The sequence below is a fragment of the Mytilus trossulus genome, chromosome 2, assembly GCF_036588685.1.
Source record: "Mytilus trossulus isolate FHL-02 chromosome 2, PNRI_Mtr1.1.1.hap1, whole genome shotgun sequence".
Classification (NCBI taxonomy): Eukaryota; Metazoa; Mollusca; class Bivalvia; order Mytilida; family Mytilidae; genus Mytilus; species Mytilus trossulus.
The window spans coordinates 89,607,155-89,751,333 of record NC_086374.1 but is presented as its reverse complement, the minus strand read 5'-3'; the positions used below and the strand labels follow the sequence as shown (position 1 = coordinate 89,751,333).

The 144,179-nt window shown below is 32.2% G+C and overlaps 5 protein-coding genes and 2 long non-coding RNA genes across 10 annotated transcripts in view; 3 read left to right on the top strand and 4 right to left on the bottom strand.

The window, feature by feature from the left end:
* The window catches only part of LOC134705516 (uncharacterized), an 8,739-nt gene extending 6,593 nt beyond the window's left edge, over positions 1-2,146 (top strand). The window contains exon 4 of the mRNA XM_063564236.1: positions 1,909-2,146. Coding sequence (XP_063420306.1) covers positions 1,909-1,964 — 56 coding nt within the window. The 3' untranslated portion in view covers positions 1,965-2,146. The remainder of the gene's footprint in view (positions 1-1,908) is intronic.
* A 21,901-nt stretch (positions 2,147-24,047) lies between these two features.
* On the bottom strand, positions 24,048-37,805 carry LOC134708314 (negative elongation factor E-like). The gene is made up of 10 exons (XM_063568755.1): positions 37,653-37,805; positions 33,153-33,225; positions 31,293-31,351; positions 30,396-30,464; positions 29,494-29,565; positions 28,940-28,994; positions 27,767-27,914; positions 26,132-26,186; positions 25,030-25,144; positions 24,048-24,318 (listed from the first exon to the last, which is right to left on the bottom strand). The coding sequence occupies exons 1-10, from the start codon at positions 37,731-37,733 to the stop codon at positions 24,239-24,241; spliced, it is 807 nt and encodes a 268-aa protein (XP_063424825.1). The 5' UTR covers positions 37,734-37,805; the 3' UTR covers positions 24,048-24,238.
* Positions 37,806-37,956: 151 nt separating this feature from the next.
* LOC134708313 (queuine tRNA-ribosyltransferase accessory subunit 2-like) lies at positions 37,957-50,026 on the top strand. Of its 2 annotated transcripts, none has more exons than XM_063568753.1 (12): positions 37,957-38,048; positions 40,057-40,212; positions 40,589-40,670; positions 41,311-41,374; positions 42,016-42,120; positions 44,483-44,653; positions 45,243-45,342; positions 46,208-46,296; positions 47,345-47,453; positions 48,547-48,667; positions 49,041-49,166; positions 49,834-50,026. In XM_063568753.1, exons 2-12 carry the CDS (start codon positions 40,095-40,097, stop codon positions 49,994-49,996), a joined length of 1,248 nt encoding a protein of 415 aa, XP_063424823.1. In that variant the 5' UTR covers positions 37,957-38,048; positions 40,057-40,094; the 3' UTR covers positions 49,997-50,026. The 2 variants fall into 2 exon arrangements, with proteins under 2 accessions (XP_063424823.1, XP_063424824.1); XM_063568754.1 differs by lacking the exon at positions 37,957-38,048 and adding an exon at positions 38,057-38,118.
* Positions 50,027-50,654: 628 nt separating this feature from the next.
* On the bottom strand, positions 50,655-51,989 carry LOC134708312 (uncharacterized). Its single transcript, XR_010105827.1, has 3 exons — positions 51,693-51,989; positions 51,152-51,263; positions 50,655-50,731 (listed from the first exon to the last, which is right to left on the bottom strand). It is a non-coding gene; the product is annotated as an uncharacterized LOC134708312 (long non-coding RNA).
* Positions 51,990-57,918: 5,929 nt separating this feature from the next.
* LOC134705515 (uncharacterized) lies at positions 57,919-59,288 on the bottom strand. The gene is made up of 3 exons (XR_010105584.1): positions 58,992-59,288; positions 58,451-58,562; positions 57,919-58,030 (listed from the first exon to the last, which is right to left on the bottom strand). It is a non-coding gene; the product is annotated as an uncharacterized LOC134705515 (long non-coding RNA).
* Positions 59,289-62,165: 2,877 nt separating this feature from the next.
* LOC134708311 (abasic site processing protein HMCES-like) lies at positions 62,166-76,502 on the bottom strand. 2 transcript variants are annotated; one of them, XM_063568750.1, is made up of 9 exons: positions 76,403-76,502; positions 74,465-74,608; positions 70,676-70,897; positions 68,891-69,051; positions 68,455-68,522; positions 67,681-67,761; positions 66,778-66,843; positions 66,004-66,113; positions 62,166-63,325 (listed from the first exon to the last, which is right to left on the bottom strand). In XM_063568750.1, exons 1-9 carry the CDS (start codon positions 76,459-76,461, stop codon positions 63,076-63,078), a joined length of 1,161 nt encoding a protein of 386 aa, XP_063424820.1. In that variant the 5' UTR covers positions 76,462-76,502; the 3' UTR covers positions 62,166-63,075. The 2 variants fall into 2 exon arrangements, with proteins under 2 accessions (XP_063424820.1, XP_063424822.1); XM_063568752.1 differs by lacking the exon at positions 76,403-76,502 and adding an exon at positions 76,084-76,377 and having other exon boundaries at positions 62,168-63,325.
* Positions 76,417-111,819, top strand: LOC134708310 (serine/threonine-protein kinase N2-like). Of its 2 annotated transcripts, none has more exons than XM_063568749.1 (21): positions 76,417-76,656; positions 87,272-87,587; positions 88,034-88,134; positions 88,545-88,710; positions 89,388-89,539; positions 90,323-90,546; positions 91,196-91,356; positions 95,215-95,324; positions 95,661-95,804; positions 96,390-96,465; positions 96,943-97,077; positions 97,668-97,828; positions 99,051-99,259; positions 99,754-99,826; positions 101,063-101,242; positions 101,783-101,934; positions 102,721-102,940; positions 104,142-104,249; positions 104,979-105,059; positions 105,802-105,861; positions 107,917-111,819. In XM_063568749.1, exons 1-21 carry the CDS (start codon positions 76,624-76,626, stop codon positions 108,058-108,060), a joined length of 3,006 nt encoding a protein of 1,001 aa, XP_063424819.1. In that variant the 5' UTR covers positions 76,417-76,623; the 3' UTR covers positions 108,061-111,819. The 2 variants fall into 2 exon arrangements, with proteins under 2 accessions (XP_063424819.1, XP_063424818.1); XM_063568748.1 differs by having other exon boundaries at positions 89,385-89,539.
* Positions 111,820-144,179: the final 32,360 nt, after the last annotated feature.

Below are 144,179 nucleotides of genomic sequence, written 5' to 3'. Positions count from 1 at the left end.
TTAGTTAAATTTGACTTTAAAATTACGAGTTCACTTGTCATATTGTTGAGGTAGACGATAACCGTCCCTTTGAAATGTCAAATTGACTTTTTATGTTGAAAAAGAGCATTGAAAAACTGCATTTTTTAGGAAACGTGCGTAAAACTTTTTTAAAAGTGTTTCTAGAAAATAATAACCATTTTAAAGGATGAAACTCGTGATCTGAAACTTTTTCAAATTTCGAAAGAATGTGCTATTCTTATATTTCATATATTCTTTATATCACGACACTTTACAAAAAAAAAACGATGTAAAAACTGGTAAATCGATTTCATATCTTGTGCACACGAGTTGCACAAGTTATGCTCTAGAGTTACTAATGCATACCTATGTCGTTCGTATACTTAATTGAAACATCTACGGTTTAGAATGAACAAACAGATGTTCAAATATATTTTGTTTCCACCTGAATGCCGTTTATAAAGTCTTTAGTATAAATAGACCAAACTTACTAAGCAAATGATTAGCGTCACTTTTGATCTTTTTGAATCGACCTGTTGGTTGAGCCTCACATCTGTGCTTCTTCTTGGACATGTGTTTCAGTATTAGCATTGAGCTAAAATTGCTGCTCAAACGTGTATCAACTGGGACCAGATTTTTTTTCTCATTTTGAAGATTTCAAGTTTCAAGATTGTTACTGTGATTTTTGTTATATAAACTTAAATTGATGGACTGCAACATTCCTTTTAACACCAACACCATCAGTCACCGGCACGACAGATAGTTATGTAGATCTCAAAAGAATATATGGAATGATTGCTAATAAGACGATTCTCCACAAGAAACCAAATGACACAAAAATAACAACAATAGTTTATCGTTATGGCCTTCAACAATGTACAAATCCCATACCACATAGTCAGCTATTAAAGGCTCTTAATATATATATATTTCTTTTTTATTTCTTAAGAATCTTATATCTGATTAGTGGTTCGTAAGAGCCTGTTCTTTCATGTAGGTCTGTGTACATCTTTAAAAATTGTCACTTCCCAATACTAGAAGAGAATTCATTACCAAAACTCTTTTGTTGACCTTATTTGCTGATAATTTTTTCTGTTTAAAGTTTCTCTCTGTTTTCTTTTTATTTTCCCAAAACGCAAAAAGGTACCATATTTGCTATTTAATGTGCCTTAGTATCTATAATAGTTCAAGATAATAGGCTAAACACAAATTGGTAAGATAAGATCATTAAACATCATTAAACATCATTAAAGAGCAATTTACTCCAATCAGGAGTGAATTGACCATTTTTTACACATATTTGTAGATCTTTTCTTGATGAATCTTATTGCTTATTTAAGTATTATCGTTCTAGTATAGTTTTTCAGATAATAGGTCAAATATGTAAATATGATAACAATCGACAGTAAAGACGAATAACTCCAAGAAGACGTACAATAACGTGTTCTGCCAATAATCTCATTTGTAAATGTAGTGATCAATCTTTGATGATATAGATATCAAGTCAGCAACATTGGGTTGTGATTGCTTTTTTGGAGGAGGCATCTGGGGTGGCCGGGAAGAACCACCACCCAATGGTAATAAAACTAACAATCTGATCATTAAGATTTGAGTTGCAACATAACAACCTCAGTGTTGACTGGCCAATGAGGTCCCCGACATTTTCTGGAAAAAAAATTATGGGTAAAATATTATTTTGTAGCTACTAAACCACCACTTCAATAGTTCCACAGTTTAATGTGCATTGTTTTTTGTATATAGTAGAGATAAACTTGTTTCTTGGAGATACCAACAACTTGTCGAGATTAACTAACGGTTAACAAATTGAACAGATACATATAATTGATTATATGAGCACCTGAACCGATCTGTTATTCAAATGTTAATTTTATTTACTCTTTATTTCAGTCTTTCGAAAGAAAAATCCGGAAGAAAATATAGGATTCGTAAATGAATTTGAATAGAGTAAACCGTGTGTAGTAACTGTCTACAAGAGGTTGAGAGAGAACTTACTGGAAAAAATGGTTTCCTACATGAACATATACTGAACTATAGCTAGTGAAGAGTTTAAGTATCACTTTCGCTGTTTGTATGATCTGTGTATGAATTTTTATTTGATTTTTCATCTGATGTTAACGGACTCGAAACACTGGTTCAAATAATATATTACATTACAAATGTTTAAATCATTTTAAAATATGTAAAAAGTCTGCGTATTCATTATTTGTTTGCAAATCAGACATCTTGCAAGGGATTCGGAAACAACCGATTTCTGACTTTCAAGCAGTTACTGATTACCCAGAATTTAACAGTTATTTCACTGCTATGAAATACACCACATTGTCAGTGTTAATTGCAAGACTACGAATGTTGTGTATCTGTGTAAATGTAGTTGGCGAGTCTGAACAACCATTTGACAAACGTATGAACGGCCATTGTAGCAACTACGAATGCAACCAACACCTTCCTTTCAGTTGGCATTTTAGATCCCCTGACCACACTAAGGAAGATTTGAGTAGTATACCAGCTCAAATCGGTCAGTGCTATTCTTAGGGAATGGTATTTCTACTCATTCATTGTTGTTTTAACTTAACTTTCGTCACCTGTGAAATTGTAGGAATTGTAGAAATGTACCGATTCATATTGCATTACTATTTTATAAAAAGCATACATAGGCAGTCTCTTTTGTAAATTCTAAATCTACGATTTCAGAAATTTTAGAATTGTTCAAGCTTTTTTTAATTTTATGATTCATTTTACATCGTAAGCATGCATATGAAAAAATCTGTTAATCGAAATAGTTATAGATACTTACATTTAATGTTTCCATTTATTTTTTAAATATTGATGTTGTTTTGGACACTTTTTAGACGTTAATATATATATATATATGTAAGACTTGGAGGTGCGATGGGAACGCTGAAGTGCGATGGTCACGCTGAAGTGCGATGGCTTTGTGTATGACGTTTGAATAATGTGACGTTTCAAAATAAAACATGGATTCGAAGGCAGGAAAATAGGTTTTGTAGAATAAGGTTTCATGCTAATAAAGGAAAGTAAGGGGGAAATGAAACGAACGATTCAAGTCCCGAACAGTTTTAAGCATTACATGTTGAGGTTAAAAACATGTTTAAACATTTTAGGCAGCAAAGCGGCTGAAAGATGAACTTTGTCACCAAATGGGCTAACCAGTATTCTGAATTATTCCGCAGACATTTTTTACGACAAATACAGTATACTAATCTTAATTTATCTTTACGTAATCGGCACATGATTTTATATGGGCAATTTTATATAAAAAAAATGCTAGTATTAGCAATGTTTCATTTTTTTTGCTATTTCAAGTTCATAATGTTGTTTTATTCCCGAGATAAATTTAGTTTTGAATGAACACAATCGACCTAGTCTTATTTTTTTTTATGGTTTCAGTGTTGATGGTCTACAACATGTAAGACATAAATTAACCTGACTAAACCCTATGTGTACTTCCCAATTGATTATACTCAAATTTATTTTTCGTGAAATAATTGACATGCCTCGCTTTTAGTGAAGCATAGATTTACTTGGCGGTGTTTTACTTCGTGGATACTGTTTCTTCATCAGGTATGTATAAATTGATGAAGTATTATTATGAACAATTATTAAGTTTTATCATAATATTTAAGTAAATCAGTGGCGGATCTAGACATTTCCACAAGCGGGGGCCCGCTGACTGCTTAAGAGGGGGTCCGCGCCAGTCATGCTTCAGTGAAATCCTATATAAGCTACAGAAAAGGGGTATCGGGTCTAAATATCAACAAGTTAACGTCACAATGTCACCATCGCACTTCAGCGTGTTAACCATCGCACTTCAGTGTAGACCATCGCACTTCAGCGTGACCATCGCGGTTCGGAGTACCATCGCGGTTCCGAGTCCTACATATATATATAAATTAAATTAAATTTCGAAATGCTCTTAAAGTCCTTTAATTCTCTACATTTTTCTCCAACCGGTTTCACATCTTTGTGATAATCATGGATGAATGTAACTAACGGTAACGTAACGCCACGATAATAAGTCTTATCTGTTTAGGCTTGGTTTGTACTTTTGTATAAACATATTTTCTTTGTTGATTCTCATTTCTTCGGTGAATTGGTCGTCACATTGGTAAAATAGGAAAACATAGTGTTTGGGTGATTTGTTGCTAGCGCATAAATCCAGGTGTTCACTTACGTTAATCATCCTAATTTCTTTATGTCGGATTTGTTGTCGATGAACAGCAAATCTTTTCCGTAAAGTGTTTCCTGTTTGTCCAATATAATCTTTTTTACACCCAATACATTTGATGACATAAATTAGATTGCTTGATGCACACGTGAAAGAGATTTTGATAGTGAAAATATCTCCTGATTTAAAATCATATGATTGTCCTTCCATAATATTTTGACAAATACCGCAATTTGAACGTCCGCATTTTTTTACAGTAGGAATTGTATCATCTTTGCTTAATTTTGCGCTGGTGTTTAACTGTCTTTTTCTCTTCATAATTTTCTGTGTAGCAAGGGCTCTTTTCATTCTTTTATCTTTCATCAAAGTTGGTACATTTTGATATATTACGGTATACACCTCTGTATTTCTAGGGTTATATGATGAGACGTATGGTAAAATTTGATTCGTATCAATTACTGTGTTTTTCAGTCTTCTTAGTTCTTGAATATTTATAGCCTTTGCACGTTTTATTCCATTATTAAACAAAGTTTGGGGATATTTTCTCTCTAATAGTATTTCGTTAAGTTCTTCGAGTCTTTTATTTCTCAATTCAATACTGGAGACAATAGTACAAATTCTTCTCGCCAAATTGAACGGTATGTTTGTTCTTGTGTGTTTTTTGGTGACAAGAATTGAAAAGTAAGTATTGTTTAAAGTCTGTCGGTTTAAAGTAAATATCGGTTTCAATTTCTGTATCTTTTTAATTTTTAAGATATCTAGAAATGGTAATTGTTTATCGCTAAATTCCATAGTGAACTGAATACTTTTGTTGATATCATTGATTAAATTTTTCAATTCATTTAATTTTTTTAAACTTGAAGTCCACAATATAAAACAGTCATCTAAGTAACGTTTCCAATTATCTAAAATATATTTGTGGAAATGGGAACCGAACTGTAATTTGGATTGTTCGTACATTTGAGTTTCCAAATACGCCATTTCTAAATTGGCATAGGTTGGGGCAACTTTTGTTCCCATGGCTGTACCAGATATCTGTCTGTAATATTCCCCGTTGACATTGAAGTGGTTATTTTGAAGAATAAATTTAATTCCTTCAATAATGAATTTCTTCTCTATCCGATCAGGTACTTCGGATGGAAATTTTTCAAGCCAAAATTCAATAGCTGTTAATCCATAGTCATGTGGTATGGTGGTATACAGGTTAACTACATCAAAAGAAACCATAATGCTGTCTTTGCAATCTGTTCTGGGAAGATGGTTCAACATATCTAAGTCATCTCGAACAAAGCTTGGTATATGTTTAAGTATTGGTTTCAAAAGAATATCTAGAAAATTACTTAGTCTATGTGTTTCACAAGAAGGACCTGCTACAATTGGTCTCAATTTCAAATCGTTAGGATGTGGTATATTCTAACATTCTGACTTTGAATTGTTACAAGATTCCCTAATAACATTACTTTTGTAAATTTTGGGAAGTCCGAAAAAATTACTGCTTTTACATTTAAAATTTGTTAGGTAATCGCATTCTTTGTCGGTTAATCCTTTTCTTAGTAAATGAATACAGGCTATTAATTTGTTTTTTTTATTTTTGACTGATTGTAGTTCTTTACTTTTTCATAATAAGTATTGTCCTGTAATAAGCTATTGGCAATATTTATATAGTAGTTAAGATCCATAACTACAACGGCACTTCCTTTGTCTGCTTCTTTAATTATTATAGCTTTGTTGTTTTTTAATTTGTATATTGTTTCCCATTCCTGACGACTTGTATTTGGTCGGCATTTCGGACTTTGTATTTCGTTAAACGTAAAATTTGTTATATGCTCACAAAATGTATCTAAAACTTTGTTTTTACCCTTTTACTATCTATAAGTACTTTTATTCCGGACAATAGATTCGTCCGGGTTCTCTTTATCAAATAATTCTTCTGTTAAACGTAATTTTCGACAGAAATTTGAAATGTCATCTTTCACCTCATTATAATTTGATGTGGAGTCGGGATAAATTTTGTCCCTTTGAAAGTATTTGAATCTCTGGTGTTGACAATGTTAAGTTAGAGAGGTTCATTAATCTTGGTATCTCACACACTGACGGTTCCACCGGGTGTCTCGGTTTCTCTCGCCTGGTTCTAAAAAAAATTCTCTTGAATTTCGATTTCTTTGATATGGATTCCTGCTATTATTTTGACTCTCTGTACTTTTGTCATTTCTTTTATAATTATTATTACTTTGTTCATATCTTTGTGAACGTTGTTGGTGGGTCTGTCTAAAATTGTTAGTTGGGCTGTGGTTTCTATTTCCTTGCATAAATCTGTTTCTCTGATTTTGCTGATTTTGGAAATTGTTTCGTCTAGAAGTTGACGAACTACGGTTTCTGTTGTTGTATGTATTTTCTGGTCTGACTTTTTTCTACATTAACATATATGTTTTGATATTTTGACTGTTTGTTAGTCTTTCTATTAGGTGCTTGTCTAGCTGCCTGGGCATATGATTTATTTTCAGTTTTCTTGAAAAAAGGGTTTTCTGAATTGTATTCTTGTTTAAATTCGTTTTCGTAATGATGAAACCAATCGTCACTCTTCTCCCAACGTCGTAGGGATGATTTTTTTCATTTTCGCATTCTTCTTTCTAGAGTAAAATGATATTATCGCGTAATAATCCCTCCGCTTTTTTAGAAATTTCTTGTTCAATTTCTTCATCGATAAATTTAACTTTCTGTTCATTTGAATCAGCTCTTAATCGGAGTAATTCAATCTCCGTACGAAATTTGTCCATTGACATTTTTTCTCGCAGACGCCTTTGCTGTTCGTGTTCATCAGGGATTTGTTTAACCTGAAGTTTTCTTGGAAGTATGATTGGTGTCGATGTTATCCAATTTTCGTATATGTCGGCTTTATTTCCTTTTTTAGCATATTCCAAAAAGCAAATTTTCGTAAAGTAAGGTTCTTATTCCAAAAATTGCCTAAACGGCTCTTGATAAGGTAAGTTGATCGCTGTTGACCATCATCAGTACTGTCTGATTTTTGTTCAATATTCACTGAATGAGGTCTCAATAAAACAGTGTCTAATTTTTTACATAAGTCATTTATATTTTGACTGACCTCTAATGTTTGAGATCTTCCTTCCTCTTCTTCATTGAATTCTCCAACATAACAATGAATTCCGTCAATTGTTCCTGCTAAATTTATAATATTCTTGTTTCGTTCCTTTAGTTCCTTTAAAATTTCCTCGTTTGAAGGTTTATCGCTTTTGTCGGACTTCGGCGGCATTTCGATCCTCGTGTGAAAAATATACACTAAAAATTGAATTCTGTGTCCACACTAGTAGAAATATAAATAAAATTAAATTTCGAAATGCTCTTAAAGTCCTTTAATTCTCTACATTTTTCTCCAACCGGTTTCACATCTTTGTGATAATCACAAAGATATATAATATATAAATATATACAACTCGTCTGAACATCAACCCAACAATGTTAGATCTGTAAATTTGCTCGCCGGGATTCGAACCCATGCCACTGTGATATCGTGACACCAAATCGCCTGCACTGCAGCCGTCCCGCTAGACCACACGACCACCTGGGCTCTCAAAAAAGAGCTTTCGCTGGCCATGAGTTACCTTTCCACGTCAGTTTTAATCTAGCGTCGTACTACAGTACATGGTATATAAGACATGAAGATATATATATATAACTCGTCTAAACATCAACCCAACAATGTTACATCTGTATATTTGCTTTCGCAAATGTTTTGGTTCTTCTCTCGCCGGGATTCGAACCCATGCTACTGTGATATATATATATATTGATGTTTAGACGAGTTGTATATATATACGAATATAGATTAGCTAATGTAAGATACAGTCACAGAAAATAATTATATTCATAAGTACGACTGAGTCAGTGACAACTCTACAACATCAATAATGGTGATACAAGGCTGTGTACATAATGTATATACAACTCGTCTAAACATCAACCCAACAATGTTAGATCTGTAAATTTGCTTTCGCAAAATTTTGGTTCTTCCCTCGCCGGGATTCGAACCCATGCTACTGTGATATTGTGACACCAAATCGCAAGCACTGCAGCCGTCTCGCTAGACCACACGACCACCTGGGCTCTACAAAAATAGAGCTTTCGCTGGCCGTGTGTTACCTTTCCTCGTCAGTTTTAATCTAGCGGCTAACTACAGTACATGATTTATAAGGCATGAAGATGTTATTGTTACAGATCAGCTAAATTATCTATAGTAAAGGATCCTACAAATTAATGTAAGATACAGTCACAGAAAATAATTATATTCATAAGTACGTCTGAGTCAGTAACAACTCTACAACAGATGTATCCATCGGATCGCCATCAATGATGGTGATACATGGCTATGTTCATAATGTATATGTTAGCGGCAATAAGTGAAAATTAAGCTTAAATCCTAGGCAATAAGCAAACGCCTAGGCATTAAGTCTAATGTCTAAATGATGTTAGGCATTAGTCTTAAATCCTAGGATTTAAGCTTAAAGCCTGAAAAATGTGTCCAGGCATTAAGCTTAATGCCTAAAGTATAAATGCGAGTAACTAAAAGACATTTATTCAATTAAATAAAAATTATACATTTGTTACATAATAAAATTACGAGAACTGAAGTTTAAAATGTCATCTACTGGAAATAAAATCACAGATAAAATATGTTTTTTTTATTAAAAATCATCAAATATTACTTATAAAACATGAAAACTTGATACAAATTTGAGTTAAAATCATTTGTTATCACAAGTTGTGGAACTGTGGCACCGACTATTGCACTTTCTCCCGTTTTTCTTGCATTTGCACCGGTTACTTAAACATTTAGTTTTACAAGAACATTTGAAAAATCTTTGACATCCGGATAATGACTGATTGGTTGCTGCCTCACGTACACTAAAAGTTGTTTCACAATTAATTTCCTCTTCCAGAATTAAATGTTGTTTACATATTCCCATCTCATTTGTTCCAAATGTTCCTAGAAGTTGTCCAAATCTTGTAGCCACAACAGCATTGCCCTTATCATTGACCTGAAATTAAACAGATAAAATTCTTTTGATTATTTTCATTAAAATGTCGATAAAGAATTATTTCTGAGAGTAGAATTAATTTGGTAATTGCATTTGGCGAATAATGAAATAAATTCGTGTTGCATATGAAGATTTTCAACTGTCTTTGTGGCATTAATCCGCATCTGATTTTTTTCAGGTGCACATCCTAGATTTTTCAAAAAGTGGGACAGGGGCTTGGTCCCATTACCTCCTTCCTACATTCATATAAAGTTAACATATTTACTTTTACTGGTTTTCTTTCTATTTAGTATTTAATAAACATGATATATTAAATGATGCAGTCAAACTTTTGATTAAATATCTTACCTCAATGACTCGGCCGAGTAAATTTCTACTGTCACCCTTCCCTCTGTCAAACATACTAGGTATTGGTACGGCAACTGTTTGCCCAACTTCTACCGTCCCTACTTTCTTTTTGTTTCTTGCTATCATAGTGTTTGCCTGCTTAAGTTGACTATCCATGGCTCCAGAACGATGTCGAACTATGTTGGTATCAATTTTACAATTTGGACATACCACCTTCGAACCGTATCCCTCTTCACTTACAGTAGTACCACATATAACATGAATATGTTTGTCACATTTACTAATCATATGAGCTCCAGATGTATCCTTTTCACATACATAGCACTTTAAGACATCCTGAAAAATAGTTTCCATAAATAATAAGGTAAAAAAAATCATTTGGTGTGGTCATACATCAGTTTTTTAAAATTTAACTACAGTTATGTGATAATAAAGTTTTTTTCGTTTGACTTAACACTCAATTTAAAAATACGAAGATATGGTATGCTTGTCAATAGGACAACTGTCCGCCAGAGACAGAATAGTATATAAGATAAAACCTTTAGGTAACCATACGGCCTTCAACATAAAACTCATAGTAAGCAGACTCTTTTTTCTTAAGCTCCGAATATCATTCCTGTGGTTAATCTGTTATATATTACATGGAAGTACTTTAGTTCAAGCTTTTAATATTTCTGTGGACTATTTTCAACTTACCTTTTGCGTTTCATCAGTGATTGGAATAGAAGGTTCTACATTTGGTTCTGCAATAGATTCTGGTATATCAGAGGCATCGACATATACAACTCGTCTAAACATCAACAATATATATATATATATATATATACCTCGTCTAAACATCAGCCCAACAATGTTAGATCTGTAAATTTGCTTTCGCAAATTTTTGGTTCTTCCCTCGCCGGGATTCGAACCCATGCTACTGTGATATCGTGACACCAAATCGCCTGCACTGCAGCCGTCCCGCTAGACCACACGACCACCTGGGCTCTATATATATATATATATAAACGAGTCTTAATTGAAAACTACGTTCAAACCTATGATTGCGTTGGATAAAAACCGCAATTTTTATACGTGTGCATGTAAAACAAATGTCGTTGTAGAAGGGTCTAAAAACAGCACAAACAGCATTTTCCAAAAGACCAAATAAGTGAAAAGTTTGTTTTAAACAAAACGCATTTGACTAACAGGTCGAACAACTGATGTTCTTTAACCCTGCTGACTGCCATTGGCGATTGCCAAATAAAATTGATCACAAGATGTAACAAAATAGATCTTAATATGTGTGAATGTGAATATCTATGTTCAAACTCTTTCAGGTCATTTTTTATTAGCAATAAACAAAAAAACTATGTCAATTGGACATGCTTTGATACTATATATGACCTTGAATTTTTACTAGATAACATTTTTGTTCGCTTTTTGGAGATTCCGTATATCGTCAGGTTATCGGAATTCCAATGGGGAATAATTGTGCACCACTTATTGTGCACCTGGTTTTGTATTGCTATGAGTTACAATTTATGACAAAAATCAGCAAAGACCAATCGAAACAACATCTGATAAACAAATAATAATACTTTTAGATATTTGGATGACATTTGGCTCTGAATAATGACGACTTCAGTATGTAAATTTAAGAAATTTATCCTGTTGAACTTACTTGGAATAAAGCTAATACTAACAATGACCACTGCCCTTTCCTCGATCTTGATATCTATATCACTAACGGAAAGCTCAATACTAAAATTTATGATAAAAGAGATGATTTTTCATTTCCTATCGTTAATTATTCATTTTCAGATGGTGACGATTCGCTCGTGTATGTAACAATGTTTTAGATTTTGACGAGAGAAATTTATGTATTACTGAAAAATTATAACACCAGGCTTTTCGATATCACAAACTAGTCAAAACATTTACTAAATTTTATCATCGGTATAAGGACATCATTCGTAAATATAGCTCAACATGGAGACTTCTTATACGTTAAGGCATTTCACATCCATTTTTTACACAAAAATGCCAGTATTCACCGCAGAAACTAACAAAACCTTTAGGTAGACTTATTAAGAAGGGATCCAGTTACGATACTGTTGTCAGGTCATTAAACATTGCATATTTTAGCGTTAATATTGATTCACTTATAGGGTCTTTGCATCGGAACTAAACAAATTTATTCAAAAACCAGTTGTTGGCATGACACGAGTTATGTTCTTCTCATATATGTTATGATGGTATGACACTAAACCCCTAACGGGAAGGATTGTGCCTGATATTCATATGATGAAATCATAATCTTTCAATCAGTTTAATTGAAGTCTGGAGCTGGCATGTCAGTTAACTGCTAGTAGTCTGTTGTTATTTATGTATAATTGTCATTTTGTTTATTTTCTTTGGTTACATCTTCTGACATCAGACTCGGACTTCTCTTGAATTGAATTTAAATATACGTATTGTTATGCGTTTACTTTTCTGTATTGGCTAGATGTATAGGGGGAGGGTTGAGATCTCATAAACATGTTGAACCACGCCGCATTTTTGCGCCTGTCCCAAGTCAGGAGCCTTTGGTCTTTGTTAGTCTTGTATTATTTTAATTTTAGTTCCTTGTGTACAATTTGGAGTTTAGTGTGGCGTTCATTATCACTGAACTAGTATATATTTGTTTAGGGGCCAGCTAAAGGACGCCTCCAGGTGCATGTAATCGTATTATTATTTCTATTTTTGTTTATTCTCATTTGCTTGATTATGCTTATTTTTCTCGCTTGCCTTATTATGTGCCACTATAGATAAGATATGGTAATGCCTGTCAATCCAAGATTAATTAAAAAAAATATATAAAAAAAAGAATCTTATCATATCTTTCAATCCAACTTCCTCACAATAAACATTACATACACTATTAAAAAATTATACTATAATCATATTATGTTTCAAAAAGAGGGACGAACAATACTAGAGGGACATTCAATTTTATAAGTCGAAATATAAACTGACAACGCCATGGGTAAAAAAACAAACAACCAAACAACCAATAGTACACGAAACACTCAAACTAAAGAATGGCCGACAAGAGCCTGACCAAAAACTTGGGTAGTCCTCAGATGTACCGGAAGGGTACGCAGATCATGTTCCAAATGTGACACCCTTTGTGTTGTTCATGTTAGTACAAACCTGGTAAAAAGTCTAATTCGGTAGGTCACATTAGGAAAAGGGACGGGATAGTAGATACAACATTACGAAAATATCCTTTATTATCTGTGAAACAGATCTTCCAACACGGTCAACCAACTTGTGATGGCGTCCGTAAAACTTACGAAGGAATGATTTCAACTCTTTATCTAATAACTTTCTTTTGAGCAGCAACCCTCTTAGATCTTGGAAATCATAAACAAGCCCTTAAATATCGTATGTATTGGGAGATATATATATACTATGTATGCAGGCGCTGCTGGAACATGTGGAATGTAGCTACATAAAAAAGGGAAAATTTACAATTGGGAAGCTTAAATCATCTCTTTGGCCGTACAGTGTTGTTTTCGACCGACCCTCATTATCAATTGCTAGAGGAAGTCAAGATATGAGTCTGACTCAAAGTTTTCTGTGTTATTCTTTATTTCGTATTCGATGGGATAGATGCGTTTAATATAGTCAGCAAATTTTGAATTATTTGGTTATAGAACATGTTCCAATTAGCGGAATTAAATGTTAAGTTATACTGTTAACTTCTTTTCTGTCTTCTTCTTAAGAAGTTCCTGTATGAAGTCAGCCTAATTTGAATAAAAGATCCAGTCATCAAGAAAAACAGGCACAGATTGTTCCCATGGGAATGCTTATTGTGTGTTGAAAAACATGTCCTCCAAACGTTACAAAAACTTTGTTATTTGAATCGGAGTGATATTTTAAAGTAGGCTTTATCCCTTCCTAAGACAGGATAACTTGTATCTACTTTGGCCACTATTTTTTATAAACACAACTCTTTCAGGGTTTTTGTTTTTTAGTTTGGAATGGGGAATACTTTGTGGAAACTGTAGAAAAGGTCAAACGTTGAAAGAGTCGTAAACATTTTGTAGGCATTTTGACCATTTACACTTTTTTTCACACTGTAGTCGTCAATAAATGTTCCAAAAAATGCGTATCGTCATTAGACAAAACTGTTTCAAATACTAGTATTTATTCATTTGAAATTTGATTTTATCTTACCTATTTCCAATATGGCTTCAAATATTTTGCATTTAGTGCAAATCATTATTATCATCTTCATCGTCGTCTGCATCGTTGTAGTCGTCTATTCGCAATAAATTTCAGTATTTAACCGTATTTAAAAAACTTTCGGAATTTTTGGTCCTCAATGCTCGACAACTATAATATTCTTGTTTGGCTTTGTAACTATTTTGATCTGAGCGTCACTGATGAGACTTATGTAGACGAAACGTGCCTCTGGCGAATAGCATTTATAAGTCTGATACGTTTGATAACTATTGATACAGTTTGCCTCACTGCAGACATGCCAGGACAATGAGTAGAAAAAAGTTTGACATTATGAAATAGTAGTAGAAATATATTGCAATGCATTTGATCACTGGTGAATACTTGATTCTTTAGCAGTTCATTACATTTCATGATTTTTCATTCAATGAGTAGAGAAAACGTAAAGTCTCTTAAAGGAGCACTAGCTACGAGATGTATGAAAAATCTTAAGTAAGATTTGTTTTGTTCAATCAATAATGAAGTGAAATAAAAATTCGCTTTTTGCAGCCTAAATGGTTCAATTTTGCCAAATTAAGCAAAGAAACATTGATAATTACTTATTCACTTGCAAGTGAATAAGTCGACCACATTAAATGCGTATTCATGTGAACTTCAATTTAACCTATAGCTAGAAATTAACAACGAATGCATTGTACGTGAACTGGTTATTTAAAGAAAAAAGAATGTTAACAATGAAAGTGAAACTACGGTAAATGATATGATTACTGATTCGATCCATATGAAATCATTCTTTTAAAGTTTAAAGCAATGAGAAACATCTATTTTCGATCTATAAAATAAAATCAAACAGACCTGTAAAATTCCAAATGCACGTGTTGGTTTAATCCATTCATATCTTTATTTATGTTTACATCGCTCATTTGGTCATCTGAGGTCAAATCGATAGTTGATTAGATGGCGTCTAGACTAAAATACACACGAAACGAACCTACATACTATCTACCCCATGCTCTGTAATCTGTTCATTTAAGAACTGTTTGTTGTTTGGATAAATGTTTTACATTGTTATAAATCAAATATGAGAATTTTGAGTCAAATCGGTGACCATGAATTTGACAGCTTGTCTCCCTTTAAGAGCCTAGGCTGCTCATATGTTATAGTATACTATTATTATATATAAATGCAGAACTAAACAAGAATGTGTCCACAGTACACGGATGCCCCACTTGCACTATCATTTTCTATGTTTAGTGGACAGTGAAATTGGAATAAATTCTCTAATTTGGCATTTAAATTAGAATGATCTTATCAAAGGGAACATGTATACTAAGTTTCAAGTTGATTGGACTTCTACTTTATCAAAAACTACCTTGACCAAAAACTTTAACCTGAAATTTGCACTATCATTTTCTATGTTCAGTGAACCGTAAAATTGGGGTCAAAACTCTAATTTGGCATTAAAATTAGAAAGATCATATTATAGGGCACATGTATACTAAGTTTCAAGTTGATTGGACTTCAACTTCATCAAAAACTACCTTGACCAAAAACTTTAACCTGAAGCGGGACAGACGGACGAACGGACGCACAGACCAGAAAACATAATGCCCCTCTACTATCGTAGGTGGGGCATAAAAAATCATCTACAAAATTGTTCGTCAATTTCTATTCATCTTGTATTACTTATATTTTCTTGCTGTATAAAATTTTACTGTTAGCGTGTGTTTGTGTCCGTTTCTGCGCTCAAATGAATGCATGTTACTTAGTCTTATTCTCTTAGTTGACACTGCATTTTTTTTTATAATGATTGAAAATATGTCACAATTTCGACTGCTGTACTGTTTTTGACATTTTTGGCTATTATGTCTGTTTGAATTGTTTTGTTCACACAATATCATTGAATTTTATGCGACTGTCATATACAAGTGAGAGGTTTAGCTAGCTATGAAACCAGGTTTATTCCACCATTTTCTCTACATAAGAAAATGCCTGCGCCAAGTCAGGAATATGATAGTAATTGGAACTAAAATGGATGCAATTACCAAATTCAAAAACAATCGGTTATATACTTATGTAAGATTGGATTTTACATGAAATTCTGTTAAAATTTTACTACTGTTGTTCAACCACTGACTTTCTTTTACGGAAAGATTCTTAACTCATATGGAGTGATAATTGTCAAAACACTTTTGAAAATAGCAAATCACTTTCAACTAACAGTTCTGTTCTGATTACTCCAGTCTTTAAAAAAATTGTAAGGGTTCCTCGGAACCCAGTGTCTCGCCTATTTTTGCTGTAAATCGCAGGCTCAACAACGAGTAGGAAAAAAATCAATAAAAATATTCCTCTTGTTACTATTTTATGATTGTAAGAAAATCTAAGTCCATTTAAAAGTAAATTACAGAAAGTACGGAGTAATCTTTTTACAAACTTTACTTCTGGATACAATCTAATGATCATAAATAAGCTTCTGTCCAAGTTTGATACAAACCCAGGATAGTTTAAGAAAGTTATTAAAATTTTAAAAACTTTAACCACAGAGTGAATGTAATGGTATCCCGCAGAAAAACTAAGTCCATTTAAAAGTAAAATATGAAAAAAATGGATTTATTTATTTACAAAATTTACTTCTGGATACTATCTTATGATCATAAACAAGCTTCTGTCCAAGTTTGGTACAAACCCAGGAAAATTTAAGAAAGTTATTAAAATTCTAAAAACTTTAACCACAGAGTGAATGTAATGTTTCCCCGCAGAAAAAACTAAGTCCATTTATAGTAAAATACGGAAAAAAAGGAATTTTATTTTTACAAAATTTACTTCTGGATACTATCTTATGATCATAAACAAGCTTCTGTCAAAGTTTGGTAGAAATCCAGTATGGTTTAAGAAAGTTATTAAATTTCAAAAACTTTAACCACAGAGTGAATATTTGTTGACGCCGCCGACGACGCCGACGACGACGGAATGTAGGATCGCTTAGTCTCGCTTTTTCGACTAAAGTCGAAGGCTCGACAAAAACAATTCAAACTTACCGTTGACGCAAGTGATGTAGACGTTGGAGCGGTTTGGCACAGTTGTGTGATATTATATCTTAATCTCACTACAATTATGAAGCTTAATCCCAATATTATATTTTATTTTCAGAATTTACCTGTGACGTCATTCTGTTTTTGCGTTGATACATCCGTGTGACGCACAGTTCATTTCTATACTGTGCTGTATTTGTTTAATTTAGTAAATCAATTTTAGGTGTTCGTTGTAATTGTGTGGTTTATTTGTTGAACTGTACTTTTATTAATGTCAATCATTCCAAAATCCTAGAGTTGAAAGACTTTAAATGACCCAAGATTCCATGTGCATTTGAAACGCTATAACTAGATTAAGAACAGCTTAATGTCCCAAATATCTTTTTCATACTATGCACGTGCCTATCAAAACATTTATCTAATAGCGATACATCAAAACTTTGACTGACCGCAAAAGTATCAAAAAACTCCGTAGAGAACAAAATCTGTGTGTGAGTAAAACTATAAAACAATTATTGTTTTAGATCATTGATAAAGACCGCAAAAGTAATAAATATGCCTCATTGGCGAAAAATCAAGTTGTTCTAAACACAAAATTGAGAATGGAAAAAGACTACTTATTTATAATCAAGAACAAAATTGCTGACAAGAAGTTTGTTAAAAAATTAAATTCTTCAAAAAATGTACATAAAGTTATAGTTATACAAATATTTTTTGGTCCTTGTGATTCATTTCAAGCTATGTATAAAATTTTGACCGGTCCCTGCCTTAAAAGTTTATTAGCACTCATGAAAAACAAACTCCAAAGGCAGTGACACACCCGTCAGTTCGAGGGAACACATCATGGTTCTGGGGGAGCAAAGCGTGCTTTAGACAGCGCAGCATGGCTGCCGAACGAGTTGAACTGACGGTGGTGATGAGACAACTGAATTCTTAGGGGAATAAATGAAATTTAGTTTAAAGATCTAGACAATAAAATGTCATTTATGTCCATAAACTCAGATGAGAATCAGCATGGTGTGAGGTGGTTTAGCCTTCAATATATCAACGATATTAAAACATGCTTCACAGACAAGTAAAATTAACCACGTAAACTAAAAATAAGTGTATTAATATACATAAACAAACTATTCTAACACAATGACTTTATGCAAATGTAAAAAAAAAATTAAGACTCAGTTCAACTTCGTTGAGCATATTTGATAGAAGTTGGGGAAATCTTTAAATGCCTACAATAACTATCTGATTTCCATCGACCAAGTACTTTGATCAAATTCTCTTCTAATCGTGCTTTCTCTGCACTGCATGCGGCACCAGATCTGAACCCTCATTGTCAATTTCTAGATGTATAAGTCAAGATATGACACAGACTTAACTGTATCTGTTGAATTCTTTATCTCAAGTTCGATGGGATAGATGCGCTCAACATAGTCTCCAGATTTTGAATTATTTAGTGAGAGAACATCATCTATATAGCGGAAAGTAAAGCTAAAGAATACTGCCAACTTCTTATCTTTCTTCCTAAGAAGTTCCTGTATGAAGCCATCCTCATAATAATAATAAAGAAACAAGTCGTCAAGAAAAGGGGTACAATTGGTTCCCATTAGAATACCGACAGTTTGTTAAAAATTACGTCCTCCAAACGTAACAAATATGTTGTCAATCCAGAAATCAGGCATCTTGATAATGTCAGTTTCAGAGAATTCAGATTCTTTACAAGGTAGTATTTATCCCTCCTCAAGACAAGATACTCGTATCTACGTTTGCCATTATTTTTTATGAAACAAAGCAATACCAGCAATTTGTCTTTTAGTTTGGAATGGGTAAACTTGTGTTATGTGTAGAAATCCTCTCACTATTCATAAATGTTTACTTTATCTCTGTGTATATTGTTCATAAAAATTAAAGATCTCCCTACACTCAATTTTATTGCAATTATCATGAGAATTTAAATTAGCCTTATTTGTTTTGTGTGGCCGTTTAAGTTGTTTACATAGTAGTTTGCCAATATTATCATTTAATTTAGAAATCACTGAAACAATCGTAGATACCGATGGAATGATTAGAACTTTCCATTTGACTTACCAGAATGATCATAATCTATGATGCATAGTTTCCTTTCTACAGTTTTCTAGAAGTTTTCCCTCTACAGTGTTCTAGAAGTTTCCTTTCTACAGTTTCCTAGAAGTTTCTGTGGGTTACTATATACAGTCATCAAAATTAAGACTTTTTCAGAAATATGAAATTATTCTAAGAAGATCTCTGTAGAAATTGGATTGACATTTTTATTAACAACATTTTACTAGTTTGTGAACTTATTGAACATAATATTCCGTTTAGATTTCGCAACAGTAGGAGAAGCATTTCAGATAAATAAAAGACTAGGATCGCAATTCAGATATTTTAAGTTGACATTAATTTGGCTTATATTTCCTGTAAAGTTCTAAAAAAATATTTTCAAATTCATTATTGATTTTTGTCTTGAATTGTTGGCTTCAACTTAAAAGTGATTTAAAAGTTGTACACATCATAAAAATTAGCCTATATAAAGAATATCGTTTCCATCTTAGTACCAGTATTTCATAACTGTGTTTTCATGTAGCAGATTGTTGGTTTAATTCTAAAATGCAATGTTAGATATTTTATTCCAAATATCACTTGACAAATCTAATTATAGTAAATGTATATAGCATTTGAATACATTATATCAAACCCATGCAACTTATTCATGTAGTTAGTTTAGTTAATAAAAAACAACAATAATTAAACTATTATAGTAGCAAACGAGATAATTTTTTAATCACACCACACAATTTTCCTAATAATCATATCATTCACACAAGCATTATCACAATCATGCACAAGCAAATATTTACACATTGCCTGTCCAAATATATCAGCTTCTAATTATTAATTAACTTTTTTGTCATACCATTCAAACAGAAACAATGAAAAACTTCATATAATCAACTGCAAAGAGCATGATTGCTCTGAGGGATACGATTGCCATTGTTTTCATTGATACATGTGCATGTATAACCTGTATGAAACAATCTGTATGGAATGTACACAGAATATAGTAGGAAGTTTGCTTTGAATTCCTACCAGAAAAAAGTGATATTCCAGTCAGACAGTAGTAGGAATCCACACGGAAAATAGGCGAAAAATTTAAATTAGCAGGAATTTCTTAGTAGGAATATTGTATATTCCTACCAGGAATATGCAAATTAGCAGGAATAATTTGGTAGGAAAATAAAATTCCTACTAGAAAACCTGGTAGGAATTTTTCAAAATTCCACCCAGAAAAAAATATTTTCTAGTAGGAATCTAAAAATATACAAAATGTAAGTGTATATTCAAAAATACACAACTGGGTCAATGATAAGTTTGAATCTCAACAACAAAGAGCAAAGGACATTCATGGAATCAATTCCTTTTTAAAAAAAATAGACTTTTGAAATGTTTAAGGAAACTGCATGTAATGTATGCAAGCTATAGAAAGTGTTATACATAAAGAACATGTAGATCTAAATTAGTTTAAAGAACAAATAATGAGTAAGATTATGCACTATTAATGAATTATTAATTGATTACTAAATACTTTTGGCAGGCAGATACAAAACAATCATCTTGAATGTATAAGAATTACCTTTAGTCTTGATTATCCACATTTTCTTACATTTCTACATTGTTACGTTGTGTGACCCTAGCTTGCATCATTGTATTCCAACACAATTTTTCAATCTTTCCCCTCCAACTTTTGAATTTGTGAACTGGAACTTGCTTGCATTTAACATTGCAAAATGTGTGTCATTTGCAAACAGGAATCCAGTTCAAGATAACTTTCCAGGTAGAAATATTTTCTGGTAGGAATTTATAAATAAATTCTGGTAGGAATCATAAACATGTAGTAGGAAAATAAATAATCAACTCAGATTTTCAAAACAAAAAAAAATCTATACAGACTTTAACAATTCCACCTAGGTAGTAGGATTTTTGAAGTGGGAATATTAAAAAATCCAGTCAGACTTTTGTTCATTTTCCATGTCCGTCTACTTTCTATATAGAATCTTTGAATCTATGTGGTTTCCTACTTCATTCCTACTAGTGTCTGGGTGGAATCCTACTACTTATTTCGTACGGGTAGTGTTGTTCTCAAAAATAATTCAACTTCACATGTAAAATGTAATTTACGTAATCTGAATAGTTATTCAACTTTAAAAATAGCCAATCCTAAGTGTATGAACAATGTTATTATCGTGGTTTTTTTTTGTACTATCAATTCCAAATGTACTTTCAACAGCAGTCACTGAGAGTGAGAGAAGGTATCTCACTTCGTACCTTATCAACTATTTTCCTACGTGAATTCTAGGAGGAACCCTATTTCTAACTTTTTAAATATTTAATTTCCTTTGGGTCAGTGGGCATGACTCCTTTCCATACACATTCCTCTATTTAAATTGAGATCGCTTTTAAAATAATATGACGTCTGTCGACAGAGCGATTTAATTTTTCTCAAGGTATCGTTGTATTTTGATTCTGAATTGCCAGAAGTAGAAGGGAGACAACTCGAAGCGATAAATGATGCATATGATTTAAAATTATGCAACAACAATAACAATCAATAGCAGACAGACAAAGAAAGGATCTCATGAGTTTCAAATTAAGCAGTGGAGCGGGGAATCCAGAGCAACCATTCAATCTGATACCCCTTAAAGTCAAGAAAAACTATAGGCATGGACGTATATTTTAAATGTTAATCAAACAACCTAGATGGTTTTCCATTTCTTTGTGGAAGTACAATATCAATAAGCAGTTTCATTACAGTGACATATAAGAAAAACTCCACTTCAGTTCTTATATGACAGAAATAGATTCATCAGAATTCAGAGAACTATCCCATTTTATCTGTTCTTTGTTCCTTTGGTATTTCAACCAAAGATGAAGAACTGGATCTTCCATCACTGTATTGGATACCTAAACTACATAAGTGTCCTTACAAACAACGGTATATTGCTGGGTCTTCCAAGTGCTCCACGAAACCCCTTTCTAAATTATTAACAGCTATTTTATCAGCAATCAAAGACGGGCTTCAAAGTTATTGTGAAACTGCCTATTCTAGAGGTGGCGTGAATCAGATGTGGATACATAAAAATTCCAAAGATCTTTTAGAGTACATACAATCTAAAACTCTTTCATCTTGTAACAGTATTAAAACATTTGACTTTTCTACTCTTTACACAAGTATTCCACATTCCAAACTAAAAGACAAATTGAAAGAGTTGGTGTTAATTTGCTTCATAAAAAAGAATGGCCAACGTAGATACAGTATCTTGTCTTAGGGAGGGATAAATCCTACTTTGTAAAGAATCATTCTGATTCAAACAAAAATTCTCTGAAACCGATATTATCAATTAAGATGCTTGATTTCTTGATTGACAACATATTTGTTACGTTCGGAGGACGTGTTATTCAACAGACTGTCAGTAACCCAATGGGAACAAACTGTGCCCCTCTACTTGCTGACTTGTTTCTTTATTATTATGAGGCTGTCTTCATGCAGGAACTTCTTAGGAAGAAAGATAAGAAGTTAGCAATATCCTTTAACTCTACTTTCCGCTATATAAGTGACGTTCTTTCACTAAACAATTCAAAATTTGGTGACTATGTGGATCGCATCTATCCCATCGAATTGGAGATAAAGGATACTACAGATACAGTTAAGTCGGCTTCATATCTTGACTTACATCTAGAAATTGACAATGAGGGTCGGTTGAAGACAAAACTTTACGACAAAAGAGATGATTTCAGCTTTCCAATTGTGAACTTTCCATTTCTAAGTAGCAACATTCCAGCAGCACCTGCATACGGGTATATATCTCCCAATTGATACGATATTCCCGGGCTTGCATTTTTTATCATGATTTTCTTGATAGAGTGTTACTGCTCACAAGGAAGCTATTAAATCAAGAGTTCCAAATGGTGAAGTTGAAATCATCCCTTCGTAAATTTTACGGACGCCATCACGAGTTGGTTGACCGTTATGGAATAACCGTTTCATAAATGATATCGGATATGTTCCTAACATCGTAACTACAATCCCCTTCCCTTTCATGAATTTGACCTACCGAATTAGACTATTTACCGGATTTGTAATCACATAAGCAACACGACGGGTGCCGCATGTGGAGCAGGATCTGCTTACCCTTCCGGAGCACCTGAGATCACCCCTAGTTTTTGGTGGGGTTCGTGTTGTTTATTCTTTAGTTTTCTATGTTTTGTCATGTGTACTATTGATTTTCTGTTTGTCTTTTTCATTTTTAGCCATGGCGTTGTCAGTTTGTTTTAGATTTACGAGTTTGACTGTCCCTTTGGTATCTTTCGTCCCTCTTTTATCAAAACTAAGGAATTCCCTCTGACGTATTTCTAAATTTACAAAAACACTAAATATAAATACTGCTTAATTCTGATTTTCCATGTTGTTAAAAACACGCAAAAAAGTCAAGGGAAATATCGAAACATGAAGATTATGAGAACATTAAAGGACAGTTGTTTAATTCAATTATTTTGTTTGTTTTTACCTTTTAAAGCAAGACAATCTTAAGAATCTGAGATGTTCCTTTATGTTTAGAATAAAACGGTTGACGTGAGGGCCTGGCCCTGAGTCAATGGTAAAAGTCTACAGATTGCTTGAAAGCCATCGTATCCCAAAATCTTTTCCTCATTCCTATCATTCACTACTTGTTTCAGATCTTCACACCAATCACACATGTTTTAAATCTACACACCATTCACTACTTGTTTCAAATCTTCACACCAATCACACATGTTTTAAATCTACACACCATTCAATACTTGTTTCAGATCTTCACACCAATCACACATGTTTTAAACCTACACATTATTCACTGCTTGTATTAGATCTTCACACCAATCACACATGTTTTAAATCTACACACCATTCACTGCTTGTTTTAGATCTTCACACCAATCACACATGTTTTAAATCTACAAACCATTCACTACTTGTTTCAGATCTTCACACCAATCACACATGTTTTAAATCTACACACCATTCACTACTTGTTTCAGATCTTCACACCAATCACACATGTTTTAAATCTACACACCATTCACTGCTTGTTTCAGACCATCACACCAATCAAACATGTTTTAAATCTACACACCATTCACTGCTTGTTTTAGATCTTCACACCAATCACACATGATTTAAATCTTCAGATCATTCAATGCTTGTTTAAAATCTTCACACAATGCACACATGTGTAAACACTTCCTAACCAACAGATCTTCACACTATTCACACATGTGTAAACACTTCCTATCCAAACAGATTTTCACACTATTCACACATGTGTTAACACTTTTTATCCAAAAAGATCTTCATCTTCATAATGCACCTGTCCTCTTCTATCTCTATGGTTACCTTTCTGTGATGAACTGGCAGCTGAAAATATACAAAATTGCGTTTGTTTAATATACATTTGGTCATTTATCCTTTAATAACCAACTGTGGATTCATTTATTTTAATTGGCATCAATTTAGTGAATTAAGGAAAACATTTTTGTAATTATTTGATTTCATGGTTTGACAAAGTCTGCAAACAAAGCCTATAAAAAATTCTAATTCATTGGACATTTGAATTTGTGGTTCACTTGTACCCATGAAACCCACAATAAATTGGTATTCAACCAATAATAATGAATACACAGTAAGCTCTTTTTCTGGTCTCCAGACTAGTTCCCTGAACTCATAACTAAACATCACATTTTTTTTTTATATAAAATATTGATTGTACTGCTAATTGGAGTCTTAATTCTTAACCAAGGAAGAAATGACATATTGGTCTTTGAACATTTAAATGGAAATTTGTAATAGAAAAATATGAAAGTTCATAATTCTTTCGTTTATTTCATACTGATCAATACTGAAAAGGTACCAGTATTTGTAAACTAAAAACACACTTAATTAAGCACTTAATATGTACAACTTAACAGAGCTTTAAAGATAAGAAAATTGATCTCTATTTACAATTGTTTCTCATCAATTTGTCAAGTAAAAGCTAATTTCTTTTGAAATTCACATAAAAAAATTGCATATTAGTTTCATGTCTTAACACATGAAATTCATGTCATGGCAAATTGGTTTGTTATTTACCTATTGTTGACCATGAAGCTGTTGACTGAGGTTCATTGGACTGAGAATCAAATGTTGGCTGTCTCCTGGCCATACTAACTCGTAACTGGACTCCTTCAAACATAGCTCCATTTACCTACAATTCAAAAAACATTTTTAAACGTTCACAAACATTCTGGCAGATCTATAACAGTAAAGACTGCTAAACAAAAATCAATAGACAGACCTTCAGGTGTTCCCTCAATCTCACCTGGCAGATCTATAACAGTAAAGACTGCTAAACAAAAATCAATAGACAGACCTTCAAGTGTTCCCTCAATCTCACCTGGCAGATCTATAACAGTAAAGACTACTAAACAAAAATCAATAGACAGACCTTCAAGTGTTCCCTCAATCTCACCTGGCAGATCTATAACAGTAAAGACTGCTAAACAAAAATCAATAGACAGACCTTCAAGTGTTCCCTCAATCTCACCTGGCAGATCTATAACAGTAAAGACTACTAAACAAAAATCAATAGACAGACCTTCAAGTGTTCCCTCAATCTCACAATGACAAATCTATTCTGTTCGTTCATATCAACCCAGACATTATTTTTATAATTTAAAAATAAAAATTAATAACTGTTTATCCAAAAATATGCAATTAATCCTTTGACATGCAATGTTAATATGAAATAGTTTTAAATGCTCTATTTAAGTCCTTTTGTGTATGATCATGTGAGTGATATCTATATGCTTGCTACAAAAGCTTTTCAAACCTGACAATAAACCTTCACATTTGTGTAAAAGCTTTTCAAACCTAACAGTATTGCTTCATATAGGCAAATACATTCATATATAACAACAGAGGAAGGAAGAGTCTGATTTAAAAGGAGCCCTTTTAAAGAGTATGACTTCTACACACATTACTATGATAGAAAGGATAGAAAGAAAGAAAGAAAGAAAGAAAGAAAGCTTAAAAGAAAAATAGAAAGTAGCAAACAAAAATGTTTAAAATGTAGTTGAAAATGTAGTAGTCCAGAGTTGATCACACAAATTAGGTATTCACTTTTACCCACCCCTCCACACAACCGTATGGCAATAAAACATGCCATCTATTAGTTGGTTGTTTATAATCTTACCTCAGCTATAGCTTTGTCTGATGCATCCATCGACTCAAAGGTTACAAAACCAACACTGCAAATAACCACAAAAATGTTACATATCTTCATAATTTTGATTTCCAGCAATTCTTGTATTTCAGTGGCTTCCATTGTTAACTTTATAATTTACTAGAACACACCCGTGAAATTGAGGGCATTTAGAGCATGGTTGAAACAGATGTCTCTGGTTGCAAGTATGTTGTAGGATGAATTTTTGTAAAAGATTTAGTGAATGGAGAATTTCAGGAAGGGTATAAAAAACCATGGGTACTGGCACAGGACAATTTTTTCTAGCCCTCTCCCTTTTTTCCAAACTCCGTTATTTTTTTTCTTTCTGTTAGTTTCAATTATTTTTGCGTTTTCTGTATACTATGAACATACATAATTGTTTATTATTAATAAAGTGTATAAAAATTTGCTATATACTATCAATTCAAACTTTATCATCCCTGGCCGTCACTGATATATTAAATAGAGAGTCTTGATATATTATAGTAGTATGATCATAGTATACATGCAAAGAAACACGAAAATAGTTGTCTTTTCCCAAAGTATTTATGAAAATTATGTGTAATTTTAAAACAGTCCTAAACAGAATTCTTGTCTATGACTTAAAAGTCTGTCCAATGACAGAAACAATATCCTGATACCTCTATTTTCATTTTTTCCAAAAAAAAAACCAAACTGAATAATCATTAGAACGGAGGTCAAATGTGACTATGCATGGTACCTATAGGACAAAGAGGCATGATGATCAATCTATTGTGGAAGGGAGGCAAGCAACTCACAAAATGAGGTCTTCTCGTTTATTAGTATAGAATCCATAATTAATTATAACTAAACCACCAATGTGAAGATAATTCTGCCAGTTATTCGTGATACCACAGTGAAACCTAACTTTAACAAACTAACAAAGTAAGTAACACCCTAAGAATTATGTTTTCAGTTAATCTAAGAAAAATGTTCTAACAAAAAAAGTATACATTATATTCAATATCAAAATGTATTTTTTTTCTTTGGATTATTGTTTTATCATAAATCATAGTTCACATTTTGTCATGTCATGGTCTTTTACAGCTAACTGTAAGGTATGGGTTTTGCTCACTGTTGAAGGCTTTAAGATGACCTTTAATTGCTTATATCTACTTTATTTGGATTCTGTAGGATAGTTTTCTCATCGGCAATCAAACCACACCTTCTTAATTTTATACTGGTATTCATATTAATAATAATATTGATAAAATTTGAATTACCTACTTTTTGTCTTTCTTCATTGTGATATGTGAAATGACCTAATGTAAAGGTTACTAAGTTGAAAAACTTTTGTCTTATCTATTTGTCCCTTTTGAACAATAAAATATGTTCTAACTTATGACCTAATTTTTGTCTTTCTCCATGGTAATATGTGTAATGACCTACTTTTTGTCTTTCTCAGTCGTGATATGTGTAATGAACTACTTTTTGTCTTTCTCCATTGTGATATGTGTAATGACCTACTTTTTGTCTTTCTCCATTTTAATATGTGTAATGACCTACTTTTTGTCTTTCTCAGCTGTGATATGTGTAATGACCTACTTTTTGTCTTTCTCAGTTGTGAAAGGTGTAATGACCTACTTTTTGTCTTTCTCCATTGTGATATGTGATATAGTACCAATATCTTTGAAAGCTTTCCTAAGAATGTCTTCTGAGATGCCATTGCCATTAACATATATTGTATGTCCTTTCTTTGGTGGCGGTTCCCTCTCTCTCCCTCCTTCTCGCTCTGAACAAATAAAGTTAGTTTTGAATTTGTTAATTAAGTGATAATCAATTTTTGTGTTAATACATGTAAGAAGAGTAAAAATAATATTTGTTCCTGTTTGAAATTGAAAAAATACATTTAATCTATCAAACAATCTCCTTAAAATGCATTTGTTTGCACCTGTTCTAAGTCAGAAACCTGATGTTCAGTAGTTATTATTTGTTGATTTGGTTCTTTTAAAAGTGTTTCTCTTTTCTCATTTGTAATATAGATTCAGACCGTTTGTTTTCCTGTTTGAATGGTTTGACACAAGCCCTGTATGGTTTGCTGTTTGGTGTGGGCCAAGACTTTCTGTTGCAGACCGTACTTTGACCTATAATGGTTTACTTTTACAAATTGTGACTTGGATGGATAGTGGTCTCATTGGCACTCATACCACATATTCTTATATCTAAAAAAAAAAAAAAAAAAAAAAAAAAAAAAAAGACTGAGTAATGTATTTATATTTTTGAACCATTTCTTATATATATGCATTTAGAATTCAAACTTTGATTATCTATGAAAAATCACAAAATAGCCTCTTTTAGAGATCTCCTTATTGACATTAAGATATAACTTAAGGCCTTACTCTAAAAATGGTGTCTTATACTATATCATAATTCTGTTAGAAATATTTGGGGTTTACAAGGCCTTGAACCATTTCAGTACTGAAAACTATGTATAAACTGGCAGATTTTGGTCAAATATGGATATGACTATGATGTTAGGAGTGACATAACAACTGGGTTGAGTTCAATTTTGTAGCCACCCAGTAGCTGCTATCAATATCTATGTAACAACTAGTCTATAGCTACATGTTCAATAGTCAAAATCTAAATAGCACTACATAGCAGCTACGATATTGAATTCACACCAGATTATATTGTCCTATCAATAGAACTATTATAATTAACATTGAAAAGACTATGTAATTTTACTACTGATAAATATGCAGTTTCAAGGGCCAAATAACAGGCTTTATTATTGCTCAATTATTAATAACTTACCAGTACCTCCACTTACAAAGGTATCATATAGGGGTCTGGCTCTTGGTCTGTTCTTCTAAAATGGAATATACAATTAATTGTCATAGGTGATCACATTTCATAAGATATTTCTCCTCACAAGACAGTGATCTTTTGGAATTTATAAGTGAAGCTTGTCTATTGTTTATAATATTTAAATAATTTTACACTAGATAGTGTGGTGTAAATTGGTTTTATTATGATATCCAGAAAGATAGGAAGGACTTTTTATTATTCTTTTTTATTCCAGGGCCCCCTTTTGACAAGTCCAACTCCTATGATGCCTTGGTGAAACCCTCTTTTTCAAATTCCTTTGATTCCCAACTGATTTTATAAACATATATGGCTCTCATCAATGCTTTTACATCCATTCTAAGGCTACTGTTTAACCTTTAAAATATTTTTTAATTCACTCTTCGTTTTACGGTAAAGACAAACAGTATTGAGATTGGAATAAATCAGATTCATTTTCCTTCTAAAGTTTCTAAACTGTTACTTTGTCAACAATTATAAATATAAATCTGAAACCTTATTACCTCCTTTTCTTCCTCATCCTGGTGTGACAATGCGAATGGTTGAAATCCCACAGCTGGAAGCTTCTCAGAGTCCTGAATAAAAAGACAGATATTGTTTTGTTGAAATGACTTACCACATAAGACTCTTTCTTTTATGATTTTTTTTGTTTCAAACATTTTTCCTTTTATAACTCTTAATTTCATACTGTTACGTTGTATAGTTCAAATTTAAAAAGCAGGACAATCTAGACCTCATTCTGTTTAAATTGTATCTGTATATTGCATAACCTTTCAATAGTTTGTTGCTCATCTATATATTATTACATTCTAGTTAGAAATTGTATTTGACCTATTGATTGATTCAATCATTTATTATGACTACACTAAAAATTTAGATGTCATAAGCCCATAAGTTACAACCAATCTGTCAATGTAAATAAAACGTCACACTTTCCGCTCTTATTATTCCATAGTTAAAAAGTTTATTTTGAAATTTAAAAATAAATCATTAAGTGCATAAGATCTACCCATGATCCCAAATTGTTTCACACTTATCATGACACAGAAACAGCATGCCTAAGTCATGTTTCAACATCTGACATGTCTTGTTGAGGCAAGACAAAAAATTGAAAAATTGACACTCCACTACAAACAAACCCATTCTTATTTCTAATATTTTTGTGAGCCAAATTTTGTTTAGCATATAATATTTTAAATATATAATTGTGTCAAACATCATCCGAATACTGATTGATCAGTGAAGAAAATTTGAAATCTGTAACAAATTATATTATTGAGTTTTGTCCCTTTGTAAGATATACCAATGGTGAGATTTCATATACATTTTTCTCATCTTTTTATATAAGAAATGCATATTTATGAGCTTGCAAGCAAGTAAACACACAATCTGTCTTTCACCTTACCTTTCTCTTTTCAAAGTTCTTTGATCTTTTAAAATTCTGCTTTTCCTGACTTTCTTTTATCTTAATTGCCTTTCAATAAACAAAATTTCTGTTACCAATTTGTGTTAATCATTGTATATCAATATAAATTCAAATCATTGCCTATTGGCATTCTCTATTTTGTTCATTTGTATGTAAATTATATGGTAAAATTGAGAATGGAAATGGGGAATGTATCAAAGAGACAACAACCCGACCATAGAAAAAAAAACAGCGGAAGGTCACCAACAGGTCTTCAATGTAACGAGAAATTCCCGCACCTGGAGGTGTCCTTCATCTGGCCCTTAAACAAATATATACATTTCAAAATATATTATTTTTGGCATACTGCATATTTTGACGTTTTTGTGTGTCTTATTTTTCATTTCAGTGTACATATGTAACCACATATATTTACAAATGTACTTAGACCATACTTTGACCTATAATGGTTTACTTTTACAAATTATGACTTGGATAGAGAGTTGTATAATTGGCACTCATACCACATCTTCTTATATGTATTTGTTTCTTAACTCAAACTTCATAAAATTGTAGTATATGTGAATAATGAACCTGTAACTCAGTGGGTGTCCTTTGAGGCTATATGTATATCATATTTGTTTTTCAATGATTGTTTCATACATAAATCAGGTCATTAGTTTTCATGTTTGAATTTATTTACATTTGACATTTCCTAGTCTTTCATTGCTAACTATGCAATATACATGTAGATTTAGCACATTGTTGAAGGCTCTATTGTGATCGATAGTTGTTATATTGCTTTTCATTTGGTCTCTAGTGAAGAGTTGTCCCATGTAAAATCATACCACATCTTCTTATTTTTTATAGATAATAAGATGGTTTTTAATAACCTACCCCTAACTTCAATAATTTTTTAGCTTGTTGTGTGGCATCTCCTGCATTTTCTGGAGCCGCTACAATGAAACCAAAATGAACAAAAAATGCTTTAGACATGTTAGATATAATTCATTCATTTCTAAGTGAATTTTAAATTTATCTTGATAATGACTATAATTTTTCTTCTACTCTATTTTCCAGAAATTCAATTTTCAAGTGTGCAAATTTTCAAAATATACCATACATTTCAACTGTTTAATGGCAATTTATAACAAGTATAATGTTTCATCCTGACAAAATTTCAGAAGCTGACTTTGGTTATGTTCTATACACAGTTTCAAAAGTTATGGTATATCTTCGACTAACTTTAAACAGGGCCTTTAATTAATCATAATTTTAATATGATTTGGATATTAGGGAATACGTTTATATGATAGTTCGAGAGGGCTTCAAGTAGTGGCTCTTGACATTATGCACCTGGCAAATTTAATTCTCATTCAATGACACAAATATACAATTTTTGGTCGGGTTGTTGTCTCTTTGACACATTCCCCATTTCCATTCTCAATGTTATAATCTATGGGTAATAGAGGTAACAAGTGGGGAAATTAGGTTCATTATATTCAATTTTAATGAATTATAAGGATTTAACACCTTTTTAAAGGAGTCTATTGAATGAATGAATGAATTTTATTTGCAAAAGCATATAGAACATGCTATGGCAATACATAATATATACATAATGTGACAAAAGACTGGTAACAGAGAACAATACAATAATAACATACATAATGTAGCTAACCAATAATATCAGATCTAGCTTTCCATGCACTCTTTAAATAGTTACAGAGCTTAATTGTTAGAGATCTAGAATTAGCTTTCAACAAACAAGATAGTTTAAAAATAGTAGGCCATGAACAATAATAGCGTGGCAAAAACAATATTCTAATTGCCCTATATGCTGGACATACCAATACAAAATGAAATTTGTTCTCAACACATTGCATATTACAACATATGTAAAGACGCATTTCTCTCGGTATATCAGAGAAGCGACCAACTTCAACATTAAGTTTCAATGTACCACTTCGTAGTTTTGTAAGAATGTTACTATTATTAATGTAGCCAAAATAATTTTCAAGACAAAAATCAAACTTTATGCTACTATACACACTTATTGTTGTATAAACAGGACCAAGTCACTCACAAACATATGGTCCAAGGACACAGTTATCGTCCTTTGGTTTTCGTTGTCTACGAATATAGTCCCTAGTGTAAACAGTGTATAAATTGCATGTTTTATTTGATACACTTTCCCAATTTAATTTATTTCTTGATATTAAATGCATGAAATATTAAGTAGGGGGTGTAATTACATGTCAAAAAAATTGAGGTGCTGAATCTTTATGTTAAGTAGTGAATTGGTCCAGTTCTAAAAGGTCAAATTATATCTCGTCTGAAGCTGTCAAACTGAATTTTACACCCCCTTAATACAGAACTGTCAATACTTTGAGTTAGAGCTGGTAGAAGTTTCTATAATTTTGATATTATTTATCTCACTGGTAGTACACTTCACTGTAAAAATCTTTTTGAGAAAGAGCGGGTGCGATTTTTTTAATTTGAATTTATTGTCTAAAAGAAATGCACTACGAAATAACTGTGTTCTCGGGCCATATCATAAAGGTCCTTCCTTTATTTGTTTAAGAATGAATTGGCTAAGTTTATTCACCAATAAATTCCTTTAAATAGGTGTTTAATCCTGTATGACTACGTAGTCTTAGTACAATATTCACCAAAAAACTTAAACAAATACGGAGATTCTAAAGTTCTCAGGTTGCTCTAAATTTCAATGATTTTATTCTTCTTCGAAATAAATACCTCGTTTTGTTGGTGCATTGATTGGTTGTTCTTTCTCTGGTTTTGGTGCTCTAGCAGCTAATAACGCTTTTTTCTGAAAATAATTAAGGGTATACATGTACAAAAATGTATAATGATTGTATAAAATTGTCTGCGCAACATTTGCTAATTAGGTTTTTTATTTGTTGCACATGCACTCAAAATGGCAAAATGATTAACTCTGGTTGATGTTGAAGTAATAAATGCTCTCATATTAATCATTTAAAACTGGTTTATTACTGTTTTGGACCCCATTGGCAAAACATGGTTGATTCTGTTCCACCATCTAAGGTTATTTAATAGCCGGATTCATCTGTAGTTTGCCAATATCGATGTATTTTATAACTTACAAATGATTTACAGAGAGCAGTTTAGTTCATAAAGATGATATCATTTTAAGTTTTGTGTGTACATCCAACATGGCAGCCATTATGGTTTCAGTGGTTGACATGTAGGATGTACACACTATATTTAAAATGATCTTTATGCTTTCTGTAAATTATTTGTAAGTTATGAAATAAATTGATAATATACCATTATTTAATAATCAATGTTTAAAAATCACCAATATTTGCTAATATTAAAATTTCAAGTGTTTTTCGGTCATTACAAGTGTTCAACAGATAATAACAGATAATAACGGTGTAGTTCAGTCATTCATGTAACCCTTTAGGTGAAGGATATGCCAAAGATAGTACATATGTAAAGCCCCAGTCACACACTAGACCACGATCACGTTCACATCACGCTCACCATGATCTTAAATAAATTGCTTCTACAACGATCCAGCTACGATTATACCACATTCTCACCACGCTTATTTCTACGATTATCATGATCTTACTACCACTGTGCTTAAACAGCCGTGGGTAACTTAAGTTACCCACAGCCCAAGATGGCGGACTCTAAACTCGTTGAGATGATAGTTGATATGAAATCTACTTTTTGCAACGTTTTTCATGATCTATGTAAATATTGATAGGATTTTAGAATAAAGAAATCACTTACCATCACTACAAATTTGTTAATTTTGACTTCACTTAAGAGTAAGGCCAACTTTAAAAAAATGCATAAGATGTCCGTAACTTATAAGTAAAAAATAATCAGACTGCCCGTAACTTTATTTTTGAATGTGGGTAACTTTTTATTCAAAATTGTAAGATTAACAATTTCAACACTTAAAGGACAATAAACACTATCAAACCCCTTAATTATTACATAGATTTATACAATAACGATATGCTACAAACTAAACAAGAGAAAAAAGCAAACCAGAGTGTCACGGATTTTCAGTAAAAAAAAAAAAAAATTTTCCCGGGATAAACGTGATCTGACAGTACGGCAAAAATTATCTAACATTCTTCTATCTTTAAAGATTGTTCACTGATGAGTCCTGGGCCAGTGTAGCCGCAGAAAAAAAATGATATCCTTTCCTTTAAATAATTTCTGAATTGTTAGCCAAAAAAGTATGATATCTTCACTATTATTATTCTATGTATTTCTGCTAAGGATTGACCTCCGAACTTGTTCCCTAAGGTGATTTTCATATGTTCACTATTAATGTAATTTCTACAGTTGGTAATGGTGAGACTTATAACCTGCATGTCATGATTTATCATCTAAAACTTTAACAGCTAACAATCTATAAAGCCAGTAGAATGTAAGATACATGAATTTTGCAGTACAATGTTCTGCATAAGAAAATGCCTACAGGTACCAAGTTAGGAAAATGGCAGTTGTTATCCATCTGGTTGAGTTTTGGATTTTTCCATTTGATAAGGGACTTTCCTTTTTGAATTTTCTTCAGAGTTCAGTATTTTTTTAATTTTACTTTTTCATGCCTGTACCAAGGCAGGAATATGACCGTTGTTTTCCATTCGTTTGGTGTGTTAATTTGATCTTTTGGCTTTGCCATTCCATAAAGGGCTTCCTGCTTAAATATTCATAGGAGTTCGGTATTTTTGTTATTTATCATTTCTTTTTTAAAATAATTACATCCACGAAGAAAGATTCTTCGAAAGTTACTGACATCATGCTAAAGTTACGGACATCTCTATTGGTATATAAGGAAAAAAGTTACGGACAAGTTGTTTCGAAGTTACGGACATCATAAGTGTTTTGGCAAATCGTGCTGTAATTGTTTATTTGGTAGTAACAACCCACGTTTTACATTGCAGAGTTTCCCTTAAAGATTTATATAACTTTTTAATTACTGAACATTTTTTTTGCATTCATTGTATTGTAATTATATAGGAGCAAACTTCCTAACCGAAGCCAGGCGGCTCCATCTTGGGCTGTGGGTAACTTAAGTTAAGTTACCCACGGCCGTTTAAGCACAGTGACTACACTCATCAGGTTCTTGCTACAACTATACCACAAATTATTCAATTGCAACACGATCTTACCAAGCTTCAACTGTGCTTATAGCACGTTCTTTTCACGATTATACTTCGTTTATACCGTGATCTTATCATGCTTACTTCAGCAATAACATCAACATCCAGTTCCATATAAATACTTTTTCATTCGTTATATTTTGGATTTATACTTTGATTTCTGGGAATCATTAGTCATGCCACTAACATCTACCTGAACATATGGGTGTGGTGGTAGGAGAAATGTAGAGGCAGAGGAGCTCTGACAGCAACTAATCTTGTTCTATCCGAGATGTAAGACTGAGCAGTCCAACCTGAATCACAACCTGATTTCTGGTCCATTAAGCTCAAATGATGATATCTTAGTGAATGATAGCATGGATGACACAGATGTGTCAAGCATGGTTGAGCCGTTGGAAAAAAAGGACAAAAGGTCCAAATTTATACAAACAAACTAAACCTGGACAGCTTTCAAGTGAAAATGACAATGAGCATGATGGTTGAAGTATGAACGTCAGACAGAGACAGGGGTACTTCTTGTACAAGTAATTTTTATTTAATTGAGGAAACGAAAAAAGTCATCCTATCTTCTTTTTTGAATTCTTGGGATTTCTTTGCTCTAATAGAATTTTAAATTGTATGCCTTTTGCAGATGTCTTTGTATTACTAATCATTTAAGCGTAATTTCATGGACAATGAAAATTTGTGTTTGTTATCTTTAGAACAGAGCTCATTTACAAGCTGCCAAGGAGCAATATTTGAAGGCCTTGTGCAAACACTTAGGAACTTTGAGCAATCAGTTTCTTTGTTGAATTAATGAGATGAAACATTGAACTCTAATAAAAAATTATGAGCTAACCTGGGGAAAATCATTAAAACATGATTTTAAATCTCAAAACTTGAGAATTTTTGTGGGATTGTAAGAAAAATTTACTTCTACAAGTGAATTTTTGAGAAAATTAAGGGGAGATTATTTATAAACATCATATTAAATTAACTTATATGTGTGTATATATATTTTTTTACTTCTAGAAGTAAATTAAAATTACTTGTACAAGTAATAATCCTGACTACACATAGTCAGGTCACAAAAAGAGTGTAATGAGGACGGCATGGGCATGCTAGAATTGGTCTATGGTCTTGAACAGCAATGTGTAAATGTGGTATAGTGTAGTGGGAGCGTAGATGGGTCACGGTGAGTATGTGATGCTCATAGTGAGGATGTAGTAACTTTGCTGTGAGATAGTAGCAGTCTCTCTGAATAGAATAATGCTTTAGCTACGCACTCACTACAATGGTACAGCGACCTTTGCTATCTTACCACGACTTGCCTCGATCGCAAAAGGATTGTTTTAAACATGTTCAAATTTGGCCACACTAATCATGATCTGGAGGACCTCACCACAACTGTATTATCACCTAACTGCTACCTCAATCGTTCAAATTTGCATTTTTTTCACAGATCGTAGTGAGATTGTGGCCTATAGTCATGCTAGTGTGACTGAGGTATTAGATATTTCTGATATTAATTATCAACATGATCAAGGACACATTAATAAGAAATGTAAATTACTATAAAAACAAATTATCAAAAAGATAAATAATGGTAAAAATTCTGTATTCTGTAGGTGTCGCTGTTGACACTGGATTGTCTCCCTTGTAATTTTTGAAATCTCGCGTGTATATATAAATCACTCTGGTAAACCACTCACTTGTACTTTAAAATATATAATTTTAGGTGGCAACTGCGCTTAACATCATTTGACAAAATTTAAAAATATATACATTTATTAATTAAGGGAAAAAATTATTTAAAAATAAAAAAAAAAAAAAAAAATATTATTTCATTAATCAAAACGGCGCGACTCGCAAATAAAGTCACCCAACAAACGCATTAGTATTTCATTAGAGACGGATACACTGTCGTTTTTTTCCATTGACAATAAAAGTTCCAAATCAATATGCAACGATCCTGTGTTAAAGTATATCTCATATGGTAAAAAGATGGTTCAGCCTTGGTCGTTTCGGCCAAAAAGTGGGAAAACACGAAACAGTTTGTTCGGTTATTTTTTGGTTGTTTTTTTTAAGCATGATCTCAAATTTTAACCTTTTTTCTTAATTTTGCATATTTCTGTTTGAGAATTTCTTCTTCTTCTGTCAATGTTGGTGGAAAAATAATGTGAACCATTCTGTATTCTGTATTTCAAAACCGTAATCAAAAGTGAATATCGCAAAATATCAGCTCTCGTATGTTGAAGGTAAAAAACGTCCATAAAGGGAGAACTTCATTTAAAAAACATTTATCAGGGAAACAATTGTTTTTTGAAATTTTGGAAATTGTTGAATGTTTGAAAACAATGTATTTTTGAAATTTTAAATTTAAGAAACCTTTTAGAGAGTATTATTTTTTTTGGCTTCATTCTTTGGAATAATTTCGTTGTAGAAATTAAAGGTCCCTTCATACTGGACTCACCAAATACCACAAAACAAGTCAAGTAGTACAGTGAGTACACGTAAAAATATTTAAAAGAGAATCAAACCGTATGGCCGTATGAAAAAAAACTGAATTTTAGGTAATTATGTTACATTTCAACAGAGACATATAATTGTATTATATGTCTCTGATTTCAAGAATTTACATTTTTCTTAGAAAAGTACGACTCTGAAAACAAAATGTCACACCTACTAACATGAAGGAAACAACTGTTAAAACAGTGTACATTCACGAATCACATCTGTATCTGTCTGCCTCTTTCTTGACATATAATTATATACTTCTTCTATATTTAAAATGCAGCTGGGAAATGTAGGATTCTGCATTTGTATCGCAGTGTCAAATGTTTAAGTATCATCCATATTTCATCCGTTTCGAATACACCTTAATTATCACTAATCCCGGCTGACCAAGCCTCATGAACTTTTGACGAATAAAACAATCACTTTTCCATTGTGGTGTCAGATTTTTTTTATGACGTCAAAATTTTACGGGAACCTGTGTGATATCCAGTAATGGTGGACTTTTAGCAATTAGGTGTATACTCATGCATATTTTGTCATGATAGGGATTTTCATGGTTAGTTGGGCCAGGGTTTGGATAGGGGCATATTTTCATTATGGAGGTAACAATGGTGTGAAACATAGAGGAATCCATCATTAAAACAGAGCAGTTGCTTGGAAACATGCATAGGATGGGGGTCTCATTGGGGGGTACCGATCCCGGATCCCCCTTACTGTTTTGTTAGATTCCCGTATCCCGCTTACACTATGTGCGTAAGCAATTCTCATTTTTTTGTCATTTCCCGGGTCCCGCAAGACCTCATTTCCCGTTTTCACGACACAATAAGTTGACTTTCACGTTTCACGCTTACAAAATATCGGCAATCCCGCATCACGCTTAGACCCCAATGAGACCCACTAGGATTTCCAAAACTTTCATACTATTTTCACCTCTTTGTGAAGCCATACTATTGGATTGCCGAAGTCTGTCTTCTATGTCAATATCTATTAATAACACTGGTGCCTTGAAAACTATTTTGATTTTAACCTATAAATTTATCATGTTTATGTAAACAAAAAAATGGTCTCGTATTAACAAAACAATTAAATCACTATCATTTGCTTTTACACTACATGCACTCATTTACATCCAATATTCTCAAGCAAAAAACAGTTATCTGAATGAAAACAGGGTGGAATGAAATTACGCTTACAGTAAGACATCAATTACAATATGAAGAACAGTGGGTTGTTACAAATTTTTTACAACTTATGATTTTGAAAATACTAATTACATAATTATATAATTGGCATACAAGAACTTCTATAGCTGCCAACCATATATTTTATTTATTAATATAATACATGTATATGAAAAGTAAAATGTACTTGCCATCAACTATCCTTAATATTGTTTGTGGTAATATATATTGTCCATTGTCTATTACCAAGTCAGGAATATGACAGTTGTTATCCATTCGTTTGATGTGTTTGGACTTTTGATTTTGCCTTTTGATTTTTGATTTTCCTTTTTAAATTTTCCTCGGAGTTCAGTATTTTTGTGTTTTTACCTTTTAACTCTTGTGTTTTTAGTTTTATTGCTGGATCATAGAGCCCCTAGAGATAAGACAGTACCAAACTTATGATTTCTAGCAAAACAAATAAAGCTACAGCATTGTCTGCAGCAATGTTTACTAGGAAATTAGTTTTTTTTTATAAACTTTACCGGTATATGATACATGAGGGGGGATAGGAGGGGTCCTGATCCCGAAATCCCAGACTTAAAAACACGAAATCCCGAGATCCCGATTTTAAATAAATTATATCCCAACATCCCGAAATTCGAAAAAAAAGAATTCCCGTATCCTGAAAGGGTCAATCACGAAATCCCGAGCTTAAAAACATCCAATCCTGGAGTACTGATAAAAGTCCTATCCACCCTCTGACATGCATGATGACATTCTATATTGCATCTTTAAATTTTATAATGTTTTATCATTGTTCTTTATTTTTAGTATTCCCATCTGATTTGAATTACACAGCTGTAAGAAAAATGAAGTTTTCTGTGCAGAATGTGAAGAATGGTTGTCGTCTAGGGCTTATCACAGATCTAGGAAAGAATGGAAGTAAAAGTATAGAAACTCCTATGTGTATGTTATATACCAGAGGGGGTAAGTTGTTTATTATGGAACTGAGAATAAGCAAAGTTATAAAAAATAAGAAATTTTCAGAAACCTTTATTGTTAGTGTTTTGTATCATGGAAATGAAAAGTATGTTTTAAGGACAATATTTCTGTTATAATAAAATTATTATTCCATTTTAATAACTGATTTATAAACTTGTTTATATTTTTATTTAAGACTTCTAGCCTACCACTAATAAAAATTGTATGCTACACACTCTTATGTTTTTTAGTTCCAACATGTATAATTCACTGTGATTTCAATTCTCATTTAATCTTATCCAATAGTTTACATTCATTTCAGTGGCATATTGTCACATACCAATTGTCATTTACATTGTTTTATATGTTTTCATATTTTTAGGCAATGCTCCTCATTTGACGTTAGACGTTTTAAAGAAGATACAGAGAGTTCCTCCCATTGCTCACATGTATTTAAGTTCTCTGTAAGTCAAAGAAACAAGTAATTATAACATTGAGAATGAAAATGGTGAATATGTCAAAGAGACAGCAACTGGACCAAATAGCAGAAAATAACAGAAGACCACCAAGCGGTTCAATGCTGAGAGAAAATCCTGCACGGTGTGTGTGCTTCAGCTAGCCCCTTAAAAAAAATGTGTACTTGTTCAGTGATAATGGATGTCATACTTAACTCCAAAATATACTTTACTTAACTCCAAAATATACTTTCCCTATATCTGAAGCCAATGTAGAAAAAACAAACACACAGCAATACGCACAGTAAAATTCGGTCCAACAGAAGTCAGATTTTTGTTTTTAAATTTCATTGTATTTATTTAAAACCTTTACTTTTTGAAATAACATGTTTTATTTGCATATTTTATTAGAAAAAGCATTGTTTGGTTTTGTGCTATAAACCGGTACATTAAGATTCAATTTCATGATTTTACAATGTGATTATATAAATCATGAATTAGTTATACTACTTAACAATTGAATAAACAGAGTTGTGTCCCATGATCCATAATGTTCACTTTTTCATTCATGCCCTTAAAGATATTTAGCCTGTCAATGTTGTTTAAAACTAACACCATCATTATGGATTGTTTATGTTTTTTCCTCCAGGGCAGAACATAGTGAAGCTGTGTCACAGTTTAAGGAAGGAATTGCCAATTTTTGTGGCATGCAGGTAAGAATATTTTTTAAATGTGAGTTCAACACAGGTAAAATAGATATGTCTGTAAAAATCAGTAATACTTCCCTATTATATGGAAGACTTACTGACATATAGTACCACAGTGTGACTTTAAATGTCCAGTGTTTCCAATGCGTAATAGGTTTGTATCAACCCGTAAAACATATTAGCATATAAAGGCACATCTAATTTTCATGGAGATTGTTTATCCCTTTTTCTTCAGTCATGGTTCATTGACTTTAAATCTTTGCATAACTTACATGTTAAAGTATTGCTATTCTTATTTCAATATTTGCATTATCAAAATAACAAATAGGCAAACCATATATCTATGTTAACAGTTTGTATATCAATATCTATATAACCTTTAATGACATGAACTAATCCATTGATAAAAAGTGCCCAACAACAGGATTGCAAAACTGTGGAGTAAAAATCTGAACAGGTTTTATAAACTTGATTTTAGATTCTTTCAGCAACACATCCATTTATTTTTATTAATTGGCCTATGTTTAAAGATGATATAGGAGAAATATTTTGTTTCTGTATGAATAACACGAGTTATACATATGCTGAAATTTAAGAAATTTTATGAAATGTATATATGTATAAAATAATTATTTATTTTATGAAAGGATTATGCAGTTTACTGTTCATTACATGACCCAGCTACAGAGGTACCTTCGGGATACAATGAAAAATCAGGAACAGCGATCTGGACAAAGGGAGGGAAGTATAAGGTATAGCCTTTTCACCTTTGATACTATTTTTGGACGTTTTTATAAGCAGAATATTATTTTCAAAAGTTTTATATAGCTGAAATTTATTTTGTGTTATTTTCAAATGTTTCCTTCTGATATTAGTATTTTGGTATATTGCTGGTATACCAGACAAAAAGTTAAAATAATGTATTGATAACAAAATTAGGCTAATAAATAAAAATCATCTTGTTACTTGGATTATTAGGAAGAAAAGCATGTGTGTCAGGCTTAAATTAAAATATTGTTTGTTTGCCCTTTACCGACCGACCCTATAAATTCGTTCCGCCTGAAAATATTTTATTTGTATTTACCAGCAAGATTTTATTTTATTTTATTTTTTCGTTCCTACCAAAAATCTTATATTTGTATTTCCCGCTCAAAACTTTTTTCCTGGAATCCTCGGGTTTTATCTTTAACGTATAAGGTCCAGTCCGTTTGGTATCACCTGAGCGTTTGACATGAACACTTGCATTTGAAGTTTCAAAGCATTTGTTTGAAATCGATTTTGAACGCTTCCTGAAATCATGATATGACGTACGTTACTCTGTACCTTTATACTTAAAGTGCAGGATTCATTTACAAAAAAAGTTCGTTTGATACAAAATTATTAACGTGTGTACAAACTAATTTGTAAACGGACGTTGTATTCTATGTAGGGATGGCCTTTTGTGATCCGCAGATCAGGATGATTATGCTAAAGATGCCGCTATATTATTTATATCTGACATGAACCAAAAGTGACAAAAACCTGTAAAGTGGAGAATATCTGGCAGTAAAATCGCCAAGTTTTCCATACAGATCATTTATTTTAAAATGCAATGTAAAATAAGTGACAATTGAGTTTTAAGTCTTGTAACATTTTTATTGGAAACTATTAAAGTCATGCACAATTTTTTTTACACTCTATGGACTTTTTCTACTAGTAATGTATGTCTACCAGTACAAAATTATCTCTTACAGAAAACCTTTAGGCAAGCGTACAAGGTACGTACAGAAGTACAGAATATAAGTGCAAGTTCAAACTCTTCAAAGTTCCAGGCATATAAATGTTGAAGATATGCGGCACAGCTCTATATTTTGATAATTGAAAACTAAATAGTAGTGCATAAGAATTAGCTTCACGTTCTACATGATATTTTTTTTCAAAACTAATAGTCCCAGAAAACTTATTTGTAAAAACAAAACAGACAAAAAAGACGTTATGCAGATTTTGTATCTACATGATCTATGAAATAAAATATTTTACCTACCTGCCTACCCATGACAAATAATATACCGAGCCAATTTATTTTTTTGGGGGAAAAAATAAAATAATTTACCTACCTACCTACCCTGTTTCAAAACATAGGGTCGGAAAAGGGCAAACAAACAATATTTTAATTTAGGCCTCATTTACATAAACAAGACATTAACCCAACAACACACAAAAACAATGGAAACAAAAGACATTAACCCATCAACACACAAAAACAATGGAAACAAAAGACTTCATCCCAACAACCCACAAAAACACATAAAAACAATGGAATCAAAAGACATCATCCCAATAACACAAAAACAATGGAAACAAAAAACATTAAAAAATTAGAAATAGCATCGTTGGGTATCTTTCGGTAATGATAACAATTGTGATTTGTGTGATTTATTTATTTTGGCCACAATATATGATTTAAATACTAACTTACATGAAAATGTTTAATGAAAAGGCTATATTAGGTTAATTATGTATTTAAAATGATGGATTACTTACAATAATATATTATATTTCTCCTCTCTTTTGTTTTTGTATTAAATTTCTAATTGTACTATATTGAAGAATTAAATAGACACTGTTATTTTTAATAGTTTTAGTGAGCATCAGATAAAAAATTACAATAAATGTGTACTGTAAATTCAGTAAATTATTGTGTGCATTTATTATTGCGAATTGGTAATTTTAGACTAAAATTGGATTTTAATTGTTGCAATATAGAGAAAAATCCTGTTTAATTCATATAAAAAAAATCAAAAGCAGGAGGCAGGCTCCAGCTAATCCATAAACAAAAATGTGTTCAATTAAAATAATAGGGGTCACACTAAAACCTGAGACATATTAATGAACTAAAATTTATACAAAACTAACAAACGTCAGAGGCTCCTGACTTGGGACAGGCCCAAAATTGCATCAAGGTTTAACATGTTTTGTGAGATCTCAACCCTCACCTTATACATCTAGCCAATGTAGAACCATTTTTTAATGTTTTTTAAGCTGTATAAGTGAGACATAGATATAGTTACTGATGTATCAGATGAAGAACCTTTACACATGTTACTATTGTTTTAAAACATTTTTATTGTAAAGTTAGATGTCAACCACTTTATGCAAATCCAGGAAGCATTTCAACCTGATATCTGTGAAGCATTGTATGATGGGGATACAAATAAAGATTCTACTCGCAAACGATTACTGAAAGCAATGGATAGAACTTTGAACTATCTTGATGAAATTCAGGATAAATGGAAAAGCTCTCAGGTTTGTGTGTCACTTTAAGTCTTTTAGAGTAACTGTCTGGCAACTAGTAAAATTAAGAATGGAAATGGGGAATGTGTCAAAGAGAAAACCTGACCATAGAGCAGACAAGTATTTACTGGTACCTTCTGTTACCTTGACACATACATTTTTTTGTCAAACTTTGTTTACTTTCTCTTTGCTTTGGGCGAAGGGAATTATTATCGAGAGTGTTCATTATTTTAAAAAATATTATTTTAGAAATAAATAACTAAGGCATCATATATGGCTGTATTGAAATATATAAATATATTTAAATTTTTGAATTTACAGTTGTTTTATTTCAAAAACCTTCTCAAAACTGTATAAATCCCTTTAACAATGTGTAAAAAGAATCAATGGAAATTACTTCTTACTATATGATACTACATAGTATATCAAGCATTTACAATGCGATACGGGCTTTGCTCATTGTTTAAGGCCGTACATGACCTATAGATGTTAATTTGTGTCATTTTGGTCTCTTGTGGAGAGTTCTCTCATTGGCAATCATACCACATCTTCTCCATTTTATTTAGCTTTTATTAATACAATTTGTTAACTTTTGATACAGAAGTTACAGAAGACAGCACTGTTTGGAGTTATAGAGGGAGGATTTAGTGTACAAGAAAGACAGAAGTCTGCACATGAAACTGTTACTAGAAATGTAGATGGTGAGCTTGTCTTATTTTACTTGCAACTTCTACTCTAAGAGTGATAAAGATGATAGAAAGAAAAAAAACAGTAGTAAACAAAAAAGCATTTTTATACCAAAAAAACCAACAACATTCATATTGGTTTTCAAATAAAAAAACTTACTATACAGTTTATACCCTTATCTCAACCAGAATCTGACCAGTTGGAAATTTACAGTGCTAAAAGTTTCTGACATATTGCTTAATGTTGTTAAATGTCTATAGCTGAGTGAAAAAGTATTTTTGTTCATTTAGTAAAGTTTACAAATGAAATAATATATGTATAAGTGATGAGCAAATTTCTTGCAATTTCCTCTCTGTGTCAATATATAAATCTGAAGCTTACACTGAAGCAGAAAATGTTTGGGTGAACTCTGGTAATTTTCACCTATTGTTTCATCTGACCAATACTGATATAATTATTAAGTTGCCTAGCTTAAATTCATATTTAACTGACCTGTTGCAGAAAAAACTTTAACCCAATGGCATGAGTATAGGATTGATTGAGGTTTGCATGTCATGATGACTTGGTTGTATAAATTTGTATCTTTAAATCATTTCTGTTTGGGGGGGGGGGGGGGGGTAAAACATGGAGTCAGGCTAGAAATGTCCATCAGAATAATATACATGATATAGACAATGTATGAAGTGGATTCATGTGAATAATATTAACAGATGAAATTTAAAAGATATTTGCCATAACATTTAAGATGTATGTAAATCACTTGAATAAGATATGAAAACTGACGTAACTTAAAAACTTTATTTTGAATATTCGCCATTGGTAAAATGTCAGTTGCTGCATTATGAATTTCTTTTTAAAGAGTGAGTATTTCTTTAACAGGTTTTGTACTAGCAGGATTTCATAACAATGGACCAAAAACAGAAACGTTTGACTTCAGCCAAGTAACAGAAATTTGTCAGAAAACAATGGTAAGTTTAACATCAAAACAAGTACTGTAAATTCAGAAATTATTGCGATGTTTTAATTATTGCGAAAATTGCGACATGGTTAAAATCGCAATAATTTAAACTCGCATTTTGAAATTTAGTATATGACTTCAATAGGATTTTTCTCAATATCGCAAAAAATGAAAGTGCATATTAGTCTAGAATGACAAAATCGCAATAATAAATGCAGAATTTACAGTAGTTCAAATCAAAGAATATTTGATATAAGTTACTGGGGATCATTCAAAGTCTTATCTGACTCTCTGAAACATCTATGTTAAAATGTTAATTGAATGAATTTCTACAGCGACAACCTTAATGGAATATATCATACTAACAAAATACTCCCAAGAATCTGTATTTTGATTGGAAGAGAACTTGTTGACATAATCTGCATCAGAGAAAGGACCATTTGTTATTATGGTATTCTATTTAGATAATCAGCAGTATTTATTCTATTTAAAACAAGAATAAGGACGGATGCTCCATCTGCACTGTCATTTTCTATGTTCAGTGGACCCTGAAAATTGGGTTAAATCTCTAATGTGGCATTTAAATTAGAAAGATCATATCATAAGGTACATGTATACAAAGTTTCAAGTTGATTGGACTTCAACTTCATCAAAAACTACCTCTACCAAACACTTTAACCTGAAGCTGGAGGGACGAACGGACACCAGACGGACTGACGAACGAACAGACAGACGAACTGACAGACTAAAGGACTCACAAACCAGAAAAAATAATGCCCATAAATGGGGCATAAAAATAATTATGAAAAGCGCAAAAATTAAAACTATTAAATAACATTCTTCCTTTTATAATAAATTTCAATGTTTGATTATTTCAAATAAAGTATGAAGTAATTCACAATTTCAAGAATGTATCAAAAATTTGCTCAACTGAAACAATTAGTAAAATTTAAAATACAATATGGTTGCTTGTAAATTTACTTTCATTTTGGACTCTTTTGGGTGGTTATCTTATTGGCAGTCATATCACATCTCTTTATTTTATATTGATATTACAGGAATGTTTACCAGAGAACAAACCCAGACTAATGCAGAATGCCTGGAGACCAGATAAAGTCATGGAAGGAATAGCATTGGGGATAGACATGTTTGATAGTTCATATCCTTTATAAAAAATTATCAAAGTGTTTATTTTCTAAATGGAAATGTTCATTATTATTAAATTCCTGCTGTTTTATTTTTTAAATTTTAAAAGGAGTTTTTTCGTAAACTTGTGCTATACCTATATATTATAGGTAGAATTCAAAATTGAACAAATACATTATACATTCTCATGTTTATGAATATTAGTAGACATATAGGGTCAGTAAATGTTGAAATTGGAATTATTTAACAATGTTTATCACACAATTACATGCATGCATGTTGTTGGAATTTTCCTAATTTGCAATTCAGATTTTGCCTCAAAAATACAAAATACAATGTAGTAAAATTTTCCTGATTTTGGTACCATCTGTATTTTAACTTATGTCATATACACAATAGTCATTATAAATGGTTTTAATCAGATATTCAACACAAATACAATTTATGTCCATTGGTGGCTGTTGTCTGCTCTATTGTCGGGTTGTTGTCTCTTTGACACATTCCCTATTTGTGTTGTGTCTTTGACACATTCCCCATTTCCATTCTTAATTTTATGAACCAAAGATATGTAAGAATGGGAAACAGATTCTTAAAACTAATTTTGTTCAGAAGCATTCAGTTTATGTAACATGAGAGTTTTTCAAAGGTACACTGAAATTTTAAAGAAAAAATGCTCATATATTGAATTGCTGCACTAGAATTAATGGATATGTTTGAAATTTTGGTGCATTATTTTTTCCACTTGAAAAAAATTTCAGCAAAATGTACAACTATGTTTAATCGATATATGTTGTTACTTCTAAAGTTCACCTTCTTATATGAAAACCTTGTGTTATTTTCTTTCTAGCTCTATATTTGGTTGTGTTACATGTATAGGGTTTTTGTATCTCATATTCTGTACCCCACTGTCCCCACATCTTTTCCATTTTTACTCTCACTTGAAGATACACAATAAGGAAGATATAATTTATGCTTAAGATGTTATTAATGAATCTAAAACATTATCAACAAGGTACTATTAACTGAGATTACCAATGGGTGATTCATGTAACATATTTCCTTAAATTATACCTTCATTATCTTAATATACCTTAACTAAAGATCAGATATCCTTACATTGTTACTGAGAGAGGATGTGGTTTAGTGTTTAGATTCAATATATGTGCCAGTACTGAAGAACAGAAGGGCAATGGAGACCATCTTCTTGGATTTCAAATTAATCTTGCTGACAAAAAGTAAGCTAACTGAGTAATTAGTCAACCTGATATCTAAAACGTTGACTATAACAGATTTGACATAATTTTTATATAATTTTTTACGAAATATTTTCAATACATTGTACTTTGACTTGTTGAAAATAGTTATGAGAAATTTTAAGTATCCGCACAATTTACAGAAATAATTTCATTGGAAACATATAAGTTCCACAAGCACTAATTTTGATCAAGACGCTTGAATTCTCCTTACTATATGATTAGAACATTAATCTGATTCATGAGACTCCCACAAAACAGGAGGGTTGGCAGTTTCTGAATTACAACTTGGTAATTGAACAGCCAAAAAAGTTTTAATAAATACCTTACATTTTGAATATTGTGTTTATTTCAGATATGTAGATGACTTTGGACCGTTGTTAGAAGGTTGCACATGTTATGCCTGTCAGAACTTTACAAGATCTTATATCAACCATTTACTGAACACATCAGAACTATTATCATCAGTTTTACTTATGATGTAAGTCATTTAAAATTTTGTGTTTATGGAAATATTTAAGCTGAATTAGGGTTCATAATACACATAAGACAAACAAAAAAAACGCAATAATTAAAACTCGCATTCTGTAATATTTCAACTGAATTAAGCAGGATTTTTCTCAAAATCGTAAAAATTAAAATCGCATTCAAGTGTAAAATGACAAAATCGCAATAATAAATGCATGCAATAATTTCTGAATTTACAGTAAGTTCCAAATACAATTAAGGGTATAGAATATTTTTTCAAATAGGAACCGATATTATGGCATGTTTATAACAAAGTTTCAAGGATAAATTCTGTTATGCAGGTTTAGATCAATGATGTCCTAAATATCAAATATGAAAAATAATCATGTTTTTTTTTTAGATCAGCTAGCAAGAAACATAAGGTCATTTTAAGAAAATACTGTGACATACCAGTAGTACATTTACTGTTACTTAACCTTAACATCACACATCAAGGGCTGTTCCAGAAAATATTTATCATACAGTTAGAATGATTTATTATTTATTACTCTTCTTTCCAAAATACAAACATACAAGACTTTTTTTATAATCAGCAATTTATCTTGAACTGTACAGTTTACTATTGGAGATGTTTTGGTTTTTGTTTCTTTTTATAACGTATTGAATTCTTTCTGTTTCAGCCACAACTTCCATCATTATTTTGAATTCTTCCATCAGATCAGACAATGTTTACAGGATGGAAGCTTTGATAAACTGAACAGTCTCATACAAAACCAGAAGCCAGTAGACAGCTTTGATAAACTGAACAGTCTTATACCAATACAGAAGCCAGAAGACAGCTGACACATCATTTAATAAATTAAAAAAACTTAACAGATTTTTTATTGTTTAGCCTGCAACTTCTGTCACAGAAAGCTTGACATAGGGAAAGTGATCTTGCTACAGAAGCATTAGCTTACATCTTAAAATCTTAATATTTTGGAAAGTAGAGAACCTGAATACTTCATACTTTGTATATCGTATATAGATGCCTTATGTTTTGAAGTTTCCAACTATCATATGTCCACTCTCCTTGAACTCATTTTCATGGTTCAGTGACAACTTGAGAAAAAGATAACGATATTTTTAGTACCAGTATTCTTAATTATAATATCTCTCTTATAATGAGTAATAGGATAACTTTATTTTCAATGTGCATACCTTGCAAGGTCCTCATGCCTGTCAGACAATTTTCACTTGACCTCAACCTCATTTCAGTGAATAAGATTAAGTTTTGGTGGTCAAGTCCATATTATATATCAGATACTATAAGCATCAGGTCTAGTGTATTTAGTGTATGGAAGGATTGTAAGGTGTACATGTCCAGCTGGCAGGTGCCATCTTACCTTGACCTCATTTTTATGGTTCAGTAGTTATAGTTAGTTTTTGTGTTTTGATCTGTTTTTATACGACAGCAAAAAAAAGTTGCGTTCTTATGTAAAAGGTGATTTCTGGACAGTCAAATAATAACAAGTCCAATTCATCTTAGTCTAGGGTTCTTTATTCAACAATGATGTAATCATATAATTATTACAAACCCTACAAAATATAACAAGATACATATTAAACACATTAATCTAAAACTACTATATCATACTATGTTACAGTTATTATAACATTACTGCAGATCAACATAAAATGAGAACATTGAATGTTTATAGTTCTTATACAATATCAATACACAAGGTGACATGACATGCCTGATGATAATTAACACTTGCAAATATTCACTCATCGTTCATATACAATCATCAGCTTTGACAATTTAACATACTACTATAATGTCAAGATCATATAATACTATTTCAATTAACTAAATAGATATATGTAAATCCATATTCTACAAATAACCATAGCATATATATATCAACGGTAGATAACTCTATATCATATCAAATGTTCTTCACTGTCTTACATGAACACTATATATAATGCTATTTCAAGTATACATAAACTCACCAGTCTGTGGAACTGAGTTTAATAACTAACATCAACAGTCTACACAATACTAACAGTAACGATCTTCATACTTCTACAGTAATGGTAACAGAGGTTCACATCAAATATGGTTCTGTAAACAATGTATGACAATAATAAGTAATCTGACTTTAATATCTTAAAGGCATTATACAATTCATAATAAATTATACTAATCTTTATCTTTCATCTCGAATTCACAATTATAAATAAGTAATCTTATTTCAATACTAAAAACATAAAGTACAAGTACAATTGTACTGTTAATTACATCACATTGGATATACCAATGTCATTTCATGACTACATGACAAAAGGTCAAGGTCATTCATAAAAATAGATTAAATCTCTCTTTCTAACATTTATACTAAAATCTCTCAAATAAATCAGATTCAAACAACACTCAAAGCACACTCTTTCATAGGGCTGGGAATCTTACTAAAATGAATGTAATAAACATTCATTTCAAAGTTAAGGATCCAGTTCATCCAAGACACCTCAAAGAGTACAAAATGTAACTTACCATATAAAGTCATGATGTCCTGTTCCAGAATGAATTCCTTCACTATACTAATCCATAGAACTTATGGAACTACTAAGCAAACACAATATAAAGTCTATGAGCACAAAGTGCATCAAAACAATCGAATATATCAGGATCACAACAAAGACATCAATCCTCCATTACTGTTTTCAAAACTACCACCAAAACTGGGGGCAAGGCTTAATAAACCAATCAGAATACAAGAAAACCTATACACTCTAGTGAACAGTGAGTACTGATAGTAAAATCAATAATAGGTAAATGCTACAAGGTAAACAGTTAGATTTATTGATCAATGAATAAGCAATAGGCAATCAATAGGCAATCAATAGAATAAAGGTAAACTAAGTAAACTACTCTGCAAATGAAAGAATATAATTAATGATGTCTCAGAATAACCTATGAAACATATAAAATATATAAATGATTAATATGATAAAAATCCACTCTACCACATCCTCCCCTCTGTTGGATAATGTCTTCCATGACATCAAAAATATCTCTCCTCCTCCTGAGAAAAAATATGACGTCCTCGTAATCAATACTGATCGTCTGTAAAGTATGCCATCACTTCTCAGAGGCAATCTTCAAAAGGCTTGCTAGAATCTGATCCTCCATGCCTTTGAAAGTACCACTAGAAGCAATATCCTTCAGATAATCGGCTCTACTCTTCCAGTCAGGTTGTGGCTGACTCTTCTTGGATACTACAAAATCCTTATACTTCGTGGTAGCTGTCGATGTTCTGGCACGTACAGATCTTCTCGGTTGAACTTCTATCCATGGTGTTTCAATGTCCGGTTGACTTACATTATCTACTGTTTCATCAACAGTGTCGTCTTGCCCAGGTTCCTCTGTATCATCAAGTAATGAAATGTCAGCTTCTTGATGTTCGGTCTCTGACACTTCATCAGGCTCAAGTACTGGATCAACTGTATTACTCTCTTCAGATGGAAGGTCGTCACCCTCAATTCTAGTATCTTGCTGTTCAGCAACGTGTTCCTGATCGTCATCATCCTCGTCCTGAACGGTATCATCATCATCCTGCGCTTCTAACTCATCAATAGTACTGTGTGGAGCACTTAAGTCTTCAACATCAGGTTCTGTAACCACATAAACCAAATAATCGTCATCATTTTCTTCATCAGAACTTGTCAGAGTGCTATCATGAAGACTTGGCGTTGGTTGTGGATCTATTTCTTTATTCTTCCTGGGTCTTAATCGTGGTGCAGGAGTAGGTCTAGGCTTCTCCTTTTCTTCATCTTCATCGATGGAAACTGAACCAATAGGCAAAAGAAGGTTCCTATGTAAGGTTCTCTTTCTGCCATGTCCGCTTTCCTTTCTCACTGTAAAGACTGGGATAGTGGAGTTAGGCTGATCTAATATGACGTAGCTGTCATTCTCCCATTTATCAGACAGCTTGTGCTTTCCATCGAAACTCAGAATCTTTACGAGTACTCGGTCGCCTGGATGTAATATGGCTCCACGCACTTTGTTGTCATAGTGTTTCTTCTGACGTCCTTGAGCTATCTTTGCTGAATTCGTAGCTAACTCATAAGATTTCTTCAGTCTTTCTTTTAAATTCTCAACATACTTCGTATTTGTCTTCTGTTCTTTCGTTGTTTCTATTCCTAGTGCAAGATCTATAGGCATGCGTGGTTCTCTGCCAAACATCAGAGCAAATGGTGAAAATCCTGTTGTTTCCTGTTTTGTGCTGTTATATGCGTGAACAATTGGACCAAGGTATGATTTCCAATCGGCTTTCTGGTGATTCTGTAATGTGCCAAGCATACTCAATAATGTGCGATTGAAACGTTCGCATTGGCCATTACCCATGGGATGGTATGGAGTTGTTCTTGACTTCTTGACACCAGTTATACTGCAAAGTTCTTTCATTAAACGACTTTCAAAGTTTCCTCCTTGGTCCGAGTGTATGCGTTCTGGAAGACCATAGTGTACCACGTAGTTATTAAAGAACGCTTCTGCTGTTGTTCTTGCACTCATGTTCCTAGTCGGTATCGCCTGTGCGTATCTTGTAAAATGGTCGGTTATTACCAGGATGTGCTGGAAACCACCTTTCGAAAGTTCTAGTGTAAGGAAATCCATACAAACTATTTCCATTGGTTGTGTTGTTCGGATGTTCGTCAATGGAGCTTTTTGGTTAGGTAGCTGTTTTCTTTTTAAACATCTTGGGCATTTCTGAATCCATTCATCTATATCCTTTGTCATTCCATGCCAATAAAATCTGTCCTTCACTAAAGATGTTGTTCTATCACGACCTTGATGACCCATGTCGTTGTGAAGAGAACGTAGAATTGATGTTATCTGTGAAGTTGGTAAGACAAGCTGATCTTTTGTGTCTCCATTAACAGTTGTTCTACGATAAAGGATTCCATTCTGTATAACCAGTTTGTCAAAGTTGGCGAAGAGCTGGTTATGTGCAGGTGAAGACGGTATATCTTCCTTTCGTGGTTTCTGTCCATGCGATAGATAATCTATCCAAGTTCTTATCACTGGATCACGTAGTTGCTCTTCTCTGATGTCGATCTTTTTGGTTGTTGCTGTATCCACTTTACTAGCAAAATCCTTTGTAGTTACTGCAAGACATTCTACATATGGTTGTCGTTGTATCGAACTACAAATAGCTTTCACACTTTCTGTTGAGATGTTTGTTGGATCTTTAATACTTTCTTTTCCATGTATATCCGGTGTGCAATCTTGTTGACTGATAATCGCTGGTAATCTTGATAACCCATCAGCGTCGGCGTTGTTACGGCCTGGTCTGTATATGATGTTAAAATCAAAGGCAGCTAAAGCAGTAATCCATCTGTGACCTGTCGCATCAAGCTTCGCAGACGTCAATACATACGTTAATGGATTATTATCTGTGTAGACGGTGAACTTGTTTCCCTGCAGATAATCTCCAAACTTCTCTGTTACTGCCCACTTTAGTGCTAGGAATTCCTGTTTATGGACTGGGTAATTCCGTTCTGTCTTTGAGAGACCTCGGCTGGCATAGGCTATAACTCTCTTGTGTTCTCCCTGTTGCTGGTATAAGACGGCTCCAAGTCCTGTCTGACATGCATCGGTGTGCACTTCAAAAGGCTTCTTGTAGTCTGGAAAACCAAGAATCGGCGGTGATGACAAGTGCGACTTCAATGTCTCAAAAGCTTCATTCTGTTCTTTGTTCCAGTGCCAAGATGTTGGTTCTATTGGTTTCTTTTTTCCTCTTGTTTTCTTTTTACATGTCGTTGGCATCAAATCTGTTAAGGGTCGTGCAATCTTTGAAAAATCCCTGATAAATTTCCTGTAATAGCCAACAAATCCCAGGAACTGGCGTACTTCCTCTGGGGTCTTTGGTCTTGGCCAGGTGGCTACTTTTTCCACTTTCTCAGGATCTGGCTCTACACCATCAGTAGAAACAATGTGTCCGATGTACTTAACTCTTCTCTGTAAGAATGAACATTTCTTTGGTGATAACTTAAGTCCTACATCACGGAGTCTCTGGAAAATTCTCTCTAGGCGTACAAGGTGTTCATCTATGGACTTCGAGAAGATAATAAGATCGTCTAGGTAGATGTAACATATACGTGTGTGTAAATCACCTAAGCATTCCTCCATGAATATTTGGTACGTAGCTGGTGCGTTGGAGAGTCCAAATGGAAGTCTGTTGAACTCGAAAAATCCTAACGGTCCAACGGTGAAGGCGGTGCGTTGTTTATGTTCTTCTTCGATCTCTACTTGATGGTACCCGCTCTTCATATCTAGCACTGTAAAATATGTGTTGCCTCCTAAGGAATCCAGAATCTCTTCAATGCGTGGAAGCGAATATGAATCTTTAATGGTCTTTAGGTTAAGCTGACGGTAGTCTACACACATTCTAAGCTTTCCGTCCTTCTTACGTACTAATACTACATTCGATGACCAGGGTGAATGGGATCTTCTTATTACTCCTGCTGATAACAGTTGTTGCAAATGGTTACGGACCTCTTCTAGCATAGATGGTGGTATTCGTCTGTGACGCTGCTTGAAGGGAACATTGTCTATCAAATCGATACGGTGACGTACTGCTGAAGTGTGTCCAATATCATCGTCTCCTTTTGAAAATATATCTTGGTATCTGTGTATGAGCTCTTTTCCTCTTTCATAGTCATCATCAGTTAAATCATCCATCGGTAATTTAATATCCTTCATAATATCTTTAAATTCTTTTTCCTCCGGTGTAACAATATCTTCAATGTCAACTGGTTGAATTTCGCAAATGAGAGCTCGTGGTTGTAGTGTAACGGTTCTTGTTGTGACGTTTGATATGTGTATTGGTATACTTCCTCGTTGTTGACAATCGTAAGTAATTACTGTTGGCATGATATCTAAATCTTCTGGTAAAGCTGAATTAATAGTTGGTTATAGTATAGCACACATTTGTTGTTGTTGAAGCTGTTTGTCCAAATATCCATTGATTACAACTTGAGAGTTAGCTGGTATTGTAATCGCGTGTGTTTCGGCGGATTTCACAACTGCTAATCGGTTATGACATCTTTCCAATTCCTTGTTTCTAAGATTCATGCAACGGAATGCCAAATACCATGGAGTGTGTAGATTAGCTTCTTGTAAATACCTTGGTCCAGTGTTCTGTTCTACCTCCTGCATTACAACTGACATGATGTTTGTTCCTATCAATAATGGTACGGTTATGTTGTATTCGCTATCCGGTATTACTAGAAATATGCCTGGATATGATGATCTTGTAGAAGATATTCCATGTAGTTGAAGGTCTGCTTCGATGTAACCAAGATAAGGCATTGATAGTCCGTCTGCACATTCTATCTTCAATATACGGGTAAGTGATTCAATCGGTGTAGATCTCATGTGTCTGTTGTAAAATGACTCGCTGATTGTTGAAACCGATGATCCTGTATCCAGCAATGCTTTTGTATCTATTCCATTTATACTGATGGAAACTTCATTTGCCGGTCCGCATAATCTATCTTCTTTGTTGTTTGTAGTTGGTGCTGGTTGATAATCATTCGTAACTAGTTGATAATTCATGGCTCGATCAAATTTCCTAGAGTTATCCAGTCTTACTTTACATCCAATGGCAATATGGCCAAGTTGTCCACATCTCCAGCATGTTTTCTGATGTTTCTCTCTTCTCTTATTCATATCCAATGGTCTATATGCTATAGTTTCATCTGGTGTTTGGTGTATCAGATTTGTCTTGGTATGCTTACCGTTGTTGATCAATTGCTCTTGTCGTTTCTCTAGAAGTTCAATCGGTGACATCAACTGCTTAACTACAATTTCCAGTTCGTTCTTATCCTTCTTCCTTGGTGCATTCGCTCTCTTAGCTGGTATTGGTTTCTTTTGAATTTGAGGTGTGTTTTCTTTGGTATATTCCTTCTGTTGATGTTCCAATTCTCGCATCGCCAATAAAAGATGGTTGAAATCCTTGATCGTATCAAACTTGTATCCTGAAATTCTCTTGAGTTCCGGTTTTAATCCTTTCCAAAACATTGATCGTAACATATCTTCTGCATCTTCCTCAAAAATCTTTCCTTGACGGCGTGCTTTGTTGTAAATGTCTTCTAAGCGACATCCCCAGGTGGAAACATCTTCATCTTGTTCCTGTCTGGCTGTGTAAAACTGTGCCAATAACGCTTCCTTTGGATCTACAATTCCATAAATGCTATCCATCTTGTCGATGATGTCGTCGACAGTAGCTTTAGGGCCTAACCGCATGACTATCTTGCTAGGTTCTCCTCTAAGTGAACGTCTAATGGCCTGAGCAATTACTTCATGTGCATAGTTTTCTATGATAAGACATAACACTTGGTACCTCCATACTTCGTAGGTGTTGTCTCCTTTATTGTCTCCGGAAAAGGTAGGAATCTTTGGTATATATCCAGTATATAATGATTTCTGAGTTGAGAACTCCTTCATCCAATCTTTAAATGCATCTGGAGATTCTGCATTTGGCTTCATATGCATATCCTTGAAGGCAGAAATGATGTTCCGAACTTCCTCTTCTGTTAAATCAACTGATGTATCCATGATAATAGACAACTGATAAAAAATCAGTGTAAGAAAAAATAATCTGAAAGCAATATACTCAAAAGTCATGAGATCTAGTGCTAAAGTAAAATAAGAATTAGAGTGGTGAAAACAATGATAGTAACCTGAAATAAGAATTGTCTGATTAACATTAGTTGGGCGCCAATGTAAAAGGTGATTTCTGGACAGTCAAATAATAACAAGTCCAATTCATCTTAGTCTAGGGTTCTTTATTCAACAATGATGTAATCATATAATTATTACAAACCCTACAAAATATAACAAGATACATATTAAACACATTAATCTAAAACTACTATATCATACTATGTTACAGTTATTATAACATTACTGCAGATCAACATAAAATGAGAACATTGAATGTTTATAGTTCTTATACAATATCAATACACAAGGTGACATGACATGCCTGATGATAATTAACACTTGCAAATATTCACTCATCGTTCATATACAATCATCAGCTTTGACAATTTAACATACTACTATAATGTCAAGATCATATAATACTATTTCAATTAACTAAATAGATATATGTAAATCCATATTCTACAAATAACCATAGCATATATATATCAACGGTAGATAACTCTATATCATATCAAATGTTCTTCACTGTCTTACATGAACACTATATATAATGCTATTTCAAGTATACATAAACTCACCAGTCTGTGGAACTGAGTTTAATAACTAACATCAACAGTCTACACAATACTAACAGTAACGATCTTCATACTTCTACAGTAATGGTAACAGAGGTTCACATCAAATATGGTTCTGTAAACAATGTATGACAATAATAAGTAATCTGACTTTAATATCTTAAAGGCATTATACAATTCATAATAAATTATACTAATCTTTATCTTTCATCTCGAATTCACAATTATAAATAAGTAATCTTATTTCAATACTAAAAACATAAAGTACAAGTACAATTGTACTGTTAATTACATCACATTGGATATACCAATGTCATTTCATGACTACATGACAAAAGGTCAAGGTCATTCATAAAAATAGATTAAATCTCTCTTTCTAACATTTATACTAAAATCTCTTAAATAAATCAGATTCAAACAACACTCAAAGCACACTCTTTCATAGGGCTGGGAATCTTACTAAAATGAATGTAATAAACATTCATTTCAAAGTTAAGGATCCAGTTCATCCAAGACACCTCAAAGAGTACAAAATGTAACTTACCATATAAAGTCATGATGTCCTGTTCCAGAATGAATTCCTTCACTATACTAATCCATAGAACTTATGGAACTACTAAGCAAACACAATATAAAGTCTATGAGCACAAAGTGCATCAAAACAATCGAATATATCAGGATCACAACAAAGACATCAATCCTCCATTACTGTTTTCAAAACTACCACCAAAACTGGGGGCAAGGCTTAATAAACCAATCAGAATACAAGAAAACCTATACACTCTAGTGAACAGTGAGTACTGATAGTAAAATCAATAATAGGTAAATGCTACAAGGTAAACAGTTAGATTTATGGATCAATGAATAAGCAATAGGCAATCAATAGGCAATCAATAGAATAAAGGTAAACTAAGTAAACTACTCTGCAAATGAAAGAATATAATTAATGGTGTCTCAGAATAACCTATGAAACATATAAAATATATAAATGATTAATATGATAAAAATCCACTCTACCACACTTATAATGGTATGATGTCGTCGTCTGCGTTGTCCGAAGACACATTTGGTGTCCGGACCATAACTTTAGTTAAAGTGAATTGATCTCTATGAAATATAAGAAGAAGGTTCAATACCACAAAAGGAAGGTTGGGATTGATTTTGGAGATGATGGTTCCAACCGTTTGGGAATTAGGGGCCCAAAAGGGGCCCAAAACAAGCATTTTTCTACTTTCAGGATATCCTCTTGTGTATAAGTATTTCAATTGCTCTGAAATTGTACCACAATGTTTTACACCACATGTAAAAGGTTTGGATTGATTTTGGTCCAAAAAGTTATGTATTTGGGGAGAAAAAAGGGGCCAAAATAAGCATTTTTGTAGTTTCTAGTCAATAACTTTGTTTAAGAGAATGGATCTCTATGAAATTTAATAAGAAGGTTCAATACCACAAAAGGAAGGTTGGGATTGTTTTTGGGGATGATGGTCCCAACAGTCTTGAAATTAGGGGCCCAAAAGGGACCTTAAACAAGCATTTTTTTACTTTCAGGATATCAACTTGTGTATAAGTACTTCAATTGCTGTGAAATTGTATCACATGGTTTTATACCATAGGTAGAAGATTTGAATTGATTTTGGGGGTTATGGTCCCAAGGGTGTAGGAATTTGGGGCCAAAAAAGAAGCCCAAATAAGCATGTTTGTAGTTCCCAGTCAATAACTTGTGTTTAAGTGTATAAACCTCTCTGAAAATATACCACAAGTTTCCGTACTACAAAGGGATGGTAATGGGGTGTTATGGCTCAAATCAGTTAGCAATTAGGGGCAAAAAAGAGAAAAGCAAAGGGGGTTTCTGGTTAAAGAACAATTTAGACAATTTAAAAGCAGTGTAAGGGAGGTAGGTCAATTCCATTTAAAGAATTTTACTGTAATATAAATGTTTGATTACCTCCCTTACACTGCTTGAAAATTATGTATTAAGAAATGATGATTGTCTTGAGATGATTAGTTGTAAATTTATATTTAGACATGTTAGAAGATTAATTAATACTAATTTTAACCATGACTGTATGTCATTTTATATTTTGATATTTTATTATGTATTAAAATGAGTAACCAGTAGGTATTTTTGCAAACTCTTTTTGAGGGGATTAATATTCAACAGCATAGTGTATTGCTCAAAAGCAAAAATATTTGTTCGGTTCATTAGACCATATTTATTCTGTGTCAGAAACCTATGCTGTGTCAACTATTTAATCACAATCCAAATTCAAAGCTGTATCAAGCTTGAATGTTGTGTCCATTTTTCCCCCAACTGTTCAGGGATCGACCTCTGCAGTCTTATAAAGCTGTGTCCTGTGGAGCATCATGTTCTTATGCTGTATGGGTACTATATTTGGGTATGGATTGATTGTAAGATGTACATATTCAACTGGTAGGTGTCCTCTGACCTTGACCTCATTATCATGATTCAGTGGTTAAAGTTAAGTTTTTGAGTTTTGGTCTTTTTATTAAGTTGTACCCTTGTCTGTCTGTATGTACATCCATACATCCCCCCAAAAAAACTTTAGTGTGCCTCAACCAAATGTAATGAAACTTATCCACAATGCTTATTGCCACAAAACACAGATCAAGTTTGAAATTTTGTGGCGTCCCTTTTACCATTCTAGAGTAATACCCCATTGCTGAATTTTGAGTTTCCTTTCTCTACATTTAATTTGCCTCAACCAAATGACAAACTTTGACATAATGCTTCTTACCACAAAACTCAGATCAAGTTCAAATTTGGGTAGCGTCACATTCACAGTTCTTCAGTTATGACCCTTTATAGTTTTATGTGCAAGCATCGGCATTATCCATTTATTTTAAAATGCTTTATGTAAAAAGTCAATTTTATTTGGTGTTTGGAAATAATTTATGATGTTCATGTCAGTCTCACAGGTTTTATTTGACCTTGACCTCATTTTCACGGTTCATTGCTCAGTGTTTTTGTGTTTAGGACTGTTTCTCTTAAACTATAAGCAAAGGCCAACTATATTTGTTGTATGGAAGGATTGTAAGCTGTACATGTTTGCCTAGCATGGTTCATCACCTTGACCTCATTTTCATGGTTCATTGGTCAATGTTTAGTTTTCTTGTTTAAATCAGTTTCTTAGAAACTATAAGCAATAGGTCAACTATATTCAGAGTATTAAATGTTTGTAAGGTGTACATGTATTTCTCGTTTGGTTTATATGACATTGACCTTATTTTCTTGAATCATGTTAAGTTTGTGTGATAGTTGTAGTACAGCTTTGTATTTAAGACTTGACAAAATATCAGTGGTTAGTAAGGCAGGCGAAACATTTCAGCATTTGCACTTTTGTTAGAATTTGTTCTTATGTTTGCTATAACACCACATTTTTTATATGCCTATCTTAAGTCAGGAGCCTGTACTTCAGTGGTTGTCATTAGTTTATGTCTGTCATATTTGTTTTTAATTAGGCCATTAGTTTTCTCCATTGAAATGTTTCATATTTTTCATGTCAGGGCCTTTTATAGCTGAATATACTGTATGGGTTTTCCCATTGTTGAAGGCTATTTGGTTGCCTATAATTGCTGACATCCATTTCATTTGAACCTTTTTGACCCAAAACTAGTGTTCATGTATTCCAAAGAAAGAGAGTGAAATATTGAAAACTACAACCTTTTTAAGTTTAACTTCTTTATTATTGTAAAGTGCTAGCTTAATTACTTGTATATAATAAGTTATGGTTGGTAACTAAAAGCTTAACTTCAATAAATGAATATAAAATATGAATACCTTACAACATGTGCAATGATTCTCTGGAATAAATGTAGTTCTTGATAAATTAGGTGTTAAAAAAAGATCACTTCAGCACTTTAACTAAATGCTGGTCATTTAACAATAATGGTGATCTCTTTCAAACTGAAGCACAATGAATATGTAAATATTGCAAAATGTGGTATGATTACCAATGAGGCAATTTTCCACCAAAGACATAGAATATGTAGAAGTTTACAACTGTAGATCAACATACCATATACTTTTATTACAAAGTGACAAAAACAATGAATTACAATGCAATTGTATATACAAGGAAAGGTATAATGTCTATTCAAATTATATATGAAAATTGGCATTGCCAAATATATAAGCGTAAAAAATTGCTAAAGAAAAGATAGAAAAAAAACACTAACAAAATACATTTTTTTAAATGCTTATATATAACAGTTAAATGGTTACAATACCAAAACTATATTAGTGGCTTTTCTTTATTTTAACAAAAAGTTGGGATTATAACCCTTACATTTGTCCAGGAATATCATACCACTGTTACAATATAAAATATTGGTTAGCAAGTTTATAGATGATATTGATATCATCATTTTAATGACTCCATTTTTACCATTATTTATTTTAATTTAAAAAAGTAAAAAGTCTACCAATATTTATATAATGGTGTTTGAACACAAAAGTATTTGTGTAAATGCCATATATGATTAATTTCAAGAATTTCACAGCCAAATTATGAAAATCATATGAACCGTTGCAAAACTACTTTCAACTGAAGATATTATTTTTTTCTTTTTGAACACAAATGGCATTTGAGTGTAAATTCTAAACAAATTCAATCATCACAAGTTTTTATCTTCTTTGCAGGAGAGTCGTTATCTTCATCTGGTTCCCTTTTCCCCTTCTGTAACCAGTTCATCATGAGATTACTACTTTTTGATTGTTTTGTTGGAGATTGGCTTATTGGTGATAAGTTGGGTTTTGATGTGGATTTAGTAGGTGAACTTAGTCCATTGTCATTTTGTTCCTTTTTAGGTTGTGCCAGCCAGTTCTTCATAAAGCTGCTTACTGGTGCTTTAGGTTTCCTTGAATAAAATATATATATGTAAGTCTTGAATGATAGAAAAGAAAAAGAAACTAGAGGCTCTAAAGAGCCAGTGTCGCTCACCTTGGTCTATGTGGATATTAAACACAGGAAGCAGATGGATTCATGACAAAATTGTGTTTTGGTGATGGTGATGTGTTTGTAAATCTTACTTTACTAAACAGTCTTGCTGCTTACAATTATCTCTATCTATAATGAACTTGGCCCAGTAGTTTCAGTGGAAAATTATAATAAAAATTACAAATTTTATGAAAAAAGTTAAAAATTGACTATGAAGGACAATAACTCCTTAGGGGGTCAATTGACCATTTCGGTCATGTTAACTTATTTGTAAATCTTACTTTGCTGAAAATTATTGCTGTTTACAGTTTATCTTTATCTATAATAAGTATTAATTAATATTCAACATAATAACCAAAAACAGCAGAATTTCCTTAAGATTACCGATTCAGGGGCAGCAACCCAACAACGGGTTTTCAGATTCATCTAAAAATTGTACAGCAGATAGTTCTTGATCAGATAAACAATGTTAACCCATGTCAGATTTGCTCTAAATGCATTGATTTTGAGTTATAAGCCAAAAACTGCATTTTACCTCTATTTTTTGCTGTGGCAGTCATTTTGATTTGATGGCCAAGTCACCAGACACTAAATACCCCAAAGATGATTGTTGTCAAGTTTGGATGAATTTGGCCCAGTAGTTTCAGAGGTGAAGATTTTTGTAAAAGATAACTAAGATTTACAAAAATGGTTAAAAATTGACTATAAAGGGCAATAACTCATAAAGGGGTCAACTGACCATTTCGGTCATGTTGACTTATTTGTAAAGCCTACTTTGCTGAACATTATTACTGTTTTTTCTGAACTGTTTAAAAAATCTTTTGCTTATTCTGGATCAGTTTTATGGAACGGACTATCTTATGAAATGCGTAAAGTGCAAAACACTTATTCTTTTAAACAAATTATAAAACAATACTTGAGACAGTCCCAATATTCAGTCTGAAATGATTGCAACTATTACTCTTAGAATGTATGATTTTACTGATTTGTATATACTAGGTCTATTTACTACATGCGATATGTAACTGTTTTATATCTTTTAATCATGGTACATGTACATTGAACTATTATGTCTATACAATTGTGTTTATATGTTGTATGTTTGCTTTTTTCTCTTATTATTATCATTTTGTTTTTACTTGTACACCATATTGCATACATGAATATGAGGGCCTCAGGGAAGATTAGTGATTGTAACTAACTGTGTTTACCCTCTTTAAATAAAGAATTTATTATTTTTATTATTATTATTATTACTATTATTATTATGTTTACAGTTTATCTCTATCTATAATAATATTTAAGATAATAATCAAAAACAGCAAAATTTCCTTAAAATTACTAATTCAGGGGAAGCAACCCAACAAAGGGTTAATCGATTCGTCTGAAAATTTCAGGGCAGATAGATCTTGACCTGATAAATAATTATACACCATGTCAGATTAGCTCTAAATGCTTTGGTTTTTGAGTTATAAGCCAAAAACTGCATTTTACCCCCATGTTCTATTTTTTGCCGTGGCGGCCATCTTGGTTGGTTGACCAGGTCACGCCACACATTTTTAAACTAGATACCCTAAAGATGATTGTTGCCAAGTTTGGATTAATTTGGCCCAGTAGTTTCAGAGGAGAAGATTTTTGTAAAAGCTAACAACGATGACGACGATGGACGCCGACACTGGACACAGGACGCCTGACGCCAAGTGACGGGAAAAGCTCACTTGGCCTAAATATCCTAATCATGTGAAAATTGCCTTAAAATGTCCAGCATTTAACATGCTTAAAGCTATATTCCCCAAAAAATTTGATGATATGACTGTTCCTAGTATTATCATTATCATTATCATAAGACTAATAGTGATGTACTTTCCCTAAGGGTAAGCAAAACAAAACACATTCATCATTAAACATGCATGGTTCCGTATATCACAATGTCATGATGGCAAAAACCCATAGATGAGGAAAACTTATATCAGTCATATTGAATGAAGACTAACAAAGGGCTAATAAAACAAATTAGAAATTGATTTATCAAAAAAATATTAACATGGCCTGTCACCAAAAAAATAAGCTTCAAGTTGATCATGTTGATGTGGTTATACTTTCATGGGAAACTAATGTAAAGCCTAATTTCAACATGTTACAGATGGACAGATGTATTGACTGGAAGAAAAAAATAACATGCAACTACTATTGTAGGCAGGGCATAAAAAGTATCTAAACAAGTTCAGAGTTTTAACACAAGGTCGTGCCGATATGAAAGCATGATTCACTAATTTCTTTTTTTAAATTAGGGTTATACTGATGGTACACAATAAACTTAATAACAGCAATGATCCATGAAAATGAGGGTAGCATCAGATGAATACTGCCACACGGACATGTACACTTCACAATGAAGCCACACACAAATTTAAGTCGACATTCTGCGTCGAGAATTTGTAACTGCCTTCCTATTGATTGCATATGTAAATTTAAATTACAATGCTTGTGCAAGCATTCATACAAACAAAGCAAGCAAGCCATTCAAACCTTTAAACTACAAGCATTATGAAAAGAGCTCTAAATATTCATAGCATTAAAGATGACCTAACAACTTACTTTAGATCTACTGGTTGAACACAATCAGGTGATTTGTAACGTGAGTTACCCATGGCTGTTGTCACTGGGTGCATCTGTAGGCTTAATGTAGGTCTAATATTCTGTACTGCCTATAACATTTCGAAAAAAAAAAAATGGTGACAGTACTTAATTATAAGTTCAGGCTATTCAAGTTTACAAGTTACTATTCATATCTATATCTTTTTTCTCTTTGATTTAAAAACAAGAGTGTTCAAGCTAAAATGTCTCACCTGCTTTATTAGCATTGATTTTATGTTGAAAGTATTTAAGATTTACTGAAATTATATCTGTAACAGAAACTTTATAACATTTTTAAAGATCCATGACAATAGGGTCAAGGTCAGATAAATAGTGTCAAACACATATGTGTATACAAATATATATAATTGACCCATTGTGAATGCTAATTGAAAAACAGACCAAAACATTATTACTGAACATTGTCAAATGAACCTGAAAAATGCCGCTGGATAGTAATACCTATATCTCGCATACTGTGACTTTTGTCAAAGGCGAGACAAAAATCAAATACAGTTTTATGATCATTTTCTACATTAGAAAATGCCTGTACCAAGTCAGGAATATGACAGTTGTTATCCATTCGTTTGATGCGTTTGGACTTTTGATTTTGCCTCTTGATTTTGGACTTTCCCTTTTGAATTTTCCTCAGAGTTCAGTATTTTTGTGTTTTTACTTTTCATTATGCAAAAATGCAATAAATGCAATAAATAAAGAAATGTATTGCAAACTTACCCCTCTTAATGGAACTTCTGCAAAATTTATCCATTCGTCAATTTCAGCATCATTTGTCAATATTGCCTACAATAAATAAAATATTCAGCATAGTAAGTCAATAGATGGACTAATTTCTGAAAACTTTACAGAAAATCAGGATATCTACCATATAAATACTTAATATGAAACAATTTTCAAGGTTTAGACAATAAAACAAAGGAAAATCAGAATTTCTAAAAATTGGAGAAGCACTAGATGACCTGAGATAATTATAAAAACAGAAGTAGTTTTATGTCTTGAGTACTTTTGTTGTTTTGTTTGTTTATTAGAATCTTGTTTAAAACTTTGGTTTGAAATGATGAAAACCCCAAAATGCACTTTGACCTTTGATGGTTGGCGTTTACAAATTATGACTTGGATGGAGAGTTGACTCATTGGCACTCATACCACATCTTCTTATATCTACTTAATTTTATTGTTTTTAGAATTATTAATTTTGCTCAGTCTTTAATTTTCTGTGTGAGGTTTTGTAATAATAGTTTTTATGTTATGTTTTGAATTGCGTCTGTGACCTTGACCTTTGATTTATTGATTGATTGTTGGTGTTTAAACTCCATTTTTCAGCATTTTCCTGGTGGCCAGTTTTCATTATTGGAGGATGCTGGAGTGCCCACAGAAAACCACTGACCCTCTATAGGAACAATGACTCCAGCCCTTTGAAAAAAGAGGTCATCTTGATCCAATGAGATATATTGATATCAAACCCATCTTATTTAACTTGATCATGGTTCAAATGAGAACAGGAGGAAACCAAAATGACAACCAAATTTCAGTCTTTCAAAAAATGATCTGACCATGGACCTTGACCAAGTGACCTTAAAAAATAGAGGGAACTTCTTCATTAAATTAAATACAACTTACAGGCATTCTATGGTGTATCCATGACATCACAGGAGAAGATTCTACTGTTATTACACTGTATGAATATACTGGAGCAGAGTTCTGGAAAGAAAAAAGATCACTTCATTTAAGAGACATACTTAAACAAATACCCACATACACCAGACAAATTAATCATTATAATAAAATAGATAGGTTGTTCGTAGTAAAAGTTGAGATAAACCCTAAGCTCATTTTAACATCATAAATTAAACAAATAAAAAAAGAACATTTTCAAAATATGAGCCTATAAGTTTTCAAATATATATGTAGTCTTGTCCATAATTATTCTGTTAAATTACCTTTTTTTGAAAAATGGTCTTTAGTATACTAAGATTGGTATCAAACAATTCTATGGATGTGGAGAACTTATTCATTTATCAAGTTTATATTTTATATGAATTAGTATGTCTATATTATCACTGAACTAGTATATATTTGTTTAGGGGCCGGCTGAAGGACGCCTCCGGGTGCAGGAATTTCTCGCTATATTGAAGACCTGTTGGTGACCTTCTGCTGTTGTTTTTTTATTTGGTCAGGTTGTTGTCTCTTTGACCCATTCCCCATTTCCATTCTCAATTTTTATGTTCATTAACACAATTTCATGTATAAGAGCAGAGCATTTCTATATGATGGATGTGGAGAGCTTATTCATTTATCATGTTTATATTGTATATGAATATATATATATGTTAATTAACACATTCATGTATAAGAGCAGATTTGAGTTGTAATAAGTTGTTTAAGTTGTCTTACATCTGGTGGATGCCATACATCAAACACACCGGCCATCATTAACAGTTTTCTCTCTGTATCCTCTGTTTCTACAAAATACAACACAAAATATATATACCATACTAAAACTGGTTTCATTTATAATCAACAAAACATTTTTTAGGCAAAACAAAGAATAACTTGTTTTATATTCATTAATTTAAAGTCGTTGCATAAATTTAAGTTGTTTTATTAAATTTTTAAAGATACTGAAACCATTTCTTATTTGGTAAAATTTTTGGGGGGGGGGGGGGGGGGGGGTAGTATCTTTATAAAAAAAAAATCCTATAGGGGCAGCTGAACTCATCTCTGCAATAAAGACCAATTCATGGCCTAGGGCTGTTTTCTGCTATCTTGTCAGGTTGTTGTCTCTATGACACATTCCTCCTTCGCATTCTCTATTCAATAATTAACAAACCTTCCTCATCTTCTTCTTCTTTAACATTAAAGTTCTGGTCAGGATCAATTGGTTCCTTCTTCATTTCTAAGTCACAATTTTCTTTTTTGACCCAAGTCTCTTGAGGGGAATAAATAAAGTATGGCTGCTTTTTGCCTTGATCTCTCTTCCATTCGTAGAAACTTAAATTAAACATGAATTTCATTTAAATGATAAGAGAAGTAAAATCTTGATTACAGATAAAGACTTTTGATTTATTATTTGACAGGAATCTTTTTATCACTTCAAACTAGATGGAAATGGATGCTAAGGTATACACATTGTTTCAGTATATATATATTGACGACTTGTTTTCATTTCCAAATCCTAAAATATTTGAAATTAAGAAATATAAGATCAGCCAAGCAATATATTCATGATATTCAAAAGATTAAATTATGTTTAAAATGTTGATAAAATAACAGCAATTTCATTCATAACCAAATATTTTCCTTTCTTATATACATCTAAAGGTTTATATAGTACTGTTATTTGTCCAAATGTCTGTAATTAAGAATTAAATCTATGTTAAATTTATCTAACTTTTCTAGCCAATAGATGATTTAGAGTTTGACAATATTGAAACAGCTGCATGTCATGTATGTTGACTTCTAATCTAAATCTTTTATGCTTTATGGGTTTTGTTATATAAATTCCTTTTTTATTCACGAAGCGTTTCTGTCTCATCTGTTAATTAGCACTGTATCCTATATTCTATAGCATTATGGACCAATATATTTGGTAGAACATACTCTAAATGTATTGGTTGTCAAATAAAATAAAATCAAGTGGTTGTAAGCACTGAATGGTAAAGATAGCTTTAATTTATCAGTGGGAAGTAAAATTAAACATGTTAAACATTGCATTGTTTTTGTTGCATTTTTACCTATTATGTCTGTTTTTTTTGTTCATGCATTTGTTATCAAAATAATGGAATTTGATGCGACTGTCATATAAGTGAGAGGTTTAGCTAGCTATAAAACCAGGTTCAACTCACCATTTTCTACATAAGAAAATAGCTGTACCAAGTCTGGAATATGGCAGTTCTTATCAATTTGTTTGATATGTTTGAGGTTTTGATTTTGCCATTTGATTATGGACTTTCCTTGAACTTTCCTCGCAGTTCAGTACTTTTGTGATTTTACTTTTTTGTATCAGCATTGGTTGTAGTTGATTCAAATCATGGACAAAGGAAGACAACTCCAATTCCAATGATCCTTTTAACATTATGACATCATTGATATTTATAGAACAGATCTTAAAATTCCTGCACCTTGCACAAATCGTGAAGTCATATAACTATCTTGACAAATATTACATAATTTTGTAACTTGAATATCTTAGCTTATATTCCATTGATAAATTTCTGGAAATGTTCATTGAAGGGATGTTTAGGATGTTATGATCAATGCACTATATTTTGTGTATCTAAAAAGTAGTGATAGTGGGTCTCATTGGGGTCTAAGCGTGACGCGGGATTGCTGATTTTTCGTAAGCGTGAAACGTGAAAGTCAAATTATTGTGTCGTGAAAACGGGAAATGAGGTCTTGCAGGACCCGGGAAATGACAAAAAAATGAGAATTGGTTACGTACATAGTGTAAGCGGGATACAGGAATCTGACAAAACAGTAAGCGGGATCCGGGATCGGAACCCCCCAATGAGACCCCCGTGATAAGCCTTGGAAGATTTAGATATCAAGTACCATAGGGTTTTGGTGGCACTTCATGCAATCTTTAACCCAAAACACACCAACATACATATCTTACCCATCAGCTAATACCAAACATCTTCTGCCTTTCTCCAATGGAACTTTATAGGTCTTTTTCTCCAACATTCCTTCTGCTCTACAGTTATTAGTTTCATATCCTACATTTTTTGGATCTCCTTTATGCCATGATGGGACTAGACCCCATCTCATTGGTTGTATTACTCTCTCTGTAATGGTATCTAGTTCTCCCTGGTAATGCTGACTGGAGATCAACACTGGGCTGCATAACAGATGACGACATCAAAAGATCAATGTAAGATAAAAAACTTAATTCAAATACTTTTAAAAGTTTTGGGTAGGGGAGTGGGGGGTTGAACTGCTGCAAGATGTGGTTATCCTACATTGATTTTTACATATATATACATGTATCTATATGGGTCAATCAATTTTTTCTCAAATTATGTTAAGAGGGGGGTGAGGGTCAGTGAAAAAACTATGTGAATTAATTTTTGTATCCTTCATTGAACTTTTGATGTTGTCCCTTACAGTCATACTTCCTCAGTCATAATAACCTTCCATCATTACAGAACTGGTCAAAGAAATAACACAACGGGTGCCTTAAACGGTGCAGAAAATGCTTACCCTTCCGGAGCACCTGATTTCACTCCCCGTTTTTAGTGGAGTTTGTGTTGTTTCTTATTTATTATTTATAACTGTTGATGTAAATGTCCTTTGGTTTTGTGAGTCTTTGTTATCTTCTTGGTTTTGATTGTTATTGTCTTACATGTACAGCTATCCACCACTTAAAACAAGAGTGCACACGCTGAAATATCTCGCCTTCTTAGCTAATCATTAAATATAAAGCTTTATTACAACTGTCACATAAACTCAACATTAACCAAGAAAACTAAACATTGATCAATGAACCATGAAAATGAAGTCAAGGTCAGATGAACCATGCCAGGCAGACATGTACAGCTAACAATTCTTCCATGCAACAAATATAGTTGACCTATTGCTTATAAATGAAAAAAATCAGACTAAAACACAAATACTTAACACTAAGCATTGAACTGTGAAAATGATGTCAAGGTCAAATAAAACCTGTGTGACTGACATATAGATCATTAAATATATCCATATACCAAATATAGTTGACCTATTGCATATAGTTTTTCTCGAAAAATAGACCAAAACTCAAAAACTTAACTTTGACCACTGAACCATGAGAATGAAGTCAAGGTCAGATGACACCTGTCAGCTAGACATGTACACCTCACAATCATTTCATGCACCAAATATAGTAGACCTATTGCATATAGTATCAGAAAAACAGACTAAAACACAACCAGATGCTCCGCAGGGCGTAGCTTTATACGACCGCAGAGGTTGAACCCTGAACGGTTGGGGCAAGTATGGACACAACATTCAAGCTGGATTCAGCTCTAAATTTGGATTGTGATTAAATAGTTGACACAGCATAGGTTTCTGACACAGAATGAATGTGTTCTAATGAAATTAAAATTTTTGTTTTCTCTTAGAGCAATTCACTATGCTGTTGAATATTATTCCTCTCAAAAAAAATGTTTGAAGAAATTTTCTTTTTATTCATGAAATTTCAAATGAGAAAATTGAACCCAATTTTTTTAATCACATCCCCCTTTCCCTTATTCCAAAACTAATCTCAATTAAAATTTCTAATGGAGTTTGCAACAATTACTACTCATTTAAATACATCATAAAATATTAAGATGTAATAAAAACTGCTTGTTATCACTGAATGGTAAAGATTATTTTAATTTATCAGTTGGTAGTAAAAAGTGAATCTACATTGTATATTGTATATATAACAAAGATTTAAGTTGATTCTGGACAAAGAAAGATAACTCCAAATAAAAAAAATTCTTACAATTAGATATTTCTTGCTTACTATTCTGGACAAAGAAAGATAACTCTAATTAAAAACAAAATTGCTATTTCACAATATTTTGCAATAAGATATTTCTTGCCATTGCGCAATACTGTGCAATTGAAAAGACTTTGCTATTGCACAAAACTTAATATAATAATTTTAGATCCTGATTTGGACCAACTTGAAAACTGGGCCCAGAATAAAAAATCTAAGTACATGTTTGGATTCAGCATATCAAAGAACCCCAAGATTTCAATTTTTGTTAAAATCAAACTAAGTTTAATTTTGGACCCTTTGGACTTTAATGTAGACCAATTTGAAAACAAGACCAAAAATGAGGAATCTACATACACAGTTAGATTTGGCATATCAAAAAACCCCATTTATTCAATTTTTGATGAAATCAAACAAAGTTTAATTTTGGACCCCGATTTGGACCAACTTGAAAACTGGGCCGATAATCAAGAATCTAAGTACATTTTTAGATTCAGCATATCAAAGAACCCAACCGATTAATTTTTTGTCAAAATCAAACGAAGTTTAATTTTGGACCCTTTGGACCTTAATGTAGACCAATTTGAAAACGGGACCAAAAGTTAAAAATCTACATACACAGTTAGATTCGGCATAACAAAGAACCCCAATTATTCAATTCTTGATGAAATCAAACAAAGTTTAATTTTGGACCCTTTGAGCCCCTTATTCCTAAACTGTTGGGACCAAAACTCCCAAAATCATTACCAACCTTCCTTTTATGGTCATAAACCTTGTGTTTAAATTTCATAGATTTCTATTTACTTATACTAAAGTTATGGTGCGAAAACCAAGAAAAATGCTTATTTGGGTCCCTTTTTGGCCCCTAATTCCTAAACTGTTGGGACCTAAACTCCCAAAATCAATACCAACCTTCCTTTTGTGGTCATAAACATTGTGTTTAAATTTCATTATTTTCTATTTACTTAAACTAAAGTTATGGTGCAACCAAGAATAATGCTTATTTGGGCCCTTTTTTGGCCCCTAATTCCTACACTATTGAAACCAAAACTCCCAAAATCAATCACAACCTTTCTTTTGTGGTCATAAACCTTGTGTCAAAATTTCATAGATTTCTATTAACTTAAGCTAAAGTTATAGTGCGAAAACCAAGAAAATGCTTATTTGGGCCCTTTTAGGCCCCTAATTCCTAAAATGTTGGGACCAAAACTCCCAAAATCAATACCAACCTTCCTTTTGTGGTCATAAACCTTGTGATAAAATTTTATAGATTTATATTCACTTTTACTTAAGTTAGAGTGCGAAAACTAAAAGTATTCGGACGACGACGACGACGCCAACGTGATAGCAATATACGACGAAAATTTTTTCAAAATTTGCGGTCGTATAAAAACTTAACTATAACCATTGATAACCATGAACCATGAAAATGAGGTCAAGGTCAGATGACACCTACCAGTTGGACATGTACACCTTACAGTCCTTCCATACACTGAATAAACTAGACCTATTGCTTAAAGTATCTAAGATATGGACTTAACCACCAAAACTTAACCTTGTTCACTGATCCATGAAATGAGGTCCAGGTCAAGTGAAAACTGCCTAACAGACATGAGGACCTTGCAAGCTACGCACAAACCAAATATAATTATCCTATTACTTATTTTAAGAGAGAATTTAACATTACAAAAAATCTTACCGATAACTTTTTTTCAAGTAGTCACTGAACCATGAAAATGAGGTCAAGGACATTGGACATGTAACTGACCAAAAGTTCGTAACATAAGGCATCTATATACAAAGTATGAAGCATCCAGGTCTTCCACCTTCTACAATATATAGCTTTTTAGAAACTAGCTAACACCACTGGGTCACTTTCCCTATAAGTCGAGCTTTCTACAACAAAAGTTGCAGGCTCGTCAAAAATGTGACAGAACTTACGTATGTGAACCAGGAGCTACATTGTATGATGGGTAATACTTCTGACCACCAGGAGGATCTCGCCATACAGGTTGTTGTCTCCCTTTACCAGTAGTTTTTGAGTTGAAGGAACAGGACTTACAAATATCATCTGGTTCCAGAGCACTAAAACAAAAACATAACATAATAATAAAGGTTAAATAAGATATGAAGGATGAACAATATGAGACACAAAATCTTTTTGTACCAATATATTAGATTTCTAAAGGTATGTCAAAATGTGGGAATCATAAGCAACCTAAAATAAATTCGAGGAATATCATTTTTCAATACAGCAAGAGTTTTATAGGAAAAAGGTCTAAAGTACTTACAGATAGCTTTCATTAACCATGGTAACTGTGAGTTATCTTTGATGCAAAAATATATTGTCTGATTTTATTTTTAGTTTATTCTTATCTAAATCGTATAAGCTAAATAGAGTTAAATGCTTTTCCTGTACTGATTTTTATCATTTATTCAAATAAAATAAAGGAGTTATGGTATGATTGCAAATGAGACAACTACCAACAATGAAACCAAAGAACAAGGATTTTAAATTGATATCACTGTATGGCCTTCAACAATGTGTAACCATCTAGAGCATGTATCTACTCTACAAATTTATATAGTCCCCACCTGAGGATTCAAACCCTGGTTGCCTGCGGGACAGTCAGTGGGTTAACCCACTGAGCCAAAGAATCGATTCCCTAGCTCAGTTGATTTAGACTGGCTTTATATGTTCTACCTGTACTAAGGAGATCTAGGAAGCAACCAGGCTACACTATTCTCCCTCCACAAGAGTCATCATATCTTTATAAATGATTCTTAACAACACAAACCCTGGCTACACTCCAGATAACTATCGTGATTTTTTTAGTTGGGCGCCAAATGTAACCGGAGAACATGCATCTATTCTACAAATTTATATCGTCACCACCGGGATTCAAACCCTGGTTACCTGCGTGACAGTCAGTTCTTTAACCCACTGAGCCAAGCTAAGAATTGATTCCCAAGCTCAGTTGATTAAGACTGGCTTTATCATGTTTATATGTTCTACCTGTACTAAGAAGGGGAAGCAACCCAGCTACAAATGATTAAAACCCATGTCATAGTAATATTTAAAATTTCATTGCTGGACTATATGAGAAAACCAAATGTTTGATTTACAAATGATTTATGAAACAATAAAAAAATATTATTAATGAAAAAAAAATAACCAAATACAGAGGTCAAATACAACCATTGGACAACTTGCCAGACCCTTGGACTGAAACACCTAGCTCTAGTCAAGATTTACGTTGATAGTAAACATGCATATTTAGAGTATAAATATGGTATATTAGTATGTATATGGTACAAATAAATGATATATATTGAAAAATCTGAGATTTATGATAAGGGGAAAGGACTATATGGGGCTCATACAGGATCCTGTCCTCAAGCACCTGCGTAATTGGCATATTTGTTTGTTTGATTGTGTTGATGGGTTGCTGGCTCATTAAATTTTTAAAATAACAGATCTACTGGGGCATATAAATTTTCATTAATGATAAAATCTGTGTCAAGAAATCAATTGACAATTTGCAGGTTATTAAGCCTACCATGCAGTACGTCCACACATTGTTATTACTGCAGTTATGTTCGTGGGTGTTATATCATATTACATTTCGGACCTGTTGATTCATTAATGAATCATTCCTACATGATTTGTCATTTGAGAAAAATGACAATAATTTGTCCTCAATGAATAATGTTTTGTTATGGAAATCTTCATTTAGTGTTATGACAAAAAGTTGTGGAATAAGACACTAAAGTGCACTACAGTTTACAAATTTGCACATGGCAAAGTTTTTTTTTTTAGTTTAGTGCGAGATGAGTGAAATGTAAAACCTGTTTTCATTGGTTTATTTGACTAATGACCTCGTCACGTGATTGTACATGTCAGATTGGTGAATGTCGGTTGTGAAGAAATTTGGCATGCAAACAAGGAAATAATCAGGACAAACTCCTTCGCCTGACCATAATACTACTTTCTCGTAATCAAATAACAATAATAGTATCGATCTCAACTGCTAATGGACAGCAGAACTCAGCTGTGAAGCTTGTATCTGCCCCATTTCCGCATAACTTTGTCGACAAACATGGCGCATGAAACTGGCACCTCCTACTATCAGGTAAACAAGAAGTAAAACATTTGTTTTTCTTAATCATGTTCATTATATTATGAAACTAATTGACAAGTGTATAGGGTTGCGGTAGTCCCGTGATTGTATTACTAACAAATGGTAATCAGATGGTACTGGCAACATAAACATATCTAACTGGCAACTACACTATACTATAGTCTTGTGTAGTGCCACTAGTACTGCTACCATAATTTTTATTTGGGGCATTCCTTAGCTCATGAGTCCCTCTTTAACCAGTGTTTAGTAGTTTTGCCACATCATTCTCATGTGGTTGATCAACACATGTATATTGAATTTAAATGTTAATCAAGTCATCAATGGCCTAAGAAGAGACATAATACAGTTTAGTCCAAATAATTATGACGTCTTGAAAGGCTATTATAATTTTTTTCTTTGACGCCTTACGAACGTCTTGAAAGGCTATTATAATTTTTTTCTTTGACGCCTTACTTCGTCTTGAAAGGCTATTATAATTTTTTTCTTTGACGCCTTACGAAGTAAGGCGTCAAAGAAAAAAATTATAATAGCCTTTCAAGACGTCATAATAAGTAAGGCGTCAAAGAAAAAAATTATAATAGCCTTTCAAGACGTCATAATTATTTGGACTAAATACAGTTATGTTTCTGGCCTTAGTAAAAGATATTGTACATATATATATATTCACAATTTAAAGATGTACATGTCATAAATATATTTGATAATAACTGTTAAATTCAAGTAATACTTTTCTTTAACCCTTAATTATAATCTTTTTGTTAATGTTGTGATTTTTGTCATCTTTGAATTGACAAGTAGGAAACCAATTAAGTTTTGTTTTTATTGCAATTACCAACTGAGTATAGCTGTAGGACAATATATACGGTAAAAGATAAATCAGACATGTGATCATTTATCTAATTAGCACAAAATTTAATAAAAGTTGGACAAATATCTTGTTTAAAATAAGCCAATTTTTGTATGTATTTGGACTGGACATGTATGTAAAATGCAATGATATTTAGCACTTGTATTTTGTTTACAATTTGATTAAACTGGTATAATTTCATCCATACTTTAACTCCCATAAACTGTACCTTGAAACAAATATAAATTAAAGTCTAGAATATGTCAGAAGACAAACAGCAAATGCTTTTTATAAAGCTATATTCAATTGAAGTCAAAATAATTAGATTTATGATGATAAACGGCAATGTGTCGTAACCAGTGACACAATGTTCATGTATGTATGAAGTGAACTTTTGCTATAGTTGTATATTAAACGTTTATTCATTCACATCATGCAAAATGTTGTTTTTTTAATTCATTGTAATCAGATGTAATCATGATTACTTTGCCAATGTAATCATTAATTTAATCAGACACTTTCAAAAATGATGTAATCATTAATTTAATTTAATCGTACAAATAACAAAGTAATTGTAATTTAATCGATTACATTCAAAGTAATCGGACCCATCTCTGTCCATTTGACATGTTGCACAAGTAGTGTAATATATATACAAATTCATCACTCATCCAATCCATGCAGTCCAAATAATTATGACGTCTTGAAAGGCTATTATAATTTTTTTCTTTAACGCCTTATATCGACGTCAAAGAAAAAAAATATAATAGCCTTTCAAGACGTCATAATTATTTGGACTACCAATCCATGCTGTACCAGTGGCGATACATCAGAAAACTTATATTTTTTTTAACTTGATAATTTGCCAACTAGTTGTAAATTATTAACATGATTAAACCAGGTTTAATCCACTAATTTTACATAGAAAATGCCTGTACTACAGTCTTCACAATGGTTTGATGTGTTTGTGCTTTCTATTTCATCATTTGATCTGGGACTTTTCTTTTTGAAAGTTCATCAGAGTTCGGTATTTTGTTTTCATTTTATGCAAGCAAAACCAAAAATTTTGACTCCTGTTATTATTATGAAACTCATGTTTAAATTTGAGTTGTGCTTTAAAATATTTAAAACACTCATTATAATGATACATTGTAAATTATGGATACATCAACTGATACATTTGTATATTTATAATTAGATTAAAGATGATAAAAATTAGTGTTGAATGTGGTGATTGATAAAATGTGTCATTAAGTAATTAACTAATCAACATGATCAACTTACAATGAATTAATTTAATTACTTTTAAAAAATAAGTAAGCACTGTCAATGATATGGTCATAATTTACCTCAGAAAACAATTTCAATAGACTTGCAAATTTCCCAAACTTGATGTAATGTGTATAGATATAGGAAGATGTGGTGTGAGTGCCAATGAGACAACTCTCCATCCAAATAACAATTTAAAAATTAAACCATTATAGGTTAAAGTACGGCCTTCAACACGGAGCCTTGGCTCACACCGAACAACAAGCTATAAAGGGCCCCAAAATTACTAGTGTAAAACCATTCAAATGGGAAAACCAACAGTCTAATCTATATAAACAAAACGAGAAACGAGAAACACGTATATATTACATAAACAAACGACAACTACTGTACATCAGATTCCTGACTTAGGACAGGTGCAAACATTTGCAGCGGGATTAAACGTTTTAATGGGCCCAAACCTTCTCCCTTTTTCTGAAACAATAGCATAACATCACAACATATAAAAACAGTGTACAGATGAATGTGATGTGTGACAAATTTGATACTATTTTTAGCATCTTGAAATGAAAAGGAATAGGTTGATAAAATTAAAAATATAAGTTACTTTACTACTGAAACATACATCTTTTTACACAAATTGACTATATAAAAAAGAAGATGTGGTATGATTGCCAATGAGACAACTATCCACAAAAGACCAAAATGACACAAACCTTAACAACTATAGGTCACCGTACGGCCTTCAACAATGAGCAAAGCCATTACAGCATAGTCAGCTATTTACAATGATTAAAGGCCCCGATAAGACAATGTAAAACAATTCAAACGAGAAAACTTAACAGCCTTATTTATGTAAAAAAATGAACGAAAAACAAATATGGACCATAATTTGCTATTGGGCTCCGTTTCTTATAACTATAGAAAAGTGATAAAATGTGAATTACTGTAAGAAAAGTTGCAACTACATCTAAAGATGCCATTATTTTTATCAACATACAAGTGTATGCTACTCATGCTACTCTTCCCTGGAAAAAAAATAAAATATACGAATTTCAAAGATTCTACAACCGTATTTTTGTGTCGTTTCTCGCGTTACTTTTTGCTTCCGAAGAGCATAACGCTGACTGATTGATAGATAATCGTCACCGGCAAATTCGTAACTTTTGCTTTCAAATAAAAAAGAACATCGACCAATAAGAATAGTGAGAATAAAATGCCGAGAACTATAAGTATTTATGTAGCAGATGTAAGAACAGTTGCATGATTTTTGTGTCCGATTTCATAACGCAATTTTTAGATGATGTAATCTGCTTTGTTGTAATAGAATTCTTAAAAACAATATGCAAATATGAACTCTCGCGAGATGTTCAAACAGGTAAATCCGAGATGATTTACGTTCTTGTTTTGATCTTCGTAATAATTAAGTAAGAAAATTACGTTGTCGTTATGCGTTACATTTCACACGAAACAGAAGTCCAGTTATTCATTAAAATTGTTTTTGTCCTTAAGTTCTAACCATTTCCGGTCATACGTGAAACATGTGACTAACATGTGATAACGCCATTACGGCAGGATGTACGAAATACTAGGTCTAAACATTGTTTTTGTTTCCAACGGGATGTTAGCAAACATAATCTGTAGACTTGTTTCGTCTTGTTTAAAAGAGGAAAATACAATTGTCAAAGAGATTGCGCTGGTGGTCTGTTATTTTTCCTATGTTAAAATAAATGCCCAATGACTTGACAAAATCGATTTCAGATTTGACAGACGTTAGAACACACTTCGTTTCCCGATAATGACGTGAAGAGTCCTTGGAAAAATCAATCGAAATTACGTCTCATATCATTGTACCAATGCTCGTTGGATTGATTTAACTTCAGAAGTAAATATTACTGGATATTTTAGGTGAATAAATATAATTTAATAACAAATACATGTTAACATACCATTACACTTAGAATGTACAAAGTTGGAATCTTTGTCACAGTTTTTTATTAATATTTTTTATACGACCGCAAATTTTGAAAAAAAAATCGTCGTATATTGCTATCACGTTGGCGTTGTCTTCGTCGTCCGAATACTTTTAGTTTTTGCACTCTAACTTTAGTAAAAGTTAATAGAAATCTATGAAATTTTAACACAAGGTTTATGACCACAAAAGGAAGGTTGGTATTGATTTTGGGAGTTTTGGTCCCAACATTTTAGGAAATAGGGGCCAAAAAGGGCCCAAATAAGCATTTTCTTGGTTTTCGCGCTATAACTTTAGTTTAAGTTAATAGAAATCTATGAAATTTTGACACAAGGTTTATGACCACAAAAGAAAGGTTGGGATTGATTTTGGAAGTTTTGGTTTCAACAGTTTAGGAATTAGGGGCCAAAAAAGGGCCCAAATAAGCATTATTCTTGGTTTTCGCACAATAACTTTAGTTTAAGTTAATAGAAATCAATGACATTTAAACACAATGTACATGACCACAAAAGGAAGGTTGGTATTGATTTTGGGAGTTTAGGTCCCAACAGTTTAGGAATTAGGGGCCAAAAAGGGACCCAAATAAGCTTTTTTCTTGGTTTTTGCACCATAACTTTAGTAGAAGTAAATAGAAATCTATGAAATTTAAACACAAGGTTTATGACCATAAAAGGAAGGTTGGTATTGATTTTGGGAGTTTTAGTCCTAACAGTTTAGGAAAAAGGGGCCCAAAGGGTCCAAAATTAAACTTTGTTTGATTTCATCAAGAATTGAATAATTGGGGTTCTTTGTTATGCGGAATCTAACTGTGTATGTAGATTCTTAATTTTTGATCCCATTTTCAAATTGGTCTACATTAAGGTTCAAAGGGTCCAAAATTAAACTTAGTTTGATTTTGACAAAAAATGAATCGGTTGGGTTCTTTGATATGCTGATTCTAAAAATGTATTTAGATTCTTGATTATTGGCCCAGTTTTCAAGTTGGTCCAAATCGGGGTCCAAAATTAAACTTTGTTTGATTTCATCAAAAATTGAATAAATGGGGTTCTTTGATATGCCAAGTCTAACTGTGTATGTAGATTCTTCATTTTTGGTCCTGTTTTCAAATTGGTCTACATTAAAGTCCAAAGGGTCCAAAATTAAACTTAGTTTGATTTTAACAAAAATTGAAATCTTGGGGTTCTTTGATAAGCTGAATCCAAACATGTACTTAGATTTTTGATTATGAGCCCAGTTTTCAAGTTGGTCCAAATCAGGATCTAAAATATTATATTAAGTATTGTGCAATAGCAAGTCTTTTCAATTGCACAGTATTGCACAATGGCAAGAAATATCTAATTGCACAATATTGTGAAATAGCAATATATTTTTTTAATTAGAGTTATCTTTCTTTGTCCAGAATAGTAAGCAAGAAATATCTAATTGCACAATATTGTGAAAAAGCAATAATTTTTTTTAATTGGAGTTATCTTTCTTTGTCCAGAATCAACTCAAATCTTTGTTTATATACAATGTATATTCACTTTTTACTACCAACTGATAAATTAAAATAATCTTTACCATTCAGTGATAATAAGCAGTTTTTTTACATCTTAATATTTTATGATGTATTTAAATGAGTAGTTATTGTTGCAAACTCCATTAAAAATTTAATTGAGATTAGTTTTGGAATAAGGGAAAGGGGGATGTGATTAAAAAATTGGGTTCAATTTTCTCATTTGAAATGAAATTTCATAAATAAAATAAAAATTTCTTCAAACATTTTTTTGAGAGGATTAATATTCAACAGCATAGTGAATTGCTCTAAGAGAAAACAAAAATTTTAAGTTCATTAGAACACATTCATTCTGTGTCAGAAACCTATGCTGTGTCAATTATTTAATCACAATCCAAATTTAGAGCTGAATGTTGTGTCCATACTTGCCCCAACCGTTCAGGGTTCAACCTCTGCGGTCATATAAAGCTACGCCCTGCGGAGCATCTGGTTATTCATGTTCTGCAAACACTTATCAGAAACGCAATAAACTTGTCAAAGGAGAAGTAAACTTTAACCATACATGACTTGAAAGGAAGTACTTTATTGATTTTAGCCCACTAAAGTAGGTCAAAATGTGGAAACCATTTAGATGGTGTGCAGGTCACAAGTATCACATTGTACTTATTTTAAAGATTTTAATTCCAAGTTAAAAGTTTTTTTCTTTACTGGATTTAAAGAATGTTACATTGCCAATGATTTGGAATAAATTGTATATAACTGGAATATCAAAACCAAATATAAATACATTTTTTTGCTTAAACATCAAGATACAACAATTATGGTATCCTGTATCAATGAAGAAAATATGGAAAATTCTGAATAAATTGTACTACATTTTTGTAATTGTTTTCAAAACAAGCACATATTTAGGAGTTTTATAATACTGTTACATTTAAGATGGATTTTAAGAAAAAGTATACTGTTCAGATTATTTTAAGCAGATTTTGCAATAAAATAAAAATAAAAAAATGCTTTTGGTTTCTTATGGTTTCCTGTCAGGTTTAAAAAAAACTTTAATATAACATTGAAAATAGATTTTAAATATTAACATGAAGCAAGTAACACTAGTAATGGTGTTTATTTATGCCTTTTAAATTATATTGTGTAAAATAAAGAAAATAAAGATTGGTTTCCTGTTTGGTTTCATGTCACGTAAACGGTGAATCAAAATGTATTAATTTTTTCTCGAAAAACTCAATTGTTCCATTCATACTACATTGTACTATTCTAACACCAACACAACCCACAAAATAAAAGTTAAAATTTTAGAACTTATAAAAAAGGATACAAAAAGAAACCAAAGGCCGAATACCAAATTATGGTCCATATGTAACACTTAAATAAAGGACAACCACTGAATTACAGGCTCCTGACTTGGGACAGGCACATACATGCATGTAAATAATGTGGTGGGGTTAAACATGTTAGCGGGATCCCAACCCTACCCCTAACCTGGGACAGTGGTATAACAGTACTAAATAGCCATAATAGCTGATTATGCCGTATGGGATTTGCTCTATGTTGAAGGTACAGTCACCAAAATTTGTTAACCTCTACATCCTAATATCAGTCCATTTTACTCTTTACGGAGATCTTAGCTCTTTCGAAAAATAAGAAACTTTGATAATGTCAATCTTGATGTCCTACTACAGGCAGAGTTCGCTAAAAGTGGAGGTCCTCAGGATTTTACCACCAAAATTTGGCATAGGACTGACACAATATTAGTATTTTTCAATGAAATTATTAGTGAGGATCTGTAGATTTTCTTCAAGGACCACCAGGGTAAAAAAGATTTCACGAACTATGACTACAGGGTTTCTCAGACTTAAATATTGATGAAAACACAGAGATATTTACATATGTCCAACAATATATTCATGAAACTGGAAGATTTTTATAATATTTCATGTGATAATATAACTGTTTAGAAATCACCCTTTAACCACATACATATATGTACATGATGTATACACAATAAAATATTTCAAGAAGTGGGGGGCAGGGTTCTCGCTAAGGCGAGTCCATGAGCCCTGGAGTGGCTGGACTCATCAAAATCTGTCTGGACTCATCATTTTCAAAACTGGTGAGTCCACAGATACATCAATATTGAAATATTTTGTATAAACTGAACAGTTAAACTCTAATATCATCATTTTATAGCAAAAGTTTTAAAAGTAGTAATGTCATTTCATTGCTGTTAGGCCATGGAAACTAAAATATTACATTATATTGCAATAAAATATATTCTTCTTGCTGTTGGACTCACCATGGCCAAAAATGATGAGTCCCTGGACTCGCCTTCAAAACTCCATAGCGAGAACCCGGGGGGGGGATTGCCTACCCTGACTCACTGCAACAACGTATGATCTAATAATTTAACAGAAATTTATATACTATCATGCATGTTATTCAATCCATCTTGTATGGGAAAGGATTTGTATAGGCACTGCCTTTTGTCCAATCCCTTTGTTTAAATGTACATTTGATATTTTACAATAAAATATTTTGAATTATATCCTAATATCAGCTGCTTGAGATTTGTCTCATTGACACCACATCTTATTTCCATCTGGTAAAATCAAGTTTTTCTAATGCTTAACCAACATTCTCCAAGAATTCTTTAAAAGAATCTAAGATATCGGTCTATTCGGGCCTAGGTGGGCTGTCTTAGAAGTTCTTCTTCAGTAATTACAATGAAGTGACCTGTCAACTCACAGGTAACTTGTGGGTTTGAACACAATTGCCAGTATGACCCCCGTCCCCCTAAGAAATGCTTGATATCCAAATTGTCTTGTTGTTTCCTTGAGAGCTTTCATATAACATACCAAAGTTATCTTAATTTAGCTACTCAAGTTTAATTGTAATGTTGGTTTTTTCAAAAAGAAGCAGATTAAAATCAGTTAAGTTTTTACTTTATTTGTGATTACATTGTATGTATTTTAATTGTCATGAATATGTCAGTATTTACTGATTCTACATGTTCTAAGAATCTGAATATAATGTAAGACACATTGACAACATGAATATTAATCGTGTTATTTTCTTTCATTGTGTTTGGTGTTAAAAAAAATAGGGGGAGGGGGGCAAACATAAGAAAACTATCCGTCTCTCTTAGATTATTTGTGTATTAAATATTTCTTTGCAGAAAAGTATTTAACAATGAAAGATAATTACACAATTGAATACTTTAAAGTAGGTGTCAAATTTGATTGATTTTGTCACCTGGCTAATCACCTTGTTGATTGACACAAGGACACTTGGTTTATCTAAATAAACAAAGGTAATTAAATCAATAAACAAACTGATAATCCTTTAAAATGGAGATAATATATGGTCAGTCAGTCACACATGTTACCTAAATGCTTACAAAGAAATGTGTGTAACGACTATATATGTATAATATTAGTTGGCACAACATCCTGTCCACAAGTTAACAATTTTTTTTTTTCTGTGACGTATTAAATTTATATTAGGATCCATTTTGTAACATCTTGTGATCAATTTTATTTGGCAATCGCCAATGGCAGTCAGCAGGGTTAAAGAACATCAGTTGTTCGACCTGTTAGTCAAATGCGTTTTGTTTAAATATACTTTTTCACTCTTTTGGTCTTTTGGAAAATGTTGTTTGTGCTGTTTTTAGACCCTTCTACAACGAAATTTGTTCGACATGCACACGTATAAAAACTGCGGTTTTTATCCAACGCAGTCATAGGTTTGAACGTAGTTTTCAATTTAGACTCGTTTATTAAATAAAAAGTGATATATAAAAAAGTGTACAACATTCATTTTACACCTTTTTAAAAAAAATTATTAATGGGGTCAGTCCTAACAAGTGTTTTATTTAAAACCTAGGTGTATTTTAATACCATTTTACTACATCAAGTTGATAGTACTTTTAAAGCAGTCAAGTGGATTTTCTACAGCTTTAGATGACATATTATCAGTTGTATATGATTTTGTTCCTGGTTTTATAACATGTCCTTGTACTAACTGATATAAGTGCACATAGAGTGTTGTAAATGTTGTAAGTCGCTGAGTACTTGTTCAAAATTATATTGAATATCTGCTTCTTGTTATTAATGACAAATTTAAAAGCATGTGTAGGTATTGAATTGTCAATTTTTTATTTGAATTGAGAAGGCTCAGCTGTATTTAAAAGAATGTATAAGTGATATATATAATTAACACTTTAGTATACTTTCCTGAACTTTTCCCTGGAAATTCAGTAACTAATAACAGGGATAATAATAACTTTTTATAGAATTCCGGTCTCTAGTGTATTTACATCATATGAACTTCATGTTACTTATAAATGATAAAAGAAAGAAATAGTAGGTTGACATCCCTATCCTTGACAGCAGCCACATAAAACAGGCAATACCATGACCAAAAAGACAAATATCAGCATTAAGAACTTACTGCAGATTGAGCAATACAAACCCTGCCAAAATCCTGAAGGGTACGCAGATTCTGCTCTATAAGTGGCACCTGTTTTGTAGCTTGTTTATAATTGTCAATATTTGTAATCTCCTTAAACAGGCTATTTACAGGTGTTTGAGTTGTACATCTTCCAAAAAATCTTGAAGCATTGTAGAGACACTAATCTGTTATATTGCTCTTGGACTGTCTTTTGGTCAGTTTGTTTTATAGGGTTGCTGTCTCATCATGCTCATTGAGGTAAACATACAATGTAACATTTGCTCTTATTGAAACATAGTGTATGTATTGTATTACACATTTAAACAAAACTTTATTAATATCTGATTACAAGGAAACATTTTCTTGTACGGAAAGATGATCTGATTTCCTCTAATCAGCAATGTAATTACTGTAAATATTGGTTACCATACATGGAGCTGTCTGACATTTATTGACCTATATATCTTTGTACACATTTAGAAAATGATGTGTAGTACACAAGCATGATGAGGAAGTAAATATATTCCACACACAGTAAATAATGGATATGTTATTGTTTCAGGGAGGTGCCAAGAGAAACTCCTATCATGACATTAGTCAGAGATACGGGTTGAATCCCCATCTTACTGAAGAAGAACTTCAACTTCAGTTAGAGGAAATGAGGGAGAATCTCAAAAAGGAAATCAGAAAAGAAATGAAGATAAAAGAAGGAGCAGAAAAACTAAAGGAAGCCACAACAGATAAGAAAAGTTTGTCGGATGTTAGTAGTATTGTGAAAAAGGCAAACTCCAAGTTAAAAGACTTACATAATGAACTGCTGGAGATCAATTCTAACTTGCTGATGTCCAATAGTCATACACACATGGAGTCAATGTCTGGTAAGCATCTAATCTTCTTATTTCTACTTTGTATGTACATGAATAAATGGAGGTGTGTTTGTAAGGGTTGCTCACATCAGATCAAATATCTTAAGAAATTATTCACAAACTTTACTAACACATATTTATCTAAGCATGCACATTGTATTTTACTGATCAATCAAGCACTAAATTGATCATGAACTAATAAATCATGAACAAATCAGTGACCTTGAGTCATGAACATGTGTCAATCATGTGTACATAATAAAACATTAAAAAAAATATGCAAAAATGTAACATTGATTTTTACAAACTTATTGAAGAAGTATAAAAAGTTCTTCATCATGTTAACAGATGTAAACATGGTAAATTTGACTTTCTGATACTTTGTATTAAAAGTTACATTTTGTAGAAATTTAAATCTATATATTATGAATTTTTAAACTTTTTATGTTTTTTCACAGATACCTTGAAGTCACCAGATACAAAAGATGGAGGCAGTGATAACAGTCCTTTAGCTCAGAGACTGAACAATCTTCAGAAACAGTTAGAAATTGAAAATAAGGTAGAAATCTTTTTTATATATATGCACTAAATCATATCAATAGTTGAATAACACAAAGATCAGAAATTACAAATATTTTAATTTAAGCTGCAATGCTTCAAAAACTGAAATTCATTTTAAAAGGGTCATGATGAAAAAATGTTAGGTTCAGGTTAGAATTTCCTATTGAATTCTTTTAATTTTGCTGAGCTCCACTATTAAGCTGTAAAAATAAGTTACTAAAATTAGGTATTAGCCTTCATTGAAATTTAAAACATAAAAAATTGTTTGATTAAAATTGTCCATCAACATGATCAACTTCTGCAGATAAAAATAATATCAATTCATCATGTTCATAGAGATGTGTTCTTGTTTAAGAATTATAATACCAAATACATTTTGTAAATTGGTAATTAATAAATCTTTTGTAGGTGAAGCAAGGAGCTGAAAATATGATAGCTATGTATAGTAGTGGTACATTTCGTGACAAGAAGATGTTAGCTGAAGCTCAACAGATGTTATTGGACGCCAAAACAAAGATTGAAATCATCCGGATGCAGATGATAAAAGTCGCTCAAGATGCATCCTGTGATGATGGTAAAAATCTCTTAACATCTTGAAAATAAGAAAGTCTGAAAATAAAAAACTGCAAGGTCATAAAGGTTAGCCAGATTGGGCTATTAACAAAATAAAGTATCTGTTCAAATATATTGGTTAAAATTATAGCTAGGTTCAGCTTTTAGACCTGCACATATCTCAATGCTCTTCAACTTCATACTTTATTTGGCTTTTTAACCTTTTTGAATTTGAGCGTCACTGATGAGTCTTTTGTAGATGAAACGCGTCTAGCGTATATACTAAATTTAGTCCTGGTATCTATGATGAGTTTATATCTATTACTTTTAAATCTGATCTAAATTTTTGATAGTTAATAGGTCAGATAAATGTGTTGATGAGGAGATCATGACTTCGATTAATGTGCTGTTTCAGAATCTAATGCATTCTGGGTAATATTTTCAAAAATTTACACCGAAATGTTGTGATTGGTTGAAAACATCCAAAACAATGGAAATTCAACCTATATAGTGACGTTATTTTCATTTTGTGGTACGAACAATGAAATTACCCATAGTCCTTTAGATTCTCAAACGTCCAATTAGGCATGATGTATAATGTTTAGGATTATAAGTGAGATGACAATGTTATAACTTAAATCATTTGATGATTTTACAAATGTTCCACAGATTTATAACTTTTTATTTATATTTCAGCAGGTCAAAGATGTGAAGTGTTATCTCCCTTAGAATTAAGGATAGAAGAATTGAGGCATCATTTGAAAATAGAATCAGCTGTTTCAGAAGGAGCCAAAAATGTCCTGAAATTATTACAAATGTCTAAATCTCCTGACAGCAAAGCTTTGAAAGAGGTATTGTCATCCATCAAGAGTGTTTCAATATATTTTTGTACAATTAATAGCTTATTTATAACAACAGTTCAATATTGGCATGGTGCACTCGCCATATATCAACTTTTTAGATAACTAGATTATCCAACATTTCTTTAAATGAATTGGTATTTCTTGGCTTTGAAGAGACGCAGGCGAGAAATTTCTACCAGTATGAAATACCTTAGATAATCTTATCACCATTCCTGGGCAGCATTATTAATATTTTATTATATTTTCTCTATACTCAACTAGTCTAGTAAGAGTAGTATGAGATGAAAATGAACACTCGGAGAGATGAAAGAAAACTCCAGAAAATAGCTATTATGTCCCCTTTATATGAACATGTTGAAGGAAGATCAAATATTTTACTGGCACAACTGATAGATATGACATCACAGACCAAAAGCATTTCTTGTCAACCAGAGCAATTTTGCAATTGAGTCAATAGTTCCAGAACAGATAACAAATTTAATTGAATAAAAGCAAGACATTCCTTTATATTCAATTATTAAATTGAACGGTTGTTAACATATTGACAACACTTAAGTTGCAAACAAATAGAGAAAAAAATTCAATACTGTAAATTCATGAACTTTTAAGGGTACCAATGTTCATGGATATTTGATTTTGTAGTTTTAGCAAAGTCTACATACAAGCCTATAGGAGATTTTAGGATTACCTGTACTTACTAATTCCCACTTAATTTAATGAATCCACTGTTTTTTACTAGTACATTTCTAATGATGTTCTTATTTTTTCCAGGCCCAGTCAACAATGTCAGAATCCAGTCAGAAGTTAGAATTACTCAGAATCTCATTAGAAAAGCGTTGTGAAGAATTAGAACCTAAATCTGCCAAATTACACATTTTACAGCAAGAACTTGATGCTGCATATTCATCGTCTTCATTACTTAAAACAAACGATAGAAATTCTGAAACCTCCATGTTCTCAAAGTCTGCTGCTATTACTGGCAAACTGGAAGTTAGGTAGGTAGTATTACATTGTATTTAATAGTACCACAATAATAGAATATTTGTTAGTTGGCAGAAAATTCAAACTTGACAAATGTCAATTTTTTTTAATTTGCATAAAACATCAATTAAAACTGTTTTGATATAAATGTTGTAATTTTTCCTGATAAAGATCTAAACTAAGGTGTTTTGATAAAATAAGTATGAAAATACAATTATAAGGACTTGAAACATGAAAAACAAAATATTGATGTTAAATTGACATTTTTAATTCGTATTTAAAATTAATGGTTCTCTTTATTGAGTTGAAACAGTTAATTCTGAAATTTGAGCAAGTATTCATTTCTTGTAAGTGTTGAAACATAGACAAGATTGAGATATTGATTTAAAGATTTCAGGAACGGTGTGATACAAATAATGCTTTCAAAATTTAGAATGCTGTATTTTTTTTATTTTTTTAGAAAACTAACGACACTCCAAATAACACAAACACTGAAAACATTGATTATCAACAATAACACTAGAAGAATATACATACAAGGACAATAAACAGAGAATTATATAGATCTTCAGTCCTTGCTTGTTGTTTATTATAGGTTGGTAGGTTATCAAACTTATTAGACAAGTTAGAGGATATTCAGTCCTTGCTTGTTGTATATTTTAGATTGGTAGGTTGTCAGACCTTATTAGAGGATATTCCAGGCAGAAAGAAAGACAATCTACAGTTGCTACTCTCTAGTCCCGGTGAAAGTAAAAGTTTGTTACGAGGCTCTAAGAACTATAGAGGCAGTACTAAAACTTATAATGTTAAAGAGGAAGTGTCAAGTAAGTTATAGTTTGTTACCAGGCTCTAAGAACTATAGAGGCAGTACTAAAACTTATAATGTTAAAGAGGAAGTGTCAAGTAAGTTATAGTTTGTTACCAGGCTCTAAGAACTATAGAGGCAGTACTAAAACTTATAATGTTAAAGAGGAAGTGTCAAGTAAGTTATAGTTTGTTACCAGGCTCTAAGAACTATAGAGGCAGTACTAAAACTTATAATGTTAAAGAGGAAGTGTCAAGTAAGTTATAGTTTGTTACCAGGCTCTAAGAACTATAGAGGCAGTACTAAAACTTATAATGTTAAAGAGGAAGTGTCAAGTAAGTTATAGTTTGTTACCAGGCTCTAAGAACTATAGAGGCAGTACTAAAACTTATAATGTTAAAGAGGAAGTGTCAAGTAAGTTATAGTTTGTTACCAGGCTCTAAGAACTATAGAGGCAGTACTAAAACTTATAATGTTAAAGAGGAAGTGTCAAGTAAGTTATAGTTTGTTACCAGGCTCTAAGAACTATAGAGGCAGTACTAAAACTTATAATGTTAAAGAGGAAGTGTCAAGTAAGTTATAGTTTGTTACCAGGCTCTAAGAACTATAGAGGCAGTACTAAAACTTATAATGTTAAAGAGGAAGTGTCAAGTAAGTTATAGTTTGTTACCAGGCTCTAAGAACTATAGAGGCAGTACTAAAACTTATAATGTTAAAGAGGAAGTGTCAAGTAAGTTATAGTTTGTTACCAGGCTCTAAGAACTATAGAGGCAGTACTAAAAATTATAATGTTAAAGAGGAAGTGTCAAGTAAGTTATAGTTTGTTACCAGGCTCTAAGAACTATAGAGGCAGTACTAAAACTTATAATGTTAAAGAGGAAGTGTCAAGTAAGTTTTATCTGTTAGCATGTTCTGTAATACATGTACTGTCAAACCTACTTTAAAGGTCACTTTATGTGTCAGATCCTCATGTACTGTCAAACCTACTTTAAGGGCATACGATACAGTTTTGATCCAGTATTTACAAGTTCATGAAAATTTGCATATAGGCTATTTTTTACCTGATTAAATCAAATATGTCATAAAAAATATACCTTCATGTGCTACTTTTTGAGTAAAATGAGGTCGAAATTTTGTATATTTGCTCAAAATTCAGATTTGTGGCCGTAATTTCTGTTTCGAAAGAAAGACATAACTTTTTTGTTATAAAAGATAAACACAAATTGTTTTTTGTTAAATAATCGGTAATTTCTGTATTTTATAAATACACTAAAATAATATGCAATTTTTTATTCAGAAATAACTCAAATTTATCAAATGTTCATGAATTGAGGAAAAAACGTCATTTTTTACAGCATGTTTATCAAAATTTAAAAAAATCCTCTATTTACAGTTTTATAAAATTTGGGTCACATTATCTCCCTGCAAAATGAAACAAAATGCCGTTTTGAAAAATAGGGGTCCATGAACTCGTTTTCAAATTAAATCAGTTTGAATGATAAAAATCAGTCGAAAAATGCATCTTTTCCCGATATGTCACAGTTTGACGTCGCGAAAATAACAAATTACGTTAGCAACGTCATTACCTTCCCTGTAACTGTATCGTATGCCCTTAAAGATCACTTTATGTGTCAGATCCTGATGGTGACCTGTATATATATTTATTACCTGAATATTTGTTTTCTTTTGAATCTGTATAAAATTATTTCCTGTATTATATTTTTAATGACAATAGAATAAGTTTTATGTAATCCAAAGGTCACTACAAATATTTCCCCTATTGAATTTTTTGTCAGACAATTATAAAGTGCAGGCAAAATTTGTATAAATGATTTACTATAGCAGAAATAGTTAATCTGAATAATTGTTTTATTTAAACAAATACATGTATGTGTACTGCCTGTCCTTTTGGTTTCTATGCTACTAATAAATATGTTTCAAAACAAAGTAATTTTGTAACTGAAGAATAAAAAGTCAATTTTTCACATGGGTAGATGTTAAAATTTATTTAACAAGTTAGATATTTTTTTAAACCCTAAGTCTTTGGTTAAATATCCTTAGATATTTCAATGCAAATTTTCCATTTTTATATACAGATTCATTTTAAGAAACCAGCGATTGGACAGTCCTTAAAAATAGAAATTTTATCTGTTAGTTAAGGCCAACCTTAAAAATATGTTTGTTTGCAGTTTTCCGACTGTACCTTCAGACTGAAGGGTCGGTAGGTAGGAAAAATATTTTATTTTATCAGCCAAATTACAGTTTAAACAAGCAGTTACACTAAACCAAGTTTCTTGTGATGAAAAAAAAACATTTTAAAACAACAAACACTGGACATGCTGAAAACCAACATCAAATGAACAGGCATTTTCAGATAAAAAACTTTTTAACCAAAACTGAAACTTTAACATAGTGTCATTATCCAATTTATGACATAAAATATGGTATAATTATTAAATACTGGAACACTTATAAACAAGGAATGTCATTATGACTAGAACTGTTTAAAGAAATATGTTCAGACATGTATGCTTCTTGACTAGAATGTTTTCATGAGTAGAGTATTTTCATCAGAAAAATGTATATATTATAGATTTATAAGACAATTATTAAAGAGTGTATTTTTAATAAAAAAAATAACCATTGAATCTTCCTCAATTGAAAAAAAGGCAACTTGAAAAAAAAGTATTAGACATCCGACTGTTTTCTAACAATATTTAATTACATGTGATAAGTTTATATTTTTGCCAGGCTTTAATGAAAACCAAAGAAATCTAAAGTTTCGGGTGAAATCCATAGCACCCCATTAAAAGTAAATGGTCTGTACTGAAATGTTTTTAATGCATAAAAAAATTGGCAGCATAGCTCCTAAGGACATGTTTTAATTGAATTCACACAGGCCACACAGTTTGGGTATATTTAATATTGCAAGAAAGAATAATTGCAATGAGTGGGGCAGCCCCCCTTATCCTAAAGGAGCATACTCATTGCAATCGAAGATAGATTTAATATAGAGAGAGTTTATTTATTTTTCAAGCTAACCATTCATTTTCTCTACATCTTTGTGTAGTTAGGGTTGCTTCTTATTGATTTGGCATGATCTATATCCATTAACATTTCAAATGAGCCCTTCCTCCGTACAGGCGTGTTTACAGATATCCATGAAGATTTAAGTCACGGAGGAGTGGTTTCATCTTTGTCGTCTTCACAACTTTGTAGAAAATATGCCATACTTCAAGCTGCTGTCAAATTATTTAACCACTGAAATTGGTTCCATAAAGTCAGGCTCCACAGATTCTGAACCCGATTTGTTTGAGACAGAATGGTTATCGTGTCAGTTATGAATATCCGCTGCATCATCGTCAATGATATCATCACACATCATTACATGTGCCTGAATCTGTATAAACAGTTTACTAATAAACTTTTTTGTTTGTTATTTGTCTTAAAATTGACACGAGACGACAGCGTAAAGTACTCCTCCGTGACTTCATGGATACCTGTAAACAATTTCCATGTGCTTTATCATTAAAAGGTCACATGAACGCTTGACGGGAAGCTAAGAAAACCCAAACTTGAAATGCGTAATTGACCCAGACTTTAAATCATTTCCGGAAAGGACCCAAAGTTCCGGATCGCGTCACTAGAGGTATTAAAAAAAATTTCTTCAAATTTAAAGCAATAAAATTTTCACAGTCGGGAGGATTTTCAAGGGTCGGTCGGTAAACTGCAAACAAACAATATTTTAATTTAAGCCTAACTTATCGAAATATTTAAAAGGTTAAATAAAAAGATTGTATAGATTATTAATTAAAGATGAATATTTTGGTTAAAATTCAGGTTTAATCATTGAATTAATGATTTTGGACCATTTTAGATGAAGTGATGGCTGTTATCAAATTAGACAATGTTCAAGTAGGTCAGACTGGCTGGAAGACGTGTAGTCAACAGTGCTGGGATCAAAGATTTAATATAGAACTTGATAGGGTAAATTATACATTAACTGTGATGGTAGCACATGCACTTGAATTAATAAATTTGATTTTAGAAAATGAAATTGTTTAAGAAAACATCAAAATCAAATAAACAAATTTTGAGAAAAAAAACCAAGTTTATTATTATTCATAGGCTAATAAAAATACCATGAACTAAAATATTCAACTAAGAACAAATTTTCTATAGGTTTGTATGCATTCTTTTGTAAAACCAAGAAATTAGATATCCATGAAAATAGGTTTTCTTTAATTGATGAAAGTTGGTACCCATGAAAAATAAATGAATCCATGGTAAACAAATATTTATTCCAAAATATTTTGGTTGCAGTCTAGAGAGTTAGAGTTAGCAATCTACTGGAGAGATTGGCGACAGATGAGTGCTGTAAAGTTCTTACGACTCGAAGATTTCCTTGATAATCAGAGACATGGAATGGCAATTCATTTAGAACCACAAGGAATTTTATTTGCAGAAGTAAGTTAACATACAAATTTAATTTAAACAGAGGATAGTATATTGTGTTATTTGTTATCAGTGGATCACAATCTCCTGTTATTTTACATATTTATAACACAACAAAACATTGAGCTACCATAAAATCTTGGAGGATTTAAAATGTCAAATTGTTATGGAAAACTCTCATTCTTTCATAGGGTAGACAAGTTCCAAAAAAAGAAGCAGAAAAAATACAAAAAAAATGTTTAATCAATTTTGTGGACAGTTTTTGTTTGTAGTATTCTTTTAATCAAACATAGTTCAAAGTTTGCATGGAGAATTCAACTTTTTAGATTCTAAAAGATTAATTCATTATCAAGAAACATCAAATATTGTAAATTCAGAAATTTTTGCAAACATTGCAGGTTCATGACAAAATAAAAAATGGCATTATTGCTATGAATATTGATAGCATTTCCAATAATTGAAAAGAAATACAATAGTTAATCTTGCACATGTGTCCATTGTTCAACAATCTCACTAATAAATACACACAATAATTTCTTAATTTTAAGTAATATGTATTTGTATATGTTACATAGATAACTTTGTATTTATTTATAGATTACGTTTGTAAATCCTACTTTGTCCAGAAAACCTAAACTCCAAAGACAGAGAAAGATTTTTCCAAAACATAAAGGTAGTTATTATAAAGAGATTAAATATATGGTATAGATGTATTCAACACAAATTTCAAGTAGCAAGAAAAGTTCTTTTACCTACAGACAAGTTTTTAGAGTTATTACTTCTATTTCCTTACTTTGAAAATAAGGTTATTCTGTAAAAGCCTTACACAGTCAGGTTAGTTTGACTGATATTATCCTGTTAAATTATTCACTTCTTCTGGAAGTACCTCTGTTTGTAATGGCAAAGTTGTATGTTATCTAAAGTTCAAGATTTAAGCAGCTACAAAATATGTGAAATCAAAAGTGATGAGAGATTTAGATGTACATTGTCTCGTTTTTACTTAATTTAATTTAGTGATGAGAGATTAAGATGTACAATGTCACGTTTTTACTTAATTTAATTCATTTATTAAGATGAGAAGGAGATGAAAAAAACAACAAATGAGAAAAATTTATGTAAAGTTATTACTTGTCTATTACCATGATTACAGGAAAGAATTTTCTCCGACCTGGCCAAATGAATATAAATGTTGCAACATGGGGACGTCTGATGAAGAGAGCTTTACCACATGAATGTCGAGATAATGCCACTGCCCTTAGTCCAGCCAGTCAGATAAGTTCCCCTGGTATGTACTAGTGTTTTGTTTAGATAGATATTTATAAATGATAGAAAAGGAAACAATACAAACAATGGAAGAACATTGCCCCAGACTAGTAAAATTTCTTTTGGACTAGTAAGTTTTTGCAAAATTTTGTTTGGACCAATAAGAAAAATTTCAGAATATCAGTCTTTGGACTAGTAGTTGAAAGAGTTTTTGGTGCAGACTGGAAGAAATACAAGATACTGCTGAGTACATGACAATGTATGAAGTTTATAGAATAATAATTAAAAACCATCTACCACAGATTTTAACGTGCATGTTATTTCTTGATTATGAAAAAAGGCAGACATTATAGAAGATTGAAAGTTGAATACACAGTCTAATGACATCACATCTTTAACAACATTATTTACTTTTGTTCATTCTTTCCTAAAACTTCATTTGACTTTTGATTTTCAAGAGAGAATATATATGTTCATCGAGATGTTAGTTGAAAGATATCGTAACTGCTATGTCTGCCTCCGGTAACATGATGAACTAAACATTTGTAAACATTTTATAACTGAAAGGGCATTCTTGAGATATAAATTTGACATTATATTTTGTATTTTCAGGTATTATGGCGCAGGACAGAGGACCTCCTATTCACACTATTAATTTTGAACCAGTATCAAATGATGAAAAAGTTCCTGCTCTTCCTATGTCTCCTCCCCCTCCTGTCATGTCTAATAGAGACTTTACAACACCTCCACAGCATCAAGAACGTGCTATACAGGTGAGAGCCTACCTCCTGTCATGTCTATAAACAAAAACATTTCTACTTCTTGGGATGTCTTATAAAGCCTTAACTATGCTACGAAACACAAACATGCTATAAAGATGTAGGAAGATGTGGTGTGAGTGCCAATGAGACAACTCTCAATCCAAATGTACGAAATAATAGTGCATGACTTTGTGGAAGTGATACTCTGTTAAGGGGGATGAAAAAAAGTTGTCTATCCCATATCAGATTGAATCTTATGGAAAAGACATTTTTTTGATTATGTACCAAATTATTGAGATATATGTTCTTGTTTTAATAAAACTAAAAGAAAAATAAATATTTGTTAATTTAGAAAATATTTAAATGGATTTATATATTTGAATAAATAATGCATAGATATATAGAAAATATAACAGAATACAGCATACAGGTGCAATTGTAGTAACCTTTATGGTTTGGATAAAATGCCTTTGATATTTACCATTTATGAATTACCTGTCTATAATATTTACCACATCTTTTCAGCATGCTTTAGAATCTTTTGACTTCCTTCCTGATGGGGATGATGCCAATAGTATGATAGATTTAAATAAAGAATTACGTGACTATAATATTTACCACTTGTTTTCAGCATGCTTTAGAATCTTTTGACTTCCTTCCTGATAGGGATGATGCCAAAAGTACGATAATATTTACCATTTTATTTCAGCGTGCTTTAAAATCCTTTGACTTCCTTCCTGATAGGGATGATGCCAATAGTATGATAATATTTACCATTTTATTTCAGCGTGCTTTAGACTCTTTTGACTTCCTTCCTGATGGGGATGATGCCAATAGTACAATAATATTTACCATATCTTTTCAGCGTGCTTTAAAATCCTTTGACTTCCTTCCTGATAGGGATGATGCCAATAGTATGATAATATTTACCATTTTATTTCAGCGTGCTTTAGAATCTTTTGACTTCCTACCTGACGAGGATGATGCCAATAGTACAATAGATTTAGATAAAGAATTACTTGCCTATATTATTTACCATTTTATTTCAGCATGCTTTAGAATCTTTTGATTTCCTTCCTGAAGGGGATGATGCCAATAGTACAATAATATTTACCATTTTATTTCAGCGTGCTTTAGAATCTTTTGACTTCTTTCCTGACAAGGAATAATACCAATAGTATGATAGATTTAGATAAAGAATTACGTGCCTATAATATTTACCATTTGTTTTCAGCGTGCTTTAGAATCTTTTGACTTCCTACCTGACGGGGATGATGCCAATAGTACGATAGACTTAGATAAAGAATTACCTGTTGTGATAAACACTCTGCCTAAACCTTCATCAGAGACTTCATCCTATAGACCCTCATCATATAAACAACCATCACCTCCACTTCCACAGAAAACAACTCAAAAAAATTCATACGTTGTGCCAGAACCAGAGTATGTATTCCATTTTGTAAAAACATTTGCTTGTATGGTAATCGTGACATTTTGTTTACATGAAAAAGGAAAAAGAGTACACATATTTTCATTCTTTTTTTTTCAAAATTGTGTTTGTGTTAACTTGACTTATGTATTGAAAATCAAGTAAATTTGGTTAAGCATTCCTCAAACACAATATTTGAAGGGAAGAATAAAAGTAAATTCTTTTAATAAGAAAATTTTATCCACTAAAGGTTTCATATTAACAGAGTAAACAGACTTCCTTTTCAAACTCAGGGATATGGCCTCTATCGGATAATTTATTACCATAGTGACCAATTGGATTAATTTAATATTTATGGATGACATTTTCTGTTTATCATGTTTATAAAAGAATAAGGAATCTCTTGCTTGTTAAGATATCAAAATATGTTTGTTCAAATTTTCACATAAATCTGATATCAATATATTGGATACCATTTAACATCCTGGTCTTTGTTTGTATATTTTAGTTTCTCTGATCAACATGTACAGATGGATGAATTTAGAGCTGTTAGTGTATTAGGTAGAGGGCATTTTGGAAAAGTGAGTAAACAAAATAAAACACTATGATGCTGGAACAACTTGTATTAGGTCCAGTCAGTACCAGATAAGTAAATGAGTTGAGCAATTCATTCAACTAATCAGAAGTTATATCACTATTGTGTTGGACTGTTCTAAGTTAGACATGTAGGTAACCAGGGCAGGCACTTATCAAACATGGAAACCACCACCATTTTTGTATGACCACAAAATATTTCATTTGTTTCATTAGATGTTAGTAATATATCATTTCCTATCAGAAAGCTTCAATAGTTTTGATTAAATTCATTGTTGAAAACAAAAGAGTAAAAGAGATAGCTTCTATAATTGTATGTACTCACTTAAAAAATTTAGTTGGAATGAGATTTATAAGTTAGTAGATTGAATCTATTTATGATGTAGAAAACTGGTTATTGTTTTAAATAAGGATATCAGAGAACACCTAGACATAAAGACAGAAATCCTTCAACACACCAAAACAGACAGCAATTCTACAACTCAACACTCGAAGTTAGATTTTGTCAACGAGACAGCAACTAATCTTTTTTTTTACATGAAAAAAGTTTTTATTATAGTAGAACTGTGTCACTGTTTCAAATAGCACCATTCTTCCAGTTTGAATTAACACATTCTCTCAAACATATCATAAAAATGAGAAAAGTAAATCAATACCATAAGTTCTGCTAATGCTTATAAATCATTGATATAAGAAGATGTGGTAAGCTTGTCAATGAGACAACTTGCCATCCAAGTCACATTTTGTAAAAGTAAACCATTATAGGTCAAATTACATACAGTCTTCAACATAGAAATTGGCTCACACTGAAAAGCAAGCAATAAAGAGCCCTAAAATGACCAGTGTAAAACCATTCAAACAGGATGAAACCAACGGTCTAATCTATTTAATAAAGTAGAAACGTGAAACAGTTATGAACCACATCAACAAACAACAACCACTGAACATTAGCTTCCTGACTTAAAACAGGGGTAAACAAATGCAGTGAGTTTAAATGTTTTAATAGGCACCAAAAAACATCTTTTAGTTCTTCATCAGAGATGCAATATACTTTATACTAATAAAAACTGATTATCATCAAATTAATTCAGTAAATTTAATGTGGATAACTTAATTATACTCATTTATTATATTCAAGTTTATGGAGGTAAATAAGTCTTGAAAAGTTCTAACGAAAAACAATGTATTGAATTATTTAGAAATGTTCTTTTTTTCTATTTTAGGTAATTTTAGCAGAATATAGAAATACTAAAGAATTTTTTGCATTAAAAGCTTTAAAGAAAGCAGAAATTATAGCGCGGGATGAAGTGGAAAGTTTAATGTCAGAGAAACGAATATTTGAAGTGATTAATTCCATGAGACATCCATTTCTTGTTAATTTATTTGCTTGCTTCCAAACTAATGTAAGTAGACCATTGTTGTTGGTTTTTAGATGGATTTTATTTTATTGATGTGGAATGATTGCCAAAGAGCAACTCTCCACAAGACACCAAAGAGAGTAAACCTGGTTATATTATAGTAATAATAATAAAAAATGAAAATCAAAACTTTATCTCAAGTTTGTTGGGTTATAGATACTAAGTAATAAATCTCTACATTTATGGTTTCTATTTCTTGAAGTTCATTACTGTGATATTTCATTCTCTTTATATTATGGAAATTGAAATTCCTTAAAGTTTACCCCACAAATTAGTCATATCTTTTAGTCATACAATTTCTTGGTTAATATTTGTAATGTAGAACTCTTTTATCTGTAGATGAGTATAACTGTGTTCCAATCAAGATATTTAATGAATTTAAGAAAAATAAGATTAGACTATGATAATTGATTTATTGGCTGTAACAATTATTAATGAAGTTTTAATTCATTTTTCAGGACCATGTGATATTTGTGATGGAATAAAGATATGTATGATATTTAATGTTTTCCCGTACTTTTTCAGGAGCATGTGATATTTGTGATGGAATATGCCTGTGGTGGAGATTTAATGATGCATATTCACACAGATGTGTTTTCTGAACCACGGACTGTATTTTACGCTGGTTGTGTTGTATTAGGTTTACAGTATCTACATGAGCATAATATTGTGTATAGGTGAGTTTAAACATAGAGTAGTATGTTAGTTCTTTAAAGAAAATGTTATCCCCAGCTGTAGTGGACATTTCAGTACTTTGAATAGTAAACCCTTCAGCTCATTCATATATTATCTAATTGTATGATCTTTCTAATTTTACCCAATAAAATGGATATGTGCATGCATTGGTTCAATCATTTTATTAACATTATAATCATCACTCTAAGTGAAATAATCATTTCACTAATTAAGGTTTTACTTGCAGTGATATTGTTGGCTATTTTCAAAACTACCTCTACCCTTTTTTATTGAGAAAATATGCGTCGTGTGTATCAAATTGGAAAATTTATAATAAACCATGAATTCAACTGGAACTTCAATTTGCAGATCCCCTTTCAAGAGTTAAACCCTCATTTGAAAAAAAGAGCCCTTATTGTCAGTGATAATACATAAATAGACCCTCAAATCTGTACATGTAGTCATTTTTAGGCATGTTTGTATGCATGCACAATTACTACTTGACTGCACTGTTTGGGAAAAAAAGCTGTCTTTTTGGGAATAATTTTAAGAAATTTTTATTCAAATTGGGGTTCTTCTTCAGGGGAAAAAGCCTTTATTCTCCAGTAATTTAAGGCGAACAATATCACTGACTTGTATCTGATTTATGTAATTTGAATCTACCCGAAAAGTGAATGAAAGAATTTCCATATTATTGATATATATGACTGCATAATATTATTATGTACTAAAACACGTTAAAAAGATTTTATTTCCAATCTTAATTGTATATCACTCTTCAATTTCAGAGACCTTAAACTTGACAATTTACTTCTGGATAAAGAAGGATTTTTAAAAATAGCTGATTTTGGACTATGTAAAGAAAGTATGGGATATAGTGATAGAACTAGTACATTCTGTGGAACGCCTGAATTTCTTGCCCCTGAAGTTTTAACGGAAACCTCATATACACGTTCGGTTGATTGGTGGGGATTAGGTGTATTAGTATTTGAAATGTTGGTTGGTGAGGTGAGTCTGATATTGAGATTTATAATATATTAAACAACTTTATTTAGTGTCAGTCATGGTGTTTTTATAGTTACAGGTTCACAAAATGTTGAACAATTGTTAAAGAATGGTATAATTCTTTAAAAAAAAGTTAGTGAAGTCATGAAGGGCAAACAAAACTAGCAGAAAAGTAAAGATTATCATTAGATTATTGTGATGAATTGATTTCAAGAAAACAATGTCTAGATGGTCAAGAAAAGTTGTATAATTATTCAAAAAGTTTTTTTGAAGTCCCAAGAACTGTAGTACAGAACAAACAGTTTATGAAAAGTAAAGATATGGATATTGTAATGAAATGATTTCAGGAAAACAGTGTCTGGATGCTAAAGAAGATTTGTTACTGGCAGCATGGTCATCATGATAGTATTAATACAAAAATAAGAGAGATGTGGTATGATTGCCAATGAGAGAACTATCCATCAAAGTTAAAAAGATAGGAATGGTTGTAAGCTATTAAAGGCAAGCATGAGTCCCTCAACAAGGAGAAAAACACATACTGAATTGTCGGCTATAAAATTCCCCCAACATAAAAAATATGAAAAAAATTCAATTGAGAAAACTTATAGCATAATTTATAACAAAACAATTTACGAAAAAACAAATGCATTGACAAACCCGAACTTGTGAAAATTACAGGCTCCTGACTTGAGAGTCAGACAGACATTCAAAGAAAAAATTACAGGCTCCTGACTTGAGACAGGCACTCAAAGAAAAAATTACAGGCTCCTGACTTGAGACAGGCACTCAAAGAAAAAATTACAGGCTCCTGACTTGAGACAGGCACTCAAAGAATTTGGTGGGGTTAAACATATAACTGATAAGAAAGTGTAATTGCTTGAACAAAAAAGGAAACATTGACTTAAATGTAATGAAGTTCCTCCGTCCCTCCCCTTAAAAAAAAACAACGCCATTCTGTGTTGGATAAATACACCTTATCGCTTATTCCGGCTGACCCAGCCACTTGAACTTTTGACGTCAACAACAATCTCTTTTCCATTGTGGCGTCAGATATTTTGTTTTATGACGTCAAAATTTTAAGGGAACCTGTGTGATATCCAGTAATGGCGGACAAATAGCGATAAGGTGTATTTTGTGGAAGACAATTTACATGGAATGAATAAACTGATGGATTTGGTTTTAATATGTTTGATGTGTTTTGTAGTCTCCATTCCCTGGTGATGATGAGGAGGAAGTGTTTGACAGTATTGTTAATGAAGAGGTCCGGTATCCAAGGTTCTTGTCTACAGAAGCCATTGCAATAATGAGAAGGGTTTGTATATAATCTGCTTTAATTTCACCAAATGTAATCCAATTACTGTGGATTCATTTTTTTTTGTGGGTACCAATTTTTCGTGGATTGTGGAAAGCTTGCATATTCGTGGACATGTGATGTTGTGGTTCTGGGAAAGTCTTGATACAACTTTGTAGAAATTTGTATTTCGTTGAACCTTTAAATTCGTGGTTCTTCTATATCCACGAAACCCATGAAAAAATTGGTATCCAACAAATATTAATGAATCCACAGTATACAATTGTCTTATAAGTAGTGAAAACAACCCCCCTAGTATGTTTATAGAAAAGAAGATGTGGTACAACTGCCAATGAGACACCTCTCCACAAGAGACCAAATGACACAGAAATAAACAACTATAGGTCACCTTGCAGCCTACAACTATGAGCAAAGCCCATACCACATAGTCAGCTATAAAAGGCCCAGAAATGGCAAATGTAAAACAATTCAAACAAGAAAACTAACAGCCTAATTATTTTTAAAAAATGATTGAAAAACAAATATGTAATACATATCAATTTGAAAAAACAAATATTTAATACATATCAATTTGAAGAGTTAGTATCATGTAGAACTCTTTCAAAGTCAAAAGAAGGGAGACAGATATGATGCACAAATGCTGCGTTCATTATTAAATGTAAAGTTCTTTAAACAATTGATGTCTTATCTGTTGAATAGATAAGCTGTAACATTATATTAATTTTTTAGCTACTGAGACGAAATCCTGACCGACGTCTTGGCTCAAGTGAACGTGATGCTGAAGATGTAAAGAAACAAGCATTTTTTAGGGTAAGTTTTTGATGGTTAAATAGATATTTAAGTTTAATGAAAAAGAAGTTATTTGGCAATTTTAACAATATTTTCCTACAAATGTAAAGACCCAAAATATAAAAAAAAAATAGATAAGGTTATATTTTTGGAGTCATCACCAAACTTCAGACTTTCAATTACAAGGCCATTATTTTTTAAAGTTGTTTGGAATGTCAGCAATTTGTAATGGCAATGATAATAAAAAAGAAGATGTGGTATGATTGCCAATGAGACAACTCTCCACAAGAGACCAAAATGACACAGAAATTAACAACTATAGGTCACCGTAGCCAGGAATTTCCAAGGAGGGGTTCGTTTGACTCGACTTTTAACAGTCACAATTTGAACAAACTTGACTTTAACAGTGCTTATTGATTTCAATGGGGGGGTTCGTCCAAACTCCCCGAAGCCCTCCTGGCTATGGGTATGCGTATGGCCTCCAACAATGAGCAAAGCCCATACCGCATAGTCACCTATAAAAGGCCCCAAAATTGCAATGTAAAATTATTCAAACGAGAAAACTAAAGGCCTTATTTATTTTTTAAAAATGAACGAAAAACAAATATGTAACACATAAACAAACGACAACCACTGAATTACAGGCTCCTGACTTGGGACAGTTACATACATTCACTATGTGGAGGGGTTAAACATGTAAGTGATTACTTTGTTTATCTGATATGATATTTGAATTATTTTATTAATGATTATTTTTTTTCAGAATTTAAATTGGGATGACCTACTTATGAAGAAAGTTAAGCCTCCATTTACTCCAACAGTTGTAAGTATGAAACATTGTATTTTAGTTACACATTTGTCTGTCCTGTCTTGTGACAAGGCCCTCTTCACTCTTTTTATTTTATTGTACAGATAATTGTATGTATTTAGATCAGTTACAAATTGGTTAAGTCTTGTGTTTTTTGTCCATTTCCTAGAAAACTGCAGCAAGTTATGAATGGTCTGGCAACTAATTTACTATCCCTCTGGTGAAAAAAATTGCCTTTTAAAAGAAATTACACTTATTTGAAAATGACCCTTATTCTTGATTAGATTAAACAAAACAAAATCTGCAGAAAGTTGTAATTCTTAGTACCCTAAACTAACAATCTGATTAGTGTGTATCAGGCTGCAAAACTAACAAGCCCAAAGTTAGGGTTTGATAATGCTATGCAGTGTTCCAGCTTGAATCTCAGGGCAGAAGGGTGCTACTTGTCTGAAAGGGCACTTTAGCGCAATAAACCAAATTGTAAGGGCACTGTTTGGCAGTGTATTAATAACCTTGTATACATGTATATATTGCTAGGCTCAGCTGCAGAACATAACTTGTATTTTAACCTTATACAGAAATTAATGTGTTCCAAGTGTTGGTTCCAGTAAGATTTTTTTATTATCAAATTATCATACCATGACACAAAGCATATCATTTTAATTGATGTTAATTTATGCAAACTGTGCATTTTGATCAGGAAAAAAATCCTTAGAAAAATCTTTTTTTTTTAATTTTATAATTTATATAACTTAATTATACAAGTCTATAGAAATAAACAAGTAGTTCTAAAAGATGGAGCTAAACAAAATTGAATTTGTTATGTAATTAAATTATCTACATTAAAATTACTTGTTTAGAAATACATGTATAGTATTTGTGTTATCATGGTTATTGAAAGTTACCTAACTTGTAATCCTTTAAATTGTTACAAAAAAGTATTAAGAAGTGCACACCAAAGTGCTCCTAAGTAGGGAGTTTTATAAATATAACAGGTGATACAAGAGATGATTATATTATAATGATGCAATAATACATTGCATATATTACAGTAGGTATAAACTCCATTATGGTTAAAAAATAAAAGCATTTGTTAAGTGCTCCTATGTAAGGAGGATTATAATACAAGAAATAAAACAGGAAGTGGTGCAATCTTGTTATGTTCAAATACAATTTTTTTTGTTTCTTCTTTTAATTTTATACTCGTGGTTATAAAACAAAACGTTTTTACCAATCTACTAATTTAGTCAAAACTTAGTATGCCTATTAAATTGTTTTAAATTTTATTTTAAAATATATTTTTTTATGTGTACATATGCTATAATACGTAAACATTACAAATGGCTGACATGGTCATTTTCATTCTGTATTAAATATCTAGTATTTGTTCAATTATCTTAAATCCACTAATTAGCAGTGAACAATCATTAGCAGAGGTGATAAAACTGCCAAAGGCATTAGGTATTTAACTTAATCCTATTGTCAGTTAATTAGTGTTACACAATCAGGTAACAATTTCACCGGAAACGCCAGAAGGCATGAAATTTGTAAAATGTATCTTTTGAAAAGGCAGAGGGGTACATTCTTTGGCTTTGGAGGGCAGAAGGGCGGGGGTAAGGGCACCAAGGGCGGGGCGCCCTTCTATTTAGGGCAGGCGGGAACACTGCTATGAAACAGTTGACAACCCCAGTCTTAAAAATTGTGTCTGCTCTATATCTTGAGAATCATTACGATTTCAATGGTCAGGTGACTCAGGTCAATGGTTTCAGTTGACAACCCCATGCCCTATGGTAAAGATTCTGTCCGCTCTATATCTTGAGAACCGTGATGATTTCAAAGTTGATACTTGACATGTACATAAACCTTTATGTGCAACTTCCTAGGTCAAAGGTCAAGATCAAAATCTTTGTTTTCAGTTGACAAACAGGTGAAACTATGGTAAAGATACAAATTTTTTACTACACATTATTCAGTTTGGCCCACTGGCATGGCTCCAATCTCAATGATGTCTAGTTATATTTAAAAGCAGAATCCATTCTCTTGATACATGGCTTTCATTATATGTTACAGAAAACTGCAGAAGATGTAAGCAATTTTGATGAGGAATTTACGCAAGAACAGCCGAGACTTACTCCTGCTAAAGACAGAAGAGACCTTTTAACGGATGATCAATCAATGTTCAAAGATTTCAATTATATTGCTGATTGGTGCTGAGAATATTCAAGTGCCTGTCTCCTGAAATATCATTCTTAGGTCTGATGCATGCTCAACAAATCTTTTATGTTAGAGGCCAGGAGTCAATTTCATAACAAATACTTACAACTACAATTTATCATAAGTATTCTGAATTGTTCATGAATTACAATCAATCTTAATGATAAGCTTTTTCATGAAACCAATTCCAGAATCCTATCCGGTTACACAATTTCTGTGTTGAAATTTTTTATTATCAAATTGGATAATAAAAAAAATCCATTGCAAAGACATATTCTGTATGGGACACTAAAATTTAAAAAATATGTTACAATAGTTAAAAAAAATATTTTTAAAAATGGTGAATTATAGATAATTGCTTTTGGTCAAATTTGATTTATATTGGTCACTGAGTTAATGCACCCATCCCTTTATATAAATTGATTTAATTCTTTTCTTTTTGAATAAAGGGTAAGCCCTTTAGTTATCAATCTATAAAATGTTTAACACAATATTTTTCACTCTCATTCCATTATTTAATAAGTTAAGAGATATTTGAAGTGTTTAGTCTGAAAGTGGTGAATATGAGACGTAGCATGTTTTCAATTAGCTTTACTTTGTTTTTTTATCTTTCATGAGATAGGCACTTGTAATAATTTCCTAAAATGTGATACTATTATTTTAATTGAACAATATTTAAGGCAATACAGATATGAAGTGTTCTTTTGAGATGATATTCTCAATGTCGATTTTTTGCTCTTTTTTTTTTTTTTTTGTTAAGCGATGTACTATGTTTATTTTAATGCTGATTTTATGGATATTGTTATATGAATGTTCATTAAAGAATTTCTGTACTGTCTCAACGTCAAAGTGAAAGCCTATTTTTTGAATTATTTATCTGTGTACAAGGTATTACAAACATGTATTTTGTCACCATTCCCTTTAAAATTTCAATATCCTGATTGTATATTTATTCAGATTTTTCAACACATATGTCAATCAATGACATGAAATATATCAGTATCTGATAAGTAAGTGTTTAGTTGATAAAAATAAAGTTGAAGACCCTAAAACTGACCTATGATTAAAAGTATAAATTTCTCTGACAAAAAAACAAGAATAAGTCATAAATTTTATAAATTGTGCACCTTCTTCATATTGAAGATTCAGAACAATTTTACTGAAATTTGATGCCAGCCTTGTTCAAGGAAGAAAGTGTTTGAAATAATTGGAAGAGAAATATATTTTTTTAATTTATATAAAAAAGGAGATTTTATTTTCAATCTTGGAAATATAAAGTTTACTAGTTTTTGCTTTTTTGAACAATTCAAAAGATATCAATGAGGGAAGTTAGATTTCTCTGAATAAGCATTTAAATACCATTCCTATGTGTTGTGTAGAAAAAAATCACCAATTTTATATCACAAGTTTTCCTTTAGACATGTAAAAATGTATGGGTTACTAAAAAAAAATAATTTGAATACAAATAATTATAAATTGTTCCTATTGGTAAAATTTGTCATTTAATATATAAAAAGAACACTCGAATGTTAAGACAATATCATGAGATTAACTTTTTGGTGGGTGGGGGGGGGTTGATAAATGTAAAACCAAATATTCTGTTGAGCTTTCACATAAAACAAAGACACTTATTAAACTATATTATGTATGACTTTCCAGCATTGATCTTTAATTGATCCCGTATTGGCCAGTGGTCAGACAGGATTTAGTATTTACATTTGATTGGCAAGAGATTTAAGGTTGTACTTGATATTTACAATGCATAATTTTAAATTAGATTTTTATTTTGCAAATGATTAATTTATTCTCCCTTGCATTAATAGGTTATTTATTTATAGTGCTATTTTAATTTTCTGTAACATGGTGGTGCAAGAAAACGTGAAATTCAGGAAATGTGTGATTTTGATGATACGTTTTATTCTGTAGTTGCAATGCATTTGGAATGAAATCTGTTATGACTTGTAATGTTTGTGCTCCGGCTACAATAGTAGGGACATTGTGCTTTCTGATTGCCTTTTCATCTACATGTCCCATATTAGGTTTAAGTTTTTGTTTAATTGTAGTAGATCAAAGTTTCAGATAAAGGTAGTTTTCTAAGAAGTTGTGACCGCACCAACTTGAAGCTCACTTTACATGTTTGTTATGATATTAACTTTTTTTTTTTAATATATGCCAGATTAGGGTTGTGACCCAGGCTGTTCACTTAACATGGGAATGTGTGAGCAGGGCATGGGCTCCTGTGGGTGCTATTTCTTGTAAAATACTGAAATGTTTTTCTCACTAAGAAATCAATACATGCTGACTCAGCATTAAACAATTTATCTACTCTGACTATTAAAAGACAATGCATTTCAAATAGATACCTAAAGGCCACATTACAACTTATCTAAATAATCAAACAACACAATCATTGAAATACCTTAACCAATTATCATCATGCTTTATCTACAGATTGATCTTGGATTGAAAGTTACAGTAAAAGAAGAAAAATTTAAAGATAAAAATATAAGAAAGGTGTTCAATTTCTTATACAATATGATTATTGTTAACTTGTATTGGGTAAACCATATGCTCATGTTATTGTTTAATTTTAAGTATGAAATAAGTTTTCAAAAGGTGTCGCATTTACTCAGGTTTCACCAGAAGTATACACTTTTAGAATAACTACACTGTAAATCACTCAACACAGTAAATAGGGTATAACAACAAGTGTGGTCCTGAACATCTATACATAAAATGTTCAAGACTTGCTAAGCGGCTGAAACTTGTCTCAAATCATTGTGAGGAAAAGAACATGTGTTGTTTCTGTTTAAAAGTTGTATTTTGGTCCAGAATTTAATTATTTTTGATTTGGTATTAACCTAATTTGATCAGAATGGCTAGCCAGATTATTTCAATAAATTAAACCTGATAATTGTATACCTCTGTTATTTTGGGGTTGTATAAAAATTGATAGGATTGTTTAAAACATGTTTATTTATAAACAAGTCCAAAAACTGGAAAACTTTGTAAAAAATAAAAAAAACATTATTTGTGACTGTACAATTGAACATTTATGTCTAGGATTTTGAAATACAATATGTTTTCTTGGTTGTAATTTAAAGGTTTTAATTCATAAAATTGAAATAGATTTATGTTTAAAATATATGAAAGGACTTTATGCTGTCCTGCAAAACGTTCATGGTGTGATTTCTTAATACACGATGATTTACTTTTCTGTTACTTCATATAAAGTGTCAATCCTGCACTCACAAGTTTTATAGCTATTTTTCATAACAAAACCTTGGATAGTTAAGATGTCCAGTCTCAATTGATATCATACATTTGATTGTATTAAAACATGTTATATTTGCTGGTTACAGCTTTCAGCTATTCTTCATACATTGTATTCTTCATAAAGGACTGGCACCTTTTGTGTTCAACCAAAACTATACATAATATATACATCTACTTGTAGAAATTTTAAGTCATATGATTTAAAAAGTTTTCAAACAGGACTACAATAATAGACTTGACTCTGTTTTCTTGTTCAAAGTACATTGTTGGATCCTGTATCTTTCCGTTTACTTGAATTTACTTGATAAACAAAAAGTGTTTTCTACGAATCATTCCGTGGATTCGGTTTTGGACTTGTTTATAAGCAAGTAATATCATTCCATCCAGATGTAAATATATTGCTATCAGTGCATTTACAGCAGATTGTGTATATTTGTATATAACTTATAAATAAAAGACTATGCAAATGTACATTCAACATAATCATGGCTTCTTTCTTGTTTACTTATGGCCTTTGGAGTAAATTTGATCACTAGTATAGCTGATAGTTCAGGTTTACTTTCATTCATATACAAGAATAGAGAACCAAAAGGAAGCACTAAATACTGTTTATTTTATTGCAAGCTTAATGACACAGTTAAAAATTTGAATTCATCAAATTTCACTTTTTTTTTATCAAAACATTACAGTTGCGGATCTTTTTGAAATTTGTAAACCCCTGGATGTGTTTTTCTTTTGACAAAGCTGATGAATGTGGCTATTATAGACAGTGGTCAGCTTATTAAACCTTGTATAATTACAAAGCTCTATTTCATGAGGACTGATAGAACTATATCTTGGCTTATTTAAGTTGGTCAATAATAATCTTCATTTAATATAAAAATAAGAAGATATGGTATGATTGCTAATGAGAAGAGCATCAACAAGAGATCAAATGGCATGGAAATTAACAACTAATGGTCACTGTACAGCCAAGCACTAATGTCCTATAAAATGTATTTGCACAATCAGATGTATCTATGATAGTTCCATCACCATGTCAATGGTTTGCATTTGTTAGGACACTTTTAAGGTTAATAGCCTCAAAATTAAACTTAATTTTATTACACTAGCATGTTCTGACATTTAATGTCTCTAAAGTGTCCTAAATAATTACAAGTCTAAAAAGTACAAATGTTAGCTGATAAAACCAAAAAGAAGCAAAACCTGGACAAGAAATCAGAGCTATGCATGTGGCCTCTATAATAGAACTGAAACCTGCATTTTGTATAGCCTGGACAAGAAATCAGAGCTATGCCTGTGGCCTCTATAATAGAACTGAAACCTGCATTTTGTATAGCCTGGACAAGACATCAGAGCTATGCCTGTGGCCTCTATAATAGAACTGAAAGCTGCATTTTGTATAGCCTGGACAAGAAATCAGAGCTATGCCTGTGGCCTCAATAATAGAACTGAAAGCTGCATTTTGTATAGCCTGGACAAGAAATCAGAGCTATCCATGTGGCCTCTATAATAGAACTGAAACCTGCATTTTGTATAGCCTGGACAAGAAATCAGAGCTATGCATGTGGCCTCTATAATAGAACTGAAACCTGCATTTTGTATAGCCTGGACAAGAAATCAGAGCTATGCACGTGGCCTCTATAATAGAACTGAAAGCTACATTTTGTATAGCCTGGACAAGAAATCAGAGCTATGCATGTGGCCTCTATAATAGAACTGAAAGCTGCATTTTGTATAGCCTGGACAAGAAATCAGAGCTATGCACGTGGCCTCTATAATGGAACTGAAAGCTACATTTTGTATAGCCTGGACAAGAAATCAGAGCTATCCATGTGGCCTTTATAATAGAACTGAAAGCTGCATTTTGAAAAACTATTAGGAATTTTGGTCCTCAATGCTCTTCAACTTTGTACTTTATTTGGCTTTTTTTTTTTTTACTTTTTTCAATTCAAGCTTCACTGATGGGACAATTTATGGTTGGTAACCTTTCATGTTTAACTTATAATCAAGTTAAACTTTTTAAATAAATAATAAGTCGGTTTTCAAACTTGAGGTATAAACTTTTATATATACCATTTGGTGTCTTTATAACAAAGGGTGTGTTTTATGTCCAAGAGTTGCTAAAATTTCTAGGAATATATCGCAAAGTCATTATTTTGATGCATTATTTCGTAGCAAGGTAAATGTGTAGTTTTGGAAGTATAGCTTTCCTGCACTATCTGTGTCCTTTAGATAATATGTGTAAAAATGACAAAAGAGGTCAGAGTTAAGTCCCTGTTAAACTGAAGACTACAGGTTTCAGCTATAGAGTCCCCAGTGAAGACATCTCTTTTATGCAAACACACAGTTTAAGATTTACAGTGAAAAGAAAACATTAAATCTGTAGCACATCTTGACACGTACTTGTGCATGTGTGTTTACTTATTATCATCTGCTTAGTGACAATAAATAAAGTTATTAGACACATGTTAAAAGTCGCGCTTTTAAGGTTACGATTGATAAGCTGTTTAAAAAGACAGAGTTTCCATCCATACAATTCTGACACTTAGTCCCACAATGCAATCTGTTTAAATTAATATTTTACAAAATGATGATACAAAACACTAAAAAATAAATAACTTACAATTTTAGGCCAAAAATGTTCCCCTTAAAAACAGTACTTATAGTTTACAATCATATAAATGACAGGGACTATATATTTGTAGACAGCTGATTTACGTGAGGCCAAAGCAGGTCGGGTTTTGACGGAGAAAAACACAACATTTTCTTCTTTTTATTCTTAGTGCCTTGCTCTTCTCTTCATCATTTTCTCACTTAATAATACATAAAATAAACCATGTACTGCATATTTGAAAGTTTATAGTGTGCAGCAAAAACAATTCAGAATGTGGGGTAAAAGTCAAAGGGACAGCAACCTAGCAATCAAAATAACCAAAAGACATGTGCACGCTAAAATGTGAAATAGGATATACACGTTTGCCTCAATGAGACAGCATCCCAGCGACTACAAATATACACGAAAGAAATTTTCACTTGCCAGATGCTACCATTTGTATGAGTGGTTTTTTTTTCGATTTGATTTTATTTTCCATATATAAAAACTGTCCGCAGTGAAAACTCCAATAGTGATGAAAGTGGCATTTAACACCACGATATCAATAAAATCAAGCATTGTGTATTTTAGACGTTTCCTACATCGATTTCAGGTTTGGTAAACAAGAATCTTTAAACTCGAATTTTAATTTGACTGAAGAAATATTTTTTGCAACTCATACATATTACTATCTTATGGTATTGTGGCTGAAATATTTGTCGCTGGACATAAATCAGCTTCATCAATTAATACCTCTCCTTGTAGAATCTATTAACTGGAACTTCAAATTGACTAAAGCAAAGTTTTACCACACATATATGGTTCTATCTTTTTATATTATGATTGATATATTTGTCGCTGTACATGACGCACCTTCATCAAATGGTAATTCTTTGTGAATGTCTTGTGGAATAGTAAAAATTATTGAGAAATATTTTAAAATGTTAGCTTACTTTGCTTTTTTAAGCAAGTGCATGACAAAGAAGTATTATAAGACTTAAATACAGGATTGGAAGAGTAAAAGCATGATAGATAGTGGGCCTATTTTTGAAGGTCTTTCAGTCCAACACAATTTAAGGTTGGTGACCTTTCATGTTTAACTTATCATCAACTTAAACTTTTTAAATAACTAATAAGTCCGTTTTCAAACTTGAGGTAGAAACTTTTATATATACCATTTGGTGTCTTTATAACAAAGGGTGTGTTTTATGTCCAAGAGTTGCTAAAATTTCTAGGAACATATCGCAAAGTCATTATTTTGATGCATTATTTCGTAGCAAGGTAAATATGTAGTTTTGGAAGCATAGCTTTCCTGCACTGGCTGTGTCATTTAGATAATATGTGCAAAAATGACCAAAAAAAAAAGGCCAGAGTTAAGTCCCTGCTAAACTGAAGACTACAGGTTTCAGCTCTAGAGTGCCCAGTGAAGAAATTTCTTTTATGCAAACACACAGTTTAAGATTTACAGTGAAAAGAAAACATTAAATCTGTAGCACATCTTGACACGTACTTGTGCATGTGTGTTTACTTATTATCATCTGCTTAGTGACAAGAAATAAAGTTATTAGACACATGTTAAAAGTCGCTCTTTTAAGGTTACGATTAATGTTAAGCTGTTTAAAAAGACAGAGTTGCCATCCATACAATTCTGACACTTAGTCCCACAATGCAATCTGTATAAGTTAATATTTTACAAAATGATGATACAAATCACTAAAAAAATAAATAACATAACTTACAATTTTAAGCCAAAAATGTTCCCCTAAAAGACAGTACTTCTAGTTTACAATCATAAAAATGACATGGACTATATTTGTAGACAACCGATTTACGTGTGGCCAAAGCAGGTCGGGTTTTGACGGCGAAAAGAAAATCCTTCTTTTTTCTACTTAGTCCCTTGCTCTTCTCTTCAGCATTTTCTCACTTTATAATACATAAAATAACACATGTACTGCATGTTTGAAAGTTTATAGTGTGCAGCAAAAACAATTCAGAATGTGGGGTAAAAGTCAAAGGGACAGCAACCTAGCAATCAAAATAACCAAAAGACACGTGCACGCTAAAATGTGAAATAGGATATGCACGTTTGCCTCAATGAGACAGCATCCCAGCGACTACAAATATACACGAACGAAATTTTCACTTGCCAGATGCTACCATTTGTATGAGTGGTTTTTTTTCGATTTGATTTTATTTTCCATATATAAAAACTGTCCGCAGTGAAAACTCCAATAGTGATGAAAGTGGCATTTAACACCACGATATCAATAAAATCAAGCATTGTGTATTTTAGACGTTTCCTACATCGATTTCAGGTTTGGTAAACAAGAATCTTTAAACTCGAATTTTAATTTGACTGAAGAAATATTTTTTGCAACTCATACATATTACTATCTTATGGTATTGTGGCTGAAATATTTGTCGCTGGACATAAATCAGCTTCATCAATTAATACCTCTCTGTGAATACCTTGTAGAATCTATTAACTGGAACTTCAAATTGACTAAAGCAAAGTTTTACCACACATATATGGTTCTATCTTTTTATATTATGATTGATATATTTGTCGCTGTACATGACGCACCTTCATCAAATGGTAATTCTTTGTGAATGTCTTGTGGAATAGTAAAAATTATTGAGAAATATTTTAAAATGTTAGCTTACTTTGCTTTTTTAAGCAAGTGCATGACAAAGAAGTATTATAAGACTTAAATACAGGATTGGAAGGGTAAAAGCATGATAGATAGTGGGGCCTATTTTTGAAGGTCTTTCAGTCCAACACAATTTAAGGTTGGTGACCTTTCATGTTTAACCTATCATCAACTTAAACTTTTTAAATAACTAATAAGCCCGTTTTCAAACTTGAGGTAGACACTTTTATATATACCATTTGGTGTCTTTATAACAAAGGGTGTGTTTTATGTCCAAGAGTTGCTAAAATTTCTAGGAACATATCGCAAAGTCATTATTTTGATGCATTATTTCGTAGCAAGGTAAATATGTAGTTTTGAAAGCATAGCTTTCCTGCACTGGCTGTGTCATTTAGATAATATGTGCAAAAATGACAAAAAAAAGGCCAGAGTTAAGTCCCTGCTAAACTGAAGACTACAGGTTTCAGCTCTAGAGTGCCCAGTGAAGAAATTTCTTTTATGCAAACACACAGTTTAAGATTTACAGTGAAAAGAAAACATTAAATCTGTAGCACATCTTGACACGTACTTGTGCATGTGTGTTTACTTATTATCATCTGCTTAGTGACAAGAAATAAAGTTATTAGACACATGTTAAAAGTCGCTCTTTTAAGGTTACGATTAATGTTAAGCTGTTTAAAAAGACAGAGTTGCCATCCATACAATTCTGACACTTAGTCCCACAATGCAATCTGTATAAGTTAATATTTTACAAAATGATGATACAAATCACTAAAAAATAAATAACATAACTTACAATTTTAAGCCAAAAATGTTCCCCTAAAAGACAGTACTTCTAGTTTACAATCATAAAAATGACATGTACTATATTTGTAGACAACCGATTTACGTGTGGCCAAAGCAGGTCGGGTTTTGACGGCGAAAAGAAAATCCTTCTTTTTTCTACTTAGTCCCTTGCTCTTCTCTTCAGCATTTTCTCACTTTATAATACATAAAATAACACATGTACTGCATGTTTGAAAGTTTATAGTGTGCAGCAAAAACAATTCAGAATGTGGGGTAAAAGTCAAAGGGACAGCAACCTAGCAATCAAAATAACCAAAAGACACGTGCACGCTAAAATGTGAAATAGGATATGCACGTTTGCCTCAATGAGACAGCATCCCAGCGACTACAAATATACACGAACGAAATTTTCACTTGCCAGATGCTACCATTTGTATGAGTGTTTTTTTTTCGATTTGATTTTATTTTCCATACATAAAAACTGTCCGCAGTGAAAACTCCAATAGTGATGAAAGTGGCATTTAACACCACGATATCAATAAAATCAAGCATTGTGTATTTTAGACGTTTCCTACATCGATTTCAGGTTTGGTAAACAAGAATCTTTAAACTCGAATTTTAATTTGACTGAAGAAATATTTTTTGCAACTCATACATATTACTATCTTATGGTATTGTGGCTGAAATATTTGTCGCTGGACATAAATCAGCTTCATCAATTAATACCTCTCTGTGAATACCTTGTAGAATCTATTAACTGGAACTTCAAATTGACTAAAGCAAAGTTTTACCACACATATATGGTTCTATCTTTTTATATTATGATTGATATATTTGTCGCTGTACATGACGCACCTTCATCAAATGGTAATTCTTTGTGAATGTCTTGTGGAATAGTAAAAATTATTGAGAAATATTTTAAAATGTTAGCTTACTTTGCTTTTTTAAGCAAGTGCATGACAAAGAAGTATTATAAGACTTAAATACAGGATTGGAAGGGTAAAAGCATGATAGATAGTGGGGCCTATTTTTGAAGGTCTTTCAGTCCAACACAATTTAAGGTTGGTGACCTTTCATGTTTAACTTATCATCAACTTAAACTTTTTAAATAATTAATAAGTCCGTTTTCAAACTTGAGGTAGACACTTTTATATATACCATTTGGTGTCTTTATAACAAAGGGTGTGTTTTATGTCCAAGAGTTGCTAAAATTTCTAGGAACATATCGCAAAGTCATTATTTTGATGCATTATTTCGTAGCAAGGTAAATATGTAGTTTTGGAAGCATAGCTTTCCTGCACTGGCTGTGTCATTTAGATAATATGTGCAAAAATGACAAAAAAAAGGCCAGAGTTAAGTCCCTGCTAAACTGAAGACTACAGGTTTCAGCTCTAGAGTGCCCAGTGAAGAAATTTCTTTTATGCAAACACACAGTTTAAGATTTACAGTGAAAAGAAAACATTAAATCTGTAGCACATCTTGACACGTACTTGTGCATGTGTGTTTACTTATTATCATCTGCTTAGTGACAAGAAATAAAGTTATTAGACACATGTTAAAAGTCGCTCTTTTAAGGTTACGATTAATGTTAAGCTGTTTAAAAAGACAGAGTTGCCATCCATACAATTCTGACACTTAGTCCCACAATGCAATCTGTATAAGTTAATATTTTACAAAATGATGATACAAATCACTAAAAAATAAATAACATAACTTACAATTTTAAGCCAAAAATGTTCCCCTAAAAGACAGTACTTCTAGTTTACAATCATAAAAATGACATGGACTATATTTGTAGACAACCGATTTACGTGTGGCCAAAGCAGGTCGGGTTTTGACGGCGAAAAGAAAATCCTTCTTTTTTCTACTTAGTCCCTTGCTCTTCTCTTCAGCATTTTCTCACTTTATAATACATAAAATAACACATGTACTGCATGTTTAAAAGTTTATAGTGTGCAGCAAAAACAATTCAGAATGTGGGGTAAAAGTCATAGGGACAGCAACCTAGCAATCAAAATAACCAAAAGACACGTGCACGCTAAAATGTGAAATAGGATATGCACGTTTGCCTCAATGAGACAGCATCCCAGCGACTACAAATATACACGAACGAAATTTTCACTTGCCAGATGCTACCATTTGTATGAGTGGTTTTTTTTCGATTTGATTTTATTTTCCATATATAAAAACTGTCCGCAGTGAAAACTCCAATAGTGATGAAAGTGGCATTTAACACCACGATATCAATAAAATCAAGCATTGTGTATTTTAGACGTTTCCTACATCGATTTCAGGTTTGGTAAACAAGAATCTTTAAACTCGAATTTTAATTTGACTGAAGAAATATTTTTTGCAACTCATACATATTACTATCTTATGGTATTGTGGCTGAAATATTTGTCGCTGGACATAAATCAGCTTCATCAATTAATACCTCTCTGTGAATACCTTGTAGAATCTATTAACTGGAACTTCAAATTGACTAAAGCAAAGTTTTACCACACATATATGGTTCTATCTTTTTATATTATGATTGATATATTTGTCGCTGTACATGACGCACCTTCATCAAATGGTAATTCTTTGTGAATGTCTTGTGGAATAGTAAAAATTATTGAGAAATATTTTAAAATGTTAGCTTACTTTGCTTTTTTAAGCAAGTGCATGACAAAGAAGTATTATAAGACTTAAATACAGGATTGGAAGGGTAAAAGCATGATAGATAGTGGGGCCTATTTTTGAAGGTCTTTCAGTCCAACACAATTTAAGGTTGGTGACCTTTCATGTTTAACTTATCATCAACTTAAACTTTTTAAATAACTAATAAGTCTGTTTTCAAACTTGAGGTAGACACTTTTATCATTGTTTATATATACCATTTGGTGTCTTTATAACAAAGGGTGTGTTTTATGTCCAAGAGTTGCTAAAATTTCTAGGAACATATCGCAAAGTCATTATTTTGATGCATTATTTCGTAGCAAGGTAAATATGTAGTTTTGGAAGCATAGCTTTCCTGCACTGGCTGTGTCATTTAGATAATATGTGCAAAAATGACAAAAAAAAGGCCAGAGTTAAGTCCCTGCTAAACTGAAGACTACAGGTTTCAGCTCTAGAGTGCCCAGTGAAGAAATTTCTTTTATGCAAACACACAGTTTAAGATTTACAGTGAAAAGAAAACATTAAATCTGTAGCACATCTTGACACGTACTTGTGCATGTGTGTTTACTTATTATCATCTGCTTAGTGACAAGAAATAAAGTTATTAGACACATGTTAAAAGTCGCTCTTTTAAGGTTACGATTAATGTTAAGCTGTTTAAAAAGACAGAGTTGCCATCCATACAATTCTGACACTTAGTCCCACAATGCAATCTGTATAAGTTAATATTTTACAAAATGATGATACAAATCACTAAAAAATAAATAACATAACTTACAATTTTAAGCCAAAAATGTTCCCCTAAAAGACAGTACTTCTAGTTTACAATCATAAAAATGACATGGACTATATTTGTAGACAACCGATTTACGTGTGGCCAAAGCAGGTCGGGTTTTGACGGCGAAAAGAAAATCCTTCTTTTTTCTACTTAGTCCCTTGCTCTTCTCTTCAGCATTTTCTCACTTTATAATACATAAAATAACACATGTACTGCATGTTTAAAAGTTTATAGTGTGCAGCAAAAACAATTCAGAATGTGGGGTAAAAGTCATAGGGACAGCAACCTAGCATTCAAAATAACCAAAAGACACGTGCACGCTAAAATGTGAAATAGGATATGCACGTTTGCCTCAATGAGACAGCATCCCAGCGACTACAAATATACACGAACGAAATTTTCACTTGCCAGATGCTACCATTTGTATGAGTGGTTTTTTTTCGATTTGATTTTATTTTCCATATATAAAAACTGTCCGCAGTGAAAACTCCAATAGTGATGAAAGTGGCATTTAACACCACGATATCAATAAAATCAAGCATTGTGTATTTTAGACGTTTCCTACATCGATTTCAGGTTTGGTAAACAAGAATCTTTAAACTCGAATTTTAATTTGACTGAAGAAATATTTTTTGCAACTCATACATATTACTATCTTATGGTATTGTGGCTGAAATATTTGTCGCTGGACATAAATCAGCTTCATCAATTAATACCTCTCTGTGAATACCTTGTAGAATCTATTAACTGGAACTTCAAATTGACTAAAGCAAAGTTTTACCACACATATATGGTTCTATCTTTTTATATTATGATTGATATATTTGTCGCTGTACATGACGCACCTTCATCAAATGGTAATTCTTTGTGAATGTCTTGTGGAATAGTAAAAATTATTGAGAAATATTTTAAAATGATAGCTTACTTTGCTTTTTTAAGCAAGTGCATGACAAAGAAGTATTATAAGACTTAAATACAGGATTGGAAGGGTAAAAGCATGATAGATAGTGGGGCCTATTTTTGAAGGTCTTTCAGTCCAACACAATTTAAGGTTGGTGACCTTTCATGTTTAACTTATCATCAACTTAAACTTTTTAAATAACTAATAAGTCTGTTTTCAAACTTGAGGTAGACACTTTTATCATTGTTTATATATACCATTTGGTGTCTTTATAACAAAGGGTGTGTTTTATGTCCAAGAGTTGCTAAAATTTCTAGGAACATATCGCAAAGTCATTATTTTGATGCATTATTTCGTAGCAAGGTAAATATGTAGTTTTGGAAGCATAGCTTTCCTGCACTGGCTGTGTCATTTAGATAATATGTGCAAAAATGACAAAAAAAAGGCCAGAGTTAAGTCCCTGTTAAACTGAAGACTACAGGTTTCAGCTCTAGAGTGCCCAGTGAAGAAATTTCTTTTATGCAAACACACAGTTTAAGATTTACAGTGAAAAGAAAACATTAAATCTGTAGCACATCTTGACACGTACTTGTGCATGTGTGTTTACTTATTATCATCTGCTTAGTGACAAGAAATAAAGTTATTAGACACATGTTAAAAGTCGCTCTTTTAAGGTTACGATTAATGTTAAGCTGTTTAAAAAGACAGAGTTGCCATCCATACAATTCTGACACTTAGTCCCACAATGCAATCTGTATAAGTTAATATTTTACAAAATGATGATACAAATCACTAAAAAATAAATAACATAACTTACAATTTTAAGCCAAAAATGTTCCCCTAAAAGACAGTACTTCTAGTTTACAATCATAAAAATGACATGGACTATATTTGTAGACAACCGATTTACGTGTGGCCAAAGCAGGTCGGGTTTTGACGGCGAAAAGAAAATCCTTCTTTTTTCTACTTAGTCCCTTGCTCTTCTCTTCAGCATTTTCTCACTTTATAATACATAAAATAACACATGTACTGCATGTTTGAAAGTTTATAGTGTGCAGCAAAAACAATTCAGAATGTGGGGTAAAAGTCATAGGGACAGCAACCTAGCAATCAAAATAACCAAAAGACACGTGCACGCTAAAATGTGAAATAGGATATGCACGTTTGCCTCAATGAGACAGCATCCCAGCGACTACAAATATACACGAACGAAATTTTCACTTGCCAGATGCTACCATTTGTATGAGTGGTTTTTTTTCGATTTGATTTTATTTTCCATATATAAAAACTGTCCGCAGTGAAAACTCCAATAGTGATGAAAGTGGCATTTAACACCACGATATCAATAAAATCAAGCATTGTGTATTTTAGACGTTTCCTACATCGATTTCAGGTTTGGTAAACAAGAATCTTTAAACTCGAATTTTAATTTGACTGAAGAAATATTTTTTGCAACTCATACATATTACTATCTTATGGTATTGTGGCTGAAATATTTGTCGCTGGACATAAATAAGCTTCATCAATTAATACCTCTCTGTGAATACCTTGTAGAATCTATTAACTGGAACTTCAAATTGACTAAAGCAAAGTTTTACCACACATATATGGTTCTATCTTTTTATATTATGATTGATATATTTGTCGCTGTACATGACGCACCTTCATCAAATGGTAATTCTTTGTGAATGTCTTGTGGAATAGTAAAAATTATTGAGAAATATTTTAAAATGTTAGCTTACTTTGCTTTTTTAAGCAAGTGCATGACAAAGAAGTATTATAAGACTTAAATACAGGATTGGAAGGGTAAAAGCATGATAGATAGTGGGGCCTATTTTTGAAGGTCTTTCAGTCCAACACAATTTAAGGTTGGTGACCTTTCATGTTTAACTTATCATCAACTTAAACTTTTTAAATAACTAATAAGTCCGTTTTCAAACTTGAGGTAGACACTTTTATATATACCATTTGGTGTCTTTATAACAAAGGGTGTGTTTTATGTCCAAGAGTTGCTAAAATTTCTAGGAACATATCGCAAAGTCATTATTTTGATGCATTATTTCGTAGCAAGGTAAATATGTAGTTTTGGAAGCATAGCTTTCCTGCACTGGCTGTGTCATTTAGATAATATGTGCAAAAATGACAAAAAAAAGGCCAGAGTTAAGTCCCTGTTAAACTGAAGACTACAGGTTTCAGCTCTAGAGTGCCCAGTGAAGAAATTTCTTTTATGCAAACACACAGTTTAAGATTTACAGTGAAAAGAAAACATTAAATCTGTAGCACATCTTGACACGTACTTGTGCATGTGTGTTTACTTATTATCATCTGCTTAGTGACAAGAAATAAAGTTATTAGACACATGTTAAAAGTCGCTCTTTTAAGGTTACGATTAATGTTAAGCTGTTTAAAAAGACAGAGTTGCCATCCATACAATTCTGACACTTAGTCCCACAATGCAATCTGTATAAGTTAATATTTTACAAAATGATGATACAAATCACTAAAAAATAAATAACATAACTTACAATTTTAAGCCAAAAATGTTCCCCTAAAAGACAGTACTTCTAGTTTACAATCATAAAAATGACATGGACTATATTTGTAGACAACCGATTTACGTGTGGCCAAAGCAGGTCGGGTTTTGACGGCGAAAAGAAAATCCTTCTTTTTTCTACTTAGTCCCTTGCTCTTCTCTTCAGCATTTTCTCACTTTATAATACATAAAATAACACATGTACTGCATACTTGAAAGTTTATAGTGTGCAGCAAAAACAATTCAGAATGTGGGGTAAAAGTCAAAGGGACAGCAACCTAGCAATCAAAATAACCAAAAGACACGTGCACGCTAAAATGTGAAATAGGATATGCACGTTTGCCTCAATGAGACAGCATCCCAGCGACTACAAATATACACGAACGAAATTTTCACTTGCCAGATGCTACCATTTGTATGAGTGGTTTTTTTTCGATTTGATTTTATTTTCCATATATAAAAACTGTCCGCAGTGAAAACTCCAATAGTGATGAAAGTGGCATTTAACACCACGATATCAATAAAATCAAGCATTGTGTATTTTAGACGTTTCCTACATCGATTTCAGGTTTGGTAAACAAGAATCTTTAAACTCGAATTTTAATTTGACTGAAGAAATATTTTTTGCAACTCATACATATTACTATCTTATGGTATTGTGGCTGAAATATTTGTCGCTGGACATAAATAAGCTTCATCAATTAATACCTCTCTGTGAATACCTTGTAGAATCTATTAACTGGAACTTCAAATTGACTAAAGCAAAGTTTTACCACACATATATGGTTCTATCTTTTTATATTATGATTGATATATTTGTCGCTGTACATGACGCACCTTCATCAAATGGTAATTCTTTGTGAATGTCTTGTGGAATAGTAAAAATTATTGAGAAATATTTTAAAATGTTAGCTTACTTTGCTTTTTTAAGCAAGTGCATGACAAAGAAGTATTATAAGACTTAAATACAGGATTGGAAGGGTAAAAGCATGATAGATAGTGGGGCCTATTTTTGAAGGTCTTTCAGTCCAACACAATTTAAGGTTGGTGACCTTTCATGTTTAACTTATCATCAACTTAAACTTTTTAAATAACTAATAAGCCCGTTTTCAAACTTGAGGTAGACACTTTTATATAGACCATTTGGTGTCTTTATAACAAAGGGTGTGTTTTATGTCCAAGAGTTGCTAAAATTTCTAGGAACATATCGCAAAGTCATTATTTTGATGCATTATTTCGTAGCAAGGTAAATATGTAGTTTTGGAAGCATAGCTTTCCTGCACTGGCTGTGTCATTTAGATAATATGTGCAAAAATGACAAAAAAAAGGCCAGAGTTAAGTCCCTGCTAAACTGAAGACTACAGGTTTCAGCTCTAGAGTGCCCAGTGAAGAAATTTCTTTTATGCAAACACACAGTTTAAGATTTACAGTGAAAAGAAAACATTAAATCTGTAGCACATCTTGACACGTACTTGTGCATGTGTGTTTACTTATTATCATCTGCTTAGTGACAAGAAATAAAGTTATTAGACACATGTTAAAAGTCGCTCTTTTAAGGTTACGATTAATGTTAAGCTGTTTAAAAAGACAGAGTTGCCATCCATACAATTCTGACACTTAGTCCCACAATGCAATCTGTATAAGTTAATATTTTACAAAATGATGATACAAATCACTAAAAAATAAATAACATAACTTACAATTTTAAGCCAAAAATGTTCCCCTAAAAGACAGTACTTCTAGTTTACAATCATAAAAATGACATGGACTATATTTGTAGACAACCGATTTACGTGTGGCCAAAGCAGGTCGGGTTTTGACGGCGAAAAGAAAATCCTTCTTTTTTCTACTTAGTCCCTTGCTCTTCTCTTCAGCATTTTCTCACTTTATAATACATAAAATAACACATGTACTGCATGTTTGAAAGTTTATAGTGTGCAGCAAAAACAATTCAGAATGTGGGGTAAAAGTCAAAGGGACAGCAAACTAGCAATCAAAATAACCAAAAGACATGTGCACGCTAAAATGTGAAATAGGATATGCACGTTTGCCTCAATGAGACAGCATCCCAGCGACTACAAATATACACGAACGAAATTTTCACTTGCCAGATGCTACCATTTGTATGAGTGGTTTTTTTTCGATTTGATTTTATTTTCCATATATAAAAACTGTCCGCAGTGAAAACTCCAATAGTGATGAAAGTGGCATTTAACACCACGATATCAATAAAATCAAGCATTGTGTATTTTAGACGTTTCCTACATCGATTTCAGGTTTGGTAAACAAGAATCTTTAAACTCGAATTTTAATTTGACTGAAGAAATATTTTTTGCAACTCATACATATTACTATCTTATGGTATTGTGGCTGAAATATTTGTCGCTGGACATAAATAAGCTTCATCAATTAATACCTCTCTGTGAATACCTTGTAGAATCTATTAACTGGAACTTCAAATTGACTAAAGCAAAGTTTTACCACACATATATGGTTCTATCTTTTTATATTATGATTGATATATTTGTCGCTGTACATGACGCACCTTCATCAAATGGTAATTCTTTGTGAATGTCTTGTGGAATAGTAAAAATTATTGAGAAATATTTTAAAATGTTAGCTTACTTTGCTTTTTTAAGCAAGTGCATGACAAAGAAGTATTATAAGACTTAAATACAGGATTGGAAGGGTAAAAGCATGATAGATAGTGGGGCCTATTTTTGAAGGTCTTTCAGTCCAACACAATTTAAGGTTGGTGACCTTTCATGTTTAACTTATCATCAACTTAAACTTTTTAAATAACTAATAAGTCCGTTTTCAAACTTGAGGTAGACACTTTTATATATACCATTTGGTGTCTTTATAACAAAGGGTGTGTTTTATGTCCAAGAGTTGCAAAAATTTCTAGGAACATATCGCAAAGTCATTATTTTGATGCATTATTTCGTAGCAAGGTAAATATGTAGTTTTGGAAGCATAGCTTTCCTGCACTGGCTGTGTCATTTAGATAATATGTGCAAAAATGACAAAAAAAAGGCCAGAGTTAAGTCCCTGCTAAACTGAAGACTACAGGTTTCAGCTCTAGAGTGCCCAGTGAAGAAATTTCTTTTATGCAAACACACAGTTTAAGATTTACAGTGAAAAGAAAACATTAAATCTGTAGCACATCTTGACACGTACTTGTGCATGTGTGTTTACTTATTATCATCTGCTTAGTGACAAGAAATAAAGTTATTAGACACATGTTAAAAGTCGCTCTTTTAAGGTTACGATTAATGTTAAGCTGTTTAAAAAGACAGAGTTGCCATCCATACAATTCTGACACTTAGTCCCACAATGCAATCTGTATAAGTTAATATTTTACAAAATGATGATACAAATCACTAAAAAATAAATAACATAACTTACAATTTTAAGCCAAAAATGTTCCCCTAAAAGACAGTACTTCTAGTTTACAATCATAAAAATGACATGGACTATATTTGTATTCAACCGATTTACGTGTGGCCAAAGCAGGTCGGGTTTTGACGGCGAAAAGAAAATCCTTCTTTTTTCTACTTAGTCCCTTGCTCTTCTCTTCAGCATTTTCTCACTTTATAATACATAAAATAACACATGTACTGCATGTTTGAAAGTTTATAGTGTGCAGCAAAAACAATTCAGAATGTGGGGTAAAAGTCAAAGGGACAGCAACCTAGCAATCAAAATAACCAAAAGACATGTGCACGCTAAAATGTGAAATAGGATATGCACGTTTGCCTCAATGAGACAGCATCCCAGCGACTACAAATATACACGAACGAAATTTTCACTTGCCAGATGCTACCATTTGTATGAGTGTTTTTTTTTCGATTTGATTTTATTTTCCATATATAAAAACTGTCCGCAGTGAAAACTCCAATAGTGATGAAAGTGGCATTTAACACCACGATATCAATAAAATCAAGCATTGTGTATTTTAGACGTTTCCTACATCGATTTCAGGTTTGGTAAACAAGAATCTTTAAACTCGAATTTTAATTTGACTGAAGAAATATTTTTTGCAACTCATACATATTACTATCTTATGGTATTGTGGCTGAAATATTTGTCGCTGGACATAAATCAGCTTCATCAATTAATACCTCTCTGTGAATACCTTGTAGAATCTATTAACTGGAACTTCAAATTGACTAAAGCAAAGTTTTACCACACATATATGGTTCTATCTTTTTATATTATGATTGATATATTTGTCGCTGTACATGACGCACCTTCATCAAATGGTAATTCTTTGTGAATGTCTTGTGGAATAGTAAAAATTATTGAGAAATATTTTAAAATGTTAGCTTACTTTGCTTTTTTAAGCAAGTGCATGACAAAGAAGTATTATAAGACTTAAATACAGGATTGGAAGGGTAAAAGCATGATAGATAGTGGGGCCTATTTTTGAAGGTCTTTCAGTCCAACACAATTTAAGGTTGGTGACCTTTCATGTTTAACTTATCATCAACTTAAACTTTTTAAATAACTAATAAGTCCGTTTTCAAACTTGAGGTAGACACTTTTATATATACCATTTGGTGTCTTTATAACAAAGGGTGTGTTTTATGTCCAAGAGTTGCTAAAATTTCTAGGAACATATCGCAAAGTCATTATTTTGATGCATTATTTCGTAGCAAGGTAAATATGTAGTTTTGGAAGCATAGCTTTCCTGCACTGGCTGTGTCATTTAGATAATATGTGCAAAAATGACAAAAAAAAGGCCAGAGTTAAGTCCCTGCTAAACTGAAGACTACAGGTTTCAGCTCTAGAGTGCCCAGTGAAGAAATTTCTTTTATGCAAACACACAGTTTAAGATTTACAGTGAAAAGAAAACATTAAATCTGTAGCACATCTTGACACGTACTTGTGCATGTGTGTTTACTTATTATCATCTGCTTAGTGACAAGAAATAAAGTTATTAGACACATGTTAAAAGTCGCTCTTTTAAGGTTACGATTAATGTTAAGCTGTTTAAAAAGACAGAGTTGCCATCCATACAATTCTGACACTTAGTCCCACAATGCAATCTGTATAAGTTAATATTTTACAAAATGATGATACAAATCACTAAAAAATAAATAACATAACTTACAATTTTAAGCCAAAAATGTTCCCCTAAAAGACAGTACTTCTAGTTTACAATCATAAAAATGACATGGACTATATTTGTATTCAACCGATTTACGTGTGGCCAAAGCAGGTCGGGTTTTGACGGCGAAAAGAAAATCCTTCTTTTTTCTACTTAGTCCCTTGCTCTTCTCTTCAGCATTTTCTCACTTTATAATACATAAAATAACACATGTACTGCATGTTTGAAAGTTTATAGTGTGCAGCAAAAACAATTCAGAATGTGGGGTAAAAGTCAAAGGGACAGCAACCTAGCAATCAAAATAACCAAAAGACATGTGCACGCTAAAATGTGAAATAGGATATGCACGTTTGCCTCAATGAGACAGCATCCCAGCGACTACAAATATACACGAACGAAATTTTCACTTGCCAGATGCTACCATTTGTATGAGTGTTTTTTTTTCGATTTGATTTTATTTTCCATATATAAAAACTGTCCGCAGTGAAAACTCCAATAGTGATGAAAGTGGCATTTAACACCACGATATCAATAAAATCAAGCATTGTGTATTTTAGACGTTTCCTACATCGATTTCAGGTTTGGTAAACAAGAATCTTTAAACTCGAATTTTAATTTGACTGAAGAAATATTTTTTGCAACTCATACATATTACTATCTTATGGTATTGTGGCTGAAATATTTGTCGCTGGACATAAATCAGCTTCATCAATTAATACCTCTCTGTGAATACCTTGTAGAATCTATTAACTGGAACTTCAAATTGACTAAAGCAAAGTTTTACCACACATATATGGTTCTATCTTTTTATATTATGATTGATATATTTGTCGCTGTACATGACGCACCTTCATCAAATGGTAATTCTTTGTGAATGTCTTGTGGAATAGTAAAAATTATTGAGAAATATTTTAAAATGTTAGCTTACTTTGCTTTTTTAAGCAAGTGCATGACAAAGAAGTATTATAAGACTTAAATACAGGATTGGAAGGGTAAAAGCATGATAGATAGTGGGGCCTATTTTTGAAGGTCTTTCAGTCCAACACAATTTAAGGTTGGTGACCTTTCATGTTTAACTTATCATCAACTTAAACTTTTTAAATAACTAATAAGTCCGTTTTCAAACTTGAGGTAGACACTTTTATATATACCATTTGGTGTCTTTATAACAAAGGGTGTGTTTTATGTCCAAGAGTTGCTAAAATTTCTAGGAACATATCGCAAAGTCATTATTTTGATGCATTATTTCGTAGCAAGGTAAATATGTAGTTTTGGAAGCATAGCTTTCCTGCACTGGCTGTGTCATTTAGATAATATGTGCAAAAATGACCAAAAAAAAAAGGCCAGAGTTAAGTCCCTGCTAAACTGAAGACTACAGGTTTCAGCTCTAGAGTGCCCAGTGAAGAAATTTCTTTTATGCAAACACACAGTTTAAGATTTACAGTGAAAAGAAAACATTAAATCTGTAGCACATCTTGACACGTACTTGTGCATGTGTGTTTTCTTATTATCATCTGCTTAGTGACAAGAAATAAAGTTATTAGACACATGTTAAAAGTCGCTCTTTTAAGGTTACGATTAATGTTAAGCTGTTTAAAAAGACAGAGTTGCCATCCATACAATTCTGACACTTAGTCCCACAATGCAATCTGTATAAGTTAATATTTTACAAAATGATGATACAAATCACTAAAAAATAAATAACATAACTTACAATTTTAAGCCAAAAATGTTCCCCTAAAAGACAGTACTTCTAGTTTACAATCATAAAAATGACATGGACTATATTTGTATTCAACCGATTTACGTGTGGCCAAAGCAGGTCGGGTTTTGACGGCGAAAAGAAAATCCTTCTTTTTTCTACTTAGTCCCTTGCTCTTCTCTTCAGCATTTTCTCACTTTATAATACATAAAATAACACATGTACTGCATGTTTGAAAGTTTATAGTGTGCAGCAAAAACAATTCAGAATGTGGGGTAAAAGTCAAAGGGACAGCAACCTAGCAATCAAAATAACCAAAAGACATGTGCACGCTAAAATGTGAAATAGGATATGCACGTTTGCCTCAATGAGACAGCATCCCAGCGACTACAAATATACACGAACGAAATTTTCACTTGCCAGATGCTACCATTTGTATGAGTGTTTTTTTTTCGATTTGATTTTATTTTCCATATATAAAAACTGTCCGCAGTGAAAACTCCAATAGTGATGAAAGTGGCATTTAACACCACGATATCAATAAAATCAAGCATTGTGTATTTTAGACGTTTCCTACATCGATTTCAGGTTTGGTAAACAAGAATCTTTAAACTCGAATTTTAATTTGACTGAAGAAATATTTTTTGCAACTCATACATATTACTATCTTATGGTATTGTGGCTGAAATATTTGTCGCTGGACATAAATCAGCTTCATCAATTAATACCTCTCTGTGAATACCTTGTAGAATCTATTAACTGGAACTTCAAATTGACTAAAGCAAAGTTTTACCACACATATATGGTTCTATCTTTTTATATTATGATTGATATATTTGTCGCTGTACATGACGCACCTTCATCAAATGGTAATTCTTTGTGAATGTCTTGTGGAATAGTAAAAATTATTGAGAAATATTTTAAAATGTTAGCTTACTTTGCTTTTTTAAGCAAGTGCATGACAAAGAAGTATTATAAGACTTAAATACAGGATTGGAAGGGTAAAAGCATGATAGATAGTGGGGCCTATTTTTGAAGGTCTTTCAGTCCAACACAATTTAAGGTTGGTGACCTTTCATGTTTAACTTATCATCAACTTAAACTTTTTAAATAACTAATAAGTCCGTTTTCAAACTTGAGGTAGACACTTTTATATATACCATTTGGTGTCTTTATAACAAAGGGTGTATTTTATGTCCAAGAGTTGCTAAAATTTCTAGGAACATATCGCAAAGTCATTATTTTGATGCATTATTTCGTAGCAAGGTAAATATGTAGTTTTGGAAGCATAGCTTTCCTGCACTGGCTGTGTCATTTAGATAATATGTGCAAAAATGACAAAAAAAAGGCCAGAGTTAAGTCCCTGCTAAACTGAAGACTACAGGTTTCAGCTCTAGAGTGCCCAGTGAAGAAATTTCTTTTATGCAAACACACAGTTTAAGATTTACAGTGAAAAGAAAACATTAAATCTGTAGCACATCTTGACACGTACTTGTGCATGTGTGTTTTCTTATTATCATCTGCTTAGTGACAAGAAATAAAGTTATTAGACACATGTTAAAAGTCGCTCTTTTAAGGTTACGATTAATGTTAAGCTGTTTAAAAAGACAGAGTTGCCATCCATACAATTCTGACACTTAGTCCCACAATGCAATCTGTATAAGTTAATATTTTACAAAATGATGATACAAATCACTAAAAAATAAATAACATAACTTACAATTTTAAGCCAAAAATGTTCCCCTAAAAGACAGTACTTCTAGTTTACAATCATAAAAATGACATGGACTATATTTGTATTCAACCGATTTACGTGTGGCCAAAGCAGGTCGGGTTTTGACGGCGAAAAGAAAATCCTTCTTTTTTCTACTTAGTCCCTTGCTCTTCTCTTCAGCATTTTCTCACTTTATAATACATAAAATAACACATGTACTGCATGTTTGAAAGTTTATAGTGTGCAGCAAAAACAATTCAGAATGTGGGGTAAAAGTCAAAGGGACAGCAACCTAGCAATCAAAATAACCAAAAGACATGTGCACGCTAAAATGTGAAATAGGATATGCACGTTTGCCTCAATGAGACAGCATCCCAGCGACTACAAATATACACGAACGAAATTTTCACTTGCCAGATGCTACCATTTGTATGAGTGGTTTTTTTTCGATTTGATTTTATTTTCCATATATAAAAACTGTCCGCAGTGAAAACTCCAATAGTGATGAAAGTGGCATTTAACACCACGATATCAATAAAATCAAGCATTGTGTATTTTAGACGTTTCCTACATCGATTTCAGGTTTGGTAAACAAGAATCTTTAAACTCGAATTTTAATTTGACTGAAGAAATATTTTTTGCAACTCATACATATTACTATCTTATGGTATTGTGGCTGAAATATTTGTCGCTGGACATAAATCAGCTTCATCAATTAATACCTCTCTGTGAATACCTTGTAGAATCTATTAACTGGAACTTCAAATTGACTAAAGCAAAGTTTTACCACACATATATGGTTCTATCTTTTTATATTATGATTGATATATTTGTCGCTGTACATGACGCACCTTCATCAAATGGTAATTCTTTGTGAATGTCTTGTGGAATAGTAAAAATTATTGAGAAATATTTTAAAATGTTAGCTTACTTTGCTTTTTTAAGCAAGTGCATGACAAAGAAGTATTATAAGACTTAAATACAGGATTGGAAGGGTAAAAGCATGATAGATAGTGGGGCCTATTTTTGAAGGTCTTTCAGTCCAACACAATTTAAGGTTGGTGACCTTTCATGTTTAACTTATCATCAACTTAAACTTTTTAAATAACTAATAAGTCCGTTTTCAAACTTGAGGTAGACACTTTTATATATACCATTTGGTGTCTTTATAACAAAGGGTGTGTTTTATGTCCAAGAGTTGCTAAAATTTCTAGGAACATATCGCAAAGTCATTATTTTGATGCATTATTTCGTAGCAAGGTAAATATGTAGTTTTGGAAGCATAGCTTTCCTGCACTGGCTGTGTCATTTAGATAATATGTGCAAAAATGACAAAAAAAAAGGCCAGAGTTATAACTTAAGTCCCTGTTAAACTGAAGACTACAGGTTTCAGCTCTAGAGTGCCCAGTGAAGAAATTTCTTTTATGCAAACACACAGTTTAAGATTTACAGTGAAAAGAAAACATTAAATCTGTAGCACATCTTGACACGTACTTGTGCATGTGTGTTTACTTATTATCATCTGCTTAGTGACAAGAAATAAAGTTATTAGACACATGTTAAAAGTCGCTCTTTTAAGGTTACGATTAATGTTAAGCTGTTTAAAAAGACAGAGTTGCCATCCATACAATTCTGACACTTAGTCCCACAATGCAATCTGTATAAGTTAATATTTTACAAAATGATGATACAAATCACTAAAAAATAAATAACATAACTTACAATTTTAAGCCAAAAATGTTCCCCTAAAAGACAGTACTTCTAGTTTACAATCATAAAAATGACATGGACTATATTTGTAGACAACCGATTTACGTGTGGCCAAAGCAGGTCGGGTTTTGACGGCGAAAAGAAAATCCTTCTTTTTTCTACTTAGTCCCTTGCTCTTCTCTTCAGCATTTTCTCACTTTATAATACATAAAATAACACATGTACTGCATGTTTGAAAGTTTATAGTGTGCAGCAAAAACAATTCAGAATGTGGGGTAAAAGTCAAAGGGACAGCAACCTAGCAATCAAAATAACCAAAAGACACGTGCACGCTAAAATGTGAAATAGGATATGCACGTTTGCCTCAATGAGACAGCATCCCAGCGACTACAAATATACACGAACGAAATTTTCACTTGCCAGATGCTACCATTTGTATGAGTGGTTTGTGGTTTTTTTTCGATTTGATTTTATTTTCCATATATAAAAACTGTCCGCAGTGAAAACTCCAATAGTGATGAAAGTGGCATTTAACACCACGATATCAATAAAATCAAGCATTGTGTATTTTAGACGTTTCCTACATCGATTTCAGGTTTGGTAAACAAGAATCTTTAAACTCGAATTTTAATTTGACTGAAGAAATATTTTTTGCAACTCATACATATTACTATCTTATGGTATTGTGGCTGAAATATTTGTCGCTGGACATAAATCAGCTTCATCAATTAATACCTCTCTGTGAATACCTTGTAGAATCTATTAACTGGAACTTCAAATTGACTAAAGCAAAGTTTTACCACACATATATGGTTCTATCTTTTTATATTATGATTGATATATTTGTCGCTGTACATGACGCACCTTCATCAAATGGTAATTCTTTGTGAATGTCTTGTGGAATAGTAAAAATTATTGAGAAATATTTTAAAATGTTAGCTTACTTTGCTTTTTTAAGCAAGTGCATGACAAAGAAGTATTATAAGACTTAAATACAGGATTGGAAGGGTAAAAGCATGATAGATAGTGGGGCCTATTTTTGAAGGTCTTTCAGTCCAACACAATTTAAGGTTGGTGACCTTTCATGTTTAACTTATCATCAACTTAAACTTTTTAAATAACTAATAAGTCCGTTTTCAAACTTGAGGTAGACACTTTTATATATACCATTTGGTGTCTTTATAACAAAGGGTGTGTTTTATGTCCAAGAGTTGCTAAAATTTCTAGGAACATATCGCAAAGTCATTATTTTGATGCATTATTTCGTAGCAAGGTAAATATGTAGTTTTGGAAGCATAGCTTTCCTGCACTGGCTGTGTCCTTTAGATAATATGTGCAAAAATGACAAAAAAAGGCCAGAGTTAAGTCCCTGCTAAACTGAAGACTACAAGTTTCAGCTCTAGAGTCCCCAGTGAAGACATTTCTTTTATGCAAACACACAGTTTAAGATTTACAGTGAAAAGAAAACATTAAATCTGTAGCACATCTTGACACGTACTTGTGTATGTGTGTTTACTTATTATCATCTGCTTAGTGACAAGAAATAAAGTTATTAGACACATGTTAAAAGTCGCTCTTTTAAGGTTACGATTAATGTTAAGCTGTTTAAAAAGACAGAGTTGCCATCCATACAATTCTGACACTTAGTCCCACAATGCAATCTGTATAAGTTAATATTTTACAAAATGATGATACAAATCACTAAAAAATAAATAACATAACTTACAATTTTAAGCCAAAAATGTTCCCCTAAAAGACAGTACTTCTAGTTTACAATCATAAAAATGACATGGACTATATTTGTAGACAACCGATTTACGTGTGGCCAAAGCAGGTCGGGTTTTGACGGCGAAAAGAAAATTCTTCTTTTTTCTACTTAGTCCCTTGCTCTTCTCTTCAGCATTTTCTCACTTTATAATACATAAAATAACACATGTACTGCATGTTTGAAAGTTTATAGTGTGCAGCAAAAACAATTCAGAATGTGGGGTAAAAGTCAAAGGGACAGCAACCTAGCAATCAAAATAACCAAAAGACACGTGCACGCTAAAATGTGAAATAGGATATGCACGTTTGCCTCAATGAGACAGCATCCCAGCGACTACAAATATACACGAACGAAATTTTCACTTGCCAGATGCTACCATTTGTATGAGTGGTTTTTTTCCGATTTGATTTTATTTTCCATATATAAAAACTGTCCGCAGTGAAAACTCCAATAGTGATGAAAGTGGCATTTAACACCACGATATCAATAAAATCAAGCATTGTGTATTTTAGACGTTTCCTACATCGATTTCAGGTTTGGTAAACAAGAATCTTTAAACTCGAATTTTAATTTGACTGAAGAAATATTTTTTGCAACTCATACATATTACTATCTTATGGTATTGTGGCTGAAATATTTGTCGCTGGACATAAATCAGCTTCATCAATTAATACCTCTCTGTGAATACCTTGTAGAATCTATTAACTGGAACTTCAAATTGACTAAAGCAAAGTTTTACCACACATATATGGTTCTATCTTTTTATATTATGATTGATATATTTGTCGCTGTACATGACGCACCTTCATCAAATGGTAATTCTTTGTGAATGTCTTGTGGAATAGTAAAAATTATTGAGAAATATTTTAAAATGTTAGCTTACTTTGCTTTTTTAAGCAAGTGCATGACAAAGAAGTATTATAAGACTTAAATACAGGATTGGAAGGGTAAAAGCATGATAGATAGTGGGGCCTATTTTTGAAGGTCTTTCAGTCCAACACAATTTAAGGTTGGTGACCTTTCATGTTTAACTTATCATCAACTTAAACTTTTTAAATAACTAATAAGTCCGTTTTCAAACTTGAGGTAGACACTTTTATATATACCATTTGGTGTCTTTATAACAAAGGGTGTGTTTTATGTCCAAGAGTTGCTAAAATTTCTAGGAACATATCGCAAAGTCATTATTTTGATGCATTATTTCGTAGCAAGGTAAATATGTAGTTTTGGAAGCATAGCTTTCCTGCACTGGCTGTGTCCTTTAGATAATATGTGCAAAAATGACAAAAAAAGGCCAGAGTTAAGTCCCTGCTAAACTGAAGACTACAAGTTTCAGCTCTAGAGTCCCCAGTGAAGACATTTCTTTTATGCAAACACACAGTTTAAGATTTACAGTGAAAAGAAAACATTAAATCTGTAGCACATCTTGACACGTACTTGTGCATGTGTGTTTACTTATTATCATCTGCTTAGTGACAAGAAATAAAGTTATTAGACACATGTTAAAAGTCGCTCTTTAAAGGTTACGATTAATGTTAAGCTGTTTAAAAAGACAGAGTTGCCATCCATACAATTCTGACACTTAGTCCCACAATGCAATCTGTATAAGTTAATATTTTACAAAATGATGATACAAATCACTAAAAAATAAATAACATAACTTACAATTTTAAGCCAAAAATGTTCCCCTAAAAGACAGTACTTCTAGTTTACAATCATAAAAATGACATGGACTATATTTGTAGACAACCGATTTACGTGTGGCCAAAGCAGGTCGGGTTTTGACGGCGAAAAGAAAATTCTTCTTTTTTCTACTTAGTCCCTTGCTCTTCTCTTCAGCATTTTCTCACTTTATAATACATAAAATAACACATGTACTGCATGTTTGAAAGTTTATAGTGTGCAGCAAAAACAATTCAGAATGTGGGGTAAAAGTCAAAGGGACAGCAACCTAGCAATCAAAATAACCAAAAGACACGTGCACGCTAAAATGTGAAATAGGATATGCACGTTTGCCTCAATGAGACATCATCCCAGCGACTACAAATATACACGAACGAAATTTTCACTTGCCAGATGCTACCATTTGTATGAGTGGTTTTTTTTCGATTTGATTTTATTTTCCATATATAAAAACTGTCCGCAGAGAAAACTCCAATAGTGATGAAAGTGGCATTTAACACCACGATATCAATAAAATCAAGCATTGTGTATTTTAGACGTTTCCTACATCGATTTCAGGTTTGGTAAACAAGAATCTTTAAACTCGAATTTTAATTTGACTGAAGAAATATTTTTTGCAACTCATACATATTACTATCTTATGGTATTGTGGCTGAAATATTTGTCGCTGGACATAAATCAGCTTCATCAATTAATACCTCTCTGTGAATACCTTGTAGAATCTATTAACTGGAACTTCAAATTGACTAAAGCAAAGTTTTACCACACATATATGGTTCTATCTTTTTATATTATGATTGATATATTTGTCGCTGTACATGACGCACCTTCATCAAATGGTAATTCTTTGTGAATGTCTTGTGGAATAGTAAAAATTATTGAGAAATATTTTAAAATGTTAGCTTACTTTGCTTTTTTAAGCAAGTGCATGACAAAGAAGTATTATAAGACTTAAATACAGGATTGGAAGGGTAAAAGCATGATAGATAGTGGGGCCTATTTTTGAAGGTCTTTCAGTCCAACACAATTTAAGGTTGGTGACCTTTCATGTTTAACTTATCATCAACTTAAACTTTTTAAATAACTAATAAGTCCGTTTTCAAACTTGAGGTAGACACTTTTATATATACCATTTGGTGTCTTTATAACAAAGGGTGTGTTTTATGTCCAAGAGTTGCTAAAATTTCTAGGAACATATCGCAAAGTCATTATTTTGATGCATTATTTCGTAGCAAGGTAAATATGTAGTTTTGGAAGCATAGCTTTCCTGCACTGGCTGTGTCCTTTAGATAATATGCGCAAAAATGACAAAAAAAGGCCAGAGTTAAGTCCCTGCTAAACTGAAGACTACAAGTTTCAGCTCTAGAGTCCCCAGTGAAGACATTTCTTTTATGCAAACACACAGTTTAAGATTTACAGTGAAAAGAAAACATTAAATCTGTAGCACATCTTGACACGTACTTGTGCATGTGTGTTTACTTATTATCATCTGCTTAGTGACAAGAAATAAAGTTATTAGACACATGTTAAAAGTCGCTCTTTCAAGGTTACGATTAATGTTAAGCTGTTTAAAAAGACAGAGTTGCCATCCATACAATTCTGACACTTAGTCCCACAATGCAATCTGTATAAGTTAATATTTTACAAAATGATGATACAAATCACTAAAAAATAAATAACATAACTTACAATTTTAAGCCAAAAATGTTCCCCTAAAAGACAGTACTTCTAGTTTACAATCATAAAAATGACATGGACTATATTTGTAGACAACCGATTTACGTGTGGCCAAAGCAGGTCGGGTTTTGACGGCGAAAAGAAAATTCTTCTTTTTTCTACTTAGTCCCTTGCTCTTCTCTTCAGCATTTTCTCACTTTATAATACATAAAATAACACATGTACTGCATGTTTGAAAGTTTATAGTGTGCAGCAAAAACAATTCAGAATGTGGGGTAAAAGTCAAAGGGACAGCAACCTAGCAATCAAAATAACCAAAAGACACGTGCACGCTAAAATGTGAAATAGGATATGCACGTTTGCCTCAATGAGACAGCATCCCAGCGACTACAAATATACACGAACGAAATTTTTACTTGCCAGATGCTACCATTTGTATGAGTGGTTTTTTTCCGATTTGATTTTATTTTCCATATATAAAAACTGTCCGCAGTGAAAACTCCAATAGTGATGAAAGTGGCATTTAACACCACGATATCAATAAAATCAAGCATTGTGTATTTTAGACGTTTCCTACATCGATTTCAGGTTTGGTAAACAAGAATCTTTAAACTCGAATTTTAATTTGACTGAAGAAATATTTTTTGCAACTCATACATATTACTATCTTATGGTATTGTGGCTGAAATATTTGTCGCTGGACATAAATCAGCTTCATCAATTAATACCTCTCTGTGAATACCTTGTAGAATCTATTAACTGGAACTTCAAATTGACTAAAGCAAAGTTTTACCACACATATATGGTTCTATCTTTTTATATTATGATTGATATATTTGTCGCTGTACATGACGCACCTTCATCAAATGGTAATTCTTTGTGAATGTCTTGTGGAATAGTAAAAATTATTGAGAAATATTTTAAAATGTTAGCTTACTTTGCTTTTTTAAGCAAGTGCATGACAAAGAAGTATTATAAGACTTAAATACAGGATTGGAAGGGTAAAAGCATGATAGATAGTGGGGCCTATTTTTGAAGGTCTTTCAGTCCAACACAATTTAAGGTTGGTGACCTTTCATGTTTAACTTATCATCAACTTAAACTTTTTAAATAACTAATAAGTCCGTTTTCAAACTTGAGGTAGACACTTTTATATATACCATTTGGTGTCTTTATAACAAAGGGTGTGTTTTATGTCCAAGAGTTGCTAAAATTTCTAGGAACATATCGCAAAGTCATTATTTTGATGCATTATTTCGTAGCAAGGTAAATATGTAGTTTTGGAAGCATAGCTTTCCTGCACTGGCTGTGTCCTTTAGATAATATGCGCAAAAATGACAAAAAAAGGCCAGAGTTAAGTCCCTGCTAAACTGAAGACTACAAGTTTCAGCTCTAGAGTCCCCAGTGAAGACATTTCTTTTATGCAAACACACAGTTTAAGATTTACAGTGAAAAGAAAACATTAAATCTGTAGCACATCTTGACACGTACTTGTGCATGTGTGTTTACTTATTATCATCTGCTTAGTGACAAGAAATAAAGTTATTAGACACATGTTAAAAGTCGCTCTTTAAAGGTTACGATTAATGTTAAGCTGTTTAAAAAGACAGAGTTGCCATCCATACAATTCTGACACTTAGTCCCACAATGCAATCTGTATAAGTTAATATTTTACAAAATGATGATACAAATCACTAAAAAATAAATAACATAACTTACAATTTTAAGCCAAAAATGTTCCCCTAAAAGACAGTACTTCTAGTTTACAATCATAAAAATGACATGGACTATATTTGTAGACAACCGATTTACGTGTGGCCAAAGCAGGTCGGGTTTTGACGGCGAAAAGAAAATTCTTCTTTTTTCTACTTAGTCCCTTGCTCTTCTCTTCAGCATTTTCTCACTTTATAATACATAAAATAACACATGTACTGCATGTTTGAAAGTTTATAGTGTGCAGCAAAAACAATTCAGAATGTGGGGTAAAAGTCAAAGGGACAGCAACCTAGCAATCAAAATAACCAAAAGACACGTGCACGCTAAAATGTGAAATAGGATATGCACGTTTGCCTCAATGAGACATCATCCCAGCGACTACAAATATACACGAACGAAATTTTCACTTGCCAGATGCTACCATTTGTATGAGTGGTTTTTTTTCGATTTGATTTTATTTTCCATATATAAAAACTGTCCGCAGAGAAAACTCCAATAGTGATGAAAGTGGCATTTAACACCACGATATCAATAAAATCAAGCATTGTGTATTTTAGACGTTTCCTACATCGATTTCAGGTTTGGTAAACAAGAATCTTTAAACTCGAATTTTAATTTGACTGAAGAAATATTTTTTGCAACTCATACATATTACTATCTTATGGTATTGTGGCTGAAATATTTGTCGCTGGACATAAATCATCTTCATCAATTAATACCTCTCTGTGAATACCTTGTAGAATCTATTAACTGGAACTTCAAATTGACTAAAGCAAAGTTTTACCACACATATATGGTTCTATCTTTTTATATTATGATTGATATATTTGTCGCTGTACATGACGCACCTTCATCAAATGGTAATTCTTTGTGAATGTCTTGTGGCATAGTAAAAATTATTGAGAAATATTTTAAAATGTTAGCTTACTTTGCTTTTTTAAGCAAGTGCATGACAAAGAAGTATTATAAGACTTAAATACAGGATTGGAAGGGTAAAAGCATGATAGATAGTGGGGCCTATTTTTGAAGGTCTTTCAGTCCAACACAATTTAAGGTTGGTGACCTTTCATGTTTAACTTATCATCAACTTAAACTTTTTAAATAACTAATAAGTCCGTTTTCAAACTTGAGGTAGACACTTTTATATATACCATTTGGTGTCTTTATAACAAAGGGTGTGTTTTATGTCCAAGAGTTGCTAAAATTTCTAGGAACATATCGCAAAGTCATTATTTTGATGCATTATTTCGTAGCAAGGTAAATATGTAGTTTTGGAAGCATAGCTTTCCTGCACTGGCTGTGTCCTTTAGATAATATGTGCAAAAATGACAAAAAAAGGCCAGAGTTAAGTCCCTGCTAAACTGAAGACTACAAGTTTCAGCTCTAGAGTCCCCAGTGAAGACATTTCTTTTATGCAAACACACAGTTTAAGATTTACAGTGAAAAGAAAACATTAAATCTGTAGCACATCTTGACACGTACCTGTGCATGTGTGTTTACTTATTATCATCTGCTTAGTGACAAGCAATAAAGTTATTAGACACATGTTAAAAGTCGCTCTTTAAAGGTTACGATTAATGTTAAGCTGTTTAAAAAGACAGAGTTGCCATCCATACAATTCTGACACTTAGTCCCACAATGCAATCTGTATAAGTTAATATTTTACAAAATGATGATACAAATCACTAAAAAATAAATAACATAACTTACAATTTTAAGCCAAAAATGTTCCCCTAAAAGACAGTACTTCTAGTTTACAATCATAAAAATGACATGGACTATATTTGTAGACAACCGATTTACGTGTGGCCAAAGCAGGTCGGGTTTTGACGGCGAAAAGAAAATTCTTCTTTTTTCTACTTAGTCCCTTGCTCTTCTCTTCAGCATTTTCTCACTTTATAATACATAAAATAACACATGTACTGCATGTTTGAAAGTTTATAGTGTGCAGCAAAAACAATTCAGAATGTGGGGTAAAAGTCAAAGGGACAGCAACCTAGCAATCAAAATAACCAAAAGACACGTGCACGCTAAAATGTGAAATAGGATATGCACGTTTGCCTCAATGAGACAGCATCCCAGCGACTACAAATATACACGAACGAAATTTTCACTTGCCAGATGCTACCATTTGTATGAGTGGTTTTTTTTCGATTTGATTTTATTTTCCATATATAAAAACTGTCCGCAGTGAAAACTCCAATAGTGATGAAAGTGGCATTTAACACCACGATATCAATAAAATCAAGCATTGTGTATTTTAGACGTTTCCTACATCGATTTCAGGTTTGGTAAACAAGAATCTTTAAACTCGAATTTTAATTTGACTGAAGAAATATTTTTTGCAACTCATACATATTACTATCTTATGGTATTGTGGCTGAAATATTTGTCGCTGGACATAAATCAGCTTCATCAATTAATACCTCTCTGTGAATACCTTGTAGAATCTATTAACTGGAACTTCAAATTGACTAAAGCAAAGTTTTACCACACATATATGGTTCTATCTTTTTATATTATGATTGATATATTTGTCGCTGTACATGACGCACCTTCATCAAATGGTAATTCTTTGTGAATGTCTTGTGGAATAGTAAAAATTATTGAGAAATATTTTAAAATGTTAGCTTACTTTGCTTTTTTAAGCAAGTGCATGACAAAGAAGTATTATAAGACTTAAATACAGGATTGGAAGGGTAAAAGCATGATAGATAGTGGGGCCTATTTTTGAAGGTCTTTCAGTCCAACACAATTTAAGGTTGGTGACCTTTCATGTTTAACTTATCATCAACTTAAACTTTTTAAATAACTAATAAGTCCGTTTTCAAACTTGAGGTAGACACTTTTATATATA

Bases quoted from the DNA above. Each gene is read 5' to 3' on its own strand.
- LOC134708314 (XM_063568755.1), bottom strand. From the start codon at position 37,733: ATGGTTCACATTATTTTTCCACCAACATTGACAGAAGAAGAAGAAATT. The intron at 33,226-37,652 runs GTTAAAATTTGA...AATTATTTTCAG, and splicing joins ATGCAAAATTAAGAAAAAAG to AAAAAAGCGTTATTAGCTGC. The intron at 24,319-25,029 runs GTAAATAACAAA...GTATATTTTCAG, and splicing joins AGCTTCATGGTCAACAATAG to CTGCCAGTTCATCACAGAAA.
- LOC134708313 (XM_063568753.1), top strand. From the start codon at position 40,095: ATGAAGTTTTCTGTGCAGAATGTGAAGAATGGTTGTCGTCTAGGGCTT. The intron at 41,375-42,015 runs GTAAGAATATTT...ATTTTATGAAAG, and splicing joins CCAATTTTTGTGGCATGCAG to GATTATGCAGTTTACTGTTC. The intron at 44,654-45,242 runs GTTTGTGTGTCA...CTTTTGATACAG, and splicing joins ATAAATGGAAAAGCTCTCAG to AAGTTACAGAAGACAGCACT.
- LOC134708311 (XM_063568750.1), bottom strand. From the start codon at position 76,461: ATGCCAAATTTCTTCACAACCGACATTCACCAATCTGACATGTACAAT. The intron at 74,609-76,402 runs GTCATTAGTCAA...TTTTTGTTTTAG, and splicing joins ATGTACAATCACGTGACGAG to TGCTCTGGAACCAGATGATA. The intron at 67,762-68,454 runs GTAAGACAACTT...TTTTCTTTCCAG, and splicing joins ATGTATGGCATCCACCAGAT to AACTCTGCTCCAGTATATTC.
- LOC134708310 (XM_063568748.1), top strand. From the start codon at position 76,624: ATGGCGCATGAAACTGGCACCTCCTACTATCAG. The intron at 102,941-104,141 runs GTGAGTCTGATA...TGTGTTTTGTAG, and splicing joins TTGAAATGTTGGTTGGTGAG to TCTCCATTCCCTGGTGATGA. The intron at 105,862-107,916 runs GTAAGTATGAAA...TATATGTTACAG, and splicing joins CTCCATTTACTCCAACAGTT to AAAACTGCAGAAGATGTAAG.